Consider the following 120,740-nt stretch of genomic DNA (forward strand, 5'->3'; position numbering starts at 1 on the left):
GCTTTCTATTTTTTTCTTTTTATCTCTACTACAATGGAGTTTGTGATTTTGGAAGGAGAGGTGAGTTTGAAAGAGGAGCAAGTGTTAGTGTCAAAGCAGCTACATCTGATATCGTCTGAAACGCAAACGCTGAACAGAAGAGCCGTTCTAAACCGCATCCGCAACCACAAATGTATTCACAAAATCAAGAGTCTTCTCCACACCACCGCGGCTAATGACGGAGCCACCGTCGATGCTGATCATTATCGGTGGATTGATAGTGGCGATGTCTTCTCTTGTCCGTGAAATGGGCAGAGACTTTGACACGTGTATGTCACGAGTGTGTTTGTGATTCTCTCTTGTCTCTAATATCCAAATACAAGTTGTGTTATATGTAACTCTTTCTAGTGAGTAAGTGATCATCATAAAATTGTAGTTTGTCGATGTTCATGATTTATTGATCAGTTCACCGTTGATCTTTAGCAAATTCACTATTGGAATGCGGTGCGGTGGATAAATTGGGCCATGACTGATTATTACTTTGTTTGGGCTTTCTCAAATACTAATTTAAGCCCAATAAAAACCAAATCGAATCAAATAAAAAGAAAAACGATTCATTCGAATTTTTTAGTTGTAAAAGACCACCAATTCAACTAAAAAACTAAAAAGTCAAAACAAAAAACAAAATAAAAACTGGAATGGATCCAAGTTTCATGAGAATTAGATTATAATCAAAAGAGACGACTAGCTAGTACTCTTATCTTGGTTTTGCACGCCTCGTCATATAGTACCAAACTTGACTTAAGTCATAGAAGGTTAGATCTCTCTACACACGAGCTCTTGCTCTCATGAAGAAGACGAGAAGAGCCGTCTCTGTTTGTATTTAGCCTTGAAGCAAGCCTGTCTTAACCTCTTAGTCTTGTCCCCAAATTCCAAATCCGGAACTTCCTCAATCATCTTCTTCTCCATCTCCAAAAGCTCCAAAGCATTCCTCAGCTTACTCTTGGGCGTTTTTCCCTCCGTGTTCCCTAATAAGTCCTTTCAAAACGACCATCACATATATAAGTGTTACACTAACCCCAAAATGTATAAGCAAGTCGATTGTATATATGTCTGTGTTGACGCACGCACCTTGAGATTGGTAATTAGAGCGTTAAGGCTCGTGAGCTTACGGTGAGGCCAACGAGGAATACCTAACTCACGACATCTTTTCTTCAAGAGGGTTACACCAATGTTAAGCTCCTTGGCTGCTTTAGTTATCGGCATGTAGAAGTACTGCTTCATCATTTCCCTTGACAAACTATTGATGTCTCCATCTTCTCTATATCGCCTCTTCATAATTATCCTCTTCTGGCTTGTTTTCTCTTTTATAGTTGTGTTAACATCTTCATGCAATATCTTCTCCATCTTTGGATCTCCCATGGTATTAGTTCTTGAAATATCATCAAGAATTGGTTCGACCTGGTTATTGTAGTTACCATTATTATCATTCCACCATCCGCTCATTATATCTGCTACACAATGTATATAAGATTAGAATTACAATCCAAACTTGCATATATGTGTGTGTATATCTACATGCATATATGTATATATATACCTAGAGAGAAAGTACTAGAGATTGCTTCAAGATCAAGTGAAGCCAGAAACGTATGATCAGCCGCAAAGGTAGTAGATATAGGATTAACAATGCTGTCTTGGAAAGAAAACCAAGTTTGGGTTTGAAAATCCTTAAAAGGGTTAATGAAAGAGCTGCAAAAACTCAAAACAACCCAAAAAGTATTTTAGATTCTTCTAACGCAAGCAAATCATTTTTTTTGTTTAATCAAACAGTTACCTGTGACTTACCTGTGAGGATCGATGGAAAGTGATTGATCAAGAAACGAGAATATGTCTTCTTGAAGGAATGATTCATAGTTGTTGGCCTCTGACCAGACCATTAGAGGTTTTTGATCAGCCATTTCGATTGAAAATAAAAGGTATATAGATATATTGTAACGTTCTTTTGTTTTAGAAGGAGGAAACTACTAATCGTGTGTATGTGTATATATACATAAACACTTAAACGTATATTCATAGACAGAGAAAGTACATGAGAAGTGGGAAGTGGGTATTTAGTTCTCCGAGATGATGAGCCATCAAAATCATTATATGTTTTCTGTAAGTTACGAGAGAGATAGTACGTAGAAATTACTGATTAGTGTTGATTATTTCGGTTACTAGGGATAAGTCGCTGATTGATGCCTATTATTTCTTCAATTAGTAGGCCCTAAGTTGTAACGTTCCAAATTTTTCCTAAGGTTAAGTTCCCCATTCCATCTCATGCCATGCGAGTTCCTGAAATCTTTCGGATGGTGGCCACCTTTCAAAATCTTCCCTTTCTTCACGAATTATCCTGGAAATCTCTTTTTCCTTTAAGGACGTATATTTGCGTGAATATATATATTTTACGCATAAATAATTAGATATTGATGTATAAAACATAGGGTTCCATACAAAAATCAGAGGAAAAAAGTGGGATGTTACATGCAAGCACTGCCGGCTCAGATGGGTGGGCGGGCGGTGCGACGGCCAGGGGTCCAATCCCGTAGTCCAATAATTAAGGGTTCATTTTCTAAAATATTTTTTTAAAAATATTAAAAAATTAGATTATAACACAAAAATAAAATTTAAAAAAGTCTATAAAATTTTTTATTTATTGTTTTTAGTATTAGTAATTAATATTTTTAACAAAAATAGTATAAAAATTTTTTTTTGCCTTAGGGCCCATAAAAATGTTGAGCCGGCACTGCATGCAAGGTCAACACGATAGCTGGTGCGGTCGGTGTAAATATAAAAGTATACAATCTAAATATCAAATGGTAAATTCAAAATATCCATCAACTAATTTTCGTTAGAGGTTAATATAGCCAACTAAGCAAAGGCAATCTTCTGGCATAATCATTTGGATATGTCATATCATATTTACCAGAACACTTTACCATTCACAATATTGTATTAACCAAAAGTTTATACTCCATCTCTTTCATAAATGTTGATTTTTTAATAATTTTCTCAAACATATTTAAAACATTTAATATTGTGTTATTAATAATCATTTTGATTTCCAATAATACTGTATGCACCGTTTTCTACACTAAACAGTCCCAATAATTATAAACCTCTATTAATTCAATTTCTTCATGTATCTTCCATTCATATTTTTGAACTTCATTAAACTGACCATAATTAATAGTCTAATATATAGCATAGAGAAAAAATCTTACTGATCTTCATACAAAAAACAATGAAATTTTTTAGAATTAATTAAAATAATTAATCTTAGTGAAAAAAACATTTCCACTTCGCCGTGTATGATCACCGACCATGTGTCCATGTCCTTCTCAGTCATCTCCGCCGCCGTTTAATTCTTCCTCCGTTCGTTTTGCCACGTCTTGCTGATGTTCTCCTGACAAGCTCCGCGCAGCCTCATCGTAAGAACTCGCCGCCGTCTCTGCCGTTAGAAACGTTCCAAGCCACTTCCTTGATTTCGAACTCGGATCCCATATCTCCGCCGCCCATTTACCCGATGGCTTTTTCCTCACTCCTTTGTATTTCTTCTCCTTCTCTATCTCTCGGTGCGGCCGTTGTAATGTGCAGCCTTCGCAACCGGTGATGCGACAGAGAGGACTATTAGAATATGGGCTTCCAACTCAAAACTAATTGGCAATGAGTGGAGTGACCCATATCCCTTATATATTACTTAGGATCCCTTCCAACTTCCGATGTGGGACATTATGTCCTAATACGCCCCTTCGAGATGATGGCTCTTTGGCCATTAATCTCGAAATGTTCGGGCTTAGATCGACGGCATCAATTTTGGGCCTTGTCGATGATTGGACCATCTTTGGGTCGGATCGGGTTGGATGTGTGTGGATCGGGCTCTGATACCATATTAGAATATGGGCTTCTAACTCAAAACCAATTGGCAATGAGTGGAGTGGCCCATATCCCTTATATATTACTTAGGATCCCTTCCAACTTCCGATGTGGAACATTATGTCCTAATAAGGACAAGGGCCAGCGTCTGGAGGCGGAAGACCTTCGCTTGCGATCAAGTTTGATGATGACGCGTCAGCTCTGGAGTTAGATATCACTTGTTGCAGAGCAGAGACCATGATCTCGTGCTCTTGATTTCTTGTCAAGTACGAAGAAGAAGGTGATCACCTTCTGATGGTGCAACAAGGGTGACATTTTCGTGTTGATCATTAGATGGAACGTTTTCTGAATGATCCATTTTGGTGGGATCAAATGGTGTGAAGATTTAAAAACAAAAGGGAGTGACTAGGGACCTTTTATAGCCAATGAATTGAAACATAAACGTGATATATACCTTTTTAGCATTTCTATGGCCGTATTTTGCTACCATTCGTCGAAATTATTAGTTACATGAATGTGGTTAAACAGAAGAAAATAAAAGCATATAAGCTACATTTCACTGTCTGTAGGCGGAAAAAGGTACACGAAGACAAGCATGTTCGTTTGACAAAAAAAAAAACATCATGTTCTGCTCGTGTGTGTGTTTTTACAAAATAATTTAGTCAAATATGATTTAAAATACATTTTGTTTGTTAATTGATTTAAGATAATTTGAGTGAATTGTAGGCTATATACGGGTTTGAATTTGATAAGATAATGTAATACTGTAACTCTTTAATCAAATTCAGTAATTCACTAAGTTTTCTAATATGTTCTAATTAATCAACAAAAGCCGCACATATTTATCAAATTTTAAATGGTCTCTAATATTTAAAAGTTAAATAATGTATTTTTATAAACAAAATATACTCTCTCCGTTTCATAATATAAGGCGTTTTGGAAAAAGTTTTTTGTTTCGCAATATAAGTCGTTTTCGAGTTTCGATACAAATTATATATTACTTTAATATTTTATGATTATTTATATTATGTAGTCTCTTTTATGATTGGTTGAACTTTTTAAAAGTATATCTTTTTAATTGGCGTGCTTTCATCTAGAATGACTTATATTATGAAACGGAAGGAGTATAATATATAAAAAGATGGATATATTGAAAGATTTTAATATAATTTTTAATCAATATTTATTAATAATATGTTAAAGATAATATATATATATATATATATGTGACATTTATATATATATATATGAAACTTTTTTAAAAAATATATATAAGACATTTAAAAATGTTATGTTTTCATTTTCTTTGTAAATAAATAAAAAAGGTTTTTGAAATTCTTATATTTACAAGTTTGCATCACACTTATTTCAATCATTTTTCATCAGACCATCACTTATTCCGTCTGTTTCACTTTCACATATACTATTGGAATTGAAGGGAAAAAAGGCCGCGTCGTTCTCGTAAAGGAGCACGTTTCGAATAAGCATGTGGGTCTCAATGGCACCGTCTCATGTAATCCACGCGGCAAGAACTTACTGCATCTTTAGATTTTGTTCCTTTCGTTACATTATTATTAATATATGGTATTATGTACCCAAGTTTCGATTATCAGTTCATACTATCCACTTTCTATAATTAGAGTATAACTTCTATATAAAACAAATTAGCTCTTTCACCGAGTAAACCAATCAACTTCTTAATCTACATGTCACTTTCGAATTCATATTGTACCATTTTATGCAGAGTTGGCTTGTACACTGTACAGAACATATCATGTTTTAAATATATATATATATATATATATATATATATATATATATATATTTATGTATATAAGTATTTATCCAAGTCAGCATTTAAGTCATTAATGTACTGTTCGGAATTTGTCAATTATTCTAGTTTCAAGCCGATTATTCAATAGAGAGAGTCAAGTAGACTATCGCAGACAAATAAACGCTGGCTTCACATTGCTGCTCACTTCAGCATATCGTACTCAAATTTAATTTCCCTACCAAATTAAGATATTTACATTGTAAGCATTTATTAACTGGTAAGACTAAAATTTGCTTAACTTGTAGTATATTATTTGATAATTACTCCATTTTCAGTTTGGGAATATTTTCAGTTTGGGAATAAGCTCAAAAAACTTAAACTTTCTAGAGCATGAACCTCATACAACCAAGACTAAAGTAGTTTGGTGCAAAAACGGATTTGTTAAAACAGAGAGGCTTTTGTTGCAGCAAGAAAACAGAGCAGAGAGATATTAGAGATGAGAATAGAGAAGAAGGGAGCACACACACGTTTAACGAGTTCAGCAGTGTCAATGTGACACTACCTACATCTCGCCGAGACCTTGTCTCGGAATCCACTAGAAATGAACAAAGATACAAGAGATATTACAATGTGAAAACACCTTCTCGCTAACACACTAATACTCTGTATCACACCCTTGTTCTAATGAGAAAACGCACCCCAAAGCTAATGCTTTCTATGTGTTCCTCTCTCACCCTCTTTCTACATTGTGTGCTGCTACAATCTCTCTCACGTCCCCAACTACTTAAATACAAGGAGACATCCTTAAACCTAGTGCACAAGATGACAAAACACAAAGGCTCCTCTTTGTGGTCCCAAAAGTAACTTAACCCTACAATAATTATTTGAGAAGTAGAAACGCACCATATTGAAAGTTAGGGCATTGGAGGCCTGTGGTTAAAAGTTAGAATGATTTGTCCTAAACACCCTTAATGAATTGTTCTTCTCGAAATTTCTTCTTCTTCGTAATTAGGGGTATATAAGTCTAATCGTGTGTTGATCTCTATAATAATGTCCTAAACACCCTCGACTTCGAAATTTTTTGTTCTTAATTGTTAGGGGTATATAAGTCTAATCGTGTTTCGTGATGATTAGTCTTAATCACCCTTAATTTTTTTTTTAATATAGTGTAATCGTTGGGGATACGAATGTCATAATGTCTCGACTTTAAGAATTATGGAATCTTAGCTTAAATTTATTTGTTAATTTTTTGGATAATTCTATATCTTAGTAGTTAATATTCGTTTTTGTTAGTTTTCTGATTTAGTTTCTAATTAAAAAAGTTAAATTTCTTAAGATAATATGGGAGGTTTGCCCTAAGTTTGAGGCTATAAATACAGAGTTTCTGCCCCACAGTTACGAACCAGATTTTTATGTTCAATAAATAGTTTTGATATTAGGGTTTTTTATATTTCTTATCGAATTTCTTATCATGCGATTATGCTTTTTGTTATATGAATTTGTTGGTTGTTCTACGAATTATTATTATTTTTTTTACTGATTTTGTATCTTTTGATTTCTGTTTTAGGTATACCGATCGTGAAGCTTCGATAAAAACGAGTTTAGACAAACGAGTTGCTGAAGTAAAAAAGAAAGTATGATAAGGTATTATTAGTGTTTGTTTTAATTTCAGTGCGTTTGTATTTTTATTTTTTGGTTTGATCGATTATTGTGAATTAATCTCTATTTCCTATGTATACATTATGGTACATCCTGCATCCCTGGTTGGTCATCAAGAACAATAGATCTTTTTGCTGTAAATGATTTTCCAAAATTATACGTATAATAAACCGTAATTCGCTTTGTTTTAAGGAAGTTTTTACCTTTAAAGCTGTCAGGTGAAGGTAATGGACTATTGACAGAAGCAACAATGAAACATGCCTTTGACTTGCCATCTGTGACGAGGTACCCCAGAGAATTTCACCACTTTTATTATGTTTTATTTCCACTATTTGTATGGTTGAAGAACTTATGGGCAGCTTAGTGGTGTTGGACTTCTATGAAAAAGTTTAATAGTGGTTATAGGAAATTAGATACACTAATTTCTCCTCAAAAACTTTTTGTTTTGGTGTGTTTATACTTTTAGTAATCCATCTGGTGACTCTAACTCCGTGTCGGTTTGTGACTTCACATTTGATGGTAAAGGTACGCTATTTAATCAATTCTAATATGTTGTTTTTGGAATCGATATTATTTTTATAAATCTTTGCAATATCTAAATTTCAACTACGATGCACGTGGAACTTATGGAGTTTGATCTCATACAAGGCAATAATGATTTGCTTTTATTTTGGGAGTTGGATCATCGTTCTCTGCACTGGTAAATAACTTACTCATTTTCTTTTATTTCCATCGTTTCGTCCTTGCCCATCAAGTACCCACATATTAATTAGGTCTTTTACTTTACTCACCAAAATATCAGTTTTGTTACGTCTTGGTATTGATTTGGTAGTTTTACAAGTTGTTATAACAGTAGAATTTCATGTGTTGGTAGGTTGGTGATTATGACATAGCAAAGAAGGAAGACAACATTGGGTTGAGAACGGTACTTGTATTTACTCCTGTTTTTTTTTTTTTTTCTCAAATGAAAGCTTATAACAAGTTTGGTGGATTGTATATTTGTCTGTGTTTGTAAATCTATAGATAGGAAACATCCTGGTTGTGATGAACAAAGATCAGCAGTCTCTGAATACTTCCGTGTTTATAAAGGTAGTGTTTTGAAGAGCTAATTATGGTGTATTTTGGTGGTTTCTGGCATTGCGAAATTCTCTTGAGTTTAATTATAAACATGTGACACAGGGAAATGAGAACAGTGCCAAAAATGTCGATCTGATGGGTCATTCTCATCAACCGTTTCTCGCGTACGGGTTTCTCCATCACCTCTGCCTTTCCGATTTCAAAAACACTGTCTTTGCTACTAATTTCTTCAGGGCTTTCAGGAGATCATGTGTGGACTTTTTAAAGAATTTCTTTGAGGATGAGTTACATGCAACTCAAAGTATATTCTCAAGCAAAGAAAAATATGAGAAGATACTTGGCATGATAACAGATGAAGGTATGAAAGAGTGTTGATGTATATAAGCGACGTCCTAATCTCAGTTTGGTCATTTACAATGATTTACATCTTCATGACAAATATTCAATCAGAGCTGAGAGGGGAGTGGGAGAATTCTGCGAGATCATCTCCATCAGAAGAAGCCACCAGCCTTTTAAGGTGGGAGCAGCTTAAAACGCTTCAATCAAAGAACAACAAGGTGTGTGATGTTTTATACGAACTGAAAACATGTATGTTAGTGTTGTGAAAAGCCGAGACTTCTTTCACTCAGCTATTAGCTTGATGAACTTGAATCCTAGATTTGCTCATCTTCAATTCTGTATCCAATTTTGTAGGCTCTATCACTGCGGACATGCGTAGAAGAAATTGTCTTCAACTTTATATATCCTCGAATTGATTTGGAGATTAGTTCTACTCTATGCTACAATTCCTTTTCTTAAACCCACGGTGCTATTATGGTAAATATTTTTCCTGGCTATACAAGATCATGGAGACCTGACAAGTTTAGTGACGGTTAAGTTGTATGGTTCCTTCTTTTATTTCAGGTCTCCAAATAAATGAACCATTTGCTTAAGGCACCCTTCTGTGTCCATCCAAACACAGGTCCCTTTCATTGTTTCTTGAATATATCATACCAGTTGATTAGACTCATGTTCATACTTAGTTCGATATATGTCTGTGAGGTCAAATTCTTAATATAGGTCTTCTGGCTTTCAGGTCGTGTCTGTGTTCCTATTGATCCGAATAACTGCGATGAGTTTGATCCATTATTGGAAGTTCCAACACTTTCACAGGTAATATAATAGATAATCTGATACGTATGGATTTTTCCTTATGCTACATAATTCATTTTCAAACTGTTTTCAGATCATAGAAGAAATCAACTCAGCAGGCCTCAATATGGATGTGGATGATGATAGTACGTTCTCTAATCCTATCAGTGTTGAATTATTTTGGGTTAGACTTTACTAGCATAAATCATTACAGTTATTTAACACCTGCAGATTCAGATAGTAGTTTACTTGGGAAATCAATCAACTTCTCCAGATCCTCTTTCCTAAAACGGTTACTAAAATCCTGCAAGGTAAATCTCTCATTGCTCTACTTTTACCCACGGTTTTGGATTGGTGCTTGATCATATTGAAAACTATGTAAAACGGTTGTGATGTAGTTGTTGGAAGAGTGATAATATGTTAATGCAATAGTCTACATGAAGAAATTGAGAGTTCATACAAAAACAAAATTGCTAAGACTAAGGATTCATTCAGCTGGTGACTAAGGTATTGAGTGTAATGCGGTTTATAGTCTGCTTCTTTCAGTCTTAATTTTGATTTAAGTTTGGTTAAGTTTGTAATGTACGAGCTTCACTAAGCTTTACAATTGATTACGAGCATATTGTTAGAGTAAAATTCTTTTAGAGGTAATGGAGAAAGTGTTTAAGTATTTGAGAGAGAGTTTTAGAAAATAGAACTTTTATTACTTTGATTTTAACTTGAAGACAACTTCATAACCTTACAACAAATGAGAGAGGGAGGAGGTATTTATAGCCAAAATATCTAAAATATTTTAATCCTAAATCTAGATTATTCTATCATAATATCTAGATTATAATAATACAATTATCTCGATTTTTATGTTTAAGGAGGTGGAGATGGTTCTAGAGAATTTCTAGAATTTTTAAGGAGGTGAGATGATGATATTTCTAGAGAAAACTCTAGAACTTGGATTTGGCCCATCAAATGATTATTGGGTAATTGACCTAATAATCTCCACAATAATTAATTGAGAAGTAGAAACGCACCATATTCAAAGTTAGGGCATTGGAGGCCTGTGGTTAAAAGTTGGAATGATTTGTCCTAAACACCCTTAATGAATTGTTCTTCTCGAAATTTCTTCTTCTTCGTAATTAGGGGTATATAAGTCTAATCGTGTGTTGATCTCTATACTTATGTCCTAAACACCCTCGATACGAAATTTTTTGTTCTTAATTATTAGGGGTATATAAGTCTAATCGTGTTTTGAGATGATTAGTCTTAATCACCCTTAATGAATACACTATCAAATCTAGTTTTCTATTTTTTGGTGAGGGTAAAACAATAAAATCGTGTGAATTTTATTAAAATATGGAATATTTCGTTTTTTAATATTAAAATATAGAATATTTCGTTTTTAAATATTAAAATATAGAATATTTCGTTTTTTAATTTTTATAAAAATTTAAGATAGATACTAAAATATATTACGAATATTTTTATCAAGAAATTTTCCAATTTTAAAAAATAAATTTTTAGAGATAATTATGACGGTGTGCCCTAGATATTAAACTATAAATATAGAGCCGCAACCACACCATTAGAACTCAGATTCGTTAGCCTAAACATATCGTTTTGATATTATAGCTTTTTTTTTTGTTGCTTTGGTTCTTTTATGGATCGATTTATTTTGCGTTATTATTTTTTACCTTTTCTTGAGGTTATATTTGTATTGTTATTATCTTGGTCTATGAATTATCAAGATTGTTATTGTTTTGCTGATTTGTATCGTGTGAATTATGTTTTAGGTAACCGCTCATGGGAGTTTCTATCAAGAGATTGAATGAACGAGTTGATGAAGACATGCCTCTTCATTAAATTCATTAACAAACTTTTTACATCAATCGTGAGTCCTCTTTAATTTTAGTTAGCGCTTCTCTTATGTCTCTTTGTAAATTACTTACAATTTTATAATTTGTGTTGGTTTAATTATTGATAGTTGTCTCTCATCGGATCTGATGTAAAATAATTTTTTACCATGCACTACATACCGAAATAATTTTTTTTTTTGTCAATGTTACTCATAATTTTTGTGTTTTTGAAGGCGGAGCATTGCGCTGATGCGAAAGTGATTTACAAGTTTTTGGAGGTCAATGAGATTGATAAGACACATGCTGTCTACTACATAGCTTATGCTTTGCACATGGGAGTTTAAGAATAAGGTGAAAACTGCTAAGGAGATCTTCAATCTCGGAATCTCTAGGTAATATTTATTACGAATGAATAGACATGTAATCATATATACTTTCATGTTTCTGCTCCTTACATTATAGACCCTTATAAATTTACTGATTTTCTTTGCTTCCATCTACACAGCTTACCAGAGAGACTCATAATTTTCTCAGATTTTGTTTTGCTTCTTCTTTTTCTAATTAGCATATTTCTCTCGATCGATATTTTATGACGGAAGATGATTTGAAGCAATAATCTTCCAATTCTCTTGATTTATAGGGTTTTTAGATTTCACTATTATAAGTTTTTTCTTTGTTTCGCATATTTCTCTCGATTGTAATCATTCAAGATTGAGGAAGATTTGTAGCGATTATTACTGTAAGAATTCTTCAAATCCTCTTGATTTCTAGGATTTCTAAATTTCACTATTATAATGTTTTCGTTTTTTCTTTTGGTTTTTATTTTTTCGTTTTGAAGAGGCTTTTGATATTTGCACAACCGAAAAATTCGTGTTTCAAAGTTTTTTTTCTTCTGTGAATTACAAGTTCTTTCTTCTTCTTTTTTGTTGGTTTTAATTGATTTTGTTTTTGGTTCGTGTTTTTTTTTTTTTTCTGTAGCGCTTTGCATAATTTGATAAGCATGAAATTGTTGCGATCAGTTGTGGTTTATTGCTTGTGTTTTTCTGTTTTGTTTGATTTCTTTCTTATTTTGTTTTTCATTCGAACCCAAGAGAGATCATAGGCAGACACTCAATTATTAGTGTTTTGTTAGAATCTTTCTTTGGCACATTGTCCCGTCGAGTTTGGACCCATGGCTTATGGGAAATTTTGACCTGAGACTGAAAACCGATCCTTTATCCACGGCTTATTATTTCGACATATATACTTGGGATTGGTTTCAGTTTACTGGTCAAAGATCAAGTTACCCACGGCTTAAAACATCATCAGTCTTTAGATAGAGACTGAGATTCGGAAAACGAATTATTTAGACAAAATATTGGATTGGGTTATGTTTGGTGGAAGGAAAATGGTACCCACGGCTTCAAACATTAGTCTTTAGACTGAGGCTGATTCGACCATTGATCCTTCATGGTACCCACGGCTTGAAAATCTCTAGACATGGATCATGTTCGTTTTGTTCTTTCAGTTTTTAGACAAAGAGACAGTATCCATGGCTTAAACATCATCAGTCTTTAGACCAGAGACTGAGATTGGCTTATGTTTGGTAGAAGGAAAATGGTACCCACGGCTTAGAACATTAGTCTTTAGACAGAGACTGAGATTGGCTTCTGTTTGGTAGAAGGAAAATGGTACCCACAGCTTAAAACATTAGTCTTTAGACAGAGAATGAGATTTACTTATGTTTGGTGGAAGGAAAATGGTACCCACGGCTCAAAACATTAGTCTCTTTATGTTCGTAAGGAGAGAACTAAGATTTCCAGTTTGATTAAACGAAAACATATTAAGAAATGGCAGATGGAAATCACATATATGGTAAAGCTAACTTAATATTTAATTCATCAGTTACCTTCTCATTAGTGACTGAAATCTCTCTTCTGGGTTCTACTCTTTGCATGGTATTGTGGAAAACAAGTACGTAACAAAACTAAGAGTTGCCAGAACTAAGAGTTGATTCGTATGGTTGTTGCTAGAACCAGTTCTTGGTTCATATAACTTTCTCCTTGCATTTAAATTGTTTCCATTTTCTTAAACTTAGTGATCGCGTTGCCAGAACTAAGAGTTGATTCGTATTATTAACACTGCTCATGCCGCATATATGTAAATTAGATCACTTTTTAGCTTTGTTTTGAATTATTTTGGAATATGATTTCTATATAGATAAACGTGTGTTTATTTTGCTGATGATGAGTTTGGCTATAACCATGATAAATACAAAGAAAGAGCATAATTGACGGCTTTCTATAGTCTTATGAAAGAGATCTTGATAAACGTATAAATCGTTTGCTGATTGAAGAGTTTTCCTATAACCATTATAACAAAAAAAGGGGCAAAATTGACGGTTTTCTGCAGTTCGATGAAAGAGATCTTGATAAACGTAGAAATTATTTACTGATTGATGAGTTTGGCTATAACCATGATAACATAACAAAAGGAGCAGAAATGATTGTTTTCTACAGTGTAATGAAAGAGCTCTTGATAAACGTATAAATTATTTGCTCATTAATGAGTTTGGCTATAACAATGATAACTGAACAACATAGACAAAATGGAGGGTTTTTTGTAGTCCGATGAAAGAGATCTTGATTAACATAGAAATTATTTGCTGATTGATGAGTTGGGCTATAACAATTATAACGAAAAGAATGAGCAAGATTGATGGTTTTCTGTAGGCTCACGAAAAAGCTCTTGATAAACTTAGAAATCTTTTGCTGATGATGAGTTTGGCTATAACCATGATAAATACAAAGAAGGAGCAAAATTGACGGCTTTTTATAGTCTTATGAAAGAGATCTTGATAAACGTATAAATCGTTTGCCGATTGAAGAGTTATCCTATAACCATTATAACAAAAAAGGGGCAAAATTGACGGTTTTCTGCAGTTCGATGAAAGAGATCTTGATAAACGTAGAAATCATTTGCTGATTGATGAGTTTGGCTATAACCATGATAACATAACAAAAGGAGCAGAAGTGACTGTTTTCTACAGTGTAATGAAAGAGCTCTTGATAAACGTATAAATTGTTTTCTCATTAATGAGTTTGGCTATAACAATAAAAACTGAACAACATAGACAAAATGGACGGTTTTTTGTAGTCCGATGAAAGAGATCTTTATTAACATAGAAATTATTTGTTGATTGATGAGTTGGGCTATAACAATGATAACGAAAAGAATGAGCAAGATTGATGGTTTTCAGTAGACTCACGAAAAAGCTCTTGATAAACTTAGAAATCTTTTGCTGATGATGAGTATGGCTATAACCATGATAAATACAAAGAAGGAGCAAAATAGACGGCTTTCTATAGTCTTATGAAAGAGATCTTGATAAACGTAAAAATCAGTAATTAGCTGATTGGAGAGTTTTGCAATAACCATTATAACGGAAAATGAGCAAAATTGAAGGTTTTCAGCAGCCTGATGAAAGAGCTCTTGATTAACTTAGAAATTATTTGCTGATTGATGAGTCTGGTTATAGCCATGATAACAAAAAAATAGGAGCAAAATTGACAGTTTTCTACTGTCTAATGAAAGAGCTCTTGATAAACGTATAAATCATTTGCTGATTGATGAGTTTGGCTATAATAATGATAACAATAAAAGAGAGCAAAATAGACACTTTTCTACAGCCTGATGAAAGAGCTCTTGATAATTGTAGAAATCATTTGCCGATTGATGAGTTGGCTATAACCTTGATTACAAAAAAAGAAGCAAAATTGACGGTTTCTTTTAGCCTCGAGAAAGAAATATTGATAAACGTAGAAATTATTTTCTGATTTATGCGTTTGGCTATAACCATGATAAAAAAAAAACAAGAGGAGCAAAGTTGACTGTTTTCTGCAACTTCATGAAAAAAACTCTTGATAAATGTAGAAATCATTCGCTGATTGATGAGTTTGGCTATAACCATGGTAAGACAACAAGAGAGACAAAATTGATGGCTTTCTGTAATTCGATGAAAGAGACCTTGATAAATGTAGATATCATTTGCTGATTGATGTGTTTAGCTATAACAATGATAAAAAAAAAAGAGCAAAATCGGAAGTTTTCTAGAGGTTCATGAAAAATCTTCTGATAAAAGTAGAAATTTTTTGCAGATGATGTAATACCATGATAACAAAAAAAACGAACAAAATTGACGGTTTTTTACAGTCTGATGAAAGAGCTTTCGATAAACGTAACAATCATTTGTTGATTGAAGATTTTTGTTATAACCTTTATAACGGAAAAAGAGCAAAATTGAAGATTTTTTGTAGCCTAATGAAAGAGCTCTTTATTAATATAGAAATCATTTGATGATTGATGAGTTTGGCAATAGCCATGATAACAAAAAAAGAAGAGTAAAATTGACAGTTTTATGCTGTGTAATAAAATAGCTCTTGATAAACGAATAAATCATTTGCTGATTGATGAGTTTGGTAAAAACATTGATAAAAAAAAAAGAGAGCAAAATAGACAATTTTCTACAGCCTGATGAAAGAGGTTTTGAGAAACGTAGAAATCATTTGCTGATTGATGAGTTGGTTATAAACAATGATAACCGTAAATATCATTTGCTGATTGATGAGTTTGGTTATAACCATGATAAAAATAAATATGTTGATGGGTTTCTTTAACGTAATGAAGGAGCCCTTGATAAACGTAAAAATTATTTGCTCATTGATGAGTGTGGCTATAACCATGATAACAAAACAAGAGAGAAAAAACTGACGGCTTTCTGCAATCCGATGAAAGAGAATTTGATAAACTTAGAAATCATTTGCAGATTGATGAGTTTGACTATAACTATAATAACGAAAACAATGAACAAAATTGACGATTTTCTGCAAGTTCATAAAAAAGAACTTGATAAACGTAGAAATTATTTGCTCATTGATGTGTTTGACTATAAACATGATAACAAAACAAGAGAACCAGAATTGACGGCTTTCTATTGTCTAATGAAAGAGATCTGGATAACCTAGAAATCGTTTGCTGATTGAGCAGTTTGGCTATATCAATGATAACGAAAAAGGAGCAAAATTGACAGTTTTCTGCAGGCTCACGAAAAAACTATTGACAAATGTAGAAATCATTTACTGATGATGAGTTTAGCTATAACCATGATAACAAAAAAAGAGGAGAAGATTTGACGGTTTTCTGTAGTCTCATGCAAGAGCTCTTGATAAACTTAGAAATCGTTTGCTGATTGAAAAGTTTTGCTATAACCATTATAACGGGAAATGAGCAAAATTGATAAGTTTTTACAGAATGATGTAAGAGCTCTTGATAAACGTAGAAATCATTAGCTGCTTGATGAGATAGGCTATAACCATGATAACAAAAAAATGAGCGAAACAAACGGTTTTTTTACAGCCTAATGAACACCTATTGATAAACGTAGAAATTATTTTCTGATTTGTGAGTTTATATCCATGATAAAAAAATAAGAAGAACAAAGATAAAGGTTTTATGCAGCCTCATAAAAAAGCTCTTGATAAAGGTAGAAAATATTTGTTGATGGTGAGTTTGGCTATAACTAGGATAACAAAAAACAAGAAAAAAAAATTCACGGTTTTCTCCTATTGATGAGAGCTCTTGATAAATGTATAAATCATTTGCTAATTGAAGAATTTTGCTATAACAATTATAACGAAAATTTTGTAGAATTGACAGTTTTCTTCAACTTCATAAAAATGTCCTTGATAACCATAAATATCATTTGCTGGTTGATGAGTTTGGCTATAACCATGATTAAAAAAAAAAAGTTGATGGGTTTCTGCAACGTAATGAAAGAGCCCTTGATAAACGTAAAAATTATTTGCTCATTGATGAGTGTGGCTATAACAATGATAACAAAACAAGAGAGACAAAATTGACGGCATTCTGTAATCCGATGAAAGAGAACTTGATAAACATAGAAATCATTTACTGATGATGAGTTTGGCTATAACCATGATAACAAAAAAAGAGGAGAAGATTTGACGGTTTTATGTAGTCTCATGAAAGAGCTCTTTATAAACGTAGAAATCGTTTGTTGATTGAAAAGTTTTGCTATAACCATTATAACGGAAAATGAGCAAAATTGATAAGTTTTTACAGAATGATGTAAGAGCTCTTGATAAACGTAGAAATCATTTGCTGCTTGATGAGATAGGCTATAACCATGATAACAAAAAAATGAGCGAAACTAACGGTTTTTTTACAGCCTAATGAACACCTATTGATAAACGTAGAAATTATTTTCTGATTTGTGAGTTTATAACCATGATAAAAAAATAAGAAGAACAAAGATAAAGGTTTTATGCAGCCTCATGAAAAAGCTCTTGATAAACGTAGAAAACATTTGTTGATGGTGAGTTTGGCTATAACTAGGATAACAAAAAACAAGAAAGAAAAATTCACGGTTTTCTCCTATTGATGAGAGCTCTTGATAAATGTATAAATCATTTTCTAATTGAAGAGTTTTGCTATAACAATTATAACGGAAATTTTGTAGAATTGACAGTTTTCTTCAACTTCATAAAAATGTCCTTGATAACCATAAATATCATTTGCTGATTGATGAGTTTGGCTATAACCATGATTAAAAAAAAAAGTTGATGGGTTTCTGCAACGTAATGAAAGAGCCCTTGATAAACGTAAAAATTATTTGCTCATTGATGAGTGTGGCTATAACAATGATAACAAAACAAGAGAGACAAAATTGACGGCATTCTGTAATCCGATGAAAGAGAACTTGATAAACATAGAAATCATTTGAAGATTGATGAGTTTGACTATAACTATAATAACTAAAAATATTGAATAAAATTGATGGTTTTCTGCAAGCTCATGAAAAGAACTTGATAAACGTAGAAATTATTTGCTCATTGATGTGTTTGGATATAACCACGATAACAAAACAAGAGAATCAGAATTGACGGCTTTCTATAGTCTAATGAAAGTGATCTTTATAAACCTAGAAATCGTTCGATGATTGATGAGTTTGGCTATAACAATGATAACGAAAAAGGAGCAAAATGGACGGTTTTCTACGGGCTCACGAAAAAACTATTGACAAACGTAGAAATCATTTACTGATGATGAGTTTGGCTATAACCATGATAACAAAAAAAGAGGAGAAGATTTGACGGTTTTATGTAGTCTCATGAAAGAGCTCTTTATAAACGTAGAAATCATTTGTTGATTGAAAAGTTTTGCTATAACCATTATAACGGAAAATGAGCAAAATTGATAAGTTTTTACAGAATGATGTAAGAGCTCTTGATAAACGTAGAAATCATTTGCTGCTTGATGAGATAGGCTATAACCATGATAACAAAAAAATGAGCGAAACTAACGGTTTTTTTACAGCCTAATGAACACCTATTGATAAACGTAGAAATTATTTTCTGATTTGTGAGTTTATAACCATGATAAAAAAATAAGAAGAACAAAGATAAAGGTTTTATGCAGCCTCATGAAAAAGCTCTTGATAAACGTAGAAAACATTTGTTGATGGTGAGTTTGGCTATAACTAGGATAACAAAAAACAAGAAAGAAAAATTCACGGTTTTCTCCTATTGATGAGAGCTCTTGATAAATGTATAAATCATTTTCTAATTGAAGAGTTTTGCTATAACAATTATAACGGAAATTTTGTAGAATTGACAGTTTTCTTCAACTTCATAAAAATGTCCTTGATAACCATAAATATCATTTGCTGATTGATGAGTTTGGCTATAACCATGATTAAAAAAAAAGTTGATGGGTTTCTGCAACGTAATGAAAGAGCCCTTGATAAACGTAAAAATTATTTGCTCATTGATGAGTGTGGCTATAACAATGATAACAAAAGAAGAGAGACAAAATTGACGGCTTTCTGTAATCCGATGAAAGAGAACTTGATAAACATAGAAATCATTTGAAGATTGATGAGTTTGACTATAACTATAAGAACTAAAAATATTGAATAAAATTGATGGTTTTCTGCAAGCTCATGAAAAGAACTTGATAAACGTATAAATTATTTGCTCATTGATGTGTTTGGATATAACCACGATAACAAAACAAGAGAATCAGAATTGACGGCTTTCTATAGTCTAATGAAAGTGATCTTTATAAACCTAGAAATCGTTCGATGATTGATGAGTTTGGCTATAACAATGATAACGAAAAAGGAGCAAAATGGACGGTATTCTACAGGTTCACGAAAAAACTATTGACAAACGTAGAAATCATTTACTGATGATGAGTTTGGCTATAACCATGATAACAAAAAAAGAGGAGAAGATTTGACGGTTTTATGTAGTCTCATGAAAGAGCTCTTTATAAACGTAGAAATCGTTTGTTGATTGAAAAGTTTTGCTATAACCATTATAACGGAAAATGAGCAAAATTGATAAGTTTTTACAGAATGATGTAAGAGCTCTTGATAAACGTAGAAATCATTTGCTGCTTGATGAGATAGGCTATAACCATGATAACAAAAAAATGAGCGAAACTAACGGTTTTTTTACAGCCTAATGAACACCTATTGATAAACGTAGAAATTATTTTCTGATTTGTGAGTTTATAACCATGATAAAAAAATAAGAAGAACAAAGATAAAGGTTTTATGCAGCCTCATGAAAAAGCTCTTGATAAACGTAGAAAACATTTGTTGATGGTGAGTTTGGCTATAACTAGGATAACAAAAAACAAGAAAGAAAAATTCACGGTTTTCTCCTATTGATGAGAGCTCTTGATAAATGTATAAATCATTTTCTAATTGAAGAGTTTTGCTATAACAATTATAACGGAAATTTTGTAGAATTGACAGTTTTCTTCAACTTCATAAAAATGTCCTTGATAACCATAAATATCATTTGCTGATTGATGAGTTTGGCTATAACCATGATTAAAAAAAAAGTTGATGGGTTTCTGCAACGTAATGAAAGAGCCCTTGATAAACGTAAAAATTATTTGCTCATTGATGAGTGTGGCTATAACAATGATAACAAAAGAAGAGAGACAAAATTGACGGCTTTCTGTAATCCGATGAAAGAGAACTTGATAAACATAGAAATCATTTGAAGATTGATGAGTTTGACTATAACTATAAGAACTAAAAATATTGAATAAAATTGATGGTTTTCTGCAAGCTCATGAAAAGAACTTGATAAACGTATAAATTATTTGCTCATTGATGTGTTTGGATATAACCACGATAACAAAACAAGAGAATCAGAATTGACGGCTTTCTATAGTCTAATGAAAGTGATCTTTATAAACCTAGAAATCGTTCGATGATTGATGAGTTTGGCTATAACAATGATAACGAAAAAGGAGCAAAATGGACGGTTTTCTACAGGTTCACGAAAAAACTATTGACAAACGTAGAAATCATTTACTGATGATGAGTTTGGCTATAACCATGATAACAAAAAAAGAGGAGAAGATTTGACGGTTTTATGTAGTCTCATGAAAGAGCTCTTTATAAACGTAGAAATCGTTTGTTGATTGAAAAGTTTTGCTATAACCATTATAACGGAAAATGAGCAAAATTGATAAGTTTTTACAGAATGATGTAAGAGCTCTTGATAAACGTAGAAATCATTTGCTGCTTGATGAGATAGGCTATAACCATGATAACAAAAAAATGAGCGAAACTAACGGTTTTTTTACAGCCTAATGAACACCTATTGATAAACGTAGAAATTATTTTCTGATTTGTGAGTTTATAACCATGATATAAAAAAATAAGAAGAGCAATAATGAAGGTTTTATGCAGCCTCATGAAAAAGCTCTTGATAAACGTAGATATCATTTGTTGATGGTGAGTTTGGCTATAACCTGGATAACAAAAAACAAGAGAGCAAAATTGACGGTTTTCTCCTATTTGATGAAAGAGCTCTTGATAAATGTATAAATTTTTTGCTAATTGAAGACTTTTGCTATAACCATTATAACGGAAAATGGGTAAAATTGACAGTTTTCTGCAACTTTATAAAAATGCCCTTGATAACCGTAAATATCATTTGCTGATTGATGAGTTTGGCTATAACCATGATAAAAAAAAAGTTTATGGGTTTCTTTAACGTAATGAAAAAGCCCTTGATAAACGTAAATATTATTTGCTCATTGATGAATGTGGCTATAACTATGATAACAAAACAAGAGAGGCAAAATTGACGGCTTTCTGTAATCCGATGAAAGAGAACTTGATAAACATAGAAATCATTTGCAGATTGATGAGTTTTACTATAACTATAATAACGAAAAACAATGACCAAAATTGACGGTTTTCTGCAAGCTCATGAAAAAGAACTTGATGTGTTTGGCTATAACCATGATAACAAAACAAGAGAACCAGAATTGACGGCTTTCTATAGTCTAATAAAAGAGATCTTGATAAACCTAGAAATCGTTTGCTGATTGATGAGTTTGGCTATAACAACTATAACGAAAAAGGAGCAAAATTGACGGTTTTCTGCAGGATCACGAAAAAACTATTGACAAACGTATAAATCATTTACTGATGATGAGTTTGGCTATAACCATGATAACAAAAAAATGAGCGAAACTAACTGTTTTTTTACAATATAATGAAATACCTATTGTTAAACGTATAAATTATTTTCTGATTTATGAGTTTATAACCATGATAAAAAAAACAAGAAGAGCAAAAATGATGGTTTTATGCAGCCTCATGAAAAGGCTCTTGATAAACGTAGAAATTGTTTGTTGATGATGAGTTTGGCTATAACCACGATACCAAAAAAAAGAGAGCAAAATTGACGGTTTTCTCCTATTTGATGAAAGAGCTCTTGATAAATGTATAAATCATTTGCTACTTGAAGAGTTTTGCTATAACAATTATAACGGAAAATGGGTAAAATTGACAGTTTCCTGCAACTTTATAAAAATGCCCTTGATAACCATAAATATCATTTGCTGATTGATGAGTTTGGCTATAACCATGATTAAAAAAAAAAAGTTGATGGGTTTCTGCACTGTAATGAAAGAGCCCTTGATAAACGTAAATATTATTTGCTCATTGATGAGTGTGGCTATAACCATGATAACAAAACAAGAGAGACAAAATTGACGGCTTTCTGCAATCCGATGAAAGTGAAATTGATAAACATATAAATCATTTGCAGATTGATGAGTTTGACTATAACTATAATAACGAAAACAATGAAGAAAATTGACGGTTTTGTGCAAGTTCATAAAAAAGAACTTGATAAACGTAGAAATTATTTTCTCATTGATGTGTTTGGCTATAACCATGATAACAAAACAAGATAACCAGAATTGACGGCTTTCTATTGTCTAATGAAAGATATCCTGATAAACCTAAAAATCGTTTGCTGATTGATGAGTTTGGCTATAACAATGATAACGAAAAAGGAGAAAAATTGACGGTTTTCTGCAGGTTCACGAAAAAACTATTGACAACGTAGAAATCATTTACTGATGATGAGTTTGGCTATAACCATGATAACAAAAAAAGAGGAGAAGATTTGACGGTTTTCTGTAGTCTCATGAAATAGCTCTTGATAAACGTAGAAATCGTTTGCTGATTGAAAAGTTTTGCTATAACCATTATAACAGGAAATAAGCAAAATTGATAACTTTTTACAGGATGATGTAAGAGCTCTTGATAAACGTAGAAATTATTTGCTCCGTGATGAGATAGGCTATAACCATGATAACAAAAAAATGAGCGAAACTAACGGTTTTTTTATAGCCTAATGAAACACCTATTGATAAACGTAGAAATTATTTTTTGATTTATGAGTTTATAACCATGATAAAAAAAACAAGAAGAGCAAAAATGAAAATTTTATGTGGCCTCATGAAAAAGCTCTTGATAAACGTAGAAAACATTTGTTGATGGTGAGTTTGGCTATAACCAGGATAACAAAAAACAAGAAAGCAAAATTGATGGTTTTCTCCTATTTGATGAAAGAGCTCTTGAAAAATGTATAAATTATTTGCTAATTGAAGAGTTTTACAATAACCATTATAACGAAAATGGGTTAAATTGACAGTTTTCTTCAACTTTATAATAATGCCCTTGATAACCATAAATATCATTTGCTGATTGATGAGTTTGGCTATAACCATGATTAAAAAAAAAAAAAAGGGTGATGGGTTTCTGCAACGTAATGAAAGACCCCTTGATAAACTTAAAAATTTTTGCTCATTGATGAGTGTGGCTATAACCATGATAACAAAACAAGAGAGACAAAATTGACGGCTTTCTTCAATCTGATGAAAGAGAACTTGACTATAATAGAAATCATTTGCAGTTTGATGAGTTTGACTATAAATATAATAACGAAAATAATGAACAAATTTGACGGTTTTCTGCAAGTTCAAAAAAAGAACTTGATAAACGTAGAAATTATTTGCTCATTGATGTGTTTGGCTATAACCATGATAACAAAACAAGAGAACCAGAATTGACGGCTTTCTATAGTCTAATGAAAAAGACCTTTATAAATCTAGAAATCGTTTGATGATTGATGATCTAGGCTATTACAATGATAACGAAAAAGGAGCAAAATTGACGGTTTTCTAAAGGCTCACGAAAAAACTATTGACAATCGTAGAAATCATTTACTGATGATGAGTTTGGCTATAACCATGATAACAAAAAAAGGGTTGATGGGTTTCTTCAACGTAATGAAAGAACCCTTGATAAACGTAAAAATTATTTGTTCATTGATGAGTGCTGCTATAACCATGATAACAAAACAAAAGAGACAAAATTGATGGCTTTCTGCAATCCGATGAAAGAGAACTTGATAAACATAGAAATCATTTGCAGATTGATGAGTTTGACTATAATTATAATAACGAAAAATAATGAACAAAATTGACGGTTTTCTACAAGCTCATGAAAAAGCACTTGATAAACGTAGAAATTATTTGCTCATTGATGTGTTTGACTATAACCATGATAACAAAACAAGAGAACCAGAATTGACTGCTTTCTATAGTCTAATGAAAGAGATCTTGATAAACCTATAAATCGTTTGCTGATTAATGAGTTTGGCTATAACAATGATAACGAAAAAGGAGCAAAATTGACGGTTTTCTGCAGGCTCAGGAAAAAACTATTGACAAACGTAGAAATCATTTACTGATGATGAGTTTGGCTATAACCATGATAACAAAAAGAGAGGAGAAGATTTGACGGTTTTATGTAGTCTCATGAAAGAGCTCTTGATAAACGTAGAAATTATTTGCTGATTGAAAAGTTTTGCTATAACCATTATAACGGAAAATGAGCAAAATTGATAAGTTTTTACAGAATGATGAAAGAGCTCTTGATAAACGTAGAAATCATTTGCTGCTTGATGAGATAGGCTATCACCATGATAACAAAAAAGAGTGAAACTAACGGTTTTTTTACAGCCTAATGAAGCACCTTTTGATAAACGTAGAAATTATTTTCTGATTTATGAGTTTATAACCATGATAAAAAAACAAGGAGCAAAAATGAAGGTTTTAAGCAGCCTCATGAAAAAGCTCTTGATAAACGTAGAAATCATTTGTTGATGGTGAGTTTGGCTATAACCTGGATAACAGAAAAAAAGAGAGCAAAATTGAGGGTTTTCTCCTATTTGATGAAAGAGCTCTTGATAAATGTATAAATTATTTGCTAATTGAAAAGTTTTGCTATAACCATTATAACGGAAAATAGGTAAAATTGACAGTTTTCTGCAACTTTGTAAAAATGCCCTTGATAACCATAAATATCATTTGCTGATTGATGAGTTTGGCTATAACCATGATTAAAAAATAAAAAGTTGATGGGTTTCTGCAACTTAATGAAAGAGCCCTTGATAAACGTAAAAATTATTTGCTCATTGATGATGGTGGCTATAACCATGATAACAAAACAAGATTGACCGCTTTCTGCAATCCGATGAAAGAGAAATTGATAAACATAGAAATCATTTGCAGATTGATGAGTTTGACTATAACTATAATAACGAAAAATAATGAACAAAATTGACGGTTTTCTGCAAGCTCATGAAAAAGAACTTGATAAACGTAGAAATTATTTGCTCATTGATGTGTTTGGCTATAATCATAAAAACAAAACAAGAGAACCAAAATTGACGGCTTTCTACAGTCTAATGAAAGAGATCTTTATAAACCTAGAAATCGTTTGATGATTGATGAGCTTGGCTATAACAATGATAACGAAAAAGGAGCAAAATTGACGGTTATCTACAAGCTCACGAAAAAACTATTGACAAACGTAGAAATCTTTTTATATGCGTTCTACAATGATACCTTTTACCTCTGATCCATGTGATGGTGGTTATTTTCGTATTGCGTCTCTTAACCCTAACATGGGTGAGTGGTCTGTCTCGGTGAAGATTTTGAATTGTTGGTCTGTTTCGCGTGGCACGGGTAGAGAGCTCAATATGATTTTGGGTGACGAGCATGTTAGTTTTTTGATAACTTACCTTCTATACATGTTTTCGATATTAAATTGAATTGGTTTTGTCTTTAACGTTTTATTTGCAGTTCACCCAAATCCAAGCCGTTGTTCGTGATGAATTAATTGATAATTATCTTTCAAGATTGATAATCGATGAGTGGGTGAGCATTAAAAATTTTGATGTATCACGGGTTAACAGCATATTGAGACCAGTACCGCATAGATTCAAGATTGTGTTTCGTTCGGACACTTTAGTGCAAAGTATTAATATGTGCTCCAGTAGAACCTATTTCAATCTAACTGAGTTTGTGAGTATATTGAGTGGTATTGTTAATCCGAATATTTGCGTTGGTAAGCCTAATTTGTAAATTTATTTGTGCTTTTGGAGTTTATTTGCGGTTCATGTTCTGACTGTATTATTCATGTGTGTGTTTCATAGATGTTGTTGGCAAAATTGTCAACGTGAGAGAGTTGGTTTTTGTTCCTTCCGTGGAACATTCTCAAGGAGGATATTTTGAGCTGTACTTTGATTTACGTGATACTGAGTAAGTCACTATTCTTTTAAAGATTTAAACCAGAATATAAAGTCTTATGACTTCTTCAAATCTTAAAATTAGGTGTATCCATCTAGAGTGTCGTTTAACGGGTGACCTTGCAGTCGAGTTCTATGACTTATGGAAGCATCGTTCACGTAACACAGTGATATGTATTATCAAGTTTGTGAAATTAGAGCTATCACAGGAACATAGGTGGAGATGTACCAATGTTACCGGAAGTACGAGGATTATGTTGAATCCGGATCTCAGTATTACCGACGAGATGCTTTGTTGGTAAGTATTTTTTTTTTCCGTTTACAATCAAAACTCTAAAGTTGGCGACTGGACATTCACTGTTTATGGTGTTCTAAATCGGATGTCAGGAATCCTGAAAATGACCAAGTACCGATCATCACACCAAAGGAGAATGCCATGGAGTGATGATGTTCGTTGATTTCTTATTTTGTTGGTGAATGATTTTAAAAGATGATTTATTATTATTTTTTTAGCATTTATAATATTATTGAATTTTTTAAATTTCATCATTTTCCATAATTTTACCACACTAAATCCTAAACAATTTACCATATTTTTCTTACACTACCAAGTAACACCTAAACAATCCCTTATTTCACATGATTTTACCATTCATACAACATTCTTCCCGCGCATGTGCGCGGGCAATCACCTAGTAGTTAATTAAAGTAAATTCATACAGGCAAACACGTTTAAAAAGCTTCAAAATACAAAATGTTATCTTAAGGAGGTTAATTAAGTTTTCTCATTATATATATATATATATATATATATATATATATATATATATATATATATAATTTTATAAACTATAAGAATTATATCAATGGTGTATATAAAAATTACATTATATACTACATATATTATCACTGTTTGTCTCATGATAACTAATTTAAGCTTTTTAAAAAAAAAAAAATTAAGCTATTTTGAGAACCCTACAAAACCAAATATCACTATCCATGGATTTTCATTGCCTTTGTGTATATACTATATTACCATATCCCTATTTGTTGTTACCTTTTTGAATGGTTAATTTTTGAGGACAAGGATTGCATTGAAGGGGCTCAATTGGTAGAAATTAAAGGTTAATTTTAAATTGCAAATAAAGAGACCCAAGCCACTTGTGCTTTCCCCACTTAGGTCCACTATGTTGTCTCTTTTCGCCACACAACACTACAGTAAAACCTCTATAAATTAATACTCTATAAATTAATAATTTCTATAAATTAATAAATTCTTCTGGTTCCTAGTTGGGACTAGTGTAAAATATGACATAAATCGATAAATTAATAAGATAATAATTTTTTGAAAATCTCATATAAACATATGGTCCCATCGATATCATAAATTAATAATTGTATAAACTTATCAATATATATATATATATATGATATAAATTTATATATGTTATATTTGAATTACTATGATATATATTTAAAGTATTCTATGAAAAAATAATAATAAAATATGACTCTATTATTCAAAAAAAGTTTGTGTTGTTTTTTTTTAAACTTAATAATTGCTTCTCTACTTGTAATTAGTTTTTAAAAGATATTACTTATAAAGAAAAAAAAATATTTTTAGATAAAATGTTTTTAAGAAATTACAAAATTAGTAAAATCTCTCTATAAATTAATAATTATTAATTTATCGATAAATTAATACCTCTCTAAATTAATAAAATTTGCTAGTCCCAACATTATTAATTTATAGAGATTTTACTGTATATGACAGATTCACTTGTAGACAACTTGATCCCTACCATCACCTAATGATTGATACATTTTTTTCAACTTTGCGAATAAGAAGAATTATAGAGTATTCAGAATCAATTGGGAATGATTGAAGTAGATTATGATTCTTATATAATTTGGGTGAATTTTTTCTTACAAAAGTTTTGGCATAGAAAATTTAATATGCCATGCAAAACGGTAGTAATTTTTTGACAGAAAAAAAAACGGTAGTTATTTTTTTGGGTTTTTTTTTCTTCGAATGAGATAATATTGGTAACATTATGCCTAAATGATTTGCTACGTTTAATAAATTAATTATTTGGCCAAGAAATGATATCTAAATGACTGATTATTCGATATGGCCAGTAATTCCATCATAGACAAAATAAGCATAGTATTTTTTCCTAACATTATAGTAAATCTAATTAATCTCTTAAACTGATTAATCGATTGAAGCGATCGACAAAATATAACATAAAATTATGTTAAATAGATTAAAAATCTTTCAACTTCCATTTAATTTGTCAAGACATCTCTTATACTTTAAGTTAACGCTTAAGACCATCAGCAGTGACAAATGTGTTTGTGTTGGTGTAAGTATTTTTTAGTATTATAATTTAAAGCAAAAGAGAAAAGAGAAAGAGAAAGAAGGAGAGAGATAGAGAGAAAAAGTGTTACACCCGAGTGTAAACCGAGTGTAAACTTACACCCAGGTGTGAAGAGAGACAATTTTTTCGTTTTTTTTAATACCTACACCCCAAGATTCACATCCACCTACTTGTGCCACTGCTGATGCTCTAATGGTTACTACAAATGTCAAACATTGTCGATTGTTGTAAAACGTTTAATAGTTTAGCATATTTCTTTTAGATCGCATTTGAGTGTGGCGGCCAAAGTTTGTCATATTAGGACTTTAATTAAGACTTAACCACTTCATTCTTTCAAAACAACAAACACGTGTGCTATTAATATCGTAATTATTACTTAATCCCCATCACCGAGTGCATTATGAACCCCATATGTCCACATGCTTCTTCCAATCTACTATACATTTTTCAACACTTTTAAGGGATCCTAATCGGGTCGGATTTTGTTTCAATTTTAACCCGAAAATCTAAATCGGATCTTTCCTTAAATTTTGACAAAATTAAAAAACGAAATTAATTAATAAAATCTAAAATATATATATTTTCTCAACTAATTACTATATCTAAACTCTTTATTTATGATATATTATTTACGATTTTTATAGATAAAGAAATCAAATATGATGATTTAATGCTAATATAACAAATTTGAGCTAATTTCCTAAAACCTTTCTACCTAATTTATACATAAATATATGATTCTCATTTCACTTTTATTTGATCTTATATTTATATTATTTTGAATTACTGTAAAATATATGTAGTTAATAAAACCTTAGATTTTTTTCTGCATATGCTATGATTCAAATTTTTTGAAACGGACATATATTACTTAATGGATGAAGAAAAAAGTATGTGCGTAATATATATTAACATTTTTGAAGAACAAATTTGCGCATTTAATCAGGTCATTATTTTTTCTGACCCGGAATTGAATCATTCGGATATTTCCTTAATTTCTATAATTATCCAAAATGGGACCGTATACTACGGGTGAAATCCTAAAATTAACAAATCAAAATAAAATTATTTAGTATTTTAAGATAAAATTATAAATTATTTTTACGGGTTTGTCCAAAAACACACACTAATTTGAAAATATATATATTATGGAAACCATTTGAAAGCAAACTTTTAAATTAACTCAAATTATATGTCTTTTAAATAAAAGTGTTATTAAAAAAATAACAAAATGATGTTTAATTTCACAGGACGGGAATATATAGTGAGACGGGTTTGGATCGATATTAATACGGGATAATATACCACGGGTGAAATCCTAGAATGAACAAATCAAAATACAATTATACAATCTTAAACACTAAACAAAACAAATACAACTTAAAATTTTTATTTTTTAGTTACAACGCATGTGATCCGCGGTATACAACAAATAATATTATTCACAACAAATTCATCAGTTTACAAAATGATTAAAAAAAATCAAATAACTAACGCGGGTCATATCCTAGTTTATTACAAAACTGAACACGTTCGTTCATATATAATTGAGTATAATAAGATCTTAAATACTATAAATACAATTAATTAAAAGAAAAAGGTTAAGTTTTTGCCAATAGCTTATACGCAAGTGGTTAGCCAATTCTACTTAACTTTAGTGCTCAAAAAATGAGAATCCACCTCAACTATATAAATGACGTATAATTTAGAAAAACTACACTAATATAACAACCCTTAAAGTTACAAATACTAGTTCACCTCTCTTGCTCTCTTATCAAAATATATCTCAAATTTAATTTTGAGATAATAACCAACTGAATCCGTCATCATCCATTAAAAACACTAAGCTAATATCCATAATTTGGATTAAATTAAATTGATGAAGTAATCTTCTAGGTATTTTTTTTTTGTATTTATTTTATCATTTGGTGTATTTCTCTAATTTTTGAAAATATAATTCAGCCTAGTTTTTATTTATTTATCTGTTTTTAGCTACATTGTTCAACACTTATTTACGATTACTTATTAAACATATTATATTTAACATATTTTTAAATGAGCAAAAGTCTAATGTTGACCTAGCTAGTATCTTATATTTGCCTTTAAAAATTTCAACTTATATTCATTGTAACTAAGACCATATTTATCGGGCCATCACGAGGCTAGAACTGTTTTTGGCCCGATCTTGTGTGCACGTGTCATCCGCTGATTCGTTGCGATTTTTGATAACGAAAATCGTTTTTCATTTGTGACAAAATCGAAAACAATTCTCAGCCCTTCTCTCTCGTGGCGATTTTGCCGGCTTCTTTCCTTCGCCGATTTCGCACCGATTTCCGGCCAAATCGGAGCCAAATTAATCGCTGCTTCACCTCGCCGTCGTTCTCTGCTGTCTCCCAAAGCCCGTAGGTACGTGTTATCATCTGAAAGTTTGAGATTTAGTGGATTTAGTTTTACAAGTCGATGTAGGTTTAGGTTTGGGTTTTAGTATCCGAATATATGAGATACAGTCGATGTATACTATGGGTTTGGTTGCTTGTTGTTCTGATTTGCCATCAATTTGTGTGTACTTTAGTCAATGAGAAAGTTTAGGTTTTTGGTTGGAAGGTTTAGGCGTTTAACTGTGATGGGATCGAGTTTTTGGCTAGCAGAGACGAGTTGTGAAATTATTAACATCTGATGCAAATTAGGGTTTAATGTTTTTGTTATGCGTATTGTGTCTTTTTTGCTTGATTAAACTGACCACAAGTGTTTGTTTTGGTTGTGAGACATGTAGGTGAGGTAGCTCTGAAGTGTAGATCAGAGTATCAACATCAACAACCATTTCCTGCCAACTATAAGGTAATACCCTTCTCAATATAGTTGTGATTTAGCTTCTGAAGTAGCTTGTTTAGAGTTCTTGTTCTTGTTTTCTGATGATTGCTTAAACTGAAGTATGTATGTTGTATGTATCTTGTTTTATGATGGTAGTTGTTTTGTAAGTTGTATCTAAGTTGTTTTGTGAGAGTTGAGTAGTTTAAGTGATGCTTGTTGAAACTGGTAGTGCTTTGTTAATACTTTGGTTGTAACATAACAGACTTTGTCTTGATGATTAGTTAGGTTGAAACGAAATCCACAAAAACTTAATGAAGTTGTAACAACAACTTAATGAAATCCATTAAAAGCTACTTCAAAACTTAAAAATAGTTAGTTGTGTAAAGTTGTAATAAATTCTGATTGGACCTTGGTAGTTCAAGGTTAGCTCTCATTATGAGTTTATTTGCTAGTTTAAAGATTGTTTGGTTGGAAAGTGTCTTTATTCCTGAGTTGATTGAGGTAGGTACTGGATATTATTTAAGACTAATAACTAGTGTAACTTAATTACCTCTATTAAACCAGAGGCAAGTTAAATTCATTGTCTCTCATATTCTCTTCTCTTCTCGCATATCTCCTCTTTGAATCTCTCTTTTCCCCAATCTTTTACTTCTCTTCTATCATATCTCCTCTTTTCAACAGATTCTTCCTTCTATTATTCTGTTGGATATGGATTCAAATAACCATCCAAATAGTCAGTCTCAATCTAAACCATACTATAGCCTGAATAACTTCCCTTACGACAGATTCTCCTCCAATGCAAACATTTCCTTCTCTCAAATCCCTTCTTTTAGTGCACAAACGAGTTCACCACCGGTTGAAGCTGCAAGTCAACCAGAAAAGACACCAAGGGAGAGAAGGATTTGGACCAGCAGTGATGATCTTGTCCTCATAAGCGGCTGGTTATACACATCCAAGGATGTTATAATTGGGAATGACCAGAGGGCAGGAGCCTTTTGGAAGCGTATAGGAGATTATTATGCATCAAGTACTCATGTACTTGGTGGTGCTGAGCCAAGGCTCCCGGACCATTGTAGGCAAAGATGGCAAAAAATCCATAAGGAGGTGGCCAGGTTCTGTGGAAATTATGCTGAAGCATTTAGTGAGAAAGCTAGTGGCATGAATGATTTGGACATTATCAACAATGCTCACCAACTCTACTATAATCTGTACAACAAGAAGAAGTTCAGTATGGAGTATGCATGGAATGCGCTGCGCTACAAACCGAAATGGTTGAACCTGGAGCCTATGAACCCTACTCCAAAGACAACCAGCTCTAACAAAAGAAAAGCCGATGATGCTCCACCATCTGCCGGATCAAATGTTTTTGAGGAAGAGAGCAGGCCACCAGGAATAAAGGCCATGAAAGCCAAGAGGAACAAAGGGAAAGGAAAGGTTGGACCAGCTTTGGCGACTGATGATAACATCTGGGAGAAGAAAGAGAAGGATATGGCTCAGAGGGAAAAACTCCAAAAGATGTCTGTTTACAAGACTCTCCTTGCAAGGAGTGAATCACTGGATGAAGATGAAAAAGTTCTTAAGAAGAAGCTAATGGGCGAGCTGTTTTAAATTAGGGAAAAACTAAGTTCATTTAACTATGTCTGATATGTCTGATTTAACTATGTTTTTCATTATGCATATGTTTCTGTTAGCTAAGTATGTGTGTTTCTAGATGTTAAGTTCTAAGTTGTTCCACTATTGTAACCTATCTGAACCTTGTTCAACTTCTATGCTTATATTAATCAGTTATGTTAATTGAGGTTTGGTTTCAGGTTCAAGAAGACATGGGACTTGATTCTATGTACGACTATGGAATAAACAGCCCACTAGACTACAGTTCTGAAGAGGAGGCTGATAGCTGTTACTTTGGAGGCCCATCACCAGTTTGGTAATGTAACTTTTGGATTGTGAGTCACATGACTTTGTTCCTTTTGGTATCAATCGAGTATGTAAGCTAAACTTTTGCAAATTGTAATCGAAAATGTAATGTCAACAGAGTCACATGTCAGGTTTGGATTGTAGGCGAGAGTCACATGTGTTTGGATAGTAGTATTAAAGCAAGAGGCACATGTGTTCGGCTTGTATTATTAAAGCAAGAGTAACAAAATTTCTTAACATATATATGTGATTCCTACCTTCGTTTCTCTCATCAAAATCAAACATCCCATAACTCTCATAAACACTACAAAAATCCCTTTCTCTCCTGTCTTGCAAAAACACTTCTCTTCTCTCCTTCTCTACAAATTTCAACCATATAAACCATTTCAACCATTCCGTTTTTATGGCATCTTCTTCCAACAATTTTCACTTTCATAATTCATCTAGTAGTGATGATGATTTTTTCGACCAATATATCGACGCACAAATTGATAATCTATGTGATGGGATCGAAGAGGTTATTCCGACCGAAAGGAAGAAGCGTACTTATATAGAAAGAAATCGGGAAGAAGGGCACGGACAGTTGTGTAAGGATTACTTCAATGATAATCCGACTTTCACGGAGAACCTATTTCGCAGAAGGTTTCGCATGAACAAGCCATTGTTCCTGCGTATTGTGAATCGTCTCGCAGCAGAAGTACCATATTTTCAACCAAAAAAAGATGCCACCTTCCGGAATGGTATATCACCGCTACAACAATGTACTGCAGCAATTCGACAATTAGCATATGGGGCTGCGGCAGACTCGGTTGACGAATATGTACGTATTGGTGAAACGACGGCACGTAAATGTTTGGAACATTTCGTCGTCGCAATAGTTGATTTGTTTGGCACTGAATACTTACGCCGACCCACAACAGAGGATCTTGAAAGGCTACTCTTTTATGGAGAACAGCGGGGTTTTCCTGGGATGGTTGGAAGCATCGACTGCATGCATTGGAAGTGGAAGAATTGCCCAACCGCTTGGAAAGGAATGTATTCACGAGGGACCGAGAAACCAACAATTGTCTTGGAGGCGGTAGCTTCACAAGATCTCTGGATATGGCACGCCTTTTTTGGAGCGCCAGGTACAAGTAACGATTTAAATGTTCTTGCTCAATCCCCAGTATTTAATGACATTATTTACGGTCGAGCTCCCCAAGTGAACTACTATGTCAACGGAAGGGAGTATAATTTGTCTTACTATCTGACGGATGGAATTTACCCCGAATGGGCGACATTTGTGAAATCCATCCAACGACCACAACACCCGAAACATCGTTTATTTGCAGAACATCAAGAAGGTGCACGAAAAGATGTTGAGCGTGCATTTGGAGTCCTGCAATCTAGATTCCATGATTAAAAATCCATGTCGGTTTTTGTCGAAAGGTAAAATAGCATATATTATGAGAGCATGTCTCATACTCCATAATATGATTGTCGAAGATGAACGATATTCATACACTCTATATGACAAAGAAGAATTCGAACAAGACGAGATTCATACGTTTTCAGTCGAGATGCCTACAAATCTCGAGGGTCTAGGTGATGGTCACACAAGAATTCGTGATAGACAAGCACATCACCAATTAAAAGAGGATTTGATTGAGAATATATGGACTACATTTGGTAATGAATAATTTTTTTAACTTTGTATTAATTAAATAACATTTAAAGTGATTGATTATTAAATTATTATTTCTTAAGATCTAAACATGTTCTACCCTTAATCAATTACTCTACAAAAGATCTTAACTAAAGCACTTATAATATTTTAATAATATTTTCAATCTAAGATCACACCAAGTGTTCCCCCTTGCATATGCTCTAATCTTATATAAAAACAATATTATATTATATTATTTAAAGTTTACAGTTTACTAATATATCAGATTAAATTAAAATTTTATTGTTTTTATGCAATTATGCTAATGCATATTATCATAAAATTTTATATAATTATATTTAAATTAGCTGATTTATATATGCAATTAATAAGTAGACACATGTTAGTTTTTCTAATTTTGGAGTAAACAGTTCTAACCAGTTTTTATTTATTTATTTATTTTGTTACACTATTTAACGTTTATTTATTTAACAAAAAAAATAAATCTAATTATTTTACTATCTTCAAAATGTTTTTTAATGAACATAAAACTAATATTCATGGTAACTAATCCTATATATTTCCTATGTTCCTTATTAATTCATTTTCAAAAAAGATATTTTGTTTCAAAAAATGTATTTTTAAGTTACCTATGAGTTTTTTATTAGGTGATGAATTGTAATCAATTGGTGATGAAATTTTTTAATATGCTTTCTTAATATGTGTGAAAAGTTTAAAAAATAAATCAATTAGGAACAGAGGAAACATATAATATAATATTATGTAATGTTTATATTTAAGAGAAAATAGAATAAAATTAATATTTGATTGATTTTATATGTTTATCTGTCTAATTTATAGAATTTGATATATTTTAATTTAAATTAGTTTATTTATATTGTAGTTAATAAGTGAGCAAATGTCAAATTTTCTATCAACAATGGAGAAGTAGTTTATGATTTACTTTTTCCTATAAAAAATTAATAATAAAATATGGATCATGACCTATCAAGATGTGGAAAAATCTTTCAAATATTACATATAGGATCAACCACCCATATAAATAAATCAATTCATATAATAGACAAACCATAACCATCAACATCAAATAATTAACGTCATGTTTACTACATTAATCACATAATTTTTAAAAAGGCCATTAACTAAAGGCACGTGGAGGTGTGTCTTTAGTCAAGTGGTTAAGTCCATTTGACTCCGTCTTCCCCACCGGAGTTCGACTCCACTAAGTCGCGTTACCCCGCGTAATAGGGATTGGCTATGGATCGAGCCTTGTCGATCCAAAAATGTCAAAAAAAAAAAAAAAAATCTAAATTGGAAAGACCATGTTGTTTGACCACATAATAAAAACAAAAAGACATAGGGGTAAAAACGTCATTTCTAATCCTGACGAAAAAATCTCAACACAGAGGGGCAAAACTGTCATTTTAATATCGATTCCCACTATAAAAAGCCTATTTGCTTTGTGTTTTTTTGGTAATCAAACAAACCCCTTCTTCTTCTTCGTTGTCAGCTTTTTCTTTCTCTCATGTTTCTCGTCTTCTTCTAAAACTTGTGACAACTAAAAAAAAAAATCATAATCGAACAAAAAAAAAAATGCTCCGATCACGGAATTGTAAGATCTCCGCCGCGAACGAAGCCGTTATATCTAATCGTCTTTCAATTTCTAATCTCAAAGTTTTATTCGTTTTTGAATCCTCGCCATTGAATAATTCGATTAATCGTTTTTCCGATAAGCTTCTTCGTTGAATCCTTCTCCGATCTCTCCAAATTTTCCCTAATTCAATCGTTAAATTCATTTCAAATTCATATTCGAATTTTTTTTCTCTCTGTTTCTTTTCCAACTAAATCTTCAATGGATAAGAAGAAGAATTCGTTTCCAGATAATCTTCCTGAAGGTAAGATTAACGATTATTGTTTTATGCATTCCGATTTCGAATCAGATTCTAATTTTGTATGAGATCTTGAATTTTTGTATGAATTGAGGATTATGGAAGCTAATATGTTGTGAATTTTGAATTAGGCACAATCTCTGAGATTATGCAGAAGCAGAACAATGTGCAGCCATCTGTTATTGTGATTGGTAGTGGTATATCAGGTCTTGCTGCTGCTAGGAATCTCTCTGAAGCATCTTTTAAGGTAATTGATACTATAATGATGGAAGTTTGAGGTTTGTACATTTTCTTTATGATGATTTATATTGTTGGTTGTTTGTTTGTTGTGTAGGTGACTGTTCTTGAATCGCGCGATAGGATCGGTGGTCGTATCCATACCGATTATTCGTTTGGCTGTCCTGTTGATATGGGAGCTTCATGGTTAGTTTTGATCAACTTTGTTCAAATGTTATTCTAGTTTGGATGATTGGAGAAGTAGATAACATCGGTACTTTTTTGAATTTCTGATCCTGTTTCTCAAATGTGGTGTAGGTTACATGGAGTCTCTGATGAGAATCCCTTAGCTCCCATTATACGCCGTCTAGGGCTGACTTTATACCGAACTAGCGGGGATGACTCCATCTTGTATGATCATGATCTGGAGAGGTAACCCTTTCTTCCCTTTACAGTTCTATAAATTTTATCAGTTGATTGTGGTTGTATGTGCTAAGATTGACACCCATAGTCTTGTATCCTTTAGAACCTATAGTTTCATGTGGTTTATTCTTCTAAACGTGGAAGAAGTATGTAGTAGATAATTGTTTCATATGATTCATTCTCACTTGTGCTCTACTTCAATAAGTTAGATTATTGTTTCAAAACTGATTTTTAAACCTGTCAACATTAATTTCAAACACTTAAAGAGATTTTGGCTTCTTTTTTCAGTTATGGACTTTTCGACATGCGTGGGAATAAAATTCCGCCGCAGTTGGTCACTGAAGTTGGAGATGCATTCAAGAGAATTCTCGAAGAGGTGAATTTTGCATTTGCTAGGTTATTTTTTCTAATTACTATCATTTGTCCCAAGAGTCTCAAGCTTACTTGTTGATTTCAGACGGAGAAAATAAGGGATGAAACTACAGATGACATGTCTGTTCTTCAAGGAATATCTATTGTCTTGGATAGAAATCCAGAACTAAGGTACCAATTGCAGTCACATTGTGTTAGAGTAACAATTTTACTTCTTAAATTTATATATCTACTAAAAGTAAAACCTCTGTTATTTTCTTGTATTATCTAGGCTACAAGGTATAGCGTACGAAGTTTTGCAGTGGTACTTATGTAGGATGGAGGCATGGTTTGCTGTAGATGCGAATTTGATATCACTAAAATGTTGGGATCAGGCAAGTAAACGAATACCTTCGTGTTTTATTAGCAAAACGCTTTAAAGGAAACCTGGAAAGCTCAAAGTAGTTACTTGTTGTGCAGGATGAATGCCTTTCTGGTGGTCATGGTCTAATGGTGCAGGGTTATGAGCCAGTGATCAGAACAATTGCAAAAGATCTTGATATTCGCTTGAGCCATAGGTAATATAAATCAACCTTCGATAAGGAGCCACAAGTAACATTCAGCTAGCTTACTTTATGATTGGATTGATAAACGCAGGGTTACTAAAGTTGTAAGAACATCTAATAACAAGGTGATAGTCGCAGTTGAAGGTGGAACCAATTTTGTTGCTGATGCTGTTATTATTACGGTTCCAATCGGTGTCCTCAAGGCAAATCTAATTCAATTCGAGCCAGAGCTCCCACAATGGAAAACCTCTGCGATATCGGGTCTCGGTGTAGGCAATGAGAATAAGATTGCCCTGAGATTTGACAGAGCGTTTTGGCCCAATGTGGAGTTCCTCGGGATGGTGGCTCCGACTTCTTACGCATGTGGCTATTTTCTGAATCTTCACAAGGCAACAGGCCATCCGGTGCTTGTTTATATGGCTGCAGGGAATCTAGCACAAGACCTGGAAAAGCTATCTGATGAAGCTACAGCAAATTTCGTGATGCTGCAACTTAAGAAAATGTTTCCCGACGCTCCAGACCCGGTAAGCATTCATGGTTATCATCTTATTGCACAATGTCAATCATATATGTTCAGAATACTGAAAGATGTTTTTGGTTTGGAACAAAAACAGGCTCAATATCTAGTGACAAGGTGGGGAACAGATCCAAACACATTAGGGTGTTATGCGTATGACGTAGTAGGGATGCCAGAAGATCTGTACCCGAGGCTAGGAGAGCCTGTAGATAATATATTCTTCGGAGGAGAAGCCGTGAATGTGGAGCATCAAGGCTCAGCTCACGGAGCCTTCTTAGCAGGAGTCACAGCCTCGCAGAATTGTCAAAGGTATATCTTCGAAAGACTCGGGGCTTGGGAGAAACTCAAGCTTGTTTCTCTTAAGAGGAACAGTGACATTCTCGAAACTGCAACTGTGCCTCTCCAAATCTCCAGGATGTGATTTGATTCAATTACATCTGCTTCAAAGACAAAAGCAGGGTTCCAATTTTTTTTTCCTCAATCTGAACAAATAAAGAAACATTCACCAATTCTGAATGTGAAGCCATGTTTTTTTTTCTTTTTCTATGATATATCTCTTGATGGGTTATATAAACTGTTTATAATTCAAATGACCTAAACATGTTTTACCAGTCTAGTACAATTATTGCTTCTTATATTTTTGTTCGATAAATCTTTCTTTTGTCATAAATAACTATGAAGCGATACTGCAGCTCATAACACATTTGTTTAACCTGTGTATTGGTGTATTGGTGTATGGGTATCTTATATGAGATCTATGGTCTAAAAGAAGGACACATTAGTCTTGGACAGTACTGTCTCGGTGAGCCAGATGGAATCGAATGGCTCAAAACTGTAACCTGTGGTACAAGAGCATATTGACTGGTACTCATAGAAGGAGCTTTAGTTAGCTGGTTAGCAAGCTGAGAAAAGCAGTTACGAGGATCTGGATGAATCTCTTTCGGAAGTTGATATTGGGATTGAGACTGTTTCAATGAAGATGTAATGGATGAATATATGTATAACAGTATAAGAATTAGAAGAAAGAAAACATCGAAAGGGAAGCACATCTATGTCCCTTTCCTTTGCAATTTCCTCAAGATTCTTATAGTAAACGTATCACCTAAATCCATTTGGCCGATATATAAACTTGATGGACAAGGAAGATATGAAAACCATGGTTATGTGAAGGAAACTATACGTCCCCAAGACGTTTCTAAACACGCGAGACGACTTGCCGTTGATGGGGACGAGATAGTTATGGTATGGGAACATTTCCGAGACATTTCGAGGAAAGAATGGTATACCCATATATAAACGTGTTTCCGAGACATTTAATACTCCCTCTGTTTCACAAAGAGCGACACTCTTTGTGAAACGGGGGAGTATATTTTTTCAAAACAAGGAAAAAGGAAAAGGAAAGGTAAAAAAATAAATAGTCAATGATTTATATTAGGGTTTTTTATTTCCTCACATGTCTCTCAATCGTAAATGATATATAATAATATATATTAGGCTTTTTATTCTCATGTCTCTCTCTAGTCTCCGCCTCCTCACCTCTCTCGAAACCAAAATCACAAGTCACGAACTCTTCATCTTCTCTATGGATCTATCTTCTTCCACAAGCTACCACTTCAACTCTATTAGATTCACCACTTCATAGCAGGGTATGTTTATCTCTCATTTTTTTGATTGTCATTTAGTTTCTGTTTTTTTTTTTTTTCAATTCCTTTTCATGTATTATGATGCAATATACGAAATTATTGATATTGGTAGTTGATCTACTAATTTGTCAAATCAAAAATGGAGAAGTAATATGTGACTAACTTAGAAAACATTGAGCAACATGTGAAATTTGAAGTTTTCGGTTTAATATTTGTAATGAGGTTCGAAGTGGCTCTTGTTATAGAGTAAGAGCACATTTGTTTGGAAAACAAAAGTTTAGTATTATTGTTTGTAAGAAAACAAAGGGTCACAAAAGCAAGAATTGCGAGAATGTTTATGTTGGAGGTTTGCTATTCAATCTTGCTAGAAATGTATATTATCATTGGTCTTATAATTTTGTTACTAGTAACAAGATTGAAGGGTATGTACGTGTGGCTATAATAAACTCTAAAGCACTTTACTACATTAAAAATAACCATGTTGAGAGATTATTACAATTGCTTAAATTAACATGGAAGGAGAAAAGAGTGCCAATTGTGACAGATGGTTGGAGTGCTCAAACCAAAAAACCTTTGATTAATTTCATGACTACTTTCGGAAATGGTCTTATGTTTGTGAAGGCTGTGCATTGTTTTGTTAAAAAATAAATTATTAATTGTTAATTTGATTTGATGAAAGAAGTTATAAATGAGGTTTTCATTAAAATGTGGTGCATATATGTAATAAATTGAAAGTGGTTGAAGAGTTTATTGAGAATATGTTTTTTTCACATCTATTAGATATCATGTGTGGTTCACACTCTTAATCTTGTATTTAATAACAATTGTGTAGCAAAGAACGTGAAAGTGAATGAGGAAACATGAGTGTAAGTAAATAACAAAAAAATCAAGGAGATGTCTTGAAAATCAAACATTTTATCATGAAAAGAGTATCAAGCTAACCAAAAAAGGTTATTCAAGCCGTAACCATAAGTGAGGAATGGTTTTGTTATAAAGAGGATGACACGGGGAAGGTTAAACTAGTATCAACAATTGAAAGCAATTTAAAAAGAGGGAACATGTTAAAAATAGCTAGTCGTATGGTATGGTTCATGATGAAATGTTTGATTGCCAAGATCTCTCCATTTTTTTATGTTATCTATTTACATTCCTTATATATTTCGTCATTCATTACGACATTTTTGCTAAACAAATGTTCTTCAAGGCAAGGTTAAAAATATGAATTACACATGGTCTCCAAAAGATGTGAAAATACACTCTCAATAATCTCTCAAGTAAGCCTCACAATTTATTGCATTATCAGTGATTGTTTAAACAACATTTTGATGACACACTTCATTAATAACCTTTTCCATCATCAATACATCATTTATATGTTCACCAAAACAATTCATAACCTTCATAAACATGAGACCACTTTTAAATGTAACCATGAAATTAATAAGAGAATATTTTGTAAGATCATTCTTAAGTACTATCTGTAACATTCATCATATCCTTTCCATTCCATGTTAATTTGTAACGCCTCAACCGCCACCCTTAATGGATCCCATGTTCTTTCTTGGTCCGTGGGTCAACCCATGTCAGGCAGCCGATCTCCTACGTCCAAGAAGCTCAAAAGACTTGTTTACCGATCCCACAAATCACTTCGTGATCTTTCTCCGTGTTTTATTCTCATTCGTACGGTACCGATAATCCATTCCCAATATGTCTCTCATCCTTAAATTTTTCCAGCTCAAGCACGCTTAACTGTGAAGTTCTATCAGGACGTTTGACCGAAATGATAAGTGCACTTTGCTGACATAAATGAAAAAGACTTAAGCCTCAAATTTTTAAATAAATTAAACATTATAATAATTCTAATATAATTATATATTGGATCAAAAAAATTAAATATAATTATAGATATAATAAAAACGAATTACAAAAAATTTTTTGAGATAAAAAAGATGTAAGCAACGAAATTTTGATAAATGTATTAGAACAATTTATTTCATTATATATTGCATAACTAAAAATATATATGAATATGTTAGAACATAATCAAATATCCAAAGTAAATAGTGGTGATGGATCTTTTTAACTTCATTTCCTTGTTGTGCGATGATTAAAATTGGTATTTTTAACTTTTAATCACCAATAAACCTGAAAGTTTTGCTATAGCCATCAAAACTATTATTTTACATATGTTAAATCAAAATTAAAAATATAAAATTAAAGAATAAATATTTTATAATCTAGTATGGTGTTAAGAACAAAAAAAAAGTAAAAATAAAATATAATCAAATTCTTACAATGATGTTTTCATTGATTTCAACCCATATAACCAACAAAAATAGATACATGAGTATAGAAGAAGAGGATGAAAAAAAATGATTACTTATAAGATGATAATCTAAAATAGACAATGAAGATGAATTTATAAAAAAATTTAAAAACTAATCTAAATATTAAAATTTAGAATTAAGTTTTTACAATGATATTTAATTTGAGTTTTTTTTTTTAACTCATACAACAAAAACCACAACAAGAATAAAAACACACAAAACAATAATAAATAAAAAAAAAGATTTGAGATATAGTGGTAGATGATGAGAGGATGAGAGAATGAGAAAATGTGAAAATGAGTATTTATAGGATGAGAAGTGATAGGAGTTATAATTTAAAAAATAAATATGAGAGTTACAATTCTAATTGATTGTGTGTTGAATAAAATTAAGTAGAAAAATATAGTTAATGCATAATTTATATTATTTTGGTTTTATATTAAAGTGTGATTTAAATATATATAACTAAATTTGTTTTATTTGTGATTTATTTGAAAATGTGTTTTTAAAAAATTACATGCCAAGTGAACAAATAAGGAGAGAGTGAAACATTACTTATATATATATATATGATTTGATATCAATCATATATATAAAAGTAAGTCCTCACTCTCTTCTTATTGGTCCCCTTGGCAATGTAATTTTTTTAAAAAATATTTTTAATTAAACCACACATAAAAAAAAATTAATATATACATTTAACTCACACTTCAATATAAAACTGGAATTATATACATTGTGCATTTACTATATTTTTCTAATTAATTTTATTCAACACACGATCAATTAGAATTGTAACCCCCATATTCATTTTTTAAATTGTAACTCATATCACTTCTCATCTTATAAATACTCATTTTCTCATTCTTTCATTCTCTCATCCTTTCATCCTCTTCCACTATATCTCAAATCTTTTTTTATTATTGTTTGTGTGTTTTTATTTTGGTTGTGGTTGTTATTATTTTTTTTTTCCTTTTTTTTTTTCACTGAATTGATATTGATTAAGATTCGGAAAAGTTACATAACACAAGAAAAAGAAGATATCGAACTACAAAGAGACACAATGCTCGACCTATAACCTACAAGAGCTATTATATAAGATATTGTGGTTGTTATTATATGAGTTAAAAAAACTCAAATTAAATATCATTATAAAAGCTTAATTCTAAATTTTAATATTTACATTAGTTTTTTTATTTTTAATTTTTTAAAGATTCATCTTCATTGTCTATTTTAGATTATCATCTAATACGTTATAATTAATCATTTTCTCATCCTCTTCTACTATATTCATGTATCTAATTTTTTGTTATATAGGTTGAAATCAATGAAAACATGATTGTAAGAATTTGATTCTTTTTTATTTCTATTTTTTATTTTATAACACCATACTAGATTATACATATTTCTTCTTCAATTTCTATATTTTTAATTTTGAATTAACATATGTAAAATAAACAATTTGATGGGTATAGCAAAAATTTCAGGTTTATTGGTGATGAAAAGTTAAAAATATCAATTCTAATTATCGCACAACAATGGAATGAAGTTGAAAAGATCTATCTCTGTTATTTATTTTAGATATTTGATTATTTTCTAACATATTCATGTATTATTTTTAGTTATGCAATATATAATGAAATAAATTATTCTAATACATTTATCAAGTATTCGTTTCTTACCTTTCTTCTTATCTCGTATAACTTTTTGTAATTCATTTTTAAAGTATGTATAACTATATGTAGTTTTTGTGATCCAATGTATAATTATATTAAGATTATTATAATGTTTATTTTAATTAAAATTTGAGTCTTAAGTGTTTTTCAAAAACAAAAAAACTTATTAAACAAATTTGGTCCTTAAGATTAAAAAAATATATGAAATCATATGTTTCATGAAAATTATATTTAGTTAGTAGAATATTAGAATAAAATCATTAGAATGAAACCTAACGCTCATACTTAAAATGGAGTGAAATACTGAAATATATAAAAAAACAAAAAAAAAAATAAATAAATATATATAATGAAAGCAAAAAACATTTTATTAAATCCTATAAATATGAAACCATTAGTATGAAATCTAGAACTAGAATTTTAATTGATGAGTGGAATTACATAACAAAATACATTAAAAATATATATACTTCTATCCATGTGTGTTTTTTTTTTAAATCTTTAGATTGAAGTTCATATAATTTTACATGAAAATAAATTTAGCTTGTCTCTTACAAAATAATATGAATTTGAACTATTATGTGAGAGTTTATATCAACAAACAAACAAATTATCTGTGAGTTATATCAACAATTTATTTTGTAATATATAACATGTATTTATTAAAATATGAGCAAATGCAAGATATTAAATCGTAAGAACCTTTTCAATTTTTTCTAATTATACTTCTATTCAAACAAAATTATGGAAATTATTTTAAAGTTACCTTTGAAATGATAGCATTCTTATTCTCTACTATGAGTTATGATTATGTCTTTACATATTCATGTATATATTTTCTATAATTATGTGACCTTTTAATGAAATAAATTGTGTATGAAGACACCTTTTTTTCTTATGTTGGTTTTAATATAATCATAGTAATTACTTTTAGTTTTTTTATCTAGCATATAATTTTTTAAATATCAGTATATATATATATATATATATATTTTTTTTTAAAGGTTGTAGTTAAAATTATTATTTTTCCAGCAAAACAAATTTACCAAAAAACAGTTATATAATCGGTAATCCGAATTAGTAGTAAAAAATATAAAAACCTATTACTATAACTTAAATTGTATGAAATATGAAAAAGAGAGAAAAAGATAAAAGTTATCTTTTACGATTGTTGTTAAAAATGTAAAATATATGTGATACCAATGTTTTTATTGAAAATATTGTAAAATATGTAATTTTGTCTTATTTTTATATGTTCTAAAACTTTTTTTATTTGTTTACACAAAACATAAGAATTATGCAACAAGCCGTGAATATCGCGGCTAAACAACCTAGTGTCAAAGATGAGATGGTCCAGTTTCATCAGTTTTGAGCATTAAATCATCGTAAAAATGATAGTAAAATTAAGATAATATATTTATTGAAGAACGAGGCGAACACAAAATGTTGTACAATCCACAAAATACTTCATGAATTTTCAAAGGATAAGGTGTATTCCAAAAAGGATCATAGTTTTATCTGTTAACGTCTTTGCTGCAGACTCTTGTTTGGAGATCACGGAATAGCTGCAGGAGGCCTTGAAATTTTGTTCTTTTTGGTTTTAAGAGGCTTTGGAGTTTTCTTCTCTTTGGTTTTAGGAGGCCTTGGAATTTGTCTACAAGACTTCTCTCTTATTGCAGTAACTTGACTTCCGATATTAGATCCACATGGTGGAGAGGGCCATACAGGCGAGGGTGGTGGTGGATTTCGGATTTGACTTGGTGGATCAGCTGCAAACTCAAAAAAAAATAAAAAGATTTAGTTCAAGTAAATTGTGAATAGAGGTAATATTGTTGGGTTTAAAAATCTATTCTAAAAACCATTCATAGTCTTTGTTATTATATGACATAAAAATTTGGGAGTAAGAAGGTACTGACCTAGGAGAGGGCGTATAGCCTCAATGGCACGAATCTGAAAGGATAGACATAGAAGTATATGAACTAAACTTAGAAGAAGATAAGCTTGAGTTGTTTTCTTCATTATCATTGCTCCTTTCTCACATGTTGACCAGTTTAGTGAGGTATTTATATTGGAGCTAATCTTTATCAAAAAAAAAAAAAATTATTGAAGAAAACAAATTAAGTCAACTTTTGGTTCGACGACTTTGCGTTTTTCTACAAAAACGCGTCTACTTGTGAATAGAAAACAAAGATGGGTATTGTGCAAGGCTGGCTCAATCATCTAGACAAAATTGAATAATTGGCCTAGTTTTCGTATATGTTCTAAATAAATTTATCAAATTTCTTCTATAAAATAACATGTTATATTTATATTCGTCTGTGGTGCAGAAAAAAATAAATAATAATAATTATTTTCGTTTGTTAATTAAGGAGATTGGTCGGTTCAAAAGTTTTTTCTAATTTCTCTCATCCTCTATTTTTTTTTTTAAATTCAATTTTAACGCCACTTTTTAGTTCAAATATTAATTTCAGTGTTTATATATAAACATTCATCTTCAAAATTAGAAAATTAATTAAAAAAAAAGAAATAAATCAATGAATAACTGAAAAAAACAAAAATGTAACATGTTATATTTTCAAATTACTTTAATTATTTTTGCAGAAACATCTAAGTAATGCAAGATCTCGGCCAAGAGAGTCAATGGTCTTATATATCCAATATACACAAAGCCTCTTTGTTGATCTTCCTCCATCTTGTAATCTTAATCTTGATCCTCTCCACCATACTAATGAATTCTTCATTTTTTCTATGCACTTTTGCAGCTGCAATAGTCTTCTTTACGCTTTTTAGAAAATTCATATTCCAAAAAGATAACAAAGAAATTGATTCTCCTTCTATATCTCCTTCATCTTCTTCGTCTCACAAGTTAATACATCAAGTCTTTCCAAGCTTCCGTGGGGAAGATGTCCGCAGAGATTTCCTCAGTCATATTCACAAGGAGTTTCAAAGAAAGGGAATCACACCATTCATTGATAGTGAGATCAAGAGAGGAGAATCAATTGGTCTTGAAATCGTACAAGCGATTAGAGGATCTAAGATTGCGATTGTCTTGCTATCTAGGAACTATGCTTCTTCATCTTGGTGTCTTGACGAGCTGGTGGAGATCATGAAGTGCAAAGAAGAATTGAGTCAAATAGTGATCCCCATTTTCTATAAAGTGGATCCATCTGATGTTAAGAAACTCACCGGAAGTTTTGGGAGTGTCTTCGAAGATAGATGTGCCGGTAAAACTAATGAGCTTATAAGGAGATGGAGACAAGCTCTAGCAAAAGTGGCAACAATTACTGGTTACGATTCTCGCTGCTGGTTCGTCCTTATTATCCATATGCTCTCAATCTTTCTAACACATCAAATTATGTGTATAAAAGTATTACTGAACTCCAACATAGAATTTATATATTTTAAATATATGTACGATATTGATCTTCCACATTTATTAGGGATAATGAAGCGGCCATGATTGAAAAAATTGCCAATGATATTTCGAATATGCTGAATTTTTCTACACCATCACGTGATTTTGACGGCTTAATTGGGATGAGAGCACATATGAAAATAATGGAACCGTTGTTATGCCTACACTCCGATGAAGTGAGGATGATTGGGATTTGGGGTCCTTCTGGGATCGGGAAAACTACCATTGCTAGAGTCTTATTTAGCCAGTTTAGCGGCACTTTTGAATTGAGTGTCTTTATGGAGAATGTCAAGGATTTAATGTATACAAGACCAGTGTGTTCTGATGACTACAGTGCAAAGATACACTTACAGAAACAGTTCATGTCCCAGATAATCAACCACAAGGATATCGAAATTCCTCATCTAGGAGTTGTAGAAGATCGGTTGAAAGACAAGAAAGTGTTTATTGTTCTTGATAATATCGATCAGTCAATACAACTAGATGCTATTGCAAAAGAAACTCGATGGTTTGGATGTGGAAGTCGGATTATCATCACGACACAAGACCGAAAACTTTTGAAGGCACATGATGGCATCAATGATATTTACAAGGTAGATTTTCCATCAGCATATGAAGCTTGCCAAATATTTTGTATGTATGCTTTTGGACAAAATTTCCCTAAAGATGGTTTCGAAGAGCTTGCATGGGAAGTTGCAAGACTTTTAGGTGGACTACCACTGGGTTTAAGAGTTATGGGCTCCCATTTCAAGGGAATGTCTAAACATGAGTGGATAAATGCACTACCAAGGTTAAGGACTCGCCTTGATGCCAATATTCAAAGCATTTTAAAGTTCAGCTACAATGCCTTATGTGAAGAAGATAAAGACTTATTTCTTCAGATAGCATGCCTTTTCAATAATAAAAGGATTGAAAAAGTGGAAGAACATCTTGCAGAGAAGTCTTTGGATGTGAGGCAAGGGATTCACGTATTAGCTGAAAAATCTCTCATATCTATTGAAGAGGGAAGGATAAAGATGCATAATTTGCTAGAAAAATTGGCTAAAGAAATTGTTCGTCATAAGCCTGGGCACCAATCCATTCGTGAGCCTGGAAAGCGTCAATTTCTGGTTCATGCTACAGATATTTGTGAAATTCTCACTAATGACACGGTTAGTTCTATTATTAGTCTATCGTTACATTGCTGCTCACTACAAATTAAATTTATTTTGATAAGTAACCAGCGTTAGTTCTCTACCTTTTTCGGGTTTTTTCAGGGTAGTAAAAGTGTTATAGGCATACATTTCTACTCATCCGAACTCTCAAGCGAGTTAAATATAAGTGAGAGAGCTTTTGAAGGAATGTCTAACCTTAAATTCTTAAGATTCTACTACCGCTATGGTGATCGGAGCGATAAATTGTACTTACCGCAAGGTTTGAATTATCTATCTCGAAAACTTAAAATACTAGAATGGGATCGTTTTCCGTTGACATGTATGCCTTCTAATTTTTGTACGGAGTACCTCGTTGAACTAAACATGCGGTTCAGCAAACTTCATAAGCTGTGGGATGGAAATATGGTAAGGAATTGTCATTGGTTCTCTCCAATTTTCAATTTTTTTGTTTAATTTCGTCTATATAGATATTTGATTTTCCTTGCACCTTATATGCTGAGGAGTCTTAAAAATCCATTACTAGTTGAATTTAATTTTGATGGGTTAGAAGTTTAAAAAAAAAAAAAAGAATTTTCACTAGTAATGTTTTCATTTATATTGCCTTTTGTTTTTGAATAGCCGCTTGCAAACCTGAAGTGGATGTATTTGAATCATTCAAAAATCCTAAAGGAGCTACCTGATCTTTCAACTGCCACTAACCTACAAGAACTATTTCTCGTTAAATGCTCAAGTTTGGTGGAGCTTCCATCCTCTATTGGTAAAGCCACTAATCTCCAGAAATTGTATCTTAATATGTGCACTAGTTTGGTGGAGCTGCCCTCTTCTATTGGGAACCTTCATAAGTTACAAAAATTGACTTTAAATGGATGCACAAAGCTAGAGGTTCTTCCTGCTAACATCAACTTGGAATCTCTCGAAGAACTTGATCTAACTGATTGCTTGGTGTTGAAAAGATTTCCTGAGATCTCTACAAACATTAAAGTTCTAAAGCTTATTGGAACTGCAATAAAAGAAGTCCCTTCGTCTACTAAGTCATGGCTTCGTCTTTGTGACTTGGAATTGTCATACAATCAAAACCTCAAGGAATCCCAACATGCTTTTGATATCATCACAACGATGTATATTAATGATAAGGAAATGCAAGAAATTCCTTTATGGGTCAAGAAAATCTCTAGGCTTCAAACATTTATACTTAGCGGATGCAAGAAGCTGGTATCACTCCCACAACTTTCAGATTCCTTATCATACCTAAAGGTAGTAAATTGTGAGTCACTTGAGAGACTCGATTGCTCCTTTCACAATCCAAAGATATCTCTTGGGTTTGTTAACTGTAGGGCTGGGCATTCGGGTATGCGGGTCGGGTTCGGGTAAAACCCGATCGGGTACGGGTCTTTCGGGTAGAGGAGTTTAGGACCCAATAGGGTAAATCTAAAATATCGGTTCGGTTTCGGTTCGGATCTAATCGGGTTCGGGTCGGTTCGGGTTTAGATTTTTAGAACCGCTAAATACCCAAAAAAATCGGGTACCCATCGGGTTCGGGTATTTTATACCCAAAATTTTACCAAATACCCGAATTTTATCCGAAATTTTATCCTAATATCCGAATTTTATCCGCAATTTTACTCTAATATCCGAGTTTCACCCGAAAATTTATCCGAATAACCGGAATTTTGTCCAAATATTTAAAAAATTTACAAGCATCTCGCGTATAAATATATTTTGTCTTAAATATTTAAATATAAGTGCATTTAATTTTTGGTAACTATTCTCGGATATTTAGATATAAATGTATTTAATTCAAATATTACATATATAAAAAGTTTTATATGTATAAGTATATGTAATTTCGGGTAATCGGGTACCCGTTCGGGTATCGGGTTCGGATCGGGTTTTACCCTATACCCACGGGTACGGCAATACAAGACCCAATAGGGTAAATAGCTAATACCCGTACCCGCCCCAAACCGGTTTTTTCGGGTCGGTTTCGGTTCGGGTACTCGGGTACGGTTTTTTTGCCCAGGCCTAGTTAACTGCCTCAAACTGAATAAAGAAGCGAAGGAACTCATCATCCAGATTAGTACCAAGTGTACGGACTTACCCGAGGAAGAAGAACGTACTTCACTCACCGAACTAATAGGGGAAATTCCATGAGAGTAAACTGAATCAAAGGCGTCTTTCAACAACCTCGAGATTTAAGGTTTGCATCTTGCTGGTTAATAAAGGTGACAAAGAGAGTGAGGTCAAGGAGGTGTTTGGTAGAATACTGATGAAGGAATCTTATTGCATCTTATATCTTGGTCTTGATGTTCAATGCAGACCTACACACCATTTTCTACCTCCCTCTCTAACGGAGCATTTATACACCTTTGACTTTGAAGCGGATGTGACATCCAGGGAGCTTTTCTTTGAGTTCCAAGTCGACAGTAACGAAATGGTTATAAAAGAATGTGGGATATTCCAACTTTAAGTACCTCCATATTTGAGAGATGGCGACTGAAGATAAATGCAACAAAACTATAATATATAACTGGAACTGAACTCTGAAGGACTAGTATATGGAGATGGCACTGGTTAAGAATGAAAGTTAATCAAGATATTTAGTCCAATTTAAGTTGCAGGGCTTGGTTAAGATATTACTTGATATGCACCTTTATGTTGTATATGTGTATGATGGTCATTGTGTGATATTTATGTTATGTGTAAGTGATGAACTAATGAACTCACAATACGTTTCTTATGTATGTGTACCGTGTACAAAGAACTTATGCATGTATAACTCTTGTTGTGATTTTTTTTTTTTTTTGGTAATAATGTTAAGATCTGGTTTTGATTTACATCACTGCTTGCTTAAAATTGTTTATGACAACCGATTCTATGATCATGGAGGTTATACACTTCTTAGGAATTCTGAAGAATGGTAGAGCCATTTAAATTCAACTTCAGGAAAAAGCCTTTTTTTGTTATTCCATCCTTCACGAAACTCGATCTTTCAAAAGCTACGACCAAGTGATCTTTTCCTCCACCAATCCATAATAATGGCTTCTTCTTTTTTCCGTAGCATTGTCGCTGCTGATATAGACTTCTTCACGCTTTTTAGAGGTGAAAATGGTAAGAGCTGAGAGGTTGCCATGGAGTAAGAAAATGAAATCTCATGTTCGGACGTTTAAAGTTTAATTCGTGTAACTTGATTCCGTGAGCATTAATGATGCAATCTTGAAAATACGGTTAACGTCTATGGCCCATCAACAAATGGTTCAATGCATATCAAGCCCAAATTCAAAAGAGTATGAAAAAAGTGTCTAGATACAAAGAACCAATCTCCATTAAAGATGATTGGCACAATCTTTCAAAATTAATTCTTGATTGATTTATGTAATTAATTTGATTTATTTTGCATTTATGTTGATGATTTGTAAATTGAGTCTATATAAACTCATCTCTCCATTCATTGTAAAGATATAGATTTTTGGAATATAAAAGAGAGAATTTTCTCTAAAGCTTAGGCTTTGTTTTTGTTTATCTAAGTTAGGTAGATTCCTTTACTTAGTAAATGTTTGAGTCTATGTCCTTTTTGTGGATTCATTAAAGTATAGATTCGTGATCTCATCACAAAGGCTGTCGCACCTTTGAGTGGCGATCCTCGATCCACCATCAAAACCATCAATCGATCCAACGAGAGAGAGCGTCTGCCAGCTCGTTTGATCCCATATCTATCTCCGCATCCATCCATTGAACAACAAGAGAGAGCGTTAAAACCAGCTTGTTGCTTCCCGTGACTCCATCTCCTATCACCAAGCTTTGGATCTTATATCAATTAGAACAACATGACCGTGAGCCACTAGAATTGGCGTGATTAGTTTAATGCTCGAAAGGTTTGTGAACACCAAATAGATTAGAATGACGTGCCTGGATTAGATTGTGAACTTGGCGGTGGTATGGATAATTGTAATTTGCAAGGACAAAACTGGGTGAACTGATATGGGTAGATTAGTACGGGAATGGTATGCAATAAATGTGTAAATATGATGGATGATGTGGCCTTGATACAAACTGGCCCTATCATTAACCGAGAAACGAAAAACTCCTACAAAACAAATTATACATCTAAAGAATTTTATCTATGATGAGGCTTTAAAAATTGTTGTTGAGAAGTGTATATTTTCTACTGCTTAAATAGGGATCATATTATACCGTATATGATATATATCTGTAACGCCCCGGTTTCATGAATATGGTGGTGCATGCGGAGATGTTTAAAAGAATTGATTTGGTCATGCACCTATGTTAAATATCAAGAAATTAATTATTGTTGTGATAATATTTCGATTGTCGTTTGACATCTTCTTTTAGTATTAAAAGTAGATGTAATCTCCGCATGCACCACCTATGAATTGATTTAGTATTAAAGGTACATATAATCTTTTAAACTTTGATGTTTAAAAGAATTAATTTGGCCACCTATGTTAATGACAATTGTAATAAGAGTACTAAATCACAATTAATTAAGAAAAAAATACAAAATATTTAAAATCGTGTAGCAAAGTTTTTGTAATAAATAGATACTGACCTACGGGACGGAGTCTAGCATTCGTGACTCTAACATGAAAGGATATACAAAGAAGCATAAGAAGCAAACTTAGGCCATATTTAAAGGGAGAACACTTAGGTGTTCTTAGCCTTTTAAAAATAGAAAATATTGTGAATAGTGTTAGATCTGTTGTAGATCTGTTCTTGGCCCAGTTTTAGCGTGACGTGGCGCTTCATCATTGGCTACGAATTTTTGCAAAGGAAAAAAAATTTCATTTCTCCTTTGATCCGAAATCTATGCTAGGGTTTAATTAAATAATATGTTTGTTTGTTTGTTTTTTTATTTATATCTTTAATGTTCTTTTTTGTTTCATAAAAATTTGATATTATATGTTGTGTTTCTTTTTATTTTCAAATCTATTTTAGTATAAGTTTTTTAAGTTTGCAATTTAAAAGTTATTTCTTAAAGTTTTTGAAATTGTAAACTAATGATCTTACATTATTTCAATTTCAAATCAATTCCTATGATCTAAACATGTTCTACCAATAATCACTTACTTTACAAAAGATCTTAAATAAAGCTCTTACAATATTTTAATATTTTTTCTCCCGTAAGATCAAACTTCAAAGATGCACCCTTGCATATGCCCTTAGAAGAAGAGAAGTTTTTGTCTCGATAGATACTGACATTTCTCCTCTTCTATCACATGTTGACCAGTTTTAGGTTGTATATATAGATTGAAATCATTGGAGAAAATAAAATCATGAATATATTCATTTAATACACTGAAATGCAACAATCAAGCATATATATATATTTAAGGAAAATTTACATCAATAACATACAAAAATATTATAATTAGGTAACTAACCAAAAAAAAAACCCCAATAATATTATGTGTATTTCCTGTATTTTGGACGTTTTTGACCCTAAAACAAAACAATCAACTCTTGCCGGAGCTACAGTCACCTCTAGGGATGGCAGACGGGCCTGCCCGCGACCAAACGGACCGCCCGCGATGTGCCCGCTTTTCTTCGGATCCGTGACAGACCGGCCCGCCGACGACCGCGGGTTACAAATCGCAGTCCTAACCCGCCCCGCAAAGCCCAACGGTTAGTCGGACCGGCCCGCGGTCTGGTGACAAGACCTTCCAGATCTAGATTAATCGTTGCCGTCTTCTTCACTTTCTGAAGCTCTGTGTTGAAACCCGAGACGAGATCGAGCCGTTTGTTTATTCTCTTGTTTTGAAATATTCAGAAGTGAGCTATAGCTGCTAATTGGTCTTGAGTTTGTTAATTCTCTTGTTTCACATCCGAGAATTTAGGATCTTAGAGCTTATTTGGTTGATGTATCATTTCATAGTGAACTTTGGAATTGCTAATTAGTCAATCTTTTTTTTTTTTTTTTGTCGAAAGCTAATTAGTCAATCTTAGCTTTGTTTTTGTCTGTGTGTATATTTTCTGGAGTTTAACCACGAGACCTTTGTTTCAATTTCCTTTAGTGATTTCGTTTTACATTTTAAAAGTTTGACTTATTCCCATCAAAATCAATTTTCATGATGCGTAATTATGTGCATTTGATCAGAAGCTAAAATTCTAAGTGCTTTGCAGAATTTGTTGGGTTTGTTATTTGGCTCGAGCTCTTGTTTCTTTCTACTTAGTTATATGCTTCTTAGGTATGTGTTTTAACTTTTAACTAGATGTGGAATTTCTTTTTTTTTTTTTTTTTTTTTTTTTTTTTTTTTAATGGGCTTCCCAAAAAGCAAATGGGCTTGGACAATTACAACAATAGTCCAGTTACAAAATGGAGAGACCAGAAATCAGTGCCAGGAAAAGAAAAGAAGATCGGATCCTGTTGTTTCTCGGTGGCAGAGAGTCGGAAGCACTAGTTCCGGCGGATTGAAGATCCACGGCTTCGTGGTAGCAACGCTGGATCGAAAATCACCGACGAAAGAAACCGGTTTCCATCATCGATCCCTTTCCTGCGAGCCACCTGACCCGCTACAGATCTCCCAAAATGCTTAACCCTCCGATACACCGGCACTACGTTATCAGGTCCCGACCTAGCAACCTGACAAACCAGATCTATCCCCTCTCTTCTAGATCTGAACATTTCTAACCCCTCCGAGCAAGAACCCTTCGATCCGGACTGGTGGAGACAAATCGTGGCGAATCCAGGGACCGACGGCTCAATCAAATCCACTGAAGCCGACCTCCACGACCGCCATCTAAGATCCACAGGATCTACAGCTAACCACCAATCGAACAGCATAACCCACCTTTCTTCCCCCGACTTCCGCCGTAGCCGCAGCGGCCAAATTGACGGCTGAGCCGCAAGAGTCTCTGTACCTCAACCTTCCGGCGTCCTCTACCAGTGGCTCGAGAACAGAACTTCTCTACCGCCAATCCGGATCCACAGCTACATCGAGAGGAAGAGATACCACACCGCTGCTGTCGGAGAAAAGATCCTACTCACCACTAAACTCTCGTTGCAACCACAAACAAGGCCGACGATGAAGAACAGAAAAAAACGAGGGGGAGGGAGAAGAGCAAACGCAAACCGGAGAAGAAAACCGGCTGCTGGAAAGGCTCCTCTCCCTCAGAACTATAGAGGCGGTTAAGGTTTTGAAGAGAGAGGTGGGAGCTTTTTTTTTTGCCTCTCAAAGGCTTTTTCTGGAATTTCTTGTCGAACAAAACGTGTGCCTTCTTGTCACGTTGTAGTTCTATCGTCTGATGTTAACATACATTCTTCTTGTATGTATCGTATTAATTTAGAGAGGAAGAGACACAACTCTTCACTTGTTCAACACGATCAAAAGGTTAGTCAAACTGCAAATTCCAATAGAAACCGAGGAATGACTAACACCCATTAGATTGACTCCGATTTTTGCACGTTGTATCAAGTATATGTATGAGATTCAAATTTTATTGAAGTTTAGGTTGTAAAATATCCTACGAAATTGTCCAGGTATGAAAATCCACGGTGCAGATAATACGGGTATGAAAATCCCCTTTTCCCTCTTGTTTAATCCGTAATCTAAACGGACCAAGTCCGCTAGGCCCGCTAATTTTTGGGCTTCACTACATAGGCCCGTACCCGCCCCGCTATGTCACTAAACGGACCAGGCTCGCGGACATACGGCCCGATTGACATCCCTAGTCACCTCCATCACCGGCGCCGTGCTGTAACAAAAACCTCCACCGACAAAGCTACTCGCACTGGAAAGTTCAGCATAGCCACAATATCAATAGATCGGCGGAGAGAGAAATAGTTTTGACGGAGAGAGAGACAGATCCCGAGAGATCCGGTAAGAGAATTGGCGATGCGTTAATGGTGATAATGATGGTCGGCGGTTACGTTGGTGATGACGGTGACGAGGGTTGGTTGTGACGGCGACGCCGCGACGGTAAGGGTGGTGATGACGGCGACGGCAAGAGTTAGCGTTGGTGATGACGGAGACGGCAAGGTTGGTGTTGTTGTAGTGCAAGCCATCGACGGTGAGAAAATCAGAGCCGGCGAGAGGAAATAGGACAAGAAGGGTGAAGGCCATTATTAAACTTCATCGGCTTCTCTCTCTGCTTGTGGCAACGGAGGTTAAAATCGTCAATGTACAAAGCCCATATGCTATTCTCTTAATTTCGCAAATTTTATAGTGCTATATTCTTAAATATGTTATTAGAAAGGGGAAAATGTCATTTAAATCACCACCTGGCCATTTGTGGTGGTTTAAAGCATCAATTCTGAACATGTTGATTTTAACCCTCAATTTCCAGTTGACTTTCAATTTAATCTCTAACTTTCGTTGACGAAGCCGATTGAGGCACGTCGTTAACTGGGAAAACGGAGCATTGAGACGCTGTTATCTGTCCGTTTACTATGCCGGTTAATTAGCAAAACGACGTCGTTTGCTATCAAAAGAAACCCCCCAAATTCGTTCTCTCGTTTCCAATTCCCAGAAATCCCCAAATCAAAAACCCAAACCCTAGATCTCTCTTCCTTTGCGATTTTGTCTTTTCTTCTTCGAATTGTCTCTTCTTCTTCAAATTCGAAGCATTATTCCTCAAGATTTGTTGTCTTCATTCCGATGAGTTCTAGCTCTGAGACATCGATAATACTCGGTGCCCGTGGAGTGCCTTCGAACTGTGTGTGTGGGTTAGGTGTAAGGATCTTTACATCGAAAACTCAAGAGAATCCTGGCCGACCGTTCTTCCGTTGTCTAAGCAAAAAAGATCCAAGCTCGTGGACAAGCAAGAGAGATGTAAGTAGCTATTGGTGGTTTATGTTGTTTATGTGTGTGATGGTAGCTAATGTTTTTTGTTTATGCAACAGGGGCACTTGTTTAAGTGGGTCGAAGATGCTGTGTATGAGGAGGTGGAGGATGCATTGCCAAAACTAGGAATCATGGCAAATGAGATTGTGAAAGCGAAATCTGAGGTTAATGAGGCCAATGTTGCTATACAAGAATTCAAAGAAGATGCAATGTGGAGCAAAATGGAACTCCGGAAGTTGAAAGTGATGTTGAAATTCTGTTTAGTGTGGCTATCTTTGATGACAATTGTCATTGCTTACCTAATGCTTGGTAAAGCAAAACACTCAAAGTTTGTTCTCGGTTATTAATGTATGTTTGGCAATGAAATCGAGTTGGCTTTGTATCTTAAATGTGTGTTTATTGTTGAGTTAGAAATTGTTTCGACACATTGACACAACAAAGGCTAAGAAAACACATAAATAAGACATAACTAGAGAAACAACCAAGTAATCGTACAAATTTGTTCTGAAACATTAGTAGAGAAAACATCTTGTTCTAAAACAAACTTATTCTGAGACAAAAGAGAGAAACAAACAACAAACAATTGTTCTTGTTCTGAAACAAAACACTAACCGAAACATAATAGAACTGCAGGTTCCAAAAACAAACATAAAAACAAACCATGTCTTGGTCCTACATAACATCAATCTCATACATCTTAACTTGAGCATTCAAACCATGATCTCCAGCCTCCTCTTCCTTGTGAGGTCTGTGGTGCGTGAGAGGCTTCCCACTGGTGTCTTTCTGTCTCTACTGCTACATTCCTTTGTGGTCTTTGCCTCCTCTGTTGTGGAGGTTGTCTCTGTGGTGGCGCTTGCCTCTGTGATCCTTGAGAGGCTTGTGATCCTCTCTGTGATCCTTGAGACTGTTGTGATCCATGTGATGCTTGAGATCCTTCCCATGTTTGTCCCTGGCCAAACAAGACATTTCTTGGTTCCTGAAACAAAGAGATATATTAGACATTTAAGCATCATCTTATTAGAAAATAAGAAAGCATCATACCTGATCCTTCCTTGGTCTTCCTCTTGGTCTTTTAGGTTGCTCTGCAACAGCCGGATTTGTGCAAGATAACCTATTGTGCCCATCTTGTTTGCAGTTTCCACATGTGATGATTCTGTCCTTGCGTGACATTCTTGTGCTTGTGGTTGCTGTCTTAGATTCATACCTTCCCTTCTTCCTTGCATGGTTATTTGGTCTACCCGGATTGCCTTTTCTCCATGGTGGTGGCAAGACTCCCAATCTATTCATTCTAGGCCATTCCATCTGACCTTGGACAGGCTCAATACCATCTGCATATGTTAGCTGCCACATTCTTGTTGTGTACCAATCACTAACAAAATCTTCAACCTTCTGCTTCTTTGATATGATCACAGCAGCCGCATGAACACAAGGAATACCAGTCATCTGCCACTTAATGCATCCACATTTATGCTCATTCATATCAACAGAATATTTATCTTCATGCAACTCTACCTCATACTTATTGTGCCTAGCCATGCTTATGGTGCAAAACTGTGACCCTTCTATCATTCTTTCTATCTCCATATGAGCTCTCTTAGTGAATCTTGTCTTCAATCTACCAGAAATGATATGCCTCTTTTGATTCCTAACCATACATTGTTTCCTAATTTCCTCAAGCAATTCCAGTAACGGTTTCCTTCTAGCTTGCCGTATGGTTCTATTAAAAGACTCACTAAGATTGTTCAAGTTATCATTGCAACATGTACCTACCTTGAAGAAAGCTCTAGACCATGTCATCGGGTTGGTGTTTAGTAGAGAAGTATAAGCATGAGAATTATACTTCTGCAATGCTTCCATGTGTTTTGCATATTGGCCTGTGGTGTAGCTGCGTGCAATCCTCCAGAACATACGTTGTAGTTCCATATCATGACTATCTCTCTTCCAATTATCCATGATATGTTTAGCACATTGACGATGCTCAGCTTGAGGAAGAATGTTGTGTATAGCCTTCACAAGCCCCTGCAAAATACAATACATTTGTTACAATTGGTAGCATTTACAAGTATAATCTCAAATCTAACATACTAACCGATTGTTTGTCAGATATGACAGCCACATCTCTTCCATCCGTAAGCCCTAAAGTAGTTGATAGCAACCTCATAAACCAATCCCAGTTGTCATCATTCTCTATCTCAACAACTGCCCAAGCAAGTGGCACTATCCTATTGTCCCCATCTCTACCTACTGCAGCCAAGAGATGTTCCTTGATGTCCCATTTCAAAAATGCTCCATCTATTCCTATGATTGGTCTACATGTATGCTTCCAAGAGTCCCTCTGTGATTTAAAACACATAAACAGACGATAGAACCTTTGCATGTTTCCAATTGCAGGCCCTGGGATAGTCTCAATCTCAAACTTTGAACCATCATTTGATCTAAAAATCTCTGCTTGATAATCCCATATCCGTGAAAAATGTTCTTGATGACTAGCTCTTGCTTCTCGCCTAACTCTTGACTTTGCCTTAGAACATTGCTCTTCACTGACTTCCAGATTGTATTCTCTCTTAATCTCTGACACCATTTCCTGTTTGGTCATCTTTGGATTCTTTCTCAACCTATCCGCAAACAACCAAGCAATCGTACCTCGCTTTAACATGTGAGTGTAACCTGATCTCACACATATGTGTTGATTCATGAACACATTTACTCGCATCTTCTGTTTCTTTTTCTCATATGCGCAGTAGCATCTCCACTGACAGTTAACATCTGTATCAGCACATTTGGCACCAATCCTCATAGACTGCGACCTATACAACTTAATGTCGTATCTAGTCTTCAGAGAATACCTCAAAACAGCTATCTTGAAGTCTTCTGGGGAACTAAAGGTCTTCCCAATACTCAGCAGCACTTCAGGATCTTCAGCTTCTGCATTATCATCTCTTTCGCCATCTTCTTCGTCTTCACTTGCTGACCTAGGATCTGGAATTTTCTCATCATCGAAAATATCATCTCCACTATCTGCATCTGTCTCATCTTTCTCTTCTCTCGCACCATCCCCAAATTCTGCTTCGAAGTCATCGCATCTTTCTTCTTCTACACCAACAGTGTCTCCATCTTCGTGTTCCTCTTCCTGGTTTCCGTCTTCCTCGCCAGCAGCTTCGTACCAAATATCATCAAAATCATCATCACTTGCAACACCACAATCTTCACGGTCTTCCTCATAGCTAAAACTCGAACGCTGGTCTAAGGGAACAGGCTCAGCTCTGTACAACATTAGAGCTTTACCATCACCAGGAGTCGATTCAGGAGCAATCACGTCGAGAGCAATCGATTCAGGAGCAGTCGATTTGGGAGCAGTCGATTCATCATCTCTCTTACGTTTGGGACGACGCTTACTCGTCTCTCTCGGTGCCATAGATACGAGATTCTCCCAAACTATACGAGAGAATGCTTCGAATTTGAAGAAGAAGAGACAATTCGAAGAAGAAAAGACAAAATCGCAAAGGAAGAGAGATCTAGGGTTTGGGTTTTTGATTTGGGGATTTCTGGGAATTGGAAACGAGAGAACGAATTTGGGGGTTTTCTTTTGATAGCAAACGACGTCGTTTTGCTAATTAACGGGCATAGTAAACGGACAGATAACAGCGTCTCAATGCTCCGTTTGCCCAGTTAACGACGTGCCTCAATCGGCTTCGTCAACGAAAGTTAGAGATTAAATTGAAAGTCAACTAAAAATTGAGGATTAAAATCAATAGGTTCAGAATTGATGCTTTAAACCACCACAAATGGCCAGGTGGTGATTTAAATGATATTTTCACTTATTAGAAATGGTTATTGATTTAATTCACTCTATATTCAATAACAATAAAAATAAAAAAAATAATAATAATAAAATAATAGATGTCAACTTCAACAATTATGTATGTTTGTTTACCATAAAGCGGTTTAATGCATAAGCTGTGGCACTTTTTTAATCGAAGACTACTTAGTTAAGTTTGGATATCATATACTTCATTCATACTATTGAATAATTTAATAGTTTGAAGATTCGTTCAATTCGTTCAAAAATATAAACCTAAATTTCTGTCAAATTAAGATGTTTCTTTACCACTCAAAATTTTTGGGCTTTATATATTAAAGGAGATGATCAAATCACACAGTTTCTCAATAAAGTTAAAATTTGACTCTTAAGTTTTTTACTTTCTGCCAGTATAATCAGACATTTGGACCAGGTCATACCATATGCCTACGTACAGAAGAGTATTCAATAAGTATTTTTACAAGAGGAAAAAAAAAGTTTATGAAACAAAAAAAAACGTTGTAGAAAGTTCTCCTCCAAAAATACTTACCAAGTATATTAAAATATATGTGAATTTATAAATAAACAAATTCAGAAAAAAAAACTTCCAAGTTGAAACGGTTTTCCAACTAAAATCCCCAACTTTTTTTGTTCCCATATAAAACTTCCAAGTTGATTCATTTTCCCAACTAAAATCTTTAACTTTTTTCATTCTCAAATAAAACTTCCAACTAAATGAATGAGCCCGATCAATGGTTGACTAACGGTAAACGGTCTTTAACAACTTGTTTTTCCGTTTATTTAGCTTTCGATATTGTTTGTTACAATAAAAGATGAAAATCTTAATTATGAATCCTAAAATACATCTTTTCCTAATTTTTAGGGTTATATAAATTTTGAAAACTATATAAACGAAAAATTATGTCGTCAACGACCTTTACTATTCCGAACAGAATTATCGTTGACCATTAGTCTTGTTCGAGCTTAATTTTGACAACTTTAAAGTTTATTTAAACAAAGTTAATTAGTTGTTGGTTTTATATGGGAAGCAAAAAAAAATTGAAAGTTTTTGTTAGAAAAATATTTTAACTTAGAAGTTTTATATGAAAATAGAAAGAATTTGGAGGTTTTAGCTGAGAAAATGTTTCAATTTGCAGGTTTTTCTAGAATTTTTCCTAAATTTAATAATTAAAGATTGTAACATAACTACGTATAATAATCTTTTTATCCAAAAAAAAAAAAACAAGCCTCTAATGATCGTAGATTACCTCTAACTCTACTGTCTGTGGATTTGCCTCTGTCATGCGGCTCTAAGCCGAATAAACCTCCTCGATATCTTGTCGATGCAACTAAAGAAGACACAACACTCATCCCATGTTAAAAAAATCGCTAGGCACTAGTCGGGCGCTCGGGTCGGGCCTAGCTCCTAGCAAAGAAATCGGAGATTAATCGAGGATTAATCGGGGATTAGTTTTAGGTTGTTTTTTTACAACAATATATAAATCGCATTTTTGCTAAGGTTTCAATGTTATAAGCGTGGTCTAGTGGTTTCTGATGGAGATTTTACTCTGTGGCACGGGTTCAATTCCCCAACTATGCACAATTATTCAATTTTTTCCATTTTTCTTTAATGGAGGGTAAAACTGTAATTTAATGTGTTGTCTTCTTCAAAGGGATGCGACTTTAAAACCCTAATTTGCGGCGGCCATGGATGCTTTCTTACAAAATCAATCATTTTAATGTGTTTTTGTTGTCTTTTATACCAAAAACTTATAGATATAACACATACTAACCTAATCTAAACTTAAAAATAAGAAAAACTGAATTTTTCTTAACTATGCCGATTATTTGACCGATTACACTATAATCCCGGCGGTAAGGTGCCGCCGAGCGACTAGCCGCCGTGGAATCGGCCGATTTGGCCGAGTTTTTGAACAAGGCACTCATCTAATGGCTTATCATTTAGGTCGGATTTTGCTAAAAAATTGGGGGTTTTGGGGGATTCTTATTAGGTTTTCCACTAGTAAGAGGCCATTATTTGGCTATTAGACCTTGTGGATTTTGCCGTCAATAGAATATATTTTCCTTTTTTTTTCAAAATATTTATAATCTATTTCCTAGTATTTTAATTTTTATAATTTGATAAACACAAATAATTTAACAATTTATCTTTATGAGTACTTCTAACCTTTTTCACGGAATGTGATTTTCGGGTCGTTACGATAAAATTTGATGTCAAGAAGTGGATAGTTTTGGCTGCATAGTCACAATATAATACCATATAGGCATATATCATATAAGTATATGCCATTACCCATCGATATTGGACAGAAATAAAATAATACGTAAAGCAACTTATCGAACAAGCTACATTGTTCAATACCCACAGAATAAGAAATTGGAACACTAAAGGTAATTTAAAAAGAAATACAAATTCATGTCTACGTAAGACTAGAAGGAAGAACGAAACAAATGATTCTAAAATTTGTTAGGAAGATGAAACCCAATGGGACATATTCAATTCTTTATTTATCTCCTGTAACATGGAGATTAAGGATCTGCACCAGAAGGTCTTCTAGGGAGTCTACAAGGCTTCTCTGATTCTCTGGCAACATGGTGAATACCACTTCCACACGGTTTAGAGGGCGGAGTGTATCCCGAAGATGGAGTAGGAATATGAACTAGATACATTAAAAGATTACATGTATTAGTTTATTGTAATCAAATTGATAGATGACATTAACATATACTGTTTTAACTAAAAGAAAATGCCAAATGATGATCGAAATATTACGACAAGAATAAATCACAATTAGTTAAAAGTAAATTTCATAAAATGATTTAAATCATGTAGCAAAGATTTTGGGATAAATAGATACTGACCTACGTGACGGAGTCTAAGTCTAGCATCCGTTACTCTAACATGAAAGGATAAACATAGAAGCATAAAAAGAAAACTTAGAGGAAGAGAAGTTTGTGTTTTCTTTTCTGTCATTGCTCCTCTTCTATCACATATTGACCAGTTTTAGCTAGGTTGTATATATAGAAAACTGAAATTATTGGAGAAAAGAAAATAAGCATATATTCATTTAATACAATGAAATTCAACAATTTAGCATATATTCAATAATAAGTGTCAACTTCACACATATGTTTGTTTACCGGAACGCGGTTTGGTGCATAAGCTGTGGCACTTCTTTAATAGAAATCGAAGACTTAATTAAGTTAGAATATCAAAACATTGACTACATTTTAATAGTTTGAAGATCCATTCGTTCGACGTATATATAATGGGAGAGTTTTCCCTCTTCTTAGGATGTCAACATCATTACAACAATAATATTATGGATTCCACCAATAATCATGTCAAAGTAATTAATTTTGAGATAAATTACATTTAATTATCTAAGCACTAATTTTTAATTAATAAACAATTTTAAATATAAGTGACTTGAATATTAATAACACAAATGTAACATATATACGTACTAGAGAGAAACCCACGCGATGCGTGGGATACTACTGATTAAAAATGTAATTGCAAAATAAATAATACAATAATAAGTTTTGATATCCTTCCAAATAATAATATATGAATTTGTTTAACACTTTAGTTATTCCTTTTGTTATCAGTTTAAATTTTTTTTATTATATAGTATGGTTTTCAAAGTTAATAACTCACGAGATCGTGACACGTGTCAAATTTTTCGATCTGAGATTTTGACATGTTGTGTCAAATAAAATTTTCTTTTAAAAAAAAAAGTAAAAGGATAATTATAAATTTAAACAGTTTTAATTGTAAAAAGCTAATTATAAGGAAATTGTACATATATTTCCATAAGAGTTTTTGTCATCTAACAAACTATAGGGAAAACGGCTTTTTCATCCCTAAACTAACTTACTTTGGCCAATTCCTCCCTTGAAGTTTACACTGTGCCGAAACCCACATAAACTAATCTAAAGTTTGAATTACCTCCGCGAACAAAACAATTATGGATTAAACCCACAAATCGTGTAACACTGTTACTGTTCCGTTAGTGGAAGGCTGACTAGGATGCCACATCATCAATCAATAAAAACGACGTCGTTTTACACACTTACCCAACAAAAATAAAACGTTGTAATCTTATCAAACCTGTATAAACAAACAATATAATCTCTAACAAACCATCATATTGATTCCAAAATGCATAATCAAATAGAATCCAAAATTTAATCCAAAATTACATCATAATTTGAATCATAATCTGAGTTTTACATCCGAAAATAAATCAAAATCCTAGATTAAAATTAATACACAAACCTGACATGTTAGTCAATGACTTGGCTTTGAGTTAGTTGACTTGGTCCTTCACATCCGTCTTTCGCTGTCTTCCCTTTGCTTTTCTTTGGAGGTATAACTCCAACATTTTTGCAGCTCCTTGTGTTATGCCCAGCTTCACCACAACTTCCACAATGAATGATCCTTTTCTCTCTTGAAACTTTAATCTCAGTAGTCTTAGAATCCATGGTCTTCTTTTTCTTCTTTTGTGGTGACTCATTCCTTTCCTTGAATCTTTTAGGAATTGGCTTTCTACCTTTTGTTGTATCTGTCTTGGGTGGCAAAAGCTCTATTTCACCAGATTTTTTCCAGAAGTTCATGCCTCTAACCCCCTTTATAAATGCATTGTACTGATTCCTCCACCTAGATGTCAAATAGCAAGATGATATATAGTCATCGCGTTTCAGCTTCTTGTTGTCTAAGATCACCTTTAGAGCATGACGACAAGGAAGACCTGACATATGCCACCTCCTACAAGTGCAAGAATGCTTCTCCATGTAGACCTTAAATGACGATTTTTTCTCCTTTACCTCATACTCACCAACACCACAAGGATTTACCTTACAGTTTTTTGTCTTCTTCTGCTCCAATTCGAGTTTCTCCATTGCTTTCAGAGAATATTTCCCTTTGTGGCTCATTGCTTTCTTCCTTCTAATATCAATGCGAATCATTGCTCTTCTCCGGATTGTTTCCAACATTTCAACCAAAGGCATTACTCTCGCAGGGTCAATGGCATGGTTAAAAGACTCAGAGATGTTGTTACTTACATCATCACAAGAGGCTGTTGGCTTGAAGAATGTAAGACTATAATTTTTTGGATTCTTCTGCATCACTGAATTAAAGACATTCATGTCATACGCCTTCAACTTTTCCAAGCTTTTCTCATATTGTGCCTCATTATAGCTCTTGGCAACCTTCCAAAATAGACTTTTCATGTCAGCCCTATGTGGATGGTTTTTCCTTAGGTTTGCATATATGTGTCTTGCACACATCTGATGCTCAACTTTTGGCAATAGCTGGGAAACAGCATTCAATAATCCTTTTTGTCTATCTGAAATGACAGTAAAACCATCACCATCTCTAAGGTTTAAATCTCTCTGCAGCTTCTCAATGAACTATCTCCAATTGTCTTCATCCTCTCTGTCCACAACAGCCCATGCAATGGGATACATCTGGTTGTTTGCATCCCTTCCAACTGCAGCCAGTAACTGACCTTCTGAAGTACCTTTCATAAAACAGCCATCAAGACCAAATATTGGTCGACAATATGTACACCATGCCATCCGAATATTAGCAAAACAGATGTAAAATCTGTGGAACATATCCAGTCCATTGCTTCCCTCAAATGTATCAAGCACCACAGTCGAACCAACATTGGACCTAGCAAAACATAATAACATACATGTCAGACCAATGAATTCAGAAAAATATAAATTCAATAAAACAATGAAAAATGAGACTGATCTTACTCTAATAACTCAAGTCGGTAATCTTTCATTCTTGAGTATTGTTCATCATGCTCTTCTTGGATCATCTCTAATGCTCTTTTCTTTGCCTATCTACACTGGTCAGGTGTTGTAGTTAAATGCCAGCGATCTTGAATACTCTTCTGAATTCTTTTAGGCATCATTGTAGGATCATCCCTTACATCATTCACAAACAACTTAGCAATTACCTCTTGAGTAAGAAGCTTGCTATATCCAGTCGTTAAGCAACTATGAGCAGCATTATATGTCTTCACCATCCACTTCTGTAATGGTGCTTTATAAGAACAGTATATCTTCCATGCACATGGTTCTCCATCTTCTTCAGTTTCCTTCTCTCCTTCATTTTCTTTCTCGCCTTCTATTTCTTTATCCCTTTCAGTTTCTGTCCCTTTATCTCCTTCAGTTTCTGTCCCTCTTTCTTTTTCTGATTTGTCCTTCTCACATCGACTTGCACATTTTAATTCTGATCTGTCAGGATCCCATCTCACATACTTCACATTTCTTCCTGTCTTCAACACATAATCCACCATTGCTGACTTGAATGCCTCTAAACTGTCAAATACCATTTTCATCTTCAACTCGCCACTACCTTTGATGTATCTGAAATACTCCTCTCTCAAATTACCATCATCTTCACTATCTGATCCAGTCGCATACTCATCATACTCATCATCTACATCAACAAAACGAGCAACATTTCTCTCCACTCTTGCTTCTTCTTCAAACTGTCCAGAATCATCTCTTGTTTCTTCCTGATTTCTATTAGCATCATCAGTCTCAACTTCATTGATATCAGGCTCCACAAATGTATCAATGTGTTTGGTCCACCTTGCAGCCATACACATCTTCTTAAAATTTTCATCACCATTGCGCATTTGTTTCCGGTCATCTTGTGCATTTTCATCACCAACAGTCTTCGATTTCTCTCTCTCTCAAACCCAGAACACTGTCACTGTCTTTCTCTTTCACTCTCAAACCCGATTCTCTCAAACCCAAAACCCGTGTCTGCGATCTCTTTCTCTCTCAAACCCGAAAGCTTTTGTCTTCGTTCTCTTTCTCTCTCAAACCAGACTCTCATCAACCTGAAACCCTTAGTCTTTGATCTCTCTCTATCTCAAAGGCGGAACACTTTGTATCCCCAATTGGAATTCGATGAACCCTAATAAAATCCCCAATTCGATTTTGTATGAATGATGTATGCGACGTCGTTTTATTTTTGTTGGGTAAGATGTTTAAAACGACGTCGTTTTTGATTGATGATGTGGCATCCTAGTCAGCTTGTCATTAACGGAACAGTAACAGCGTTGAGCGATTTGTGTATTTCCGCCTAATTTGTTTTATTCATGTAGGTAATTCAAAATATAAATTAGTTCATGAGGTTTTTGGCACAATACAAAGTTAGGGGGAGGAATTGGCCAAAGTAAGTTAGTTTAGGGATGAAAAAACCGTTTTCCCAACAAACTACACATATATATAGAGAATTTATATGTATATTTCCATAAAAATCAAAATTATAAAATTATGCTAAACGTTTTATTTATAAGTTACTAACTGTCCAAGAAAAAAATTTAAAATTAGGAAAAAAATTAAGAAAATTATGCAATTATATCATATCAATTATAAAAAATACTTCGAATCACGATGTTTTTCTAAAAATAGCATGTGATATTCAGATCTAATGAATATATGGCAATTGAGGCAAATTTATAATTATGAATGGCGATAGACATAGACTAGAGTTATTGTCGGAGGGGCTTTGTCTAATTAATGTCGGAGGAGATAAAGAAGGTGGAGTAATAAGAGAAGTTGGGGAAAGAGGATGGGGGTTCAAGCTTGGTGGTGATGGCGGCGGTAAATATTGATAAAGGTAGTGAGTCGGAATTAGCGAGATTCAGTATTGATGGTGGTGTTGATTGTGATAGTAGTGAGATTTAGTTGTGGTGGTGGGTCAGAGTAGTGAGACTCGGTAGTGATGTCCGATAAATACGAGAAATTGAGATAGAGAAAAAATAAATAAAGATACGGTGGTGAAGAAATCCGACGAGAGTGAGAGAAGGAGAAAGAAAGAGGAGTTCGAATAAAAATAAGAGAAATCTAATGAGAGATACATAGAGATTTGAGAATTAGAAAGAAGAAAAAACGAAGAAATTTGTAATGTGGGGCTAAAATGACAAAAGCCATGTAGCAAATTGAGGATATTTCATATTATCAATTAAGTTACATGACATGGATATAAACAGTCTCATATTTCTCTTCTTTTATTGTCACAATTTTATTATGAAGTTAAACTTTTCTTAAAAAATATCTATATTTACGTAACTCAGACTACATGTTTACATATATCGTTCATATGTTTACGTAACTATATAATTTTATCTTTTCTTATTATCATAGTTTTGTTTCCATCTTGTCCACATTGAAATTATAAGATGTAACACACTCTTCCGGTGTATGTAAATAACTTATTAAAATTCAATAATACAACATATGAACATTTATGACTTCATAACTTATAATAAGCAAAAAATTATATAATTTTATAAATAGGCCAATATTTATATTAGATAATTTAATAATTATTATAACATAACTATAAATAATGTTTTATATTGTGCATTATGCTAATAAATCTATATTTAGAAATAATTATGCTGCATTTTCTAAAATATATATGTTTATAGAATTTTAGTTAAGCTTACAAAAATAAAATAAAATATTAAGTATTGGCATATGTTGCACGGGTCCATATCTAGTTTTTTTATAAAGAAAGGTAAAGTACGTATAGAGTGGCTAAAAATATAAAGTATTGGAATATGCATTATGAAATTTATTTTGAATGTAGAAATTAGTATGTAATAAAACTTTTTCTCAAGGAAAAAGGTCAACAAAGAATAAAAAGTAGACGTTTTTGGAAAAAAAAAATACCCATCTCCCAACGAAAAAATCAGCGATCATAATCTCAAATATTAGATTTTATCCTTCAACTCTATCATCATCTTCTCCTTCTTTTTTTCTATAACAAAAGTGTAGATAAGAGTTTGGCCATTAATTCTAATTTAAAAATGAGCTCTTCATGAAGTTTTTAACTTCTTTTTCATGACATGTGACATATATTTGTCTTTAAATGCTCAAAAAAAAATCATATATTTTTCCTTTGTTTTTTTTTCATCATTCAAAGATAAGAAAAATTAAAATAATTTAGAAATAGATCATATGCTATATTATTTATTTCACTTTATAATAAATAATTTGCAAGACCTTATTATTATATTTTATTTTTGAAAATGCACTTTTTTTTTTTTGTCATCCGAAATTAATTAGAACTCAAAAGAGCCATTCTTGTGGAATGTTGTTTACAAATGTGATATGAAGCGGTTCTGTACGAATTTTTCGTGTCAGATGATCCGCTTTTACATTAGCATTGCGAGAAATTAAAGATAAAGAGAAATATGAGAATTCTTCCTTGTCACTCTGAAATTCCTCCAAGTACACTGAAAACGCCGGCCATTCAGTTGGAGAAGACACCATCTTAACCAGATCAGAACAGTCTGTAAGGAACTTCATCGCCCAGAGAAGGGCCTCAAACTCGGTATGTAATGGAGATAAACTTCGACGGAGATTTGCAGCTCCCATGTTGGCGGCTCTCCATTTGATGATGTACAGAACCATCCTGTACCGGAAAACTTATCACTTTCTTTCCACTATCCATCCACAAAGCAACGGTATCCTGAATAATTCGAGTCAAGTGAAGTATTCCCCACTCGAGACCGATTTACCAATTCCACAGTATCATGCGTTTCATGATGAAGCTCAATTTGGGCAGACTGCCACAATTGTGCTTCTTTTTTTGCTAACTGTAATACCTCCAACGGATCTTTATCAATATTTTTAAATATTTTTTCATTCCTTGCTTTCCATATATACCCGATAATCCATGGAAAGGCTGAAGAGTCGAAGTCCGAAGGTATTCTCCAAAATAAATGGTCCAAATTCGCAAAGATAGACTCCGTTGGAAAATTTCCCATTGCTGTAGGAATCTGAGAGAGTGCCCAAACCTGTCGTGCCGGGTGGCACTGAAAGAGTGTATGATTGATTGTTTCCACTGGTTCGCCACATCTGGCACAACCTGTATCACAATCGATTCCTCTTCTCCGTAAATTTTCCGTAACTAGTACACAACCCGTTAAAATTTGCCATAAGAAATGACGTATCTTAGGTGGACAATGCACTTGCCAAGAATGTGCTTTCAACGGTTTGATGTCTGGACCAATCAATGAGTAATTTGTCTCCAAATTTCCTAACCGTACGGTATGATATCCCGATTTGACTGTATATTTTCCGGATTTTATAAAATGCCAACCCAGTGTATCCTCCTTAGTTGGCGCACCCACAGGTAGGGCACTTATGATGGCGATATCTTCTGGATCAAAGATCTCCTCTAGGAGAGCAATATTCCAAAAATTCGACTGACTATCTATAAGATTGTTTACTTTTAACAATGGATCAACAAGTGAACCATTACTCTTTGCTGGTCTCGGGAATTGAGCTGGAATCCAGGGATCCTCCCAAACTGAGATGGATGTCCCCGATCCGACCCTTTTAAAAAGTCATTTATTAACCAGAGATCTAGCTGAACAGATACTACGCCATCCATATGATGGGGAGTATGATTTAATATTTTCCAAGGGATTGGATTTCCGAAAATACCGCCCTTTAAACACCTTTGCAAAAAGGGAATCTAGAACCGTAATAACCGCCATAATTGTTTAGCTAATAGGGCTGAATCAAAATCGTCTACATTCCGAAAGCCTAACCCTCCTTTTGATTTACTATTGCACAACTTGTTCCAAGCCATCCAGTCATACCTCTAGAATCTCCATTTGAACTCCACCAAAATTTAGCAACCGCACTAATAAGTTTAGAAGTAATTGTTTTCGGTAGTCTGAAGCACGACATAACATAAGTTGGTAGTGCTGCAGCTACCGATTTAATCATCACTTCTTTCCCACCTTTCGATAAAATTTTTACCGACCATCCGTTAATTCTTGTTTGCAGTCTATCTCTGACAAAAGAGAAAATTTTTGTTTTAGATCCACCCAAACTCTCTGGCAGACCAAGATAAGAACCCATGCCACTGATATTAGTGATTCCCAAGGTAGATTTGATTTCCTCCTTGATATCCTCATCTACCTTATGTCCAAACTGAATCGAGGATTTTAAAAAATTAATCTGCTGTCCGGAGACCGCTTCATATTTCTTTAAAATCCCCAATATTACCTCACACTGGTCTTTATTTGCCTTACAAAAGAATAAGCTATCATCCACAAATAACATATGTGAAACCGAAGGGCTTTCATTTGCTATCTTAATACCCATAATTAGTTTTTCCCTTTCTGCTTTCCGAATATTCGCAATTAGTACCTCTGTACAAAGGAAGAAGAAATAAGGAGAAAGCGGATCCCCTTGCCGTAATCCCCTTTCTGGTACAATTAGTCCTCTAGGTTGCCCATTAAGGAGCACTCTATATTGAACTGTTGTAATACACCACATTATCCAGGTAATCCATTTCTCACAGAAACCTAATTTTCTTAGAACCTTTTCAACGAAAATCCATTCCACTCTATCATAAGCTTTACTCATATCAGTTTTAATGGCCATAATTTTTCCTTTACATGTCGGGTTAGTCCTCAACCCATGAAACATCTCTTGTGCAATAAGTATATTATCCGAAATCAATCGTCCTTCGACAAAAGCCGATTGTGTTTCCGAAATCAGTTTTGGTAAAACCGTTTTAAGTCTTTGACAAAGAATCTTCGATATAATTTTATAGCCCACATTACATAGACTAATAGGCCGTAATTCCATCATCCGTGTCGGCCTTTCCGTTTTTGGGATCAGACAAATGTTTGTCGTATTTAACCGTTTATCAAAAATTCAATCCTCTAAAAAAGAATTAACCAGAACAAGAAGATCTGATTTAATTGTAATCCAAGCCTTTTGGAAAAATATGGTTGTCATGCCATCAGGCCCTGGCGATTTTTCCGGATGCATCATAAACAGAGCTGTTCTCACCTCACTCTCTGTAGCAGGTGCCGTTAGAAAATTATTAACCTGATCCGTAATCAGACTTTGAATTTCAGCCAGCGACTCCTCAAAAGCCTCGGGCTTGGTTGTAGTAAACAAATCCTTAAAATAAGAGACCGCTATATTTTGAATATCTTTATCTTCCGCAGACCAAATTTCGTTTGCATCATGCAACCCAGTAATCTGATTCCTTGTCCATCTCTGTTTTGTTAGAGCATGAAAGTACTTTGAGTTATTATCTCCTAGTTGCATCCAAGAGCACCTACTTTTTTGATACCAGTACAGTTCCTCATCTCGATAAGCTTCTTTCAACCGTAATGTTAATTCCGTAATCTCCTCCCTTGGTCTTCTGTCATCCCTCTGTGCCACATATAATTCCGATTTAAGTTCCTCAATTGTTTGCCGCCCGTAAGGAGTTAGTTCTCCCCTCCATTGCGAAATTGCCCGCCTACAATTATTCAACTTTTCCACGAATTTTCCTGCTCCTGATTCAGATTCCGAATTCCAACCATTTGAAATTGCCTCCATTAAACCATCCTTTCCAATCCATCTCTTATCAAACCTAAAGGGTTCATTTTCCACGTGGTATCTTATCCAATAGCGTAGCTACCACCGGTGAATGGTCGGAAGCAACCATTGGTAAATATTCAACGAAAGAGTTGCAAAATAATTCATGCCAATCTTAATTCGCTAAAGCTCTATCCAAACGACACCGTATAGGTTTTTTATCCCGCCAACCCCACCAGGACAACCAGTCTCCGATGTATGGAAATTCCAAAAGACCGCAATTTTGAATCATAAAATTAAAAGGGATAAACGAAGATGCATGTCTTAGAGTACCACCTCTTTTCTCATGATTTCCGGTTAACTCATTAAAATCACCAATTAAAAACCAGGGTGTATCCCTAGTCAAACCAATCCGCGTTAACCGTTCCCAAACTTGATCTCTATTTTTTGGAACCGGGTCACCATAAACAAATGTAAGATGAATTGTTTTTCCTTTTACCACAGCTTTCACATCAATTAACCGATTACTTTCATAAACAATAGAAACATTAAAATCATTGTTATAATAAAGAGCTAAACCGCCAGTACAACCGATAGGATCAACCGTTTCTAAATTTTTATAACCAAAATGACCGAGAAATTTTTCCATAAAAAAAAGAAGATTGTTTTGTTTCTGAAAGAAATAAAAAATCTGGCCGGTGTTTTTATTTTTGATAACTTGTGAATATATATTACCTTAAAAGGAAAGAGTTATTTACAATGTCAAAAAGGCAGACAGATTCAAGGGCCCAAAAAAAAATTAAAAAGCCATACTTGAAACAAACTTAACAGAACAGAGAGGTTAGCTATGAGCAAACCATTGAGCCTTTAACAAATCTGGCCGATGTTGTTTCCAAATGTCCCGAAGATAACCGATAGTTGCCTTATTCCCGAGCCTTTGACAATTCCAACTCAAAACTTTCATTTATCAACTTTGTGTTTAAGTGGGTTGCATCCACCTATGAAGCCCTTCACCATATCCTGGTTGCTCAGGTTCTTACCTTCCGTCACAACAAAAATAATTTTTTTATATTTATATTTGTTTTGTATTTCCCCATCTTCCATAAAATTTACCATAAAATTTACAAGTTTATTAAAGCCATCGTATTCCACATGAACATAAAACTTAATAAAAAATTCAATCACTTTTTGGTGTGCCATTTTAAAAAAATGTCCCCTTCTTTTGTGTATTTTCAAAAATATGTCTCATTAAACCTGAAAAGGTTTATGAGGTACTTCTGGATGGTAAGTATTACTCAAGCCTCGATCTAAGTATTTATATGGTTTTATAACATATTTATATAACATATTTATAAGATTTTATAAGATATGTATAAGATTTTATAAGATATGTATAAGATTTTATAAGGTATTTATAAGTTTTAATCATGTATTTATATATATATAAATGTAGTTTTGTATGCTTTTATAATGTTACATACGTACTTAGGTAAATCTTAAATTTTTAAAGAAATTTTAAAAAGGTTTTACGTAGGTTGTATTTTTGAAAAGAGGTATTGGAAAAAAGCATTTCTAACAATTCCTCAATTTACAATGTCATTTTAATAATTTTATTACATTTTGCTTCTCTAATAGTATTCATTTATGTAATGATTTATAGTTAAATTAAATATGAAATAATATTTTAAAATAAACTATTATAAGATAATTTGTTGTTAATTGTTTAATATAAATTTGTGGGAAATAAGGTAAAATGTAGAAAAAGACAACATTAAAAGAATACTTGATTTAGTGCTATATGCGTTATAGAACATTGATGAATTTTGAGAATGAATTTTAAGTTTTTAAGTAAATGATCTTATAAAAATGTATATGTACATCTTTCATTGTTCCATTTCAATTTAAATCTATATATACATTTTCGAAGTACAAATATGAAATAAATCTTTGAGTTGGCACTTATTTACAAGATAATGTCATTGTTATAAAAATGTTTATCTATTAATTAATATTACAAATTATTTTCGAAACATTTTTTTAGAAATTGTGGCTTCTAAATAGGGGTGGACACAAGGCGAGTACTTGCTCTTTTAGGGATATTTATTACTTGGCTTGCCTTGTACGAGTAACAAAAATTAGTATTTGTGCTTGGCTTGTTGAAAACGAGTACTTGTAATTTCGAGTACTTGCTAAAAAATGAGCGACTTGCGAGTTACTTGCCTTGCCTTATTACTTCCAAAATTAAAATTGTTATCCGGTTTACTCCGGTTCTTTATTTTATTAAACTTTTAAAAAGTTTTAAAAAATTGTAAATATTTAAATTTTATTAAAACTTAAATATTATAGTCATTTAAACGTTTGTAAAATTCAACTTTATAAAACGTTTTAAATATTTATATAACTAAAACTTTTATGAAGTTTCAAATATGAATATTTGAACTTTATAAGAATTTATAAGAAGTTTAAACATTATAAATATTTAAACTTTAAAAAATGTTTAGAGTATTTATAATATTTAAGTTCTATAAAAAGTTTATAATATTTGAACTCTATAACAATTAAATTATATATATATATATATATATATATATATATATATATATATATATATATATATATATATATATATATATTATGTACACCATTTAAAGCCGTTGCCCATGTAAAAGTCCATCCATCGAAATGAAACATAGGCAGAGTCCAAAGGTAGACAGGGCAGGTCCCCATTTCCCAACCAATAATCACGCTTAACGAGCACAAATATGCTCCTCGGTGGCTAATCACAACACCTTTTGGGTCGGCAGTTGTACCCGATGTGTAGTTTAATGAGATTGGATCATGCTCGTCTTGAATAAAGAACATACGCGCCACCAACGAGGGCGTAGGCTCTCCCCTCTGGATGAGACACTCGTAGTCTAACTCCTCGGACGAAACCCTTTTAGAGAAATCGTTCTCGTCAATAAATATGACCAGCAAATTTAAGTTTGAGTCATCACATGATAGTAGATGGAGAATTTCTCGAGCCAAGGGCTCAAAACTGCGGTCTATGAATAAGATCTTGGGCTTGGCGTGGCGGAGGATTGCGGCAATGGATGTTGCGTCCAAACGAGTATTGATAGGGTTAAGTACAGCTCCAGCCATGGGAACGGCAAAGTGCATCTCATACATGGCCGGTGTGTTTGGAGCAACAACAGATATCTAAACACACATTTATACTCATATGCAGGGCCGGCCCAAAGATTCATGATGCCTAAAGCCCAACAAAATTTGATGCCCATTTACAATAACTAAAAATAAAAAAATGTTTAAATCTTGCGTCCAAACGAGTATTGATAGGGTTAAGTACAGCTCCAGCCATGGGAACGGCAAAGTGCATCTCATACATGGCCGGTGTGTTTGGAGCAACAACAGATACCTAAACACACATTTATACTCATATGCAGGGCCGGCCCAAAGATTCATGATGCCTAAAGCCCAACAAAATTTGATGCCTATTTACAATAACTAAAAATAAAAAAAATGTTTAAATCTTCGGTTGCCAAGGATCGAACCCACGCACAACTACCTTTAGACGTCTTAAATACCACTAGACTATAAGACACTTTTATAATTTTGATGCCCTTCAAAATACATATAAGATTTGCTGCCTAAAGCATCTGCTTGCTGGGCTTTAGGTCTGTGCCGGCCCTGCTCATATGTCTCATTATTTTAAATAAATGAATTTATATCTATCTAATTATGCACATTAGTTACACTCACACACTCTAGACAAAACAGAGTACTATTTCTGAAAAATCTAAAATTGCTTAGCGAAAAATTGGGCAACGATAGTGAGACAGAGAGAGAGAGATAGTGTGACATACCACATCGTTCTTGGCGATGTTAAAAGATAGGAGAGAAGCGGCAAGACGACAACAATGGTCATAGGTCTGAGGCCAAGTGAAACGAGTTTGTCCGTAGATTATCGAAGTTCGATTGGGATAACACTCCGAAGCTCTCTTCAAGAACGTTATGGGCGTTAGAGGAACGTTGTTTACTTCACATAACGCCAAGTTATCCATCTTCTTCTTCTTCTGCTTATTGTTTGTGTTTGTGTGAGGGAAATGGGATATGCAAACAGATACTATATATAGAAAAATTATGAGAATTAACAAGTCTCTTTTAGGAAGTAGAAAAACGTGGCTAAAATTGGAAATATAAAATAATCCGTCGCTGATTATGGCAATTATTGAAATGAAATTATTGCAAGGGTCATTTTCCTTATCAACATTTTTATGTGGTCAGGTTTCAATAAAATAGGAAATGAGTGATATCCACGAATAGATGTTCAAGACCTTCTTTTCATGTTCACTTGAGACTGGCTCCCAGCCTACGGACCTCCCAAATATTTTCCAATCAAGTTTAGATCCTCTTGCCCAAGCCTTTGTGGTCTAGTGGCAGAGGAAGCTTTGGTGAAGGGTGAAACTCCCAGAACCGAGTTCGATTCTTTCTGGAAACGAAAAACACATTTGTTTGGGAAGTCTGTCAGTTGGGCCTTGGCCCAATTGGTTTACCTGATAATCAGAAATGCAGGCGGCCTGACTACCCCCTAGCATTAGTCGGAAGGTATTCCAAACTCGGATCAGGCAGTATGGTGGCACCGAGGTGCTTCCACTCTGTAAGCACCTGTAAGCACCTCGGTGCATTCCTATCGAGGCCGACCGGATCAGCCGAAAAAAAAAAAAAAAAAAAATTTAGACCCTCTTTTAATCTTTATGCATGTGAAGATCTACGTAAAACATTTGTGATCCTCTTTTCATGCGTTTCTTATCTTTGAAGGAGAAATCTTCAAAGTCAAAGGATCTGGATCCCTTGAGCAAACATTATAAATTGTGGATCCAACATTTTTTCAAATAGTAATTAGTAAGTATAGTCCTGCAATACAAGGGATAAGTGTGTGTATATCATTCATTATTCTAGTAAATGAGTTAGAGAACTTCATGGTTGGAATAAACTTCATACCTTGAACATATCATAGACATAAAAGAATTACGCTTAGATTATTTTCTTTTAAAATTGGAGAATATGTGTGTTTGTGTTCATCGACTAACAATATTAATTTAATAAATCTGTCTCTACTAATCGAAAGTCACTTTAAGAAAAAAATCAAACTAAACTAAATTGCATACTGCTTTTATATATGTGAACAATAACCTGTGAACCGAATAAAACTGAACAAACCGAATTATATACAATTTTTATATGGTTTATCTTTCAGAGTCTCTATAAAACCGATAGCGTAAAACCAGGAAAAAAAACAAAAAAACAAAAACAAATTGAAACCAAATTGGTTGTCCACCGCAAAACAATATTACAATTGTTATTTCCGTAATATATAAGATATTACATATGTGATTACACTAGAAATTAAAAAAAAAAAATGAGCTAAGCAAATAAACATATTTAATTATTATTGTTGATCTTCCCGTCATAATAGAGTAATAGACTAATCATTTTTGCCAATGCATAATTCCTTAGTAATCTTGGACAAGATCAAAAATCTCTAACAACTATCATTATCAAATAATACGTTCGATGCTTGTTGGGGAATGCTCTTGAAAGAATAGGAACATATCATCCACAAGCTGGAATTGTAGGAACTAACGGAAATGATGCGTCTCTATCACACATATCCGGACTAATGTTTATGACTCCTTCACCCTGCCATATTTTTAGTTATGAGGTTAAAACAAATACGCAACTTAAAATCAATGAAAATGATATGCTCTTGAGTTCAAATTAAATTATATGGTTATGTGGATTATGTGATTGGCCAATCTAGCTTGGTTTGTATTGAGTCAATCTCTAAGAACTGCGGAAGAAAAATGACAGACTTGCCCCGGCCCGTGGCAGACTTAAACTATGTACGGACGGATTGCACCAGTCCATAACTTTTTCAACAAAGCACCCGTAAGTCCGCCGGCCGACCTTACAAGACTAGGCCAGCTACAAATTTGGGGTTCACCATAACATCCCTCATTAACTTATTAAGTTTCTCTTTAATTTGTCAGCGATTCCTTCTACTTTAAAGGAGCGGTTTTGACAACCAAACGGGATGGATGGAGTTTATAAAAACAAATTCACAATGACGAGAGTTTGAATATTACTATATTAGATTAGATTTTGTTACCTTAGCAATATTTCTAAAGTACGAAGTTGTATAGTTTCCCGTTGGAAACAAGGCTTCAACAATGTCAGCGAGTACTAGATTTGGTTGCGAGATTGCTCCGTCATACCAGTCTACTCATTCACAAATTTCAAGAAACAGTTTTAGCGCAAATCAACATAAAATAAAGTGTTTCAAAACTTTCTTACCAAGAGTTGTTCCGTTTCTGACCCGTTTGTCATATCTCCAAATGCTTTGATTTGCAAGAAACGCAAAACAAGAGTTATCATCCACGTTTATGTTCCCCAAGAACGTTGTCTGTGTGTAATTTTGAGGGTCAGATGATACCGTTTCATCGATCACCGCATCTACAGTCTGTTGAATCGAAGTTTTGAGCCAAAGCAAATAAGTTTATTTTGGTCATCAGAAAAATGAAAGCAGAACAAGTATGATCCCCTTACACATAAAATGGCGTGGAGTGCTTCCAAATCATCAGGATCAGAGACATTGTAAGAAACCTTATTAATAGATTTGTCGATGTTTTCACCACCCGCATCTTCTACAAACTGTTGTGTATGCCTTCGTCATGGTCAGTTCGAAAGATGTTTCCAAACATTTAAGGCAATAATTTAAAGTGTCAAAAGTTGAAACGCGTACCTTGAGCTTGTGTGAATCCTTAGTAAAACTCCACATGCATCCCTTAAAGATAAATAACACACTATGAGTTTGGAACCATATATACACATTCATCTTTGAATTATAAGAAACAAAAATGTTAAAATAGTTTGAGAAAAAAAAAAAGATTTCTTACATTTTGATCATATCCCATCCAGGCTACAATCGGCTTGAATGATTTTGTCTTGTTGGAAGCCATTTGAGACAAGCAAGTATAGCTTGCTTTTACCTACAAGGTTCCATAACATACTTTATAAACAACAAGATGAGGCCTTGTAGATAGATTTTGCAAAGAGAAGCATGAATTGTCACTCACCGCGTCATAGACTTGATTGGCTTTAGTTTCAAGATTGGTAAAAGCTCCAAGGAATTTGATCCACTCCGCTCGCTTATTCAAGATTACAAAACCATCACAACCTCATATCAAAATGTGAAAATTTAATCACTTTTGGTTAGGTTTAGATCTATGCAAAGATAATAATTGGCACCTGAAGAGGTGTGCCTTCACTAAGTGGAAAAAAGTTTGCAAAATTGCAAGTCTGAGGTTGATCCGTGTCGCTGATGAAATGCGCCGCGAATTGAGATAATACCTGCCCTTGTTGGTCACCTTTGTCAAGCTTAACTACTTCCCCTGCCTCACACAGTTTCAGAAGACACGGTGAAGCTACCGCATCGGATGTTATTCCCTTCAAGCTTCCGAGTAATCCAAGTAACTGCATATAGTCAAAACTAAATCCATTTTTTGGTCCATTCTGAAGTTTGATCCTAATCTTCTAGCAAATTGTTTGCCTAGTACCAACAAAAGTCTAGAGCTGATGTTCCTTGAGATGCTGAAACCATTCATTTAACACAATACCAAATCTTTAAGTTAGCTAGAAAGTATTGTTTACCTCGAAGAAAGAAACCGGAACGCCTCCTGAATTAGAGAAAACATAGGGATCTAAAACAACAGAATAGCTTTTAAACAGAGGAATGAAACAGGGGAGAAAAACAGAGCATACCTTGAGAAGATTGAGTGTCTAATGAGTAATTTAGAAGTGGAATCACATAAGACTTTATCCTGGAAGTACAATACTTTGTCCGAACCGCCATTCTAGAAGTGTTCTACATTATTCCCTAATATTTTCAGACACGGACCATACATTTTGGAAACAAATAGAAGAGTCACAAGTTAATGAGATAAGCAAGAACCTGAATAAGGAGATAGCTCTTGCCATCAATGGCATTCTTGATGACTTTAAAAGTCTGTCCATAATAGATATGGAAATTCTCAGCATCTTCCACCTTTGAAATGCTTCCAACTTTTACATTGTTGGAAGCTCCGTTTGATTCTCTAGCTACCATGCACCATAATGCTAACAACAGTATCAGAGGCCAAGAACTATAAGGCAATGAAGACATTATCAATACTAATCGTGATGAAGAAAGAAGACAAAATCAACTAAATCCTTTTGGAATTTAGATTGGCTCTTCTTGAATTCAATATCTGTGGGTTTTCCAGAGAGAGATAGTGGAGAGTGATAGGGAGAAATATTTAATTATTGTTGTTTTCTTTTGGCAAAAAAAAAATAATAAATAAAAACTTTTTCTGTATGCTAGAAATTCTGTTGGAATGTACTTTTTGTTTTTAGTTTGATTTTAAACAATTGTGGAATTCAGATGGAATATTTTCCTCAGTACTGGACTTCCTTACTTCAGAGTAAATGTATATGAAACCATATTTACATCAGTACAGTATTACATTCTTCATACATATGAATGCATTTTTGTATTCATCTTTAGTTTAATGGCTATATGTACCATTGATTCATTAGCCCCATATCTCTCCTATGGAAGTTCAAACATTTTTAAACTTGTGTCAAGGTTGCAAAATCATGTGAAAGACCATTGATTCATTAGCCCCATTAGCATATATAAAACCAAAAATTGTTAAGATATAAAAAGAAAAAATATTTTACTAACTTTTTTTTTTACTTCATTTTTCATCTCTCCTTCTATCATACTATACAAGTTAATGAAAAAAATATAAGGGATAAAATGTCCCAATTATATTTGTTCTATTTTTTAAAAATTATAATGAACTAAAACGGTTTAAAAATCCAAACCAAAGGTTCTCTCTTCTACTTTTTTTTTTTGCTTAACTATTTCTCTTCTACTTACTAAGGGGCTTGTGTCTTTTTTTTTTTTTTTTAAATCTCATGGTAAAAAGATAATCAGATTTACCTTAAAGTAAAGCTATTTTTCGGCCTTTTTTATTTCTCATAAATGTAGAATATATTTTCGCCTTACAAAAAATAAATATATATATATATATATATATATATTTGTAGTTAGTTCGGTTAAAGAAATTTAAAAATCGATTTGAATGCTGTTTAATCTTGTTGTGGTCATGTAAAAATTATAACACAAACAAATAATTTCTTACCACAACAATATATATATATATATATATATTTGGAAAGTGAGGTTTTGATTGAATGTGAGAACAATAGAGGAGGTGACCCGTGAAGAGTAGCACGCGACTATTATTTGATTTGTCACTTTGTGATTCAATAGTTAGCACTTTAACTTTCTTGTGATTTTCTGTCTACACCCATTACGTATCACCACGTGCATCCCATCCCCATTACCACAATCTCGATTCCAAGCTTTGTGAGATCGTAAAAGATAATGCATAATTATGGTTATTGCAACAGTATTATTGAATTTCAAAGGATATAATAAAAAATAGGCATTGCATCAGTGTCTAATGCAAGAGATTGCCCTGTATGAACTATTTTTTTTCTCCCTGTTGAAGACAGGATCGTTTGGTCTCTCAGCCCGGATGGAAAATTTTTCCTCCAAAACAGCCTGAAACCTCATAAGGCAGACCTATCCTAAGGTCGACTATGCAGGCATCGTTCGGAAGAAATTGAATATCCCCAACCCAAGCCACAGTATTATCGCCTGGATGGCCCTCAACTCTGGGCTTCAGCAGATCGAGTTAGCAGATTTTATCCCAACCAACACCGTGACTCTTTGTGGCATGTGCATGCTTGAAGATGAAAGTGCCAACCAATACGGGAGTTGTATTTTTGTTTTTGGGTTAAATGGGGTTTATGTTTAAAATAGGGATACCGTCAAAGCCATAATAAGTTACATCTCACCCCATAAAAAACAAAAAATGTTACATGGCGTTCTGTTATCCGATCGGTTATCGGTTCGGTTCCATTCGGTTTCAGTTTTTTCGGTTCCAAAATTTAGTATCCATTCGGGTATTTTGAAATTTTGGTTCGGTTTCGGTTTGGTTCCGGTTCTTTCGGTTTTAAAATTTAGTATCCATTCGGTTATTTTGCTTTGGATATTTTCGGATATTTCGGTTATTTTTGGATATTTTCGGATAGTTTTGGGTATTTTCGGTTATTTTCGAGTATTTTTACTATTTATATATATTTTCAAGTACTTTTGATTAGTTTGTCTATAAATAACTAATATTTTTAAAAATATAATTGTATTTCGGGTATTTTTGGTTATCCGAAATATTTCGGTTCTGTACCGATTTGGTTACGGTTCTTTCGGTTATAAAATTTAGTATCCAATCGATTATTTTCAAATTTTTGGTTTGGTCCTTTTTGCTTCGGTTTCGGTTCGGTACATTCGGTTCGGTTTATTTGTCCAGGCCTATATCTCACCAAAACACGTGAAATTAGTGGATCCATTTTTTCAACGGAACACTTCTTTAAAGATCATTTGGGAATTAATTTTAATCACTTAATTACTAAGATCATCTTAAGATTTTCTTAAGGGGAAAATTTCCAAAAAAATCTAAAATAATTTTTATTTGGACGTTTAATACCCAATTCTTTTAGATTGGAAAAACGATACCTCATTTAATTATTTATAGTCATAAAATACTTCGTATATAAATTGTTGGTGGAATCGAACCCACAAGTTAACAACCGTTAACGGGCAAAATGGAATTATTTAACGGCGGTAAATATCAATCCCACATATCTTAATTTATATATACGATTGTATAACACAACATCCGTAATAAAAAATCGCAGAGTTATAGTTAAGGAAAAAAAAATAATTGGCATAATGGGGGGACTCGAACCCAGGTGAAAGGGTTGACAACCCTACAAATAACACCTAGACAACGACAATATTCACATAATATTACGTTAAACAATTGTATATATAGATTATTATATGTGGGATTCAAAATTTAATACGTCCGTTAACGGCTGTTAACTTGTGGGTTCGATCCCACCAATAATTTATATACGAGGTATTTTATGATTATAAGAACTAAATAAAATATTTTTTCTAATCTAAAAAAATAGGGTATTAAACGTCCAAATAAAAATTACTTTAGATTTTTTTTAGGAATTTTACCGGATCCCTCCGTTAAAGATGGTCTAACTAACCTAAACTTTCCATCGACTTTGTACTTCCCAATCCAGCCCATTAAGGCCCAAGTCCTCGTGTCGTTGTTTTTTTTTTTTTTTGTCAATGATTGTGTCGTTGTTATGTGTTGCTCGTGTATAATCGGCACATATTTATATCTCCTACTTAAAACCGCATAATTCACCAACGCATCTCGATCTTTAACCCTAAATAGGAGCAGCTAATCTCAAGCCTCAGCCACCATTTTATACCGATCTGATCCTAGTGAAGAAGAGGAACGAAACAGTTTCTGGTAAGTGTTTTCTTTTTTTTTTTTTCTTTTTTTTTGATAATTCAGGGGAATCCCAGACCTATGGAGGGGCCCAGACTAATCCCCTGGGGGAGGTGCAGCCCACAGATAGACTCTCTCTCCGGGTATGCAAATGGGCCGAAAGCAAGGACCCATATCCATGTGGCCAAGTGGAGATCTAGCAATTGCGCGCTTGCGGGGAATCGATCCCTGGCCTAGACCAACAAGGCAACTCCTCCACAAGTGGCAACCACTAGACCAAGAACACTTGGTTAATCAATATTGTTGTTCTGTTATGAAAAAGGATGATCTTTTCTAAAAAGTCCACTGAAGTATTTTGCATTCTCGTTGGCTGATGTTAAGTGGATTTTGCATTCTGGTAAGTCTTTTCTCAAATCAATTTCTGGTCAGATACTCAGATTTAGGGGAGTTTGGTTGATTTCTTAATATTTCTGAATAGATATTTGATGTAGTGTTTTTACCCAATTAAATATCGAACCTCAAGGAGCAATGAACCAACACACTAGGAATGCACACATTCACTTAATCTAAGCAAAATAGATGATTTTGGTTTTCTAAATTTGACCTAACAATGCAATTTAAATTAAACAATGCAAAACAAGACAAAAGAAATCAATATGCAAAAGACTAACAAGATTCAAAATCAAACAAGAGAGAAATAAGCAAAGCGGTTCAAGTCTATAAATAGAAAGCGAATCTTCGGGTTTAGATTATTGATTCGAGTGATTAATAATCAATTCAAGATGCTCTATCAATCTAACAATGCTAATCCTTTAGTCTTAGAACACTAACGTAAACTATTCCACTTCCATGGTACTAATTCTACATTAATCAAGCAATTACCATCAATTTCCATTGCGCATCACAAGACTAATATGTCTTAATTTCAAGCCTAATTAAACAACTAGCATTCTAATCCTCCATTCCATTGGCTAGGAATGCTAAGCCTCAATAAGTCCTTTCATGAATTTCATCGGACACCTTCCGGGCAAGAAACTTCCTATGATCTAGACTCAGCTTAATCAAAACTAATCTAGCACTAAGAACACCTAGAGAGTAAGGATCAATAAAGATTAAGTCCTAAACATCTTAAATCAATCAACAACCACCCTAATCTACTAAACCCAAAGGCTCAAAAGAGACTACTCACTAATCATAGTGAAAACACAAAGATCCATGTAGTTTCTTTGCATGATCTTAATGACAAAAGTAAATTAAGAAGAAATCTCAAAATAAACAAGACTAGATTGCATAAAAATACTTAAGATTCATACAAAATCTCAAAGGAGAAAAGAGAAATTCAAAACAAGTCTCCCCTCTTCTCTAAAACTAGGTTATGAGTATTTATATAAAAGGGGAAAACGAACCGGGTCAACCCGGAACAAACCGGATTTTGACCTGGTTTAGAAAAGCAATCGACCAGGCAATCGACCACTTGGTCGATTCAAATCTTGTCCGTAGCTCTGATCCATATCAATCGACCGGGAAATCGACCAGTCAATCGACCAAGCAATCGACCAACTGGTCGACTGCTTCCTCGACTCCTTCTCGTCCGCGTGTCTGGTTTGGTCCCAATCGACCAGTCAATCGACCTACTGGTCAATTGCTTTCATCCTCCTCTTGATTCTTTGATTCTTCACTTCTTTCAACTCCATTTGCCTCCAAAACTCCATACTTCACTCCAAGAACCTAAAAATAAGAAATGCAATGCAAATATGCACCTAAGGACCTAAACATGAATGCAAAATGATGGAAAACTAAGAGAAACAAAGCTTAAAAAGGAGCAAAAACACAAGATATCAATATTTCCTCAAAGAAGCCATGGCTACATATGGCTCATTAATCAGAGGTAAACTCCATTCTAAATTTGTAAGTTGGTCGCTAATTTCATTGCAGAAAAATCTGAATTTTCAGATTGAGCATTCGAGTTGTAGTTTTTGAAAGAGTGGTAGTCATACTTGAGCAGGTAAGGCCAGATGGGAGGTGTTTCCCAACAGAGGAAATGTTAAAGAAGCCATCAGAGTTGTCAGCATCACCGCTAAAGGTAAACCTTAGCTACCACATAGTTTGATTGCCATGCAAGAATCAACAATATCTATAAAAAAGAATCTAGCAAACCTAATCTGCTTTTGAACCTGTTCTTATGCTGGAAGTTACCAAATCCTAGTTGTAGTACCAACCTTTTATCACACTTTTTAGCAGTTGTTTTCTTTCATGTTAAGCTTGAAAGCATGATCTTTGGAAACTCCGAAATTCATTCATATAGAATTAGATTTATTCAATTCTGATGATTAAGATATTAAAAATTGAATGTTGAAATGTATCGATGCTAGCTATGTTATGAAATATGCATGTTGACATCAAACAAGACAACATGCGTATCTCGTAACATTACACCGAAAACATCATTACGTTTTAAACATTTAATTTTTATCAACCTAACAAATTGGCAATGAATAAGTCCAACTCCATACGAATGATTTCTCAAAAATATAAATAAAAAGGTGAAACTATGTCTATGTGTCTCTATAGATTTCAGTCTCATCTTAACTTGGCCAAAAACGGTGGCTATATATAAAGTTTGATAGGTGGTTGGTAAAACTAGGTTCTGGTACCTTCCAACAAAAAGAAACTTTTTGAAAAAGATTATAATTTTTGGATTTTGATAGGTATAATTGATTCTTGCACGACAACCAAACGATGTGGCGACGAGGGTTTACCTATTTCGGTGATGTTTGAAATACCCCAAACCTAGTCATCTACGTTCTTTTTCTTTTGGTAGAGGAAACCAACCCCATTAAGGCCCAATCTTATATCAACGAGGGTTGAAAACATGTGTATATATGTTTACGTCTCGTTGTTGTCACCGCTATCGTTCACAACATTAACACGTTCCAATCTTTAACCTTATAAAAAAAGAAGCAAATCTCGATTCCAAGCCACCATCATCCACCGTAGTTGAGATCGGAGCTGCCGTTTGTGGTCATGGTTGTGTCTTCGAGTGGAGAAAAAGAGTTGATCGTCACCGATTCGTTCGATAAGAAAACCTAACACTCTTTAGTTTTCTTCTCATGTTATTCTCTATTGTTTTCATAAATATTAGTGGCTCGCTATTCAAACTATTGTTGTAAATTTTTGAGTGAAAAAAAAATGAGAGATTGGTTCAAGTAGATGTTTTGGTGAGCAATTTCCCGTCAGATCTGAAGGAATCAAATCATGATTTTTGCGTCATTGGATGGATCTTGCTGCAAGGAAGCAACAATTGAAGGTTTATTGATACGAGGTATATATACAATAGTGCATCTGGAATTTAGGTTACAAAGTAGCCAAAAGTCACAGTTTTCAGATACCCGTTTTTACAACTATTTGATAAAAAATTGCATATTTAAGTAAGTTTTGGTGAAGAGATTCCGGTCACACCTTAGCAATAGTAGATAAACCGACGGTGGTTATAGACACAGGAAGTGTCATGGATGCTACTAGAACCTTCAGCGTTACCGGAAAACCTATCCACTACGTTGATTGCACAACAAGCAATCAATGCGGTGGGTAGGTTTTACCTTTTCCGGTAACGCTGAAGGTTCGGGCGGTTTCTCTGACACTTTCTCTCTTAGTAACCACCGTCTATTTGTCCTAAATTGTTCATGTGTGACCGGAATCGCTTCTCCAAAAGCCTTACTTGAATATGCAAAATAGTGACTTTTGGCCAATTTATAACCTGAATTCCGGATACATTATACCTCGTATCAACAAACCATCAGTTGCTGCTTCTTCCTTGCATCAAGATCTATCAAAAGACGCAAAAAATCGTGATCTGATTCCCTTTAAATCTGACGGGAAACTGCTCACCAAAACTTCTACTTGAACTGATCTTTTTTTTTCTTTTTTTTTTCACTCAAAAACACAAATAGTTTGAATTGTAAACCACTAATATTCATGACAACAATAGATACTAACATGAGAAGAGAACTAAAGAATTTTTTTTTTTTTTTTTTTTGATATACCCGATCGGCTGATCAGGTCATCCTCGGGGGAACGCACCGAAGTGCTACAATGTGGACTCGTCGCCAACACTTAGGTGTTGGACTACCACACTGCCTAACCCCAAGTTTGGAATGTTTTCCGACTAATGCCCGAGGGTATCCAGTTAGCCTAATCCCGGATACCATGTGAATTGCTTGGACCAAAGCTCAAGCCCAGACTTCCCACACAAATGTGATTTTTGTTTTCAGGGTGGATTGAATCTAGGTTAGTTCCTTCTAACATTTCCCCAATTCTCCCTTACCACTAGACCACAGCCGTGTGGGCTACTAAAGAATGTTAGGTTTCCATACCACTGATTTGTGACGATCAACTCTTTTTCTCCACTGACTCTCGACTAAGAAACAACCACGACCACAAAACGGCAGCTCCGATCTAATCTATAGTGGATGATGGTAGTTTGGAATCGAGATTTGCTTCTGTTTTCTCAAGGTTTAAGATTGGAACGTGTTAATGTTGTGAACAACGAGACGTAAACATATATACACACACATTCTTAACCCTCGTTGTCGTTGATATAAGATTGGGCCCTTAATGAGCTTGGTTTCCTTTACCAAAAAGAAAAAGAGATGGCCTAGGTTTGGGGGTGTTACAACTTACAATGTTGACAGCTCGAACAACTTCCTAACATTTCTTCTGTCTAGAACCACCTTCAGTCAGACCTTACTTGTTCAGGTTTGGCTATAATCTTCTTCAGGTCTGATCGGAAATGGCTCCCCAAAACTATTACTCGATCGCAATTGTTTCCCTCTTCTTCTAGGATCAAATCCGATAAGAGCAACAAATATAATGATGGCTCTGATCTCAACCGGTGGACAATCTATGTGTACTTTCGAGAAAAACCATTGGAATTCTCACTACTTATAGATTATTTTCCAACAAGAATCATTGAATTCAATCAAATTCAAATTCAAATTACTTGGGCAGCAAAATTATCATTTTATCAATCATAAGTTACGTTTCCCGGTATCAATGGAGTGTCGAGGGAGTACGAGTGTTGGAGGGATTCATATATGGTTTTCATGTATAGGAAGGATCTTCATTAGGAGTTAAATGCTAGCGATGAAGCTTCTATCCTCTTCACTCAGTGTTAGACGCATTCTTTTAGTTTGTTTGCGGAAGCATAATGAAGTCTCAATCGCCTTCCATACAAATTATTCAGAGCTAGTAAAGCTAATCTTGGCTCCATAAGATTGGCCAGCTAATCGCTTGCTAACACCACTTGAATCACATCACACTCTAATCGTTTTGCCATTCGATGGTGACATGCGATTAGGGTCATCGCATCACACCCAAATCGGATTGCCATTCAGGGCCTATGTGACGCACCTAGACGATTTCTTTTGTAACGAGATGTTTTTTTTTTCATCTTCCATTCACATTCTTTTAATTGTGAAACCGACAGTTTGAACCATGTAGATAATTCTTAAATATTAATTGTCAAGATCAAAATAGCTATAGTAAATTTTGATGATTTATACATAGCAAAACAATTTTTTTTAGTAAAATACATTGCAAAACATGAAACAACAATAGTGGCTGAGCCGGACCAACGAAATTGGGGGTCACATACGGCTTAAGAATAAAACAATATCACAGTTTCAATAGAATAAAAAAATCAAAGTAAAAATAATCTGTTTAAGCAAAAATTTTGATGGGTTTAGAATTTCTTTAAATAAAAGATTTTCTCTTATTCGATTACAGAGATCTCGTGGTTTGTAGAGAAAAATAACTTACTATTTTTTTATCTTTCAATTGTATATAATAATTATAATTTTTCAGGACACACACAATATTTTAGGATCTATATACGATAATTAATATCTATACTAGTATTTTTGCAGTCATTTTGGTGACGGGTGGGTAAAAATGCTTCCGGGTTATTTGGATACCCGACCCGTTTACAAATTTTGGTCATAAAAAGTTTGTTGGGTCAGGTTATATTTAACCCAACTCATACACCGGATATTCCATATTTAATAATTTATATATTTAGAAGATTTGATTAAGATTTAGAATTATGATTCTCCTATTATTTTTGTTTGATTTGTTTTTAACTGTTTTGAATCATCATATAATACATAAAGTAAAAAAAAAATCAATTTTTTTTCTGCATATACTGTGATTCGAAATTTTAAAAATAGACATATATTATCCAATTGACGAAAATGTGTGTTCAACGTTCTACATCGATTAAAATATTTAAACAATGATTCAGAATCATATCATAAATATTTTTATACTAACTTTAAAAAAGATATAAAATCTAGCTGAGCTTTTGCTGAGATTGTATAAAATCTAGTACATATATATAAAAATAAAAAGATATGTGGGAACCTTTAAAAATAAGGACCCCATTGCAATGTTTCATAGCAATGTGGTCAAGTCCGGCTCTGTTTATATTGGTAATAAACAAATTAACAGAAAAAATAAAAATAAACTATAAACTTACTCACATATCTATAGTGAATAAATACTAAAAATACAAGATAGAAATCGTTGATGTTCTAATCTATTCATGTATTTCGTATGAATCTGCTCAATTATACTCTTACCGTCTTACGTGCATGCTTACATAAAAAACAAACAAAACAAAAGATTGATCGTTCAACCCGCGGAGAGGTCATATCACTTAATACATAAACAGAAAATAACCACATATAATACGAATAATTTAGTTTGGTTTAGACTTTAGAGAAATGGAAAAAGCAAATGATACGACCTAGGCAAATGGGAGTACAATAGAAAAAGTGAAAAGCCATATATGATATATTGAACTTCAATATTCAAATAAGACTTATGGTAGAAACAGCTAAGATGATAGCAAGAGAAAGCCCCAACTTCTTCAACACGAAACTATCTTGAAACCGAAAACCTTGTTCATCAACCATGTTTTTCTCTTTCTTCTTCTTCGAAAATTTTCTTCTCACTACAGCATTTTCCATCATGAGTATTGTGCCCAGATTGTTACAATTTCCTTTCTTAGGCTGCCTTGAGTAACATTCACTGCTTCTGTTTTTGTTAGAGTTACCTCCTTGATGAACACAACGCATCAATAGAAGCATAGGATTGAAGCCAATAACGTACACAAATTTTCTCCATGGTACAAGAAATGTTGAGCCTACTCCATTGAGTTGCGGATTGATCTTTTTACGGACAGGAACCTCTTCTTTTGATGTCATATTATGACAACATTCATTGGCGCCCGTTGGATTTATATAAACTATAACGGTTTGCGAAGGTACGATCTTTTGGAAGAATGTATTGGTTACCTGACGAGTTGTGACAAACAATCCATGGCTAACCTCAACCTTTTTTATCACCTCAAAACATGAGGAACTCGTTGTGTCATGATCGTTCTTGTCCAAAATATTCTCGTTATGATCGTTTTCCGAGAACTCAAGTGTGAAAGCATCATCCACATCTCCATTATTGTTGTTAACGTCCATACCATCTTCCAAAAAAAAAAAAAAGAAGATACAATTAAAACTAAAAAGAGAAAATCAAATCCTTGAGATGTCAAGAAAAACAAAAAAATGTGGAAATCGAGAAGCGAAAGCTACCTTGATCTTGATGTTCTTGTTCTTGATTATCTCTATGATAGCTCCAAATATCTTCTATAGGAACTACCGTTGAGTGTTCTTCAACGAAGCTCTGAAATTCAAAGTTCAAGATCAAACATAAACTAGTTATATATGAACACCTAAAATACTTAGCACAGAAACATTGTAAAAATATCACTACCTTTTCTAGTTCCTTGCTTGATACTCCTACCCATCTCAAGTTTTCAACAAGTCTTTCTTCCTTAAAACTCCCATAATGTTCTTGCATATCTACAGCCTTCGCGTTTGCCTCTATGCATGAGACTTTTTCTCCGGAATAGTTAAAGTCTCCATGGAAGTTCCCGGAAGCAGAACCACCGTCCCACGAGTCTAGACTGTTTCGTGGCTCATGGGAGGCTTGAGCCAATGCTATAATCTTGCTCAACATTTCATCTGTATCGTTAGCAACGTTGTTTCCCAAATATTCACTGTGTGTGAGACCTTCTACGTAAAGTGGTGGAACCGGTGGCAACATACGATTTTGTAGTCTTGCACACTCTAACGCTATATCAACCTATTATGTGAGGAGAATTCAGTGAATACGAGATTAGCTTAAAATGAAAAGGTTATATTTTCACCACTTTTGATTTTGTATTTCTTTGAGATAGTTTAAATTTACCTTCGAGGGAGGATATGAGATTGTTCCATATTGAGACTGAGGTGGGAAGTTGAAGGACGTGTCATGCGACATAAACTGACTCCATTTGTTCTCTATCGTTTCCATATCTGACGACGAATTATTACCAAGTTGAGTTAAGCCTCCTGTACCGGGGGAGACCGGATACCCCGAGTTTTCGAGGTTTTCATACATTCCATCAGAATACAAACAAGTACTAGAAGTAGATTGTTCGCTATTGGTCGTTGCTTTATTCTTCTTCGTACCATGGTGTTGTTCTTCTATCTTGTTGGCTAAAGCACTCTTCTTAAATACTCGACAAAGTGCATAGGCATCCTGAAATATTTCAAAACATTGGTTTATATTAAAATTAAGAATCTTAAAATTTTAATAATCATTGTAAAATTTGCTTACCTGTATGCCGGATTTAGAATCACATTCTTGTTCTTCAAGACGGTACTCGTGCATGACCCAATCGGTACGAGAGCCATGAGGCGCTCTTCCTCGGTAATAAACTAATGTTTTCTTTGTTCCAACCATCCGCGAATGTGAAGTCACTTTACGATCTTTCCCGGTGGCTTTCCAGTAACCGGCTTTTGTCGCCCGGTTTGTTCTTGATCCGTTTGGATATTTCCGGTCTCGAGGACTGAAAAAAAACCATTCTAGGTCTTTACTTGGCAGCAAGGACTTCCCTGCAATTATAGCAAACCAGGATAATATAATTAAGAGAACAATGAAATTAGATTTATCGCAATCTTAATGTGTACACACTACTTAAAGATGCCATTACATGACATGAGAATCCAAATGATTAAAAGAAAGAGAACATTGTTTTATATATAAAACAAAAAGTTGAAGGTGAATGAGAAGCTTCGAAAACCCTAAAGCACATGTGAAATTATGAGTTGCTTTTTTTTTCTATCTTCTTACCTTTTTTGACTCGATCTTCAGAATTTGTCTCACTCACTAGTCACCACCGCATCTCTCGGTTTTATTACAATCCTTTTAAAGAATAAAGATGAGGGTGGGTCCATTTAAATTTTATTCTAAGATAAAGTTGGGATCGTTGTTCTATATTATTATTATTTAGTTGATAAAGCATTCACGTTCGATGCCAAGTTCGATGCGTGTACTAGAGATACATAACTTGGTACGTAAAAAAATGCTAAACTAAAAAAGAAATTATATAGTGTTAGAAAAAAAAAAAGAACCAAAATCTTTGAAAAAGAAAGGACATCAATTGTCTATTCTCTCTAGGGTTACCCTTTCAAAAGGAAGTTTCACATTATGTAGTTTTTAGAAAATGAATCTATAATTCGTTATCCTAATTAATAAAGTCCAAAAAAATTGATCTTACAATAAGCATATCAATCAAATGATTATGACATATTAGGAAAGAACCATATAGAGTCTGTTCTCGGTTGCTATGATATAGTCTCATTTAAAATTTCTCTAACATGAGATACAGCAGGTTTATTATACCTTCGTTCACGGTAGTACATACTTGCGAACGACAACAAAATGATGGATGATAGTATCTTATGAGAACAATAAAGAAGAAAAAAGGAAAGAAAGAAACATACCGGGTAAATCCCAAGGTTCACATTTGTAAAGATCAATCTCCGGAATTATCTCTAACTCGATCGTCCGACCATTAATCTTTCGCTTGAGGTAGTATATGACAAGCTCTTCGTCTGTTGGATGAAACCGGAAACCAGGAGGCATTGAAACAGGAGCCATATCCACTTCCTATAAGGAATTCAGGAACTTATAAACACACTTTTTTGCTAGAACCAAATTGTGGAAGAGACAAATATGAACATAAATAAAACTTGAGAGAGAAAAAAAGGAGAGGAAGAAGAAGAAGGAGTGGGAATATAAAGAGACAGTTATATAAGAAAGAAGTGTAACATAAGGGTTTGAATTCGATCGATCATTGATGGAATTGTAAGAAAGACAAAAAGAGATTAAAATTATGTAAAAGAAGCTGGAAAAAGCATTTAGGGTCGGTTGCCAATTGCAAACCCCACAACATATTTTCCCACTTTAACTTTTCTTTTTACTTTATTGTGTTTATATATTTCCGTGTAAATTTGATTCTCAGTAACGTTCTAATTAATCTTTTCATGTATCATGTAATATTGGAAAAATCACGTTCATATATATATCTAAGTACGTGTTTCTTTTTTTGTTCATCGATGCGTAACGCGTTTATGCATAGTGTGAATGATCGATTTTATTTTCAGTACCAAAGACATTCAATAACCAATGTTGCTAGTAAAAACGGATATCCTATAGATTAATTGAAACTTCACCTAAATCAAATAGTTTCATGTGGTAATAACTTGCAGAATAGAAAGAAAAATTATGAAATGTTAACTCATATTTTTATTAGTAATAAAGTCCTCTTAACACCGATTTTTTAGTTCTTTTAGTAAAAATAATATAATTTTCGGTGTTTTATTTCTTTTTAGGTTTTTACACTTGCCGAAAAAAAAGAAAAGAGTGTGGGAGTAAAAACGGATCAAAAATCATCAAGTGAAGAAAAAAAAAGACAGACGATGACTGATCGGTACACTTTAGTAACCAATTGGTACAAAAGACCAATGTAACCAATCAGTACACATTGTAACCGATCAATTGGCGTTTTAGAACAATTTTTTTATTATTTTTTATTTTAGAGCTTCTTCCCTTTGTGTATAATACTCCTTTCATTCTCAGCCATCCAAAGACGAGTTTTATGCGATTTTTATAGTTTAAGATTGTTCTAGTTTTTAGGATTTGTAAAAGAGTTTTTGTCAAACCTTTGTTATTCTCTTTGCAATTATATATGAGTTCTTATGCTACTTCTATATCATGTTTTCTCTATTCATGTTTGAGTAGATATTGAGTTTTGGGTTTTATAAAGGGATAATTATGAAGATTTATCTTAGGATTCTTATAGGGTTGATCTATTAGTTCTTCATTTAAAATTGTACTTCATTGCTTTAACTGAATTACGCCAGTTTGATCATAAATCGATTTATAGTGGCACCAAAAGTGTTATTGAATCAATTTACCTATTTTAGGTGGGCATTACTTCCTTAGCCACAAAATTAATTTGTCATTAAGATTTTTGTGAACTTTTCAAACTTACACATAATATTTGCTTAAATTTCTGTTAACAAACGACAATTTGGTTGTTAGGAATTTCATTGTATAGATAGTATAAAAGTAGGATAACTCTACAATTATGTTTTGAGTTCAAGAACGGTTTAAATGTTTCCCATATTTAGTTTATATTCGTTTCATAATCCCATGATAATTACTGTGTATTCTAGCTATGCTATTTGTGTAAAGGTAAAGTCAAAATTATTTACTTTTAGAAATTTACGACTCATAACAATTTCCTTCAATCTCTTACTTTGAATTTTTCTTCTTCTTTTATGATAAACTAGAGGAAAATCCGGGTTACGCCTCATATATTTCTAACTATAGATATATTAAAATTTATTTATGTTTTTTTATTGTTTTTTTTAAGCATTTTCTATGTTTAAACATAAAATTAGTTTGAGTTGCTTATGTTTTTCCATACTATATATTTGCGATATTTGAAATCAAATTGAATTATTTTTTATTAAAGAATAGGTTTTAGTAACCCAAGATAAACTTTGGATTTGTTTTCACTAATTTTTTTTAGTCATTTTCTTTTAGGTTTTGTTTTTTACATATTTGTTTTGAATACTTTTTTGAGTTTGGTTGATTAGTTGGGAATATGTGTAGTAAACGTATTAAACTTAATGTGTATGTAATTTATAAAATTTATTTAGGCAATATATATGGTGTAGATGCTAATTTTGTATTTTTGTTTTGGTAACATATTTTTCAATTATGTATAGATGCTAATCATTTATATATTAAAGAAGAGTTTTTAGTGCTTATGTGGTAATTCCACATTTTTCTCAACTATTTTTAAAAAGAAATACTACTATTCTCTTTGCCAACACTTTTAATTCTACTATCCTTATACTTATTATCCTAAAGCCAAAAACCAAACACATTTTAACATTAAATAAACTTACCAAAACTAAATTTTTGAACTTATTTTAAAAATATTAGCTTATGTATAAAGATTCCTAGTGTAAACTAAATTACATAATTATATGACCTAAAATTTATAAAACCCTCATTAAAAAATTGGACTTTGCCCTCTCAAAAATAAATTAGAAAAATATTACGTTTCTTTAAAATAATTTTTTTTTTTGCGCACAAATCATAATCACTTGGTCATTTAACAAACAGTTATTTAACCTAAGTACACCACATTATTTAATCCTAATGAGAAATCATTTCTTCTTCTATGGCGTGGGAGCAGTGAGCATGGGACTGGTAGAAAGAACAACAGCAGCCTTAGTCATTTCAGAGAGAAAAAAATTTATTTTATTGTATTTTGTTAATTTAAATCATTTTAATTGGAATCCAAGAAAAATCAAAATTTATTTTTAGAATTTAAAGTGATTTTTTCTTTGGAGGAAAAAAATCAACATTCTTTTTTTTTTTTGCCTAGGTAACGTTTTTATTAAACAAAATTTATTTCGATGTTTTCTTATAGTTAAATAGCTTGCTGACATGATATTTGAAGAGAACATTTTTAAAAATCTGATGTGGACAAATTGAGAATAGACAAATTGAGAAGCTTCAATGAGCTTCTTTTATTAGTAAGAGATGCTTTGTGAATCATCTTTTTACCATCAAATTTAACAAAAGTGGAATAGGTAAATTATTGGTTATGTCATAAATAAACTGAAAACTCAAACTAAATCAAATAATTTTAGGAGTGAAATACTTGTACAAATTTGGAAAACATGAAATGAAAACTTATAATATATATTGTCTCCATTGAGAATTGTACGTATTATTTAAAGGGAAAACAAATAGCAAATAATTTGAATGAATTACCATCCATCATGCATGAATCACAGGAGTCGTTGGATCAAGAAAATAAAATATCTTAAAGTCGGTCAATAATTTTGACGGTTCAAGATCGTAATTAAAATAAACTAGGTTTCACTGGATCATGCATGGTTTATCAAGTTTTAATATTATTATCTTTCTCTGAAAGTTGTAAATTTTTCAGAAGACACGTTCTTCTTGCAAACGGACATTGTAGTTTCCTTTTTTTCATGGTTTAATAGTTTGCCTTTTTTTCTTCTCTTATATAAAAGACGACAAAACAAAACGACACAAAAATCCTATTTGATAATAAAGCTAGATGTTGGATTATGGAGTTTAGGTAGATTGTTTAAGATCCTTGCTTACTGATTGCTAATAAAGCTAAATCAACCTTGATCATGTTGATTTAGACATTAGGAATTTCATGTTCGGAAGGTGTTCGTTGAAATTTCCGAACCAAAATCTTTAAGTACTTTTCATTATTTGCCTTTGGAAAATGTTGATTAGAGTGATTAGTGGTTAGATAGGCTTGTTGCTTATGCTTATTGATCATTTGATTGCCTTTAGAAGTGTTGATGATTTGATTGATTAGTAAAGGGATTAATCTCATGGAAATGAATTATTCTTGTCTAGTGTTCTATGGCCTAAGGATCATTGTAGTTAGAAGTTGTTATGAGCTCCATAATCCTTCTTTTAGTCATTCCTAATCGATTGCTTTAACTTCGGAATTTGACTTTAATTATCGCTTAGTAACTTACTTATTTCCGCTTTGTTTACTCTTGAAAGTTGTTAGTATTTTGTTTATTGTTTTCTTTTACCTTATTTTATATTTGATTGGATTGTTATTGCATTGTTAGTAAGATTTAGAAAACTAAATCATCTTAATAGCTTAGATTAAGCATTTGTGTGCATTCTTAGTGAGTTAACTAATTGCTCATTGTGGTTCGACTCTTAAGTACTTTAATGATGGGATCATTAGTGCTTTAGGACTTTTAATTAAGCTTAATGCTACGTCAACTGTTGAAACTTAATTGATGTCACTTAAAAAAGTCATAATAAGAATTTTGTTTCAGTTCTTTGAGTTTTGTACTTTTAACTCTTACATCTTTTTTTCATCTATACGATAGATACATTGATCAAATTAATACATTAAAATTATAGAAATTTGATGATTCATAATTATCAGTCAGTTCTGCATCATTGCAACTGTTTGATATTTTTGTGGTTCGAACATATAATCTTTGCTTCATTAAACTGGTGGTAGAGTTTATAGTGATAGATGAGGGAGATTTGTTTGGATCCTTTATCTCTTATATTAATGATAAGAACCAAGACAGCTCAACCCTTCATATTTTGGGTCCATCAGACAAGACAAGAAAAGCTTTTAATCGAATCATTGATCTCCATATTAGAGATGTATTCGAGAAGCGAGTTGATTTTGAGAAAATTGACATTGAAGTTGAAGTAGAGGAAGTTAGCTTTGTTTTTGTGCAATGTATGATAAATAAGTTCAAGCACCAGAAAATACTAGGATCATGGTGCGTTTTAACTTGGTAGTTTTAAACTTTTATTAACACCATGGTGATTATTAATTATATACTTTGCTATGTAGGTTAGCTTATCAAATCATCTTACGGACTACTCCTTAGCGGTCTGAACATTGAATTTGTAGCAGTCTACGTAATGGTGTGTAGACTCTTCGGATATTCCTTCTCAAAGCTCATCAAGTGAAAGATAGCCTCAGGTTATGTGTTATGGCTTTATGTTAGTCCTTTTGCTTATTGTTTGAACTTTCCTATGTGGTATCGTTGTGTTTTAAGTTTGAACCTTTATCTTTTGAACTAAAAAAAGAAAAATTATATTAACCCATGTGTTTTAGCAGATTATATTACGTTTTGAATACGGAATGAAAGTTTCATCATCATAATATATGATGTGCATATGGGATGAATTGACTTGATTATACATAATTTTATTTTTATTCTTTTCTTTTTATTAAACGATTTTAGTTTCTACCTTACAAATACATTATCTCATAGTGCTCATTAAAAAAATATCCGACAACTTCAAAATCCGGTTATTCTGATGACAGAATTCATCGGATAAATTCGTCGGAAAATTAGCTGAGATCACTTTGTCTAAGTTGTATGGTGGTCCAATGGTAAAATCAAACCAATGGCACTTTGAAGTTAACATGTTAGGTATATTCTACTTATATGATTTCCTTCACATTACTATGCAAGTCTGGTTCAATGCTCAAAATCACAACACTTTTCTTCACTCACATATATTTCCTAACTAGATAACAACCCGCACATAGTGCGGGATGAAGTGATTTAAGTAAAATTATTATGATTAAAATTATTATCTGGGATCCAAGATTCGTTTGTGTAAAACGAAACATGTAATAATTTTTTTTAATTCAAATTTGGAACTATTTCGTATAAGAATACGTTTTACCCGTGAAATATTTGAACCTGAAATAAAGATTCAATGTGATAAAAAAACAAATATTGACGAAATGTTACCATTTATGACAATATGCCTTTTTGTATGTTTAAAAGATGTCGAGAATGATGAAAAAAAATAGAATATTGAGATTTAAGTATAAGAAATCCAAAAATTTATCAAAGATGAGATTTGATAGTTTCCAAGTTAAGATTTTGTAGTGTTCCAAATTAAGATTCTTAGATTATGAATAGATTATTACGAAATGGTTATAATGTGACCAGATTTTGGTTTATATATAAATGTGGTTAGTTTTTCTTCGAAAAGTTAGAATCCCTCCAAAAAAATCGGATTTGAAGTATTCCTAACATAACAGACTAAAGAGTTTGGTGTAAAAACGATTTAGTATATATTTATATTCCACTATTTAAGTACAATCGATATAAACATTTATGAAAGATGTAGAGATTTTTTAGTTTTGAATTCGAGATTCTTGAACCAAATTTATATATTTTATCATTTAAATATAAATATAAATACAAAGATTATTTACCCATCGGCTTGAGAAGATTTATATAAATGTATATAAAGAAAAATAAAGATTTACTAATATAAGATAAACAAAAAGTGTATGTTTTTTAATTATTAAAAAATAGATCATTAATATAAATAAACAAAGCTCTTATTTGCTTTTTATTTATAATTTCGCTTTTTTTTATTTGTGTGATATATATATGTATTAAGACTAATGGCAAAATCTGTAAATAGTCTAGTAAAATTTGGATAATGGTGGAAATCATTCTGAAAGCGACACGTCAGCATGGCAGTTTAGTTAATAACACGTCAAAGAAAGGTTTATTTTTAAAAATGTTTCTCTATTAATATATAAGGGATTGATCATCAAAATATTTTTATTAATATCATATTTATTGGAATTTTATTTCCAGTATATTTTTTCCATATTTTCTTAAATAAAGAAATTTTTCTGCATTAGATATAATCACTAACAAACATCAAAATGAATTAAAATACATTCAAGAATTAAATTCAAAGTTAGTTTCATGCTTCAGCATCATACTTGTTATAGACGAAAACCTGTTTCTCTTCCCACCATATTTGTGCTTCCTTCTCTGAAAATCTCTTTCGACTGCAACCAAAGTAAGAAACAAATCACATAAACACTTAAGCTTACTTCAAATCGCATAAACACTTAAGAACACTTAGCATTTTTACCTAAACCGTACGCGTTTAAGCGTCTTCTGACCGCAAGGCAAGGCCGTGAAAGTTATATATACACCGGGCTCGTATTGCTCAACTTGTTCTGCTGTCGAGTCTTGTGTTTCGTTTTGGAGATACCCTGTTCTTGTGATGGCAGGCGATGCATCTACTAATAGCTTAATATTGCTTTCACGGTTCGAGGATTTCGTGACACATTTCTCTACAAGTTGTTTGTTTTCGGGGTGGGAACGAGCTGTGGTGATTGGTGTGAGATATGGAATGGACATTGAATCATCAAAGATTGGTGAGACTTGAGAAGGATTGCACGCAATGCCGGTCTTCGGAGGATTACTCGGTTTCTCTTTATTCGTTTGAAGCTGCAAGCAAAGACACCGCAAAAATGTGAGTCACATAATAAACCAAAAACAGAAATATGAAAATAACTATGTATCTTTACCTTTGATGCCAAAGCTTTTATAATCTCTTTAGCAGCTTTCGACTTCTCGGCTTCTTCTTTAGCAACTTCCCATGTCTTGTCGAGTTCTTGTTGGCATTCTTCCATCTTCTCATTGCCAAGTTCACACTGCTTCTGGAGATTTCTTATCTACATGTTCATATAAATATAATCTTTAGTGTCTAATGTGTTGATATTGTTACATGTAAGAAAGCAAAAAAGTAGTTTACCTCGGCTTTTAGTCTTTCAATTTCTTCGATTAAGATCTTATTTGACTCAGACGAGGTTGAAATCTTCGTAGAAGATGGTCGCCTCGCTGAGACTGATAGATTAATAGGAGAACTAGTCGAAAATTTATCGAAATGAAACAGAGAAGGAACAGAGACTTGTCCCCATCGAGGCTGTCCATCCGAAAATCGATTAGCTTGTGGAACATTCTGCATCTGATTCTCTGCTTCTTTTTCTGTCCAATCCTCAGATACCCTTCGTGTAACCAGCTGCATCCTCGGAGTGTGATTCTCCGTCTTAACATTTCTTGAAAACTCTGTTATACTCCATAGATGATCAAAGCAAGAATCGCAAACCCGAGAAAGCTTGCTTTTGTTTGGCGCCAACGAAGCATTTACCGCTTTCTTGCTACTACATGCATTGCAGAACAATAGACCACAGTTGTAACAGTTGTGCTTTTTCCTTGTGAATCCAAAAGCTGATTTGCAAGAACTACAAGCGGTTTGATCAGTCAAAGAGATTTCTTTGTGCAAACAGATTGCAGCCGTCAAATTCAACCCGCAAGCTATACTTTCTACCAACCTATCACCTAAAGGCTCAACAAGAACCGGCGAGTTTCTATCTCTAACATCGCCTAATCCGAGTTGTCCATTCGTGCCTTTTCCCCAAGTATAAACATTTCCAAACGAAGTTAGCACGGCTACATGATGTGAACCCGAAGCAATATCCTTGACAAATTGTCGTGTTAGATTGCCTAAAACAACATTTATCGACTTATCCTTTGCCCGCGGACATCCCAACTGCCCGTGGATCGAGCTTCCCATTGTATAAACCGTTCCTGAAACGCTGAGTGCAACAGTTAAAGTCCAACCACAAGAGACTTTAATGAAATCATGATCAATGAGCTCGGTAACACACGTTGGCACGAGCTTTCTCTTGTTATCCGCATGTCCTAACCGTCCTTTATCGCCATCTCCCCAAGTAAACAGCTTTCCGCAACTCTTAGCATTGTAGAATTTCCGGTCGATCGCGGTTTCCACTATAGCAGCCGTGTGCCACGGTCCACAAGAAACAGATATTACCTTCATTCGTCTCAAAGACTCCACTTCTTTCGGCTTTGTAACACTCTCAAGGCTCCCATGTCCAAGAACTCCAAAGGTTCTGCTACCATAAGTGAAAAGTTGACCAGAACTAGTCACCATTGCCGTATGCCAAGCGCCACAAGCAACACTAAAAATACTCAGAGATCCGCCAAGAACATCTGATATCTTCCGAGTTAAGAATTGGCTTCCTGATTGCTCAATGGTTCCACCATCGATTCCCCATAAATAAAGCTCACCAGATTCCGTAACAGCACATGTTTGATGATCACTACAAGCCACTGATCGAACCGCAACATCCTCAAGTGATTCAACGCGTTTCGGATGGTCGATGTCGATGTTAACTTTAAGTCCAAGCTTACCACTGTTTCCATTTCCCCAACAAAACACTTCACCTTGTCTAGTGACCAGCGCGGCGTGTTTTGCACCTAGAGATATACTCTGTACATCAAACATTGTGGCAGATTCTAAAAGCTTAGGAGATAACGCATCGTTCTGATTCTTTGATCCATCGATAAGACCCGTTATAGCTCCCCATATCATTATGTCCTTAAGGACATTGGATCTTGTAATCGGCTGCGTTATGATAGAAGGAGGAGGAGAAGCAGCAAATCTTTGTGATGAAAACCTGCAAAGTTCTGTGCCTGTACGTTCACAATCCGAGTTCCTGAAATCATAATCTGTTCCATTGTAAGATGAAACTGGACCCAAGGCATCAGATTCAGCAAAACTGTCTGAAGAACATGACAACCCATTTGACAAACACCGCTCTTCAAGTAACGTAGATGGACTTCCACATAAACTGCGTATCTTCAAGAACATAACAATATACATCAAGAAATCGAAAACATACATAAACGGTTAAACAAAATCAAATCAAGAAAGAGTTATTTTTAGTTTACCTGAGTTAAGTCAGGAGTCTCTTCAAGAAGTCCAAGATTCTGTTTCCTGCGCATAAAACCCGCAGGACTATTGATGCAACTTTGAGCTCCTCTACTAGTCCGAAGATTCGCAGAGTTCCTAATGTTATGATGCTTTGTTATCACAGCTCTAAGACCTTTAAACCATGAGTCTGCTTGTGCTTTATCCTTACATATCTACATAACCAACAAAACATTCATAAGAAGTCCTAATCTTGAAACTGAATTTGTTAAACACAATAACCAAAACTTACAAGATCAAGAGTGTGTTCTCCATTTGCATAAATGAGTGAAAAAGACTGCTCCTTTCGATCCGATTGCGCTTGTTTCTGAAAGTTTGGCTAAGAACAAGAGATCGAAAACATTTCATCATCAACTTCTTCAATCTGAAAACTATTTAGATAACAAAAAGTTTCATCTACATACCGTGATTTGTCCTCGAACAATCGTTATAACCGAACTCAATCTCAATTGTCTCTCTTCTTCTCCTGAGTACCAAATCAAGTACTTCTCATCCTTCAAAAGACCAAAAGAGCAAAACTTTACCAAAACCCTTTAATGCTGAATGATTGAAAGATCAATAGAAACTTACCATTGAGAGTTTGAAAGGACAAAACTTTGGGTTTCCTCTTCTTCGACATTTCAGAAGCTGAGCACCTTTCTTCAAAGCCAAGATTGCCTACAACAAAAAACGATCAAAAATCATCTCAAAACCCAGTAAGATCTTGAATTATGTAACAGATCTCTCTAAACCATTTAAAACTAACTATGAAACAGAGTGATTCTAATGTGTTTCAGAAACCTGAGAACAGAGATTTCATTTGAGGAAAAGAAGAAAACACACAACAATGTTTGAAAATGAGAAAGTGGTAATGGATTGAACACAGTTACACAGACAGTGAAGAGTAATCTCTGTCGAGGTTAAAACTGGAAAATTTCAAGAAATGTATCAATTTCTTGGTTTATTTATAACCAAAAACAGAGCAAAACAGAGTGTGAAACAATAATCCGTAAGAAGATAAAGCAGAGGAGAAACAAAAAAATGAGTAAGGTGAATCAAAACCTGTTCATCAGTTCTATCACGAGGCACTGTAGCTGAGATTTGTTGTTCGCCCATAACTTTGTCAGAGAAGAAGAAGAAGAAGAAGAAGAAGAAGATTGGTGTCTCTTTTGGAATTTAGAGAAATGTGAAACAAATTGTGTACTCTCTCTCGTATTTATGTTCTTATAATAATCTTGATTTCTTTTTTTTTTTTAAAAGCTAAGTAGCTAAAACAGTGTAGTAATATAATCGTAATTTATTACTTTTGTTTCCATAAATAACCAAAAATTTGAAGATTCTTCTCCCAACGTTTATGCCACCGAGTTTGCTAAATTTATGTTGTTAGATGTTTTTTTTTGGTTCGAAATTTTAAATGTGAGATATCTTAATAACGATTAAATTTAAACACAATTAATTCACGAGTTCGAAAAGATCATGAGAGTAATGTAAAATGAAAAGTATCGAATTTCTTTAATTTAATATGCTGAAAATAGTTAACTACTTTTTTTCATTAGGGTCATACATATTTTTGTGCAGTGATTTTTTTTTGTGATTTGAATATTGTTTTAAGATTATTATACTTTAAAACTGATTAAGCTTTCAAACTTATAAAGATTTATAATCACATCATTTTTGTTTACTATCCTGTATTATTTCCAGCGACATGTACTAACTATTCTATATTTTAAAATATCATTTTAAAATAAAAATGCTAATGTGAATAAAATGTAATTAAATACACAATAAGACCATAATTTGCAGTCAAAAATTTAGACAATTTGTTTTGCAGGCTTTGTATATATTTTTATTTAAGATAATCAAATATATTGTCAGTATAATTTTTGGAGATACATATGTAAAAAGTATCTAATATTTTAAAAAGTATCTAAATAAGAAAATATTTAAAATAAATATATGCAGAAGTTGAACCATATATTGTGTTATAGTGATTTGCATTAATGATTGTCGATCTGTATCTATCTGAATTCAAGTCTTAAAAAATTATGTGTTTGGTGATGTATAAGTATTTAAATAGTGAGTCATTAGTTAGTTTTTTAATTTTTTTTTTGTACAACAGAGTCATTCCATATTCAAAAAATCGCTAGGCGCTAGTCGGACGGTGAAGGTGGGCCTAGCATTCTAGCAAGAAAATCGGAGATTATATGAGGATTAATCGGAGATTAGTTTTAGGGCTATTTAATGTTTTAAAAACATATTAATCCATTATAATTAAGAAATATATATAATATCGTTTTTGAAATTGCATTAAACACATGAAAACAAGATTTTAAGCTCAAAGTTTTGATTTTTATACAAATTACGAATATAAGTAAGACGTTTTTAATTTTAGATTAAAAAAATGGCTAGACGGCAGCTTAGGCGGTCTAGACGGACAAAAAATCGGACCAGCGATTATTCTTACTGAGTTGGACAAAATCGCCACGGTTTTCTTCTAATCAGCGCCTATGCGGCTAGGCGGCCGATTTTTAAAATAGGAGAGTCATTAGTTAGTTATATACTGTATATACTTAAAACTAATTTTAACATTATTAAGACAAAATTAAGAGAGTGAGAGAGTTGCACGTGTGCAAAAAACCACATGGGTTACTTTCAATATTTTCATAATTATTACTCTTTTTCTTCTTCAATTATTAGTTTCTCTTTTTTATTTTCTTTCTTTTTTTCGCAATTATTAGTTTCTTACTGGTTGCTTCTCTATTTTTTGTCCTTTTCCTATTTCTTTATTTTTTACTTTTGTTATTTTTCCATTTAGACAACTGGCATCAAAACAAGAGTAGGACACAAACCCAACATTGTAAACCTTTTTTGTAAGAAACCAAGCAAACACATATAACCCTTGTTTGAAAAATCGCTAGGCGCTAGTCGGGCGCTCGGCATGGGCCTAGTGATTAATCGGAAAATCGGATTAAAATCGTGGATTAATCGAGGATTAGTTTTAGGGTTATTTTAATATTTTTAAAATATATTAATCTAATATTGTAAAAATTTATGATTTTTATTACAAATTTATGATTTTTATTAAAATTTGAACACAAGTTATTGTAAAACATCACAAACTCCCCATTCAAATGATTGAATAACAAAAATAAAAACTTTTTTTATACTTGCAATCTAAAAAATCATCGTGGTATATAAGATTAGGCGGAAAATAATCGGATTAGGCGGGAAGTAATCAGATTAGGCGGAGAATAATCGGGTTACTGATTTTTAGGGGATTAGTCATTAATCGAGGCGGATAGGGTGGGCCTAACGATTAAGCGGGGAGTAATCGGGGCTAGGCGGGGATTTTTAGAATAGGGCATATAACGTATATTGCATATGTTAGATTTTTAGCAAAAAAGTAAAGTTGTAACATTGTGATTTCGTGTGGGCCGAAAAATTTCGAATGAAAGTGAAATTTTTTGACGTAATCATGATTTCAGCTAGTGTCAAAAAGCAAACTCTTGATATGAGATGTTTCAAGGATGGAAATAATCTTGATATTATATTTTATTCAATGCATCATGAATGGTTTTTATTGTCGACAAATTCTTGTATGATTGTGGGCCTGATTGGTAACAGCTGTACCTTTACATTTTTTGCTGTAGAAATATGACTATATGTTTATTTGCTGTGGCTGTAGATTTTTTTGCTGTAGTATTTTGGCTGTAGAATTTAAAATTTTGGAAAGTTGAAAATTATTTGTTTTAGGAAAAAAGGTTTTCTACAGCCAACAAAATGAATTAAGGAAATATTTTGGCTGTGAGAAAAAAAAAAAAAAAGCCAAAGCTTCTAAAGCTTGATTGGATGTATTTCAAATCTTTAGAAATTTTTTTGCTTTGTAAAGACTCTAAAGCACTTGCCAATCAGGTCTTGTATGTCTAACTTAATAATAGTTTGGTTTTGGACGAAGATAACGTTTGTGAAATCAGTAATTACTAATTAGATATGACATATATATATATATATATTTCATAATTACTTAATAATATAGTGTGATACTATGTAAAATAGCGTATTATCGAAAAATTATAGTATGGTATTTGTTATAAAAATAACCGCGTAGAATCTGTATTAGTAACGGGTATCATATAAAATAATGTGTTTTGCATAAGTATTAATTTTATATATATATAAGTATGAGTTATGCGTATAGATGTTTATACTGAGAGCTTTTCTTATATATCTAATTGGTTTTAGGCTTTTAGTGACAATTTTATTTGAAGGAGATGTTGTACCAAATCCCGAGTTTTAGTTCTGACAGTCGGAGGAAGCTACTTGCAAAAAGTATGAATTTTTTATCAACCCTGACTCAAAGAACACATGTGCCGCAAGAATTTCTTGGTCACAAAAGAGATCCTCTAATGTATTAAAAAGATAGAGATTAGGTGGTCAATTTTGAACCATATAAACAAATCTTGTTAACCTACGCAAAATAGTCAATGATCGAATCGTATGAGTATATAATGTTTGGGAAAAAACAGGAGCTACCACTGCCTTTAGTTTGTCATTTAAATAACTTTGAAAAAAAAAGAAAATCGATTTCTTATTGACGTTGCTAGATATACGTCCACTGGCTTTTATATGTATCAATTACATATTAACTTTACCGAATATTCAATTATTGAAACATGTTAGAGTCGAACCAGAGATCATGAAGAATAATCTGAACTCTTGTACTATTGCACTAAAGTGACTTTCAACAACTTTGAGGGCCGATAAAATACATATACTTTGATGGCCGCAAGCACTTTGTCTTTAGGGCGGCTCTGATATATCATGTATACATCATACAATATCGATCCATGTACATAAATGGTACATACATGTATTTTAAAGTGTGCATATATTTGTGTAAACAAAAAAGAAATTCACGAGTGCCGACCAAGTTTTTTTTTCCATGTTTGAAAAGTTGAAGATCACTGCCAACCAAATTGTGGCTATGCAAGGGTTCCATCAGCGTTCTCTAAGGCCTTTTATTAGAAGCTACCAATTAGAGATATCTTCTTTTCAATCTGTAGTTCGATTCGGTTCACCGAAATTCCCAAAGATAGTCCAAAGATGGGATTCCAAAAGAGCAAGGGGCCCTTTGATTATATATCTACTTTGCAAAGGATTAGCTATTTCTCCTTTGTTATTTGATGTTTGTTTTCTGTCTTATAACATTTTTAAAAATAATGTCAATTATTATAAGCTAAAAGGAAGCTCACAAATATATCTTTTCACCAAATCATGGGATGTAGAGTATCCAAGACAAACTTGCATGGTGCATTGGCTTTCATTATATCGAATTAACAATATAAGAAAAAATTTCTCCTCGGGATATCCAAAATTAACACTCGTATAAACGAGTTTCATTTCCGTCAGAACTAATGCTCAAGAATGATGGCCTTGATAGCATAGATCATGTGTTTGCGGTTTATATAAAGTAAAGGTCGGATTTCGATGGCATGGACCGAATAGGCTATATATGATTTACAATGTTAAAGAGTTTTACTTGAAATCAACAAAGATAGGATTCCAAAAGAGCAAGGGGCTCTGTGATATTATATCTACTTTGCAAAAAGGATTAGCTGGTTATCGTTTTGTTATTTGATGTTTTCTGTCTTCTAAAATGTGTCGTTTTCAGTTCTTCTAAACATTTTTTAAAATAAGTTCGATTATACGTTTTCTTAAAAGTATGTCTCTAGTTAATAAATTATTTATTGATTAAGTATAAGTTAGTTTAAGCACATGGACCCATCGCACTAACTAAACTTGATAGTTTCTTGGAAACGACCTCATACATTGAACCGAGCATGGAACGTACGTATATACGTGCATAGGACGAACACACATGCCCATGCATCCTCGAACACACACACACACACACACCTCTATATATAAACATGTTTAGTATAGATCGATGTCTGTCTGCATGTACTTGGATATGCTAAAAGACATTTACTAATATAGTTTGGTGTTTAAAAGCTTATTATTCCATGAAAACGTGAGCCGTTCATGTATGTAAACAACTTTAAAAAGTGATCAAATAAGCAAAAGCAAAAAAACAAAAAAAAAATTATAGTTACCGGGTGACATGAGATGAATAATATTATAATATAGTATGTTTAGGTCTCTGACCTTTTGCCCAAAAAAAAAAAAAAAAAAAAAGGTCTCTGACCTTTTGCCCAAAGAGATTATCGATCGAAGGATCTTGATTACATAAAAAAATAATTATATTGGCATTCTAAAATTACCACATTTTTCCTTTACTAAAGTGTGGTTTATGAAGTTTTTCTAAATTTTGCCAAACACCTTCGTAAAACCGTTGAAAAAATCCATAAATTTTTTTAAGTCTTCATAATAATTTTTATGTTTTGTTTTGTGGTATTTTGTATATTCCTCATAATTAAATGTTCTCATGTTGGCCAATGGAATATCGGCTACTAATACTTACATAGCAAGCAACTAGATATCATTTGCTTTGTCCGGATTTAAATCAATCAGAGTTGATTATAAAAAAGGAATGAGAAGATCCAGAAGAGTTCAAGAACTTAGAAAGAGTACATACATTACATCCAATGCTATGTATCTGTTTTTGTCTCGAACACAAATATAAAAAATAATAAAGCTAAACCAATAAAAATTGTTAGATTTGTTGATTGATTGGTTTAGATAGAAAATCACGATAGTATTTGCAGAAGATTTGATTCGTTATATTCACTTTCTTGGGTCCCAATTATTATACAAAAAAAAAACATTTGCGTTTGTCATTTTTGTAATTGAGCATCAATTATTGTGGTGATAACATTCATGATTGTAAACTTATATGTATTGGGAGAGTATTACATTACATATATAATAACTCCAATTTCTGCATATATAGTATTATAGTTTTTTTGTTAAATCATATAGATAGTATTTTATATATCTTATTATATAAAGTATGGTTTTCAAAGTTAGTAATTCACGTGATCGTGTCATGTGTCAAACTTATCGATTTAGATTTTGCCATGTATCAAATAATTTTTTTTTTTAATAATTAAAAAAGGAAAAAAATAATTATAAGAAAATTAGAAACTTAAGCAGTTTTAAATGTAAAAAAATAATTATAAGGAAATTATATCTATATTTCCATAAGAGATTTACCATGTGGCACACAAAAATTTGGTTTTAACAAAATTAAAAATTGTAAAAAGATAACTACAACAAAATTATAAATTTAAACGGTTTTAAAAATAAAAAAAATATTCTTATAAGGAAACTATACGTATATATAAGTAAATTATATGTATATTTTCATAAAAATCGAAATCATAAAATTATGCTAACTGTACAAGAAAAATGATTTCAAAATAGAAAAAAGATTAAAGAAATTATATAATCCGTGATTAATCCTATAAGAAAAATGATTGTAAATATTCACCTACATTTAAACAAATAGATTGTCTCATATTTTCTCACCAAACAAACTAATTTCTTCGTAAACAGCACCATTGCTTTAATTTTATTCTATTGGTAAAGCTTTCCCTCTTTTTTTTTAGGTCATAAATTATTTTTAGGATAATATTAGTAATTAACCTTTGTAAGTAAAAAAAAGAACTTTGAAATCTAATGTTTTCCAAAGATGAAATGGTCCTCAAGCAAAAGACAAAACATACATGTAATTAAAAGAAAACATGAAATAAATATTAATAACAGGAAATCAGAAAAAAAAATCAAAACTGGAAATTTGACGACGAAAGAGAGACATCTAATGAGAATCAGAGGAAAAAACAATGTCATTTAATAAAATAGCATGTCATACTAAAAGAAATAGGAGTAGCATGTGATTGTTAATTGAGGTGACGATGGTGGTGGTTGATGGTTATGCAGGCGGTGATAGGGTGACTTTAAAAATAACATAATCATGTAAAAATTATTTATCATTTATTGGAAATATATTATGCCATTTTCAAAAAATAAAACATATATCTATATATACATTTTTGAAACACTTTATGAAATAAATCCTCAAGTTGCAACTTATTTACAAAGAATACCATTGGCATTAATTATTATCAATTAATTAAGATTCTTAATTACTAGAATTTCTTTATCTAATATATTTCCATCAATTCTAATTACTTAAGAAAAGGAGAAATCTTAGGACATTATTAATATTATACTTTATTGAAAGATAAATATTATAGTTATTTAAAGTTTATTAAACGTTTAGAATATTTTAACGGAAAAAATGTTTAGAATATATATAATACGTGAAATCTATAAAAATTAAATAATCATTTGAAAGAAAACATTAAATTGATTTGAATTATAAATGTTTTAATAAAAGTATTATTCAAACAAAAAATAATGTTTAATTTCACCGAACAGGATTAGATGGTATGACGGATTTATAATATTATAATATATGAAATTTACAACATTTAAATAACCATTTGAAAGAAAACTTTTAAATTGATATGAATTAAATATCTTTTACATTAAATTATTATTAAAACAAAAATAATAAAATAATATTTAATTTCACTGAATGGGGTTAGATGGTATGACGGATTTGGGTCGATAGTAATACGAGACGGTATACCACGGGTGAAATGCATTAGATATGTTTAATTTTACTGAACGGTATTAGATGGTAAGACAGGTTTGGGTCGATAGTAATACAAGACTGTATACTACAGGTGAAATCCTAGATATAACAATCAAAATACAATTATACTATCTTAAACATAGTAAATATATACTATCTTAAAAATAGTAAATATATACTATCTTAAAAAAATAAATATAATTAAAATTTGAATTATATAGTTATAATCTAGATTTCAACTTAATGAACTGTATGTTATTGTTTCTATATTTTTAAACAGTAAAAATTAAACATAGTAATTGTACACTAAAAATATATAGATATAAGAATTGTACATTTAAAAAATACAAAACATTAAATCATATATATTTTTAATCTACTAAACAAATTAAATTTTTATTTTTTAAAAAAATTATAGTCCCGCGGTGTACCGCGGGTTATAATCTAGTGTTTATATAATTTTAGTTAAAATTACAATTTTTTTAAAAAAGTTGATAGTTTCGACCAGCAACCCGTGCAACGCACGGGTCTATATTTAGTATATTATAGTTGAGACTTAAATACATTTGGGAGGGTTAATACCAAACCTTTTGATTTTAGGCCACATGCCATGCTTGATTATCCTACTTCGGCTTCTTTTAAGGCGCTTTGGAACTTGATCTATTTGCTTTCCGTCTTTTTATTTGGGTGATTAGGGTTTTAATAAGATTACATATTTTCATAGTAATCTAGACGAGAGTCTCGTGTTGCCTATGCTGTCTTTTAGTCTCAGCAATATACCGGTAATACTTTTTTACTAAGCAAAAGATTATAGACCTTATGCTCTAGTGTTATGCCGGATTGGAGAACTAAACACCATATATTAGTCTTTTTTCCCCTTATCAAGATTCGATTTCGAGATATTGCCTACTTTCCTCAAAAGATTTGTATAGTTCAATAGGTTGAAGTATCGTCTCTAGATAAACGATAGTGTATATTCTATTGACACTCTAAATTTCAAAACCTAAACTCTAAATCCTACAAACAAAACTCTAAACCCTAATAATTTAGACCCAAAAATGGTGTACTTACATAATGTGCAGTACTCTATATAGAATAATACGTTCTCATTCAACATCAACATCACATATATATTTCTTGAGTAATTTTTGTTTGTTTTTAAAAATATCAATCAAGATATATGCAAGAAAAAAATCAATAACATTTTCAGCGGTAACGCGAGTTTAAGTCAATTTTGTTAAATAGATAGAAAGAAAAAGAAAGGGAAATATATTAACTTCACTTAGAAACAAAAAAAAAAAAGAGAATGACAAAAATAAATGATGACATTGCATAATTAATTATGCTTGTGAGATCACTATGGATAATTATATATGTCCATTTTTACAAATTTAATAAAATATGATATAGTTATATAAAAAATATTTTTATTTCTCCATATTCCTCTCTAAATAATGGAGGAAGAGAAAATACAAATGTAGTTTTCCACAAAAAAAAATATAAAATACAGAAATTTTCATCCTTACTGGACTATATTTCTAGCTTGTAAAAACCTGAAAGCGCATATTGCTATTGTGGTAGTTGTTTAATAATCTTGAGTTTTTTTTTTTTTTCATTTCAATTTGCTATTGAACAAAGTAACCCGTACATAAATTTATAAAATAACAAAAATGCAACTATAAAAATACATTGGAATGAAATCAAATCCCTTTTTTTTTTTCTTATATGCGACTTTGTATTTAACTAATCGGAGACAAGTCAGAGAAGTGCTTTCTACCATGTCTCTTAATGTTTGTCCATTAGGTCATACCACAATGTCTTGTTTTCATCATCCATGTCCATGTGGCATTTATAATAGCTGAATAAATCATAAATAAATCCAATTTTATGGGCATATATATGGCTCTAAGTAGCTTAGAAGTATCGAAAGTCGACACCAGATCTCATTATGATATATTGCTTAAAAATTTTGTGAAACAATTGTATCTTTAGTAATCAAATACGTAAACTCAATGATGGATCTCGCTACCATGCTGATAATATGGTACTAATTAATACAAGTCACTACACTAAATTTACTTGTAAACTAAAGCAAGTCCTAAAGATATTAAAGAGAACTAAATACAAAATGTTTCCGGACAAGGACATGCAGTGTAGTGAGTTATGTTATGTTGACTATGACATATTTTTAGATAGAAAATACTTTTGAATACTAAAAATATTTTACCCATATTTTTAGTTTTTAACGTAAATATGAACCTTACACTGCACTTGTATCCTATAGTTCACTGAAAAGTACTGGTAGAGGTATTTTCTTCACAATTTTTGTTTTTAATATTTTTAAAAATATATTACTTACCGACTTTTGTAGTTCTTACAAACAGCTGTTCTTTTTAAAACTAAGAAAACATAAATGTTTTGGCCACCAAAATCTCCAAATTTAATATCTCTTTCAAGTTTCAACAATATTTCATTGTAGACGTAACAGTCAACCACTTTGAATTGTAAGTAACAGGTGACAGTGAGAATCAAAGCATATATATATAGTGTCACAAATGTCAATTATGAATAACCTTGTAATAGTTAAAGATTCACTTGATCGCGATCGGGGCTTACAAGTTTAGTAGGACCCTTGTAATAAATTAGATAAAATCATTTACGTGACCGCTAAATTATACGTGGGAGAGGATTTTGTGTATAAAGATGGGCAAAAGTAGGGTATGCATTGTTCATATAGTGTTCCCTTTCGACTACAAAACATATACACAAGTCACAAGGCCATGTTCCCTGTTATTATCCGAGGATGTGAAAATACGAGATGTCGGGATTTATAATTCCCCTAATGAATCCAAAACTTTATGAATAGTTTTCTGTTCAGGATTTATTGAATGTCATATTCATCTAATTTTTTCTGAACCAATTTTTAAGTTAACGGATCCAAACGTTTACCTAATAAGTTATAATCAATATATACGGCCCACATGTCGTTTAGGTTACTAAATTATTAGAACGGAACTTACACAATGAAGATCGAAAATAGAAAAGAACCGTGCATGAAAAAAGTTATGGGCCAAGCCTCAAAATTCCTTGGGGAGTATGCTAAGAAGTCTAGTTAGTGACCGAACCGAGAATCTTTCGAAGATTTTGAAATGTTTCGACCAATTAAACCAAAACCATTTTGACAATTGCGAATTGCGCAATATTAGGTTTTTGGTTAATGGACTTTTATGGACCCATTTTCCCAAATGCTCTCGGATGGAAACAGATCTTTACCAAAATTTAGAAGGCTTGGCTTCTAAAATCCAACATCATTTTTGCTGACCAGATATAGAGTGGGCCACTTGTTTGGGCTCAAAATATTTTAAGAGCAAAACCAATAAGGCTATTTATAAGAAGATTGAAGAAATAGCTTCTTTGGATTTGTAATCTTAAACCTCCGAGGTTAATAACAGTATAATTATCAGGACTAGAAAATATCAATCTTTGATTAGATTATTTTGTCTTAGTCACACAACAACATTGATCAGAATTAGTAGTACATTCACCAAATAGTAAAAAGCTTATATTTCTACAAAACTCCATGCAGCCTTGCGTCCCTGCTTTTTGACACGGGGCTGGGCTGAAGCATTTTTTTCCAATTTTGCTTAATTCCAACACCTATTTAATAATAACCATTAAACAAATGGGAGACTTAGCGCAGAGGTAAAATTAGAGCCTCTAATTTGCGAATCGGTAAATGTCAGTTTTGTCTCAGACAAAAGAAAAAAGATTGTTACTAATGGCCATCCGTTTTAAAATAATCACGGAAAACCCATGTGCTTACACAGCTATGCGAGTGGGATAAGGGTCTTGACTTTTTTGACAAAAAAGAATGATATGACATATATTAAATTCTCTGTTGTAGAAGTGACCATTACGCGGCAATAGAAAGAAGGATGAACATTAATTATTGTGTTTTTATCAAATTGAGGAAATTTTAGCACTCTACAAATATATATTACTAGATTTGAACCCGCGGTGGCTATATTTTAGAAAATCATTTAATGTTAATTATTTTGATTGTTATTTGAGAAAATTATATTTATTTATAAAATTTAAATGTATCATCTATATATCTATATCTTAATTTTGTTTTAGTTTTACGGTTAAAAAATATAGAGACAGTAACATACAATATCCTAAGTACCGATTTAGTTTTGAGAGCTACATATTTTGTTTTGTATTTTCTTTTAAATTTAGATTTCAAATATGCATTTTATAAAAATTTGTAAAATACGTTAAATATTATTATGTTTTATCATTTTGTTTGTTTATAAAATAAATAATGCATCACTTTAGAATATATATAGATGTGTTATGCAATGAAAATATGATTGGGAACAATTATGATATCTATATCTATATATACTTTTTTGGATGACTTTTAGCAAATAAATCCTGGAGTTGGAATGTATTTACGGATGAATGCCATTGGCATTAATTATTTAAATTTGAAAAATATTAATTAAAGATATTACCAACACGATTTCGAGAATCATAAATTCATATATTCCTTAATTTTCTGAGTCATTAATGTGATAATCTTTAGGAAATATTTCTCTCTAAAAAAAAATCCACATTAATGAAGGCATTAAAATCGACACTAACAATTAAATTATTTAGATATTCAATTATTTTAAGATTCTTATATCTTATTTGATATTTTTTTTAATATCTCATTCTTTAATTACTGCGTTTAGAATTTATTGGTTGTTACCTATTTTTTGGTGAAATTTATTGGTTGTTACTTAATAAGTAATTATGGTGCGTTTATTTTAGTTAATATCTAATTTAAAGGATTTGTTTTCTTTTATTATTAATAAACGAATAACATGTATAGAAATAAAAGATTTTTCTTGCGACTCCATAATAAAAATATTAAACTCTTATTTTCTACATTTCTTACACATAATATCCTCTTATTCAATAACAAAAAATATATATTGCATATTTTTAAAAATATTTATAATATTTAAATTATATAAAAAGTTTGTAATATTAATATTATTTCAACTCTATACAAATTTAATATATATGTATATATATCTTATGGGAACCATTTAAAAGAAATTTTTAAATTGACTTGAATTATATAGCTTTTAAATAAAAGTATTATTAAAAAGAAAAATAACTAAATGATGTTTAATTTCACGGGACGGGTAATATGATGGGACGGGTAATATGATGGGACGGGTTTGGGTTGATATTTATAAAAGATAGTATACCACGGGTGAAATCCTAAAATTAACAATCAAAATAATCTATCAAACAAATTACATTTTGATTTTTTTAAGAAAATATAGCTCCGCGGTGTACCGCGGGTTAAAATCTAGTATAGATACGATTTTGATATTTGTAAACATCTAAACACATATATGGATCAATGTATACATGTAAATATATATATATATATATATAGATATAGAACATTATTAATATTTGTATACATGTAAAAATGTACATTAAGCATTATTAACATTTAACATTTGTATATATATAAACACACACACATATATATATATATATATATACATATATATATCGTTATTAACATTTGTATACATGTAAACATGTACATTAAGCATTATTAACATTTGTATACATATAAACACATATATATATATATATATATATATATATATATATGCGCATATATATATATAGCGTTATTAATATTTATATACATGTAAACACATATATAGAGCGTTATTAATATTTATGGACTTGCTTCAAACATAATTACAACCATTGTAACCCAAACTGTTGCAGAGAGCAAGTGTAATAGTGCATCGTAATTGGGCACTTAAATATCATAAGTTTCGTCGGATTTTCGATTGATTTTCACCGGTTTTCATCGAGTTGTCACCGGATCTTTACCGTATTTTGCCGAATTGGCACTGACTCTTCACCGGATTCGATCGATTTGTCACCGGATCTTTATCATATTTGTTGGTGTCGGATCCCGCACCAGAAGTACGAGACCAACCAAAGATTGCCACGTAATCAAGATAATGGTCCATAAAGGACGAAGCCCATCGGACCCATGAGCCAAAGGAACGGTCGAAGTGGTTGTCACCACTTCGAGAGTTCGAAGTGACTGCACTGTGACACGAGTTCGGTGTAGAAGACATGGGTAAGTCGGTTCAAGGGCACTTGGGCCAAAAGAGGCGAGGCCCATGAAGATCAGAGTCCACTCAAATTCAAACGTTGAGCATTAAAGCCGAAGAATCAAAACGGACACATTTAAGAAGAAATAATTGTACTTAATTGCTCATTTTAATGTCGTTTATTTATGTATAAATATAGAGGCCAATGGCCATGTAAAAGAGAGCTTCCTCAAAAGAGAGAAATACTATAGCAATTTTCGTATCAATTTATAAGTTTTTACATATTCATTTTTGTCCCTCAAGAATAATCTTTCCCGCTTAACAAAATACTTGAGTGTGTGAATCCGACATCCACATTTTGGCGCCGTCTGTGGGGAAATTAAGTTCTTGAGTGGTCAGATTTTTTTTTTCTTTATCACACTTCCGAGATAAGCAACAATGTCCGGAGGAGACGCTGCTGAGATATCATTGGCCGAAACCCTCAAAGCTATGCAGCAAACCATGTCGGACATATCACAAAAGTTCTCGGATGTGGAAAAGGCCGTCGATACGTTGCAAACATCCCAGGTATCTCTTAG

At 33.0% G+C, this 120,740-nt stretch overlaps 12 protein-coding genes and 2 long non-coding RNA genes across 17 annotated transcripts in view; 5 read left to right on the top strand and 9 right to left on the bottom strand.

The window, feature by feature from the left end:
* The first annotated feature begins 6 nt into the window (after positions 1 to 6).
* On the top strand, positions 7 to 417 carry LOC9323043. The gene has a single exon (XM_002886932.2). It carries the CDS (start codon positions 34 to 36, stop codon positions 283 to 285), a length of 252 nt encoding a protein of 83 aa, XP_002886978.1. The 5' UTR covers positions 7 to 33; the 3' UTR covers positions 286 to 417.
* Positions 418 to 825: 408 nt separating this feature from the next.
* LOC9323044 (protein RKD3) lies at positions 826 to 1,940 on the bottom strand. Its single transcript, XM_002888412.1, has 4 exons — positions 1,828 to 1,940; positions 1,580 to 1,731; positions 1,111 to 1,490; positions 826 to 1,017 (listed from the first exon to the last, which is right to left on the bottom strand). Exons 1-4 carry the CDS (start codon positions 1,938 to 1,940, stop codon positions 826 to 828), a joined length of 837 nt encoding a protein of 278 aa, XP_002888458.1.
* An 857-nt stretch (positions 1,941 to 2,797) lies between these two features.
* Positions 2,798 to 4,261, bottom strand: LOC9324522 (ethylene-responsive transcription factor ERF122). The gene is given in 4 exon segments (XM_021009921.1): positions 2,798 to 3,420; positions 3,423 to 3,648; positions 4,015 to 4,181; positions 4,184 to 4,261. Coding segments are annotated over 4 exon segments (519 nt in total). The 5' UTR covers positions 4,256 to 4,261; the 3' UTR covers positions 2,798 to 3,366.
* A 2,721-nt stretch (positions 4,262 to 6,982) lies between these two features.
* On the top strand, positions 6,983 to 9,216 carry LOC9324523. Its single transcript, XR_002334142.1, has 9 exons — positions 6,983 to 7,315; positions 7,542 to 7,615; positions 7,797 to 8,030; positions 8,205 to 8,255; positions 8,354 to 8,419; positions 8,510 to 8,571; positions 8,650 to 8,765; positions 8,858 to 8,964; positions 9,101 to 9,216. It is a non-coding gene; the product is annotated as an uncharacterized LOC9324523 (long non-coding RNA).
* Positions 9,217 to 9,322: 106 nt separating this feature from the next.
* LOC110224197 (DNA primase small subunit-like) lies at positions 9,323 to 11,526 on the top strand. Its single transcript, XM_021010042.1, has 6 exons — positions 9,323 to 9,368; positions 9,483 to 9,559; positions 9,633 to 9,684; positions 9,770 to 9,849; positions 9,937 to 10,045; positions 11,326 to 11,526. Exons 1-5 carry the CDS (start codon positions 9,323 to 9,325, stop codon positions 9,949 to 9,951), a joined length of 270 nt encoding a protein of 89 aa, XP_020865701.1. The 3' UTR covers positions 9,952 to 10,045; positions 11,326 to 11,526.
* Positions 11,527 to 36,598: 25,072 nt separating this feature from the next.
* LOC9323048 (probable polyamine oxidase 4) lies at positions 36,599 to 39,743 on the top strand. Its single transcript, XM_002886937.2, has 10 exons — positions 36,599 to 37,039; positions 37,165 to 37,280; positions 37,368 to 37,456; positions 37,568 to 37,681; positions 37,961 to 38,048; positions 38,130 to 38,215; positions 38,316 to 38,418; positions 38,504 to 38,601; positions 38,681 to 39,113; positions 39,204 to 39,743. Exons 1-10 carry the CDS (start codon positions 36,997 to 36,999, stop codon positions 39,525 to 39,527), a joined length of 1,494 nt encoding a protein of 497 aa, XP_002886983.1. The 5' UTR covers positions 36,599 to 36,996; the 3' UTR covers positions 39,528 to 39,743.
* Positions 39,744 to 46,144: 6,401 nt separating this feature from the next.
* LOC9323049 lies at positions 46,145 to 46,900 on the bottom strand. The gene is made up of 2 exons (XM_002888415.2): positions 46,669 to 46,900; positions 46,145 to 46,521 (listed from the first exon to the last, which is right to left on the bottom strand). The coding sequence occupies exons 1-2, from the start codon at positions 46,775 to 46,777 to the stop codon at positions 46,307 to 46,309; spliced, it is 324 nt and encodes a 107-aa protein (XP_002888461.1). The 5' UTR covers positions 46,778 to 46,900; the 3' UTR covers positions 46,145 to 46,306.
* Positions 46,901 to 47,389: 489 nt separating this feature from the next.
* Positions 47,390 to 52,068, top strand: LOC9324525 (probable disease resistance protein RPP1). The gene is given in 7 exon segments (XM_021010227.1): positions 47,390 to 48,058; positions 48,193 to 49,318; positions 49,424 to 49,726; positions 49,940 to 50,651; positions 51,348 to 51,421; positions 51,424 to 51,478; positions 51,481 to 52,068. Coding segments are annotated over 7 exon segments (3,156 nt in total). The 5' UTR covers positions 47,390 to 47,480; the 3' UTR covers positions 51,789 to 52,068.
* Positions 52,069 to 64,241: 12,173 nt separating this feature from the next.
* Positions 64,242 to 64,926, bottom strand: LOC9324526. Its single transcript, XR_002334151.1, has 2 exons — positions 64,802 to 64,926; positions 64,242 to 64,599 (listed from the first exon to the last, which is right to left on the bottom strand). It is a non-coding gene; the product is annotated as an uncharacterized LOC9324526 (long non-coding RNA).
* Positions 64,927 to 66,071: 1,145 nt separating this feature from the next.
* On the bottom strand, positions 66,072 to 78,535 carry LOC9324527. 3 transcript variants are annotated; one of them, XM_021035840.1, is made up of 2 exons: positions 78,181 to 78,535; positions 66,072 to 67,619 (listed from the first exon to the last, which is right to left on the bottom strand). In XM_021035840.1, the coding sequence occupies exon 2, from the start codon at positions 67,229 to 67,231 to the stop codon at positions 66,230 to 66,232; it is 1,002 nt and encodes a 333-aa protein (XP_020891499.1). In that variant the 5' UTR covers positions 67,232 to 67,619; positions 78,181 to 78,535; the 3' UTR covers positions 66,072 to 66,229. The 3 variants fall into 3 exon arrangements, with proteins under 3 accessions (XP_020891499.1, XP_020891500.1, XP_020891498.1); XM_021035841.1 differs by lacking the exon at positions 78,181 to 78,535 and adding an exon at positions 67,709 to 69,214; XM_021035839.1 differs by lacking the exon at positions 78,181 to 78,535 and adding an exon at positions 67,709 to 69,211.
* A 1,097-nt stretch (positions 78,536 to 79,632) lies between these two features.
* Positions 79,633 to 82,808, bottom strand: LOC110224265. 2 transcript variants are annotated; one of them, XM_021010236.1, is made up of 11 exons: positions 82,329 to 82,808; positions 82,139 to 82,241; positions 82,028 to 82,053; positions 81,626 to 81,850; positions 81,454 to 81,525; positions 81,274 to 81,366; positions 81,120 to 81,161; positions 80,924 to 81,028; positions 80,672 to 80,837; positions 80,487 to 80,596; positions 79,633 to 80,017 (listed from the first exon to the last, which is right to left on the bottom strand). In XM_021010236.1, the coding sequence occupies exons 1-11, from the start codon at positions 82,536 to 82,538 to the stop codon at positions 79,931 to 79,933; spliced, it is 1,239 nt and encodes a 412-aa protein (XP_020865895.1). In that variant the 5' UTR covers positions 82,539 to 82,808; the 3' UTR covers positions 79,633 to 79,930. The 2 variants fall into 2 exon arrangements, with proteins under 2 accessions (XP_020865895.1, XP_020865896.1); XM_021010237.1 differs by having other exon boundaries at positions 82,139 to 82,230; positions 82,329 to 82,414.
* Positions 82,809 to 92,406: 9,598 nt separating this feature from the next.
* LOC9323051 (NAC domain-containing protein 86) lies at positions 92,407 to 96,215 on the bottom strand. The gene is made up of 6 exons (XM_002888419.2): positions 95,679 to 96,215; positions 94,510 to 94,787; positions 94,099 to 94,431; positions 93,622 to 93,993; positions 93,441 to 93,531; positions 92,407 to 93,331 (listed from the first exon to the last, which is right to left on the bottom strand). Exons 1-6 carry the CDS (start codon positions 95,833 to 95,835, stop codon positions 92,664 to 92,666), a joined length of 1,899 nt encoding a protein of 632 aa, XP_002888465.1. The 5' UTR covers positions 95,836 to 96,215; the 3' UTR covers positions 92,407 to 92,663.
* Positions 96,216 to 102,369: 6,154 nt separating this feature from the next.
* LOC9324529 lies at positions 102,370 to 106,660 on the bottom strand. The gene is made up of 9 exons (XM_021035693.1): positions 106,459 to 106,660; positions 105,988 to 106,074; positions 105,822 to 105,911; positions 105,650 to 105,736; positions 105,378 to 105,572; positions 103,378 to 105,285; positions 103,151 to 103,297; positions 102,709 to 103,070; positions 102,370 to 102,622 (listed from the first exon to the last, which is right to left on the bottom strand). The coding sequence occupies exons 1-9, from the start codon at positions 106,510 to 106,512 to the stop codon at positions 102,535 to 102,537; spliced, it is 3,018 nt and encodes a 1,005-aa protein (XP_020891352.1). The 5' UTR covers positions 106,513 to 106,660; the 3' UTR covers positions 102,370 to 102,534.
* Positions 106,661 to 117,246: 10,586 nt separating this feature from the next.
* LOC9324530 (defensin-like protein 115) overlaps positions 117,247 to 120,740 on the bottom strand; it is a 25,148-nt gene continuing 21,654 nt past the window's right edge. Inside the window, 2 exon segments of the mRNA XM_002888421.2 lie at positions 117,247 to 117,649; positions 117,651 to 117,673. Of these exon segments, the coding sequence (XP_002888467.2) occupies positions 117,509 to 117,649; positions 117,651 to 117,673 (164 nt within the window). The 3' untranslated portion in view covers positions 117,247 to 117,508.

Source organism: Arabidopsis lyrata, assembly GCF_000004255.2.
Source record: "Arabidopsis lyrata subsp. lyrata unplaced genomic scaffold ARALYscaffold_2, whole genome shotgun sequence".
Classification (NCBI taxonomy): domain Eukaryota; kingdom Viridiplantae; phylum Streptophyta; class Magnoliopsida; order Brassicales; family Brassicaceae; genus Arabidopsis; species Arabidopsis lyrata.

Excerpts from the sequence above, each read along its gene's own strand:
- LOC9323043 (XM_002886932.2), top strand. The coding sequence starts at position 34 with ATGGAGTTTGTGATTTTGGAAGGAGAGGTGAGTTTGAAAGAGGAGCAA.
- LOC9323044 (XM_002888412.1), bottom strand. The coding sequence starts at position 1,940 with ATGGCTGATCAAAAACCTCTAATGGTCTGGTCAGAGGCCAACAACTAT. Across the intron at positions 1,491-1,579 it reads CTCTAGTACTTTCTCTCTAG|ATATAATGAGCGGATGGTGG; the intron begins GTATATATATAC and ends ATTGTGTAGCAG. Across the intron at positions 1,018-1,110 it reads CTCTAATTACCAATCTCAAG|GACTTATTAGGGAACACGGA; the intron begins GTGCGTGCGTCA and ends TCGTTTTGAAAG.
- LOC110224197 (XM_021010042.1), top strand. The coding sequence starts at position 9,323 with ATGAACCATTTGCTTAAGGCACCCTTCTGTGTCCATCCAAACACAG. Across the intron at positions 9,560-9,632 it reads AAGTTCCAACACTTTCACAG|ATCATAGAAGAAATCAACTC; the intron begins GTAATATAATAG and ends AACTGTTTTCAG. Across the intron at positions 9,685-9,769 it reads TATGGATGTGGATGATGATA|ATTCAGATAGTAGTTTACTT; the intron begins GTACGTTCTCTA and ends TAACACCTGCAG.
- LOC9323048 (XM_002886937.2), top strand. The coding sequence starts at position 36,997 with ATGGATAAGAAGAAGAATTCGTTTCCAGATAATCTTCCTGAAG. Across the intron at positions 37,457-37,567 it reads GTTGATATGGGAGCTTCATG|GTTACATGGAGTCTCTGATG; the intron begins GTTAGTTTTGAT and ends AATGTGGTGTAG. Across the intron at positions 38,602-38,680 it reads GATATTCGCTTGAGCCATAG|GGTTACTAAAGTTGTAAGAA; the intron begins GTAATATAAATC and ends TGATAAACGCAG.
- LOC9323049 (XM_002888415.2), bottom strand. The coding sequence starts at position 46,777 with ATGATAATGAAGAAAACAACTCAAGCTTATCTTCTTCTAAGTTTAGTT. Across the intron at positions 46,522-46,668 it reads GGCTATACGCCCTCTCCTAG|CTGATCCACCAAGTCAAATC; the intron begins GTCAGTACCTTC and ends TTGAGTTTGCAG.
- LOC9324527 (XM_021035840.1), bottom strand. The coding sequence starts at position 67,231 with ATGTGTGCAAGACACATATATGCAAACCTAAGGAAAAACCATCCACAT.
- LOC110224265 (XM_021010236.1), bottom strand. The coding sequence starts at position 82,538 with ATGTCTTCATTGCCTTATAGTTCTTGGCCTCTGATACTGTTGTTAGCA. Across the intron at positions 82,054-82,138 it reads AGACACTCAATCTTCTCAAG|GAGGCGTTCCGGTTTCTTTC; the intron begins GTATGCTCTGTT and ends TCTCTAATTCAG. Across the intron at positions 81,526-81,625 it reads GTGAAGGCACACCTCTTCAG|CGAGCGGAGTGGATCAAATT; the intron begins GTGCCAATTATT and ends ATCTTGAATAAG.
- LOC9323051 (XM_002888419.2), bottom strand. The coding sequence starts at position 95,835 with ATGGCTCCTGTTTCAATGCCTCCTGGTTTCCGGTTTCATCCAACAGAC. Across the intron at positions 93,994-94,098 it reads TCTCATATCCTCCCTCGAAG|GTTGATATAGCGTTAGAGTG; the intron begins GTAAATTTAAAC and ends CTCACATAATAG. Across the intron at positions 93,532-93,621 it reads CAAGCAAGGAACTAGAAAAG|AGCTTCGTTGAAGAACACTC; the intron begins GTAGTGATATTT and ends TTTGAATTTCAG.
- LOC9324529 (XM_021035693.1), bottom strand. The coding sequence starts at position 106,512 with ATGGGCGAACAACAAATCTCAGCTACAGTGCCTCGTGATAGAACTGAT. Across the intron at positions 105,286-105,377 it reads AGACTCCTGACTTAACTCAG|ATACGCAGTTTATGTGGAAG; the intron begins GTAAACTAAAAA and ends ATGTTCTTGAAG. Across the intron at positions 103,298-103,377 it reads TTGAAAGACTAAAAGCCGAG|ATAAGAAATCTCCAGAAGCA; the intron begins GTAAACTACTTT and ends ATGAACATGTAG.